Source organism: Giraffa tippelskirchi, chromosome 9 (genome assembly GCF_054371585.1).
Source record: "Giraffa tippelskirchi isolate mGirTip1 chromosome 9, T2T-mGirTip1v1.2.pri, whole genome shotgun sequence".
Taxonomy (NCBI): Eukaryota; Metazoa; Chordata; class Mammalia; order Artiodactyla; family Giraffidae; genus Giraffa; species Giraffa tippelskirchi.
In genome coordinates, this window is record NC_137283.1 from 158,712,370 (window position 1) to 158,853,076 (window position 140,707).

The window sequence follows — 140,707 nt, forward strand, 5'->3', positions numbered from 1 at the left end:
CCACTGGCCGTCCAGTCTCCAGCCTGAAACTCAAGCTGCGGTGCAGCGGACCCGGCGGCACCTGGACGCGCTCGGCCCACCACCTGCCCGCAGGCCGATGCCCTGGACCCCGAAGGTGCCCTGGAGCCCGCGGGGCCGGCGCCAGCTGGCTGGTGGGGGTCAGCGGCGCCAACCCACCGAGGTCCCCGCCGGGGCCGCGACCGGCCGCCGTGCCCGCCGTCCGGAGCCTCACCTGCAAGCCGCCCGGGACAACATGGTGGACGCCGCCTGTGGGCCTCTCCGAGCTCGAGTCGCCGCGGCGCGCTGACCTGCGACGATGCGCTCGTGTCCCGGGCTGCGCCGCAAGGACACCGCCGCCGAGGCCCCGCCCCCGGCGCGCCCCCGAGGCCCCGCCCCGCGCCCGCGGCCCCGCCCCCTGCGCCCGCCGCTCCCAACTCGCGGGAAGTGGAGGGCGGGGCCCTGGGCTCGGCCGCCCCACACTCCGGGCCCAGCGCATGCGAGAAAGAGAGGCCCGGCAGTCTCCCCTGCGGCTGCGCGAGCCGCGGGGCCCTTACTGCGACTGCGCGCCATTGGGCGCGTCGCCAGAGGGAGGCCCGCTGTTTTCCCTCCCCCCGGCTTCCCGAAAGAGACGGTACCGCTCTGGGCTCCGCCCCGTGAGGGTACCGCCCGGCGCGGCCCGCGGATCGGGGACCCAGCCCCCGCCGGCGTGCCGGGGAATTGCCCGTGGCTGCGTTCCCGCTCCTTCCCGGACGCCCGGGGTGGGGTGGGGGTAGCCTCAGGGTCCCGGGACACCCCTCTCCCGGAGGAAGGACTCGTGTTTCTGGGAGCCGCATCGGAGCGCAGCAGTGAGCCGACGCGGTCTCGCAGGAAAGCGGGCTCTGGCCCTGGGACGGTGTAGGGCCGGTGCCTCTCCAGCCACTGCCCGGAGTGAGCGTTCTTTCCGAGTGAACCGACCTTGGGACCTCCGCCCGGCCTAATAATAGTGTTACTGTGCACCCGCCACGTGCCAGGGACTGCGCTGCAGAGTTTACATAAATTTATCTTTGTTTCACCCCTAGAATAGGCATCACTGATTCCCGCTTAATGAACTGGTTGCCCTGGTCACACCGTTAATAAGTGAAAGATCAGGATTAGAACCCGAAGTTTATGCTTTGATTACCAGACCTTAGCAGTCAAGTCTTGAGTGTTTGCTGGGAGAATATAAAACTACAACAGAGGATTCTTCCCTGCAGTGTCCTATATCTAATGAGCTGTATGTATCAGGTACTTTCTCAACAACTGAAAAAAAAAACAAACCAATCCTGAATTCTGTAAAGAAGTTAGAAAGTTTTACACTGTTATTGGCCTGAGTTAGGCCTTTCCTAAATAGAATAATACAGTAATAAACAGACACAGATAACAGGTGCTGAATAGTGTTTCAGTTACTTTCCTCCACCCCCTTCACAATTCCCACCCCACCTCTGTGCCAAGGATGACTAGGGGAACGGAAAGGGGAACCACTGAGCCTGGCTTCACAGAAAGGGTAGGGCTTGCTGGAAGTCAAGGTGAATGTAAGGGCATGCTACCAGGTGGAGGAAATTCAAGTTGGAACCAGGTGATGGATGTCCTTAAAACTCAAACATGTAATTGGTAACAGGAAACTGAAAAGCATTTTAGCTGACATGAGGCATATTTAAAGTAGTTTTCCAGGCAAGGGAGTCTGCCATTGATTTAAGAGGCAGGCTAGTTAAAAAACTGTTGTATAAATTCTAGCATGAGATATTAAGAGCTGGTTTTAGGGTACTAGCTATGGGAACTGGAATAAAAGCATTTGGAAGAATGAAATAACAGAATTCAGTGACAGGTCAGTCGCTAATACAAAGGCTTGTTCTAGTGAGAACAAAATATCACTATAAGGAGATTGAGCCCAGTCAGGCCAAATTGATGTACTTCTTGGTACAAGTGATACTTTGATATTTAAATTGAATTCCCAGCCCCACCCCCTCAGCAGGACATGCCTTTTTGAGCAAGCAACAAAGGCTGGGGTGTGGGGAAGTGAGATTAGTCTCTCTAACATCATATCTGCCATCAGCTACATCCTTCCAGAAGACACCCCAACTACAAGAGTGACCAGAATTGAGACCAGGGCTTGAGGGCTGCAGGAGGTAATGAAAATGTCTTACATCCAGTAAACAGACCTCTTTTCTTTTATAGTTGACCATTATCAGTTCAGTTCAGTCGCTCAGTCTTGTCCGACTCTGCGACCCCATGCAGCACACCAGGCTTCCCTGTCCATCACCAACTCCCAGAGCTTGCTCAAACTCATGTCCATCCAGTCAGTGATGCGATCCAACCATCTCATCCTCTATCATCCCCTTCTCCTCCTGCCTTCAATCTTATCCAGCATCAGGGTCTTTTCCAGTGAGTCAGTTCTTTGCATCAGGTGGCCAAAGTACTGGAGTTTCAGCCTCAGCATCAGTCATTCCAACGAATATTCAGGACTGGTTTCCTTTAGGATTGACTGGTTGGATCTTCTTGCAGTCCAATGGACTCTCAAGAGTCTTCTCCAATACCGCAGTTCAAAAGCACCAATTCTTTGGCGCTCAGCTTTCTTTATGGTCCAACTCTCACATCCATACATGACTACTGGAAAAACCATAGCTTTCACTATATGGACCTTTGTCGGCAAACTAATGTCTCTGCTTTTTAATATGCCATCTAGGTTGGTCATAGCTTTTCTTCCAAGGAGCAAGCGTCTTAATTTCATAGCTGCAGTCACCACTATAAGACGTACTCATTCAACTGGCCCAAGGAGTTAGATTACAGTTGACTAGAGTCTGTCCCATATTCCTCCAGCCAGCTCAGGATGTCATCTACCACATCAGGGCACCATAATTGTGGATTTCCCGTCAACAAACTTCCTGAGACTACTTCACAGACATCTCAGACCCACCAGAGTCTAGACCAACATATTGGCTAAAGGAGGAAAAATGTAGGTTGAGATGAAATCCTTTGGAGTCAGTTTTTAAACAGATCCAGCTAGTGTCTCAAACCCAGAAGTGTGTATTCCCTCCTGTAAAAGAGATCTGGAGTGGGTAGTCCAGGGCTGGGATGACAGTGCCATGAAGTCCTCGAGTAACCAGGTTCCTTTGTCCTCAGAATTGCCTCATGATCCATAATAGCTTCTAGAGCACCAGCCATCTCACTTCCTCTCCATGAAGAGGGAGGGACAAAAGGTTGGCCCCAACTGTCTCCTTTCAAGTATTCTCTGTGGTAGATTGACCTGACAAGTTCCAATCAGAATTTCGGTAGAAGGCTGCACCTAACTATAAAGGAGGCTGGGAAACATTTGTTTAGCTATGGCCATACCCAGTGTTAAAAAATGTGGAATTCCTTAACAACAGGGAAAATGAATAACGGATTGGAAATTAACAGTCTCTGCCACATATCCTTCTACAAGACATATTTTCACATGCTTAGTAATGAACTCGGACCATTTATGGAATGACTTTAGCTACACTCTCTCCTTTTTCTCTCTCACTCTTCCTTTTCACCCCTTGTACCACAAACCTTACCCAGGCAGGAATCTCAGGGAGAACTGCTCCACCAACTTTCCTTTTGCATAAATGAGATTGCTAACAAGTTGTTCTTGTTTTATTGTTGTTTAGTCACTCAGTCGTGTCCAACTCTTTGTGACCCCATGGACTGTAGCCCACCAGGCTCCTCTGTCCCTGGGATTCTCCAGGCAAGAATACTGGAGTGGCTTGCCATTTCCTTCTCCAGGAATGGGACCAAGAGTAGTACTTAAATTGCTAAAATGAAATCAGTGATCTAGGCAAAGAGAGAAAATGATGGGAAAGATAGAATATCATTAACAAAGATTTCAAAGTGAGCTCCCCACCCCACAACATCAGGCTAATTATAATTAAATTGCATCCTCCAAGAATGCATTAACTCCTGGAAAGGAAAGGGGAAGGTTGGCTCAGAACAGAAGTGTTTTATTGAACAAGACAGGTAGTCAGAGACCCCAGTTCAATTCCTGGGTCGGGAAGATCCCCTGGAGAAGGGATAGGCTACCCACTCCAGTATTCTTGGGCTTCCCTTGTGGCTCAGCTGGTAAAGAATCCACCTGCAATGCAGGAGACCTGGGTTCTATCCCTAGGTTGGAAAGATCTCCTGGAGAAGGGAAAGGCTACCCACTCCAGTGTTCCGGCCTGGAGAATTCCATGAACTGTATAGTCCATGGGGTCCCAAAGAGTCGGACACAACTGAGCAACTTTTACTTACACTTTTGGGCTTGCCTGGTGGCTCAGATGGTAAAGCATCCACCTGTAATGCAGGACACCTGGGTTTGATCCCCGGGTCAGGAAGATCCCCTGAAGAAGGGAATGGCAACTCATTCCAATATTCTTGCCTGGAAAATCCCATGGACAGAGGAGCCTGATGGGCTACAGTCCATGGGGTCGTAAAGAGTTGAACACGACTGAGCAACCAACATAAAGGGAGAAAGGACATAATTGACATAATTGAGCAGATCCTCAGCTCTGGTACCATCAGACCCTGTTCTGGTGCTGAGTCTGTTGCTTCACATCATCTCTTAATTCACAGCATCTCTGTAAAGTGATTTATTTCTCTATTGCACAAAGGTAGTAAGTGACTTTGGCTTCCCTGGTGGCTCAGCGGTAAAGACTCTGCCTGCAATACAGGAGACCCAGGTTCGATCCCTAGGTTGGGAAGATCCCCTGGAGGAAGGCATGGCAACCCACTCTAGTAATCATGCCTGGAGAATCCCCATGGACAGAGGAGCCTGGTGGGCTACAGTCCATAGGGTTGCACAGAGTCGGACACGACTGAAGCCACCTAGCACACACACACAGTAAGTGACTTGACCAAGGTCACACAGAGCCAGTAGATAGTAGAGCTTGGCTTTGAATGTACTGCTCTCCCTGTTAACCCTAACATCACTGTGCCTTTAAACAGCTGCCACACCCCCTGCCCGCCACATTCCTTGCACCCAATAAAACTGAGCTCAACCCTATTTTGTTTGTGGTTCACTGTTTGAAACTTGCCCCTCCTATGCTGTGTCCCAGCTTATTCCTGTCTTCTCAACTCCTGACTGATCTCCAGCCTCTTCTCTTGCACATGATTCAGGTCCTAGCTCTTGAACCTGAAGCTTGAACTGGTCCTCTGTTCTCCCTTGGCTCATTTACCCCATCGATCATATTTGCTCCTTAGCCTCAGTGAAGACCCAGCTTCCTGGAGCTTCCCTTGACCCTGGCCGACCTGGCTGACTTTCCTACCCTTGTCTGTGGAGGCAATTAGACTCACTAGCCATGAACCTGGGGAACCAGAACAGAATGGAGAAAGGGTGAAGAGAAAAGTGGTCCCATATTTAGAATCCAGGTGATGCCTCCATAAGATACCTCTGTAAAAACTAGGCAACATCTGCCCCTTTAAGGGAATCAACAATCCACCATCCTCATCACTCCATGTGTACTCCAGAGAAACAGGACGACTAAGATGTGTATATGCAGAGAGAAAGAGATGTATTACAAGGAATTGGCTCATGCGATTACGGAGGCTGGATATCCAAAATCTATAGTGTGAACTGGCAGGCTTGAGACCCGGGCAAGCCAGTGGTGTAGTTCCAGTGTGAAGGCAATCTGATAGAGGATTCCCTCTCACTTAAGGGAAGTCAGTTTTGGTTTTATTTAGACCTTCAACTGATTGGATGAGGCCCACCCACATTATAGAGGACAACCTGCTTTATCCAGAAATTCACCAACTTAAATGTTAATCTCATCCAAAACATCCTCGAGGTTAACACCTAAAATAACCATCACACAGGTAAAACACAGGGTGGGCAATGCATTCTATGTAAGGGGTGGGGGGATTTGTTACTCATTACACCACAGGATAATAATAGCCCAGGATTTATCATGGAGTGAGGCTGAATTCATGGCATAGTTCTAAGAATAACTCTCAAGAGCTATTCACAATGAACTGACCCTGACCACAGAGGGCAATGACCAAGCAGAAGGAGCTCAGCTGGCTACATCTCCTGGCCAGCATTTGTTAGAGAACCAGAGGGGGTATGCAGGATGCGTGGCCTCATATACCACGGAGGTTCGTTCCCGAACTTGGTCCACGAGAAGAGGATGGACCCTGGGTCCTGTCTCAGGCGTGTCCCAGAATACTCTCCCTCCTGGTCTGTATCACCAGGATGCAGCTTACATCTGCACTGGCCCTTTGGTGGGAAACTGGATAAAATCCTGTCAAATAAGCCTAGAGGGATCTTTAACCTTTGATTTAGTATCAGGAACTGGTCAGCTATGTGTTGGTATAAGATGCTCTGATTATGAAAGACGGCTGATCAGTTACTCTTGTGAGGAGTTTGAAGAATAGCCTCTCAGTGATGGACAAACCGGCAGCTCTCTTATGCTTCACATTCATCCTAAACATTCCAGTCCCCCCTGAGCAGACATCTTAGTCCTGTCCCAGACCAGTTTAACACTTAATCCAGTTGTCAAGGACTGTATTGTGTCCCCCAGTCTCACATGTTGAAGTCCTGACAGCCAGTACCTTAGAATGTGACTGTATCTAGAGACAGAGCTTTTTATTTTTTTGGTATCAGACACTTTTACTTTTTATTTAAATTATTTTCCATTTTATTTCCTTTTTATTTTCTTTCGGAGTATGGTTGATTGAGATGGCATCACCGACTCAATGGACATGAGTTTGAGCAAACTGCGGGAGAGAGTGAAGGACAGGAAAGCATGGCGTGCTGCAGTCCATGGGATCGCAAAAAGTCGGACGTGACTTGGCAACTAAACAACAGCGATGATAGTCAATTTACAGTATTGTATTAGTTTCAGGTGTACAGTAAAGTGATTCAGTTATACGTATACATTTATCCATTCTTTTTCAGATTCTTTTCCCATATGGCTTATTACAGAATATTAAGTAGAGTTCCCTGTGCTATCCAATATGCCCTTGTTGTTTAGTTTACATACAATAGTGTGTATATATTAACCCCAAACTCCTAATGTATCCCTCCCGCCACCATACTAAGTCAGACAAGGAAAGACAAATATCATATGATACCGCTTATATGTGGAATTTTAAAAAATGATACAAATGAACTTTTTGACAAAAGTAGAAGCAGACTCACAGACTCTAAGAAAACAAACTTATGGAGACAGAGCCTTTTAAAAGGTAATTAAGGTAAAATGAGAGCACTGGAATAAGCCCTGAACTAACCCCCCCCCCCTTATAAAAAGGGGATAAGGCCAGGGACACACACAGGCCAAAGGGTGACTGTGTGAGGACATGGGGCGTCGAAGACCCCAGGAGAGAGACCTAAGAAGAGGCCAACCTTACCCACACCTTGTTCTCAGACTCTTAGGGGTTAGAGGGGAGCAGAATGGAGAAGAATCGATCCCAACACTCTGTTAAAGCCAGAGACAGCTCTTATATCTCCCTAGTGCCGCATCGCGCCCCCCACTACCATTTCCTGATGGGAAAAGCTGCCAAACCTGTCCAGCCTGCCCAGAACAGGAGCCTCCCCACCTCTAGTCCAGGCTTGGAGATTTCATAATCTTGCTTTCAGTAGCAGCTGACTGCATTAGCTGGGGTTGGAGGGTGGATGAGAAAGGATTTCAGTGGGTGCTTTAACCTTCACAATCCACTGTTACTCATTCAACCACCCCGCACGGACCGTCCTCTGCTGCTAAGCCCGCTATGAGCTGGGATGTAGAATAGCCATGTCCCCACCCTCAGGTGCTTTGTCATAGTCCCACAGAGCCTGTTACCCTGGAAGTATAGTGGTTCTGGGGGTGCTGACAGCAAAGGCCTGAGGCTACCCAGAGACTAGAGTCTGGGGTCAAAGGCTGGAACCCAGAGAGCAGGGAGTTCAATCTCAACCTCCACACTGCTGATAATTTAGACCAGGTAACTCTCTCGCTGGGGGACTGTCCCGTGTGTGTAGGATGTTAACCTGCCTCCCCGGCCACTACCCACTAGATGCTGGTAGTCCTCACCTACCTCCAGCTTTGACAACCAAAAATGTCTCAAGCATTGCCAAATGCTTCCTGGGTGCCAAGTCACCCCCAATTGAGAACCACTGTCCTAGAGGAAAAACTATTAACAATAACATCAAACCAAGTGAGTTAGTCAGCAAGGGATGCCAGATCGTGGAAAGCAAAGGTGAAGAGTAGAATGAGGGACCAAGAAGGGCTCAGAAGGAGATCAGAGAGGTCCAGGCACCAGGCAGGGGTGCACTGGGCACAGTTTGCTCGTTGCCTGTGATGCTACCCCAGCTCTTCCATGTTCAAGTCTTCTCAGCCTCAATACCGTCCTGGCCTGAAGCTTGGTTGCATGAGCTTACAGTTAGTAGCAAGACAAATAACCTCTCAGAGAGACGAAAGAAGTTCTCGGTAACTGTTATTAAGAAAGAAAAAAAAATAGCTGGAGAAAACCTATACATTGGAACAAAGTTATGCTGAATGATGACAACTATCTGGGAAAAACTGTACCTGCCAAAAAAAGAAAAAGATGCTAACATCATCATCCACAAGTTTCTCAATCTAAAGCATAAACACAGTTGTGAAAGATTACTAATGTCCTTTGGGAGGTATGATTTGAGCAGCTGTGAGCAAAACACTGAGGCATTGGGCAAACTGGGAAACAGGACAGTGAACCAGAGTTTCTTTTCCTTTCTTGAGACATCAGTGGTTTGATGAAAGAGGGAGCTTGCACACACCCCCACCACCTCTTTGATAAGAACAATCACTAGCTGGGGCCTGGGGCAAGTACAGAGGAAAGTCAGTTATGTGAGTCGGTGTGTGTGAAACAGGCCCTGGTCCCACAGGGGATGGACAGAGAGCCAGAGAACAGCCATCTTGAGTGGCCTGGCCATACACTCCACCCTTACATCCCCTGCACCACCCTACACTCATGATCCACCCCTCTTTCGGGACCTTCCTGGGGTCAGGTATGTAGGGGACTGCAACCAGATACAACAAATACAGCACAGACAGCAGCAGCCCAAGAGAACCAAGAGTCAGAGACCTAGTCTGCTCAGATCACGTGTGCCAGGATGTGGGCAGATTTTGGAGCCAAGTGCTTACTGGGTCAATGGAAAGGGAGTCAATAGCAGTGGTGTCCTGTCCAGTTATAAGGAAAGTAAGGGCCACCCATGGTTTTCACCAACCCAGAGCCACCCCCACGTGGAGGGGCAGGCCAGCTTTAAAGAAACATTCTGGGACTGCCTTGGTGGTCCAGTGGCTAAGACCCTTCGCTCCCAAATACAGGGGGCCTGGGTTCAATCCCTGATCAGGGACCTAGGTCCCACACGCCACATTGAAGATCTCACATGCCACAGTGAAGATCCTGCGTGATGCTACTAAGACCTGGTACAGCCAAGTAAATGTTTTTTAAAAGACAAATAAATAAAAGAAACCTTCTGCTGCGAGGCACAGCCAAAATAAATCAATAAAGAAACCTTCTGGTGGTCTAGCAGGGGTCAGCACAGTACCGTTTTATCACCCTAGCTATGTTGAGTGCCATTAGAGGTGGACATCCGTTAGGTCTTTCCAAACAAAAAGCAGTTAATCCCACCAGTTGGACACGTGTGTCCAGAAGCCAGCCTACTGCACTCCACATAACACAGCCTGGGGGGCTCACAGGCATCAGTTGTACAGTAAGGTTTACCAATGGGATTCAAGGACAGGAAGTCGGGGAGAGTCTTTCTCCCCAGCGGACAGTAGTGCCCACATAGTCACAGTAGCTGGGTCAGTTTTTCATGGGAGCCCAGAGGAAGTCAACAATGGCCTCTCGCTCTAGACCCAGCAATGAATTCATTTCAGAGCGAGGCCAGTGCTGAAACTGAGTCCCGGAACAAAGTCCCTCCTTCAGGCTGAGGATGGAATGTATGACCTCTAACAGGCACAACACAACCGGGTTCTTTCTATTAGGGGAAGACCGACAGGAAAACAGGAGAAGGCAAAAGGAGAAAAGGGCGGCAGAGGATGAGATGGTTGGATAGCATCACCGATTCAATTGACGTGAACTTGGGCAAACACAGGAGACAGCAAGGGACAGGGAGGCCTGGGGTGCTGCAGTCCATTGGGTCACAAAGAGTGAGTCACTACTGAGTGACTGAACAACAATAGGAAAATAACCGCATATAATAACCACAGCAGCAGCAACAGTTCTTTACTGAGCACCTATTTACCAGAATCTTTACTAACTGATTTTGTTTACATGTTGTTTTTGTTTTATCCAGCCACACCAGGGTCTTAGTTCCCCAACGAGGGATCGAACCTGTGCCCCTGGAAGTGCAAGTATGAAGTCCTAACCCCTGGACCACCAGGAAATCCCCCTAATTGGTTTTGTTTAACTCTCATGAATACTTCACCAATTTTTGCAAGTAAAGAAATTGAGATTCAGAAAGATTAAGTAATCTCCCCAAAGTCACTGAACTAGAAACAATACAAGATTTAAACCCGGGTCTGTTTGACCACAAGAGCCATGATTTTTCCACTACACCATGTTGGTTCAGGCAAAATAAATATAATAGACAGTCCATGTCAATAACTTTCCAGACTAATACACATTACCCCCATCCTTCTACAGAGCACTGGACAGATGCCCACAGCCCACAGATGGTCAGGGCCAGATCACTCACCATTGCCCTCAACAGCTGAGTCACCTTACCCTGAGTCAGGTGCATTTGCTCCCAAAACAGATTTATGCTGAGATTCACTTATTAGTTATCGCAATTATGTAATTTAATTAAGTACTATGTGAACTGATAAAATATGAGTGTGAAAAGAAAGGTAGCTATTTTAATGAAAGCTAAATTGAATTCTTGGTGAAGACAATAAAGGTGAGCCACTAAAAATAACTGCTGACCAGTTAGGTGCAGACAAAATAAATATACAACATTGGGAAACTCACGAATCAGTTAAAGGATCAGAATGCTGTCTAGTGTCTGAGTTCCCACTCCACTTCAGAGAACTGAAAATGGAAAACACAGGCAAAGCATCAATTCTGCTGACTCTTCATCCAAAACCTATCAAATGAATACGTGTCTGTGATTTAAAATGCATTGTTTAAGGTAAGTATGTGACATTTTATCCTGACTCCAACTTCCTTTTTATTGAAGTATAGTTAATTTACAATATTATGTTAATTTCAGATGTACAGCAATGTAATTCAGTTACATATACAAATGGACATATATATATATATATATATATATATATATATATATATATATATAAAACTTTTTCAGATTCTTTCCTATTACAGGTTGGTGCAAGATATTGAATATAGTTCCCTGTGCTATACAGTAGGTCCTTGTTGTTTGTCTATTACATTTATAGTAATGTGTATCTGTTAATCCCAAACTCCTAATTTATCCCCCCTCCCAACTTTGTCCTTTGGTAACCATAAGCTTTCTTCTATATCTGTGTGACTCCAACTTTTCATTTTTTTCAATTCAGTTCAGTTCAGTCGCTCAGTCATGTCCGACTCTTTGCAACCCCATGGACTGCAGTATGCCAGGTCTCCCTGTCCATCACCAACTCCCAGAGATTGCTCAAACTCATGTCCATCAAGTTGGTGATACCATCCAACCATCTCATCCTCTGTCGTCCCCTTCTCCTTCTGCCTTCAATCTTTCCCAGCATCAGGGTATTTTCCAGTGAGTCAGTTCTTCGCATTAGGTGGCCAAAGTGTTGGAGTTTCAGCTTCATTTTTTTTACATATTTATTTATTTGGCTGCATCAGGTCTTAGTTGTAGCAAGAGGGATCTTTGCTGTATCATGCAGGATCTTTAGTTTGAATGCACGGACTCTCTAATTGCAACAAGCGGGCTTAGTTGCTCCAAGACATGTGGGATCTTTGTTTCCCAACCAGAGATAGAACCCAGGTCCCCCTGCATTGCAAGGCACATTCTTAATCACTGGACCACCAGGGAAGTGCCATGACTCCAACTTTTTAGATCACATGGAGTAAGAAGACATTCACCTCTTAGTGTTAAATGAAGAACACATTATCTCTGTGATCACACTTTGGAAGTTGTGTTTAAAGATTCTGGTCTTTGGAACATAATATCCATGTTGTTAAAACTGGACTTTCCATTGGCCTAGTTTCCTTGCAGGTTCAAGCCTAAACTTTTCAAGTTCAAGGCAGAGATCTGTGTTTCTTTTCTTGTTTCCCTGGAACAGGATGCCATCCCTCAGTTTTCAGACTGAATTCCAGAGGAGAAATCCTCAGCTACAGGATGGTCTCCAAAACCAGGAGAGAAAAGAGCCTGCTTTAAACAACTGCCAGGCAAGACAGTGGTGGTCAGGTAGGAGCCTCGCCCCCCACCACGAATCTCCCACCCCACCACCACGAACAGTACCAGAACCTCCACACTCCTGCAGCTCAATCCCTGGAGAAGTCAGAAGCCACAAAGAGCTTACTGGAAGAGGAGGAACACGAGAACAAGGCTGGAAATTTAACCTCCACCAGCTTCCCACCTCTTTCTCCCACTGCAGGCTTGCTAGCTTCCTACAGGTTTGTGCTGAAGGAATAGAGTTCCAAACTTAAACCAGAGTTTTTTAACATAGGCCTGGACACTTAAAGATCGTGCCTGTGTAAGGGAACCCTCCTGCACTGTTGGTGGGAATAGAAATTGACACAACCTCTATGGAGTACAATATGGAGGGTCTTTAAAAAACTAAAAATAGAACTACCATATGACCCAGCAATCCCACTACTGGGCATATACCCCGAGAAAGCTGTAATTCAAAAAGACACGTGTGCCCCAATGTTCACTGTAGCACTATTTACAATAGCCAGGACATGGAAGCAACCTAGATGTCCATCGACAGATGCATGGATAAAGAAGATGTGGTACATATACATACAATGGAATTTTACTCAGCTATAAAGAAGAATGAAATTGGATCGTAGTGATGTGGATGCACCTAGAGTCTGTCATACAGAGGGAAGTAAGTCAGAAAGAGAAAAACAAATATTGTACGGTAATGTATATGTATGAAATCTAGAAAGATGGAACGGATAAGCTTATTTGCAGATCAGGAATAGAGACACAGACATAGAGAATGGATATGTGGACACAGAGTGGGAAGAGGAGGGTGAGACAGATTGGAAGAGTAAGACTGACAATATACACACTACGTGTGTAAAACAGACAACTAATGGGAAGCTGCTGTATACCATAGGGAGCTTAGCTCGTGCTCTGTGATGACCTAGGGGTGGGATGAGGGGGTGGAAGGGAAGTTCAAGAGGGAGGGGATGTATGTATACATACAATGATTCACTTCACTGTAGAGCAGAAACTAATACAACATTATAAAGCAATCATACTCCAATAAAGGGGGAGAAAGATTGTGCCTATGTTCTGACTTGTTCTGACTTAAAGTGATTATATGACTTTTTATTATCTAAGAATTTTTAAAAAATGGCAATGGGGCTAGCATTTTGGTCCAGGGGCAAAGAAAAAAACAAGCCCCCCAGGCCAATGTAATGACACAGCTGGGGACAAAAAGAAAGTCACTTTATTACCACATCCTATGAGTCACTGTTACTCAATGTTTTGGTAACATGGCACTGCTACATTGACCAGAAATCCTCCCATGTTTCTGGAGCATCTTTGAGTGACCTCCAGATTTCCAGCACTAATTTGGATATTTTTCCCCATGAGTCATTTTGGTGGGGATTTTAGAGAAGAAACTTTGCTCATGCCAGCTTTTTGCCTAAGAGTATCCATCCCCGGGATTTCCCCAGCAGTCTAGTTGTTAACACTCCACCTTGCGATGCAGGAAGCATGGGTTTGATCCCTGATCAGGGAAATAAGATCCCACATGGTGCGCAGTAAACAAGGAAAAAAATGACTATCCATCTCCAGTCAGCCCAAATGTGACCTTAGAATTTAGAAAGGAGTATGGTGGCTCAGATGGTAAAGAATCTGCCTGCAATGCAGGGGATCTGGGTTCTGATCACTAGAAGATCCCCTGGAGAAGGGAATGGCAAACCACTCCAGTATTCTTGCCTGGATTATTCCATGGACTGAAGAGCTGGGCACGCTACAGCATGGGATTGCAAAGAGTCGGACACGACTGAGCAACTTTCACTTTATGCAAAGTTACAACTTAGATTCTTCTAGACATTTAATGGCTTCTTGAGTTATTTTCAAACTTTTCACCAATTCCTTTAGAAGAGTATTAGTAAAAGAAGCTGCTCTGACAGACAAGCTCCCACTTCCCCAGGGTTTACATTATACATTCCTTTGTTCGTGTCCCTGGCCTCCTCTCCATTGGTGGGCAGGTGAGAAAAAGAATGAGAAAGGTAATAACCGGCCCAGCCTGGAAATGCCATACATCCCCTGCCCACAAACCATTAACTGGAGCTCAGCCTTGTAGCTGCATATGACTAAGAGACGCAGAACCAAGTAGCTGACTTCCGTGATGAGGAAGAGAAGGAAATGGGCTTGATGAGTATTTAACAGGTGCCTGTCACACACACAAATATCTATATTAAGGATTCTGGTAATTGTAATAAATGTGAAGATGTCAGTTAAGGAACTTGCCTGGTGGTCCCGTGGTTAAGACTTAGCCTTCCCATGTAGGGGGCACAGGTTTGATCCCTGGTCAAGGAGCTAAGATCCTACATGCCTCGCAGCCAAAAAAACCAAAACATAAAACAGAAGTGATAATGTAACAAATCCAATAAAGACTTTAAAAACATATATTTGATAGATAAAAAGGACGTCAAGTAATATTCACAGGATACCAAGAAATATGATACTTCTACTAGTCACGTTCTAAAGATTTGAGAAGTGCAACCAATGCACACTTCAGTTGAGTGCCTAAATTAGCCAATTGTTATGATCAAGGTTTGATCAAAGACAAACAGCACCATCAGAGAATGAACCTTTGAAATTCAAGAATAAATCCGAAGTTTTATTCAAAATAAATAAAATTATCCTCTTATTAAGACAATCAGGACTTCCCTGGTGGTACAGTGGATAAGAATCTGCCTGCCATTGCAAGGGACACCAGTTCAATCCCTGGTCCGGGAGGATTCCACATGCCTCGGAGCAGCTAAGCCTGTGAGCCACAACTACTGAGCCTCTGCTCTGGAGCCCGTGCTCCGAAACTAGAGAAGAGCCCACACGGCAGCAAAGACCCAGTGCAGCCAAAAATAAGTAAATAAATCTTTAAAAAAATTAAGTAGTAAGTAGGTAACTTTAGGAAGACAATTATATTCTCTTGAGTCACTAAATGTTTATAAGAATTTAAGTAATGATAGTAAATAAGGGAGATGTATTTAGCTCCTTTAACATTCTTATATAATGAATATATGCTTATACAACTGACTGATAAAATTTCAGTGAACACAGAACCTAGGAAGATTGTCACCCCACGCCACATCTAGGCACACGCTAGAGTTTGAAATTAATCTGAAAAACATGCCTTGGTAATATGACAGACGTCATTACCGCAGTTGAATATGGTGGTAACCTAAGCTCTTACACAATCACTCCTCCAGCACGAGGTCAGGGATGGCCCAAATGACCCTGAAGACAGCTCTTGACTCCAGTTTTCCAAAGGCCAAGGTTGAAGCCAAGTACATAGTGGAGTGTAGATAAATACCTAGGTCAAAGTCATACCACGGTTTATCCTTTAAAAACTTACATTCTTGCCTTCTTCTGACGCCTTCTAGTAAGATTCCTATACGAACCAAGCACATGGATCTGCTGGCTTTGACCCTGCATGTGTTGCTCATTTGCTGTTTCCCGTGTCGGAGGCCTGCAAACACTTCTTACCCTCCCCTGGCCCTTCATCTAGAGGCTTGGTCCCCTTCTCAGCATCGGGACTTCTGCCTGGACCCTACTTGGATGTAATTAGCGGGTACCACCACGTGTCTCCCCCTCAACCCTGCATCACTGCTGAGCTCTGCTCCTAGAATGGGCCTCTGACAACATTTGTTTATCTAAACACATCTCAGTTTCCCATGCTTTCTGGACATGGCCTTGGACAGCCTGGTGTTCCTCATTAATAAAGACTCTGGGGGACTCCCCTGGTGGCCCAGTGGTTAAGAATCTAGCTGCTAATGCAGTGGACATGGGTTCGATCCCTGGTCTGGGAAGATCCCACATGCCACGGAGGAACCAAGCCTGTGCCCCACAACCATTGAGCCTGCACTCTGTCCTCCACAACAGAGAAGCCACCATAATGAGAAGCCCACGCGCCACAACTAGAGAATGCCTGCGTGCAGCAACCAAGACCCAGTGCAGCCAAAAATCAAATAAATAAGTAAATACTTAAAAAAAAAAAAAGACTCTGGGGCCACTGCAGCCTCTCTTACCTTGCCTCTTACCCAAACCTGCTCTCACTACCATGTGGCTATTCCTCCAGCTGGGACAGAAGCACGACTCAAACTTATTGGATTGTTTGGCTATATTCAGCGTTTATTTCCTAGGGAACAAAAAGAAAACCTTCCTCTGTATCTAAGTTTTCTCCTACTGAGAGGGAGGCTTATTATTCAGCTCAAGGGTTTACAGGCAGAAAATAAGGAATTTCCAAGTTGGGACACTTCATCATAATATCCACCTGATGAAGTTAAACATCCAACAAACGTCCGTCTAGTCAAGGCTATGGTTTTTCCAGTGGTCATGTATGGATGTGAGAGTTGGACTGTGAAGAAAGCTGAGCGCCAAAGAATTGATGATTTTGAACTGTGGTGTTGGAGAAGACTCCTGAGAGTCCCTTGGACTGCAAGGAGATCCAACCAGTCCATCCTAAAGGAGATCAGTCCCGGGTGTTCACTGGAAGGATTGATGTTGAAGCTGAAACTCCAATACTTTGGCCACCTGATGAGAAGAGCTGATTCATTGGAAAAGACCCTGATGCTGGGAAGGATTGAGGGCAGGAGGAGAAGGGGACGACAGAGGATGAGATGGCTGGACGGCATCACCGACTCAATGGACATGAGTTTGAGTAAACTCCGGGAGATGGTGATGGACAGGAAGGCCTGGCACTCTGAAGTCCATGGGGACGACTGAGCAACTGAAATGAACTGAACTGAACTGAACTGAGTCTCATGCTTTGCAGTAGCTGGGTCATTACTTTGCTAACGGTTTCTATTTTTACATATGTCCCTAAGGGAAGCCTGTTGCCTAGGTTTGGGTGGACTCTGAAATCAAATTAAATTCATTCAAACTTACTACCCTTCAATATCAGTGCTAATTATTGCATCTCTGTGCCTCAGCTGTCCCACCTATCAAATGGGAGAAACACAAGCCCTTACCTCGCTAGATGTCTGGCTGTGAGGACTAAAGAAACAACATGTGGAAACATCCAGCAAAGCATTACGAACAGTTTCCCACCTCTCTTTCTGCCTATACCCTCCCCCCACCCCCCGTATTCTTTTTTTTCTCCAAAAACCCAGCCAGACCTTGAGCTTCCCTGAGTCCCCCACCAGGTGACAAGTCCCATACAGACTTTCCTTGTCCCAAGAGGGATGAGCCCAGCTTTGAACTGGAACATTCTAGCACATTCCATCTGGGCTTCACCAGTCCCTTCTCCTGACTGCACGCACCGACCTGCCCCACCCCGGCTGGGCCTGGGTAGTGATTTGTCCTTGACTTGGCTTTGACCAAAGGGCTTGGAGGCACAGTATTTCCACTTTTGCTTTTGGTTCATCACTAGGTGGTGCTCTTTCCCAGAAAACTCTGAAGCATTTCCTGTTCTGCAATCTGTTGAAAAGTTGTACCAGATGATTGATTCCAGCGTCCAGGTGGTGGGGTAATCCAGCCCGGGTGTGGCTCCAGTTAACCACATCCAGGCTCATCGGGGTTCAGATCAGAAGCCTGTGCAGGAGTGAATGGTGGAGAGAGTGGTTGCTGCCCGCAGGGTCTCTGTCTTGCTGGGCTGCCCCTTCCCAGGTCCTGGTTATAGGGAACAGGCTTTTGTTGGGGGTTGGAGGAGGGGGCATGTTTTGTCTGTACTTTCCAGAGTGCCTGCTTCTGGGGTTTATGTGTGTTTGTGTGTACTCAGTGAAGTCCGACTCTTTGCAACCCCACGGACTGTAGCCCACCAGGTTCCTCTGCCCAAAGGGATTCTCCAGGCAAGAATATTGGTGTGGGTTGCCATTTCCTTCTCCAGGGGATCTTCCTGACCCAGGGATCGAACCAGCATCTCTTCCATCTCCTGCGTTGGCAGGTGTATTCTTTACCACTGGCGCCACCTGGGAAGCCCCTGGGGTTTATGAAGCCAAAGCAAAGCCAAGGGTCCTGAGATCCCCAGCCAATGTGCTTGGCTGCGGTTTCACATGCAATGTCCGGGTATTTTAGTTGTGCTTAGCAAGAGTAACATGGAAATGTATGTCTACTCCATTTCCCCAGGGGTAGAACTCTCTCGGAATTTTATTAGTAAGACCAAGTCTCCCTAAAACTGACTTCTCTTGCTGAGTTCATGATTAACCTCTATCCAAACCTTGATTGCCTTGCTTGTCTCCTCTGCCCTCAATTCCTTTCTTGTCTCCTCTAATCTCAATCCTGTGCTGACCGAACGCTAACCAGCCAGAGTCAGATGGCTGAGATGGTTGTGCCGATGACGTTGCTAACATACTCCAGTGGTAGCGTATCTGCTGTTGTAGATCTCGTCACTGATGTACACACTTGGTTTGTTTCTCTGGGGTAAGGTGAGTTCACAGACCTTGGAGCCATGGACCACCTGGCCAGAGAATGAGTGGTAAATCGGAGACATTCTGAACCCCAAAACTACGATTTAGAAATGTCACAAGGGGGACTTCCCTGGTGGTCCAGTGGTTAAGATTTTGTCCTTACAGCACAAGGGGTGCAGGGTCTATCCCAGGTCAGGGGGCTAAGATCCCACATGCTCTGCAGTGTGACCCAAAAAAAGAGAGAGAGAGAAAGAAATGTCACAAGATGATGATTAATCCCAGTTTCTTTGTTCTTTCCATTTAAAACAGCCCTAACTCAAAGACCAAGATGGAGTGGATCTGAGGCTTGTCTCCTACTCCCTTGCCTGATTCCCTGCAAATTAACCCTTACGTTGCTGTAAACACCATCTGTTAGAGTTTGGTTTTCTGCACTGTGGCCACATGAGCACTTGCTCAAGTATATTAGAAAAGCAAGATGGTTTTGATGGGTGGCGGGGAACCAACTAGGAGAAAAGATGAAGATCTGGACTTTGCTGGCAGACACAGATGAGTGGGATACAGGAAAATAGTTAGGAGGTTAATAAAGGTAGGAAAGAGCAATGAAAATAAATCTGATATTGGTCCTAACAGATCTTTGTAGCAGGTGGTCAGCACGGTCAGTATTAGAACAACTGCCCAGAGCCCAGCACGCTTCTCTTGACAGAAGAACAGATTGGAATTTGTCCTGGGGAATCAGGCATATGGTTTCCATGTGGACTGTCTCCTGAGCTGTGTGATCACTCATCTAGAGCTAGACATCCTAGAATGTGAAGTCAAGTGGGCCTTACAAAGCATCACTACGAACAAAGCTATTGGAGGTGATAGAATTCCAGTTGAACTATTTCAAATCCTGAAAGATGATGCTGTGAAAGTACTGCACTCAATATGCCAGCAAATTTGGAAAACTCAGCAGTGGCCACAGGACTGGAAAAGGTCAATTTTCATTCCAATCCCAAAGAAAGGCAATGCCAAAGAATGCTCAAACTACCACACAATTGCACTCATCTCACACGCTAGTAATGCTTAAAATTCTCCAAGCCAGGCTTCAGCAATACATGAACCGTGAACTTCCAGATGTTCAAGCTGGTTTTAGAAAAGGCAGAGGAACCAGAGATCAAATTGTCAACATCTGTTGCATCATTGAAAAAGCAAGAGACTTCCAGAAAAACATCTATTTCTGCTTTATTGACTATGCCAAAGCCTTTGACTGTGTGGATCACAATAAACTGTAGAAAATTCTGAAAGAGATGGGAATACCAGACCACCTGACCTGTCTCTTGAGAAACCTGTATGCAGGTCAGGAAGCAACAGTTAGAACTAGACATGGAACAACAGACTGGTTCCAAATAGGAAAAGGAGTCCGTCAAGGCTGTATATTGTCACCCTGCTTATTTAACTTATATGCAGAGTACATCAAGAGAAATGCTGGGCTTGAAGAAACACAAGCTGGAATCAAGATTACAAGGAGAAATATCAACCTCAGATATGCGGATGACACCACCGTTATGGCAGAAAGCAAAGAGGAACTAAAAAGCCTCTTGATGAAAGTGAGAAAGGAGAGTGAAAAAGCTCAACATTTAGAAAACTAAGATCATGGCATCTGGTCCCATCACTTCATGGCAAACAGATAGGAAAACAGTGGAAACAGTGTCAGACTTTATTTTGGGGGGCTCCAAAATCACTGCACATGGTGATTGCAGCCATGAAAATAAGAGACGCTTACTCCTTGGAAGGAAAGTTATGACCAACCTAGATAGCATATTAAAAAGCAGAGACATTACTTTGCCAACAAAGGTCTGTCTAGTCAAGGCTACGGTTTTTCCACTAGTCATGTATGGATGTGAGAGTTGGACTGTGAAGAAAGCTTAGTGCTGAAGAATTGATGCTTTTGGACTGTGGTGTTGGAGAAGACTCTTGAGAGTCCCTTGGACTGCAAGGAGATCCAACCAGTCCATCCTAAAGGAGATCAGTCCTGGGTGTTCATTGGAAGGACTGATGTTGAAGCTGAAACTCTAATACTTTGCCCACCTGATGTGAAGAGCAGACTCACTGGAAAAGATCCTGATGCTGGGAAAGATTGAAGATGGAAGGAGAAGGGGACAACAGAGGATGAGATGGCTGGACGGCATCACCGACTCAATGGACATGAGTTTGGGTAAACTCCAGGAGCTGGTGATGGACGGGGAGGCCTGGTGTGCTGCGATTCATAGGGTCGCAAAGAGTCGGACACGACTGAGTAACTGAACTGAGCCGAACTGATTATGTATTAATATATATATATAATTATATATATAGTATATATATAATTATATCTTGAGACTTTGAATAGTCTGGAGACTTTGAATATCTTGACACTGAATAGTCAGCTCTCTGCAGGTGAATTCCTTTATCATATTATATCATATTATATATATAAAATATATATGTAATAATAATATGTAATATATATAATACATATAATTATATATTATATATGTTACATATATGTTATATAATATAATATTTATATTATATATAATTTATATCATATATGATATTTCCATTATTTTATATATAATTATATATTAATTACATATTATATATTATCATATTGATTATATGTTGTAATTATATATTATAATTATTATATTATATTTACATATTATATAACATAATCATATTAATTATATATTATACATATTATATAATATGATAAAGGAATTCACCTGCAGAGAGCTGAGTATTCACAGTCTCAAGATATTCAAAGTCTCAAGAACATTCAAAGTCTCAAGATATACTTATAGAATATATTTTAATACTTATATTATATATTATATTTTAATACATTTATATTATATATTATATACATATAAAATATATAAAATATTTATATTATATAATTATATACAGAACATAAATATATTATATCATATATTATATATTTATATTATGTATTATGATTTGTATATATAAATTATATATTACAATATAAATATATTATATACTATGATTTATATAAAAATATTATAATATAATATACATATAATATATATAATATATAATACCACATCACAGGTATATAATTATAATTATAGATAGTATATATTATGTTTATATTATATATATTATATATAAAATATAACATATATTAATTATATATTATATATTATTATATATATAATATATTATATTATATAGTATATAATATATATTCTATATATAATATATATAATATAATATATATAATAATATATATAATAATAATATATTATATATAGTATAATATATATATTCTATATATATTCTATAATATATATGTTATATATTGTATATATTCTATAATATATAACATGTATATAAAATATATAATATATAATATAATATAAATTATAATATATAATATGTATAATATATAATATATAATTAATATGTTATATTTTATATATTATATATAATATAAACATAATATATACTATATATAATTCTTATAAAATTATATATCTGTGATGTGGTATTATATATATAATATATTATATGTATATTATAATATTTTATATATAAATCATAATATATATTTATATTATAATATATAATTTATATATTCTATATATATTATATAATATGTATTATTATATATAATATATATAATATACATATTATATATATAATATATAATAATATATTATAATATATACTATGTATATCATATTATATATTAATATATATTATATTAATGTATAATATTAATATTATATTTGTTATACAATATTAATATATATTAATATATAATAAATTAATATTAGAGATATTAGAGGTGGGGGAACTCAGACTCACTTGTTCTTGGAAACAGGCTTGTTTAATAAATTAATATTAAATATAATTACTAATATATTAATTATATAATATAATATATATTAATATATATTATATTATAATATAATATATAATATATGCTGCTAAGTCACTTCAGTCGTGTCCGACTCTGTGCGACCCCATGGACTGCAGCATACCAGGCTCCTCTGTCCATGGGATTTTCCAGGCGAGAGTACTGTAGTGGGTTGCCATTGCCTTCTCCAATATATATTATATAAAATAATGTATATTATATAATTATATTATATATAGATTATATAATATATATTATATGATATATATAAATATATTATATTATATATTTATATATTATATTATAGATTATAGATTATATAGATTATATATAATATAGTGTATATATGTTATATAATATATAATAATATATATTATATATAATATATATAATTTATATATTATATATATGTGATATATATTAATATTATATAATTTTATATTATATTATAATACATAATACAATATGTATATAATATATAATAGATATATAATATATATTATATAATATAATATATATTAATATGATATATATATCATATATGTTAATATATATCAATATATATCATATCAATATATATTAATATATATGATATATATTAATATATAATATACTATATTATATTATATATTAATGTATAATATATATTAATATATATAATACATTATATTATATATTAATATATAATATATACTATTTAACATATATATTTAATATAATATATAACATATTAAATATATATTATATATATGTTAGCTATATATATTAAATATATAAAAATATATATTATTATATACATATATGTATGTATATACATATACACACATACATATTTTTATCCTGAGAAAATCCTACTTTGTTGGTAACTTTCCATTTTCTTTAACTTGTTTATCGTGTAAATTCCCTTGTCTATGTAAGTCAGAATGTGTTTTGCAATGGATGACGGACAGTGGTTTAAAACGTTAAGAACATTTTTATTTTACTTCATTAAAAAGCCCATCAGCTCCAGTCCCTGGTTTAGTTTGGAAGCTTACCAGTGCCATCCAGGATCCAGGGACTTTCCAGCCTGTTTTCCCACTTGGCCCTCAGGGTCAGAGTCATAAGATAGTTTCTGCAGAGGCGAGCATCATGGCCCCTCCCAGCTTGTCACAAGAAGGAAGGTGGCGTGGGGTGGCGTTGGAGGGGAGGAACTGACAGTTTTTCTCCTCAGACACGTCTCTCTTGTCAGAGTGGAAAGTCTTTCTCCGAAGCCCCGGAAGACATCCTCTGGTCCTGGCCAGAACTGGTCAACTGCCGTGTCTGCCTGTAAGAAGACTGGGTGTCACTGTTTTGTAAAGACCACAATGCCCACAGCTGACCAGGGCTGCTTAGCACGGCCACCCTGCTCCTCTGGAGGTACTGGAAATATAGAAGGGGCGCTTTTGGTTGTCATAGAAAAAAAAGAGGTGCTACTGGCATGTTGTGGATTAGTTTAAGGATGCTAAATGTTGTAAAAGACACAGAACCCTTCTACACACAAAACAAGATTTGTCCTAACTCAAAATACCAATACCAGTGCTATTAAGAAACACTGGGCTCATACCAATGATCATTCACCCCATGGGCTGAAGATATCACAACTCCAACACAATCTGGGGGCCAAGAGCAAGAAGGAGAACACAACTCCCAGCAGTGGTGCCCTGGTGCCCTGGTGGGGTCGGGAGGAGGGTGCTCAATCGTGCTGGCACATTGAATCCTTTTCAGAAAGTACTGTTACATGGAGACCAAGACAGGGAAATCAACTCCAAGGGCTGCCTTTATTTTTCCTAATGAAGAGATTTCCCCGTAATTGGACAAGCCTGTTTCCAAGAACAAGTGAGTCCGAGTTCCCCCTACTTCTAATATCTCTGCTCCTTGCTCCCACCAAGGATTTAGAATGACTAAAACCCAACTGTATCGCCACTATTTGGAAGATAAAATTTGCTTTGAAGACTGTGTGACTAGTACAATAGCGGCAGGTATCTAATAAATATTTCTTGGGTATATGACAAAACAAAGTTAAAGTGTTAGTCGCTCAGTCATGTCCAATTCTTTGCGACCCTGTGGACTGCAGTCCACCAGGCTCCTCTGTCCAGTGAAATTCTCCAGGCAAGGATACTGGAGTGGGTTGCTGTTTCTTTCTGCAGGGCATCTTCCCAATCCAGGGATCAGAACTTGGACCTCCTGCATTGCAGGCAGATTCTTTACCATCTAAGCTACTAGGGAAGCCCTATATAACAAATATGTTGATTCAAATCAATACAAGGAAGCAAAGCCCAGAAAAGCATTCAGCGTTACATTCAGGGAGGTAGATACAGTGAAACAGAATATGAAAAATTGTACTAGTAAAAAATATGATAGAAACCTAATATATATATATATATATATATATTTTAGAATACCAGCGGAGTTCTTTGTGGTCTGCAAAGACAATGAATACTAAATATCATTAGCTTTAATGGTGGTCACAAAATGTGTTAACTAAGACCGAAGGATTAGATTGGGTTGGCATACCTCAATGCAGCTCACAGAAAAATTGTAAGAAAGTCAATGTAGAACCCACTAGCTTAGAAAATTCATCTACAAAGCTTGGTTTAGCTCCTCTATGTGTAAAACCACAAACCTCTATATTTGAGGACACAATTAGTTAAAGTAAATAATGTGTTTAAAGCTAATTACTAGTGAGGAATGGCAGATAACCTGGTAAGGAGCGGAAAGAGCACTGAAGACAGAAAAGATGGACGAAGCTAAGGAACTGACTCACGGAAGAGCATGATATGCTCATGGTGAAGGTCACATGACCTCTGAGCTCAGGAGCGCTTCTGTGAATTGCTGCTGCTACTTTTCCAAGGACTAACTCTGCCCATATCCAGGTTCCCTAAACTTCTTGGGTGCCAAAGATAAAAAGGCACACTTACTGCAAATATCTTTTTCCATATATATTTTTTAAAATATTGATTGATTTATTTGGCTGCACTGGGTCTCAGCTGCAGTGGGAGGGATCTTTTATTTGAAGCATGTGGCAGGTGGGATCCAGTTCCCTGACCAGGGATGGAACCCTGGCCACGTACATCAGGACTGCAGAGTCTTAGCTACTGGACCACTAGGGAAGTCCCACAAATACCTTTTCCTTTTCTTCTGGTTTCCCTATTAATACTTTATTAGGTGGCTCCTAAATCAAAGTAGGAAGGATCTAGGTTATGGGCTGATTAGCAGGCTGATGGGAAAGAAGTGGCCACTTTACTTAAACCAACCTAAATCAATCACATGTGCCATTTAAAACAATAACATGTAAGTAACTTTCTCCATGGGCTTTCCTTGTGGCTCAGCTGGTAAAGAATCCGCCTGCAATGCGGGAGACCTGGGTTCAATCCCTTGGTTGGGAAGATCCGCTGGAGAAGGTGAAAGGCTACCCATGCCAGTATTCTGGCCTGGAGAATTCCATGAACTGTGTAGTCCATGGGGTCGCAAAGTTGGACACGACTGAGTGACTTTCACTCACTCACTCAACTTTCTTCATTCTCTGACATCTCATTTGAAATTGCAGCTCGAAGCTGGCTGCATACTGACACTGCACTAGGTCTAACTCAGGTGTTCAATAAAAATTTATAGTTTCACAAAGTTTTTTTGGGGGGATAATTAATTTAGTAGCACCGTTAAACCTGCACTACTACTACTGTTTCTCCTGTATTTACTGTAAATAGGAGGTTGTCCCACCATTTCAGATTCAGAATGTGATGAGTTCAGACGGTGACCACCAGGTGGCACCACTATACAAGCGTGTTCCCTTAGTAACTAGATCACCTGTGGGGTGGTCCTTTGGTACCACATGACTACCCCCATTTCCCAGCAATCTGTCGGCTAAAGGCTTTATTTTCTTTTAATATCTTACAGTTTTATATGTCAATTGTATCTCATTAAGGCTGAGGGTGGGAGGAAATTTTTCACCTGGTTTTAAATACACAAGGTTCAAATTCTCATTCAATGAATGCAAGTACTTTACCTTCAGAAAAATTTAAAATTTATTTTTTCCTGGGACCTCCTTGGTGGCCCAGTGGTTAAGATTCTGCACTTCCACTGCAGGGGGCACGGGCTCAATCCCTGGTCATGGAACTAAGATCCTGCATGCTACTTGGCGTGACCAAAAAAAAATTTTTTTTAATTTGGACCTTTCTTTTTTTTTTTTTTGGTTTACTGGGTCTTCATTGCTTTTTGTGGGCTCTTCATTGCGGTTCTCAGACCTCCAGTTGTGGTGCACAGGCTTGGTTGCTCTGCAGCACGTGGGATCTTAGTTCCCTGACCAGGGATCAAACCTGCATCTTCTGCATTGGCAGGTAGATTCTTAACCACTGGACCACCAGGCAAGTCTCAGACCCTGCTGTTCTTGATCTAGACTTTAAGAGATACCACCAAAGTAACACAAGAAAAGATTGTTTTAATGATGTGCAGTTTCATTCATTCAACAAAGGTACACCTGAGCATCGACAATGCAGCAGGCCCTGACCTGGGCACTTGAGCTCTAACTTCACAGCAGAAATGGTCCCCTGTTTAAAGTGGGAACGCCCCTGCCTCATCTGACTGGAGTATGGCCAGGAATTAGCCATGATTTGCAGAGGGCAGTCCTGTCAACACATAAAGGTTTTAGAGTCCATTGATAATCCTTCCTGAATCAACTGTTTCTTTTTTTAACACTTATTTTTAAAAACTTATTTATTTGGCTGTGCCAGGTCTTAGTTGTGGCATGTGGGATTCAGTTTCCTGACCAGGGATGGAACCTGAGCCCCCTGCATTGGAATGCAAAATTCTAGCCACTGGACCACCAGGGAAGTCCCTAAAGATTCTTCTATTGCATAACAGTTATCTTCTAATTACCTCATTCATTCTATATTTATTTGCTAGTACCCTATTGTAAGGAAGAGTTTTTTCTCATGCACCCACAGTGAACCACACTATTCCTTTAAAAAAAAAAAAGGTAGTGCAAATACTATTTTTACTTTTAATAACTAATTTTCATAAGAAGCTGGTGCAAGTCATTTCCAATGATGGAAAATCAGCCCCCACCCCCTTTGTCTCTTATCAAGTGTAACTGCAGAGTCAGATTTTTATCTGTTCAGTACTTACAATCAATTCTAGTCATTTTCTTTTAACGTTCACTCATTCATTCACTCATCTGGCTCCATAGGGTCTTGGGTGTGGCAGGCAGGATCTTGGTTCGATCTTCGTCATGGCATAAGGGATCTTCAGTTGTGGCATGTGGGCTCTAGTTCCCTGACCCAGGATCTAAACTGGGTCCCCCAGCATCAGGAGTGCAGAGTCTTAGCCACTGGGCCACCAGAGAAGTCCCTGTAGTATTCTTCTGATGCTAAAATTTGCCTTAAATTTGGCCTGGGGGAGATCCTTCAGGCTAGTTCCTGTGTCTTTTAAAAATTTACTTCTGAAGACTGAACATACCAAAGGACATGGCCAGACCAAGTATGAAAAAAGAAATTCTGACCCACAGCCTGCAGCAGCCTGCCCAGGAAACCAATCCCCTTGACTCTGATAACCAGCCCCAGAAACCAGCCTGCTGTAAGTCACAGTTGGAGGAAGTCAGACTGCTATCACAAGTAACAATCCAGGAAGGTAAATAACAATGTATGACAATCAGCTCAAAATGGCCTTGACCTAATTAAAAATTGACAGCTTCTCTAATTTTTGTCCCTACTTCCAACTTAAAACCAACCAGAGAAAGCCAAATAAGCACCCCTAAACATTCATACAGGTAACCTTGCTTCTGGATACCTGCTTCCAGCTTCTCTGTGCCAACAGCCTCCAGCAGGCCATACCTGCTGGAGGGCTAGTACAATAGCGGCATACCTGCAGGGCTTCTTTTCACTATGAAGCCCTCCCACTCCTCTGCCTGCCTCTGCCAAGATGCAAGAGATGGTGGGTGACTTGACTCTGACTCTGAAGAAATAAGACTTTGCTCTTCTCATTTGGCTGGTCTTCATTTCCACACATTACTGAAGTACATTTACATACACATGAGGATAAAATTTATATCAGGTATAGTTTACATTAAGTGCACCCATTTTAGTTGTACTGTTGGATGAATACTGACAAACCTATATACTTAGCTGCGCATGCATGCTCAGTCACTCAGCGTGTCTGACTCTTTGCGACCCCATGGACTGTAGCCTGCTAGGCTTTCCTGTGCCTGGAATTTTTCCAGGCAAGAACACTGGAGTGACTTGCCATTTCCTTCTCTAGGAGAATCTTCCCAACCCAGGGATCAAACTTACATCTCCTTTGTCTCCTGTAGGGCATGCAGATTCTTTACCACTGCACCACCTGGGGAGATCTATATACTGAATTATCACCACTCTAATCATGATTTAGAATATTTTCATCACCCCCAAAACTCCCCCATATTCCTTTCCAATTGATTTCTGCTCTGTTCCACTCCTAGCCAAGCATAGATTTGACTTCTATCCCTATCAATGTTTTGCCTATTCTCCTAGATCCTGTTGATATATCTGTATTAGCCTAAGCAACACCTTTTCATTCAGGCATAACGTAATGTTTGATTCATCTTGCACTGTCCCTGCTCCACAACAGGTGTCAGCCAGTTATCAGAGGAGCTCTGGTTCTATTTAGTGGGAATGGAATTTAGAAACCATGAGGGAAAGTTCTCTCATCGTTCCTCTAAGGTGACCAATCACTGTGTTCACCTGGGACACTTTCAGTTTTAACACAAAGTGCAACATCTGGGCAAATCCCCTCAGTCTCTGGGAAACTGGGACAATTGGTCATAGCCCAGTGCTCCTAGGCCCTTTTGGTGCATAAAACTAGTAAATCTATTTTTTAAATCACGTGCTCAAATTGATATATCCAATTTAAATATATGTGCTCTGTGTGTTTAGTTGCTAAGTTGTGTCCAATTCTTTGTGACCCCATGGACTGTAGTCTGCCAGGCTCCTCTGTCCATGGGATTCTCCAGGCCAGAATACTGGAGTGGGCTGCCATTCCCTTCTCCAGGGGATCTTCCTAACCCAGGGATTGAACCCATGTCTCCTGCATTGTAGGTGGATTCATTACACTGAGCCACTAGGGAAGACCCTTACAGGTTTCTTCTGAACTTCTTTGATCTTATATTTGTATCTCATTTTCTCTTACAAAGTCTTGTACATGAAAATGTTAAAATATTTCTATTACCTGACAATATACATAGTTTCAAAACCACAGAAACAGTATCACCATTAATTATAAACCTCTGATTGAAACTGAAGATTCCTTTGCAGTTTTTTTTCTCATTCTTAGCCATCCCACCACAGATAATTCTCTTAAAAGTTTTGTGTCCAAAAGGCCTGTGTAATTCTTTTCATAATTCTTTTCTCCGTGTAACAAAATAGTTTCATTACCATTGTGACTTAGAGTTGTTTATTTTAATGTGCTATCAACTTTGGGTTTACTTTTTAATGTTTATGGGACAAGCTTCCAATTTTCCAAATAGCCTGGGACATATTTCAAGGTAACAAATATCATCCTCATTCTATTTTTCTGGCAGCATTGTATTCCATGGTATGGATATATCATGTCCAACCAGTTCCCTATTAATGGACATGTACTTCCAAACTTTTGTGATGACACTGTCACAAGTAACCTCGTCCACATGTTGTTTCTGTATGTGAAGGTGCATTTTCAGAATAAGGTTGGGGTTAAACTTGGAACTTCAAGACCTAAGAATGAGTACATACATAATTTTGGCACTCCATAGGGCTTGAATCATTTTCCCATTCCCACCAGAAAACTTAGGAGCACTGTTTCGTCAGAGCCTTGTCATTTCAGTGTGCATTCCATTATAAGTGGGTCTTTTCTGTTTACTAATCATTGCTGTTCTTCTGAGTGAAATGTCTACTCATGTTCTTTCCCCTTTTTCTCTTCAAATTTTGGTCTTTGACCATCTAGAGTATACTTTGTTGTTGTTCAGTTGCTCAGTCGTGTCCTACTCTTTGTGACCCCATGGATGGCAGCATGTTGGGCTTCCCTGTCCTTCACCATCTCCCGGAGTTTGCTCAAACTCATGTCCATTGAGTCAGTGATGCCATCAGTCTCATCCTCTGTTGTCCCCTTCTCCTACTGCCCTCAATCGTTCCCAGCCACAGGGTCTTTTCCAAAGAGTCGGTTCTTTGCATCAGGTGGCCAAAATACTGGAGCTTCAGTTATCAGACCTTCCAATGAATATCTGGTTGATTCCTTGTAGGATTGACTGGTTTGATCTCCTTGCTGTCTAAGGGGCTCGCAAGAGACTTCTCCAGCACCACAATTCGAAAGCATCTAAGCATATACTGTACTCTTATCCTTATATATCACCTCATTCCAGAACACCTCCTTTGGGGATAAACAGTTTTGGTGAAGCTGGATAAGGGGAGCCCAATGGCAAGACTATCTGACCACTCCAGTAAGTGAAAGAGTCTAACATCCGCCAGGCAACACCATGGTTCTGTGATAGTCCAGATGGTCGTGTAAGGGAGGGTACCTGAATTAAAACTTGTATTATAGGGTTCCTTAGGGGCTATTTATTGTCTCTCATCCCTTATTCAACTATCCTGTATGATGACAGGGGAGGCCGGTGACTTAAATGCAGCGTCTCTGGATCAAAAGGACCCCCACCGTGCCCTGATACAGATAATACCTCAATGTTTCAGACAGTGAGCCTGTTGCTAGGCCTGGAATGAAATGTACTTTGTAGTCTCTTGAAGTGAGGGAGAGTGTATTTTATTCAAGGATGGGACAGAAAAATGTGTGACTAGAAGGTAAAGTAAGTCACGGAACATAAATCATGTTAAGAAAACTTACATTGTTTCTTATTATTGCTCGCCACTCATGGCAAGATACTTTCTGAGACAAACGAAACAAGACAAAAAACTCAGGAGGTTCGCTCTCCCCTGGCTTCTGAGTTAGCAAGGTGCCCCTAGAGCTGCTGACAGAGGTACAACCTCCATCTGCCAGACAATAGCTCCCGGGTTTCGCCTCGAGATTTCAAGGAAAGGTCGAATCAAGCGTCCACTTTCCGACGGAAGCGAGGGCATCGGTTTCTAAATTATCAAAAGCTAACACAGCGACGCTTCGCGACGTCTAGACTGACCGCACTCACCGCCTACGGCCTTCCTCAGGAGACTTGCACCTGGCCCGCCAGCGCGCGGAAGCATCACCGCTGGGGGCTGCACCAAAGGGAAGCCAATCACGCACCGTCTTCGCCCAGATTCCTCCGCCGGAGGCCGCGCCGCAGCCGCAGGTGGCCCGGCGAGCGCGTCCACCCAGCGCCGCCAATCGCGACCCCCACCGCCCTTCCCGTGATGCCCCGCGGCTGACCTGCGACCTCGCGGCTCGCCCTTCCCTGAGGCCGGCTTTTCTCCCCGCCCCCTCCTCCCTTTCCCCCCCACCCTCCGGCGAGCTTGCAAGGGCTCTAGCGGCCGCGGGGCGTGCCGCCGGGCGCAGCTCCTTCCAGAGCGACTGCAGACCTCCCGGCGGGCGCCTTCCCTTAGCCTCTCCTCCCCGCGGCGGGGCCCGGCGGGAGGGTAGCCGCGACCCCGTCCGGGAGACACTACCCATCGGTGAGTGGGCCGGGCGCGAACACCGCGGGGCGGGGAAGCGGGCGGGCGCCGGCGGCGGCGCGGGGCGGGGCGGCGGGAGGAGCGGGAAGGGGGTGGGGCGTCGGGGCTTCGCTTCCTCCCTCAGCGCCATTTTGTGGCAGCGAGACCCGCAAATAAAGGGGAGCGCCGGGGCTGCGGCGCGGAGGAGGAGCGCGGGAGCCGGCGGCGGCGGCGCGATCGGGCGGCCTGGGCGGCGAGAGGACAGCGCGGGGTCGGCCTATGTGACTGGGCGGGCGCTGGCGCGGCCTCCGTGCGGAGAGGTAGGTGCGGGTCGCCGCCGGCCGCAGCGGCGGCGAGGACCTCCGGGTCCCCAGGCGGCTGAGGTGCGGCCGCCCGGCCCCGGAAGGGACCAGCTGAGCGCAGGAGGCGACCTCGGGGTTCCCGGGCCCCTCGGCCTCCTGTTAGCCCCGCCGTCTGCCCGCTAACAGGGACGACACTTCCGCCGTCTCGAGGCCATTTTACCTCGGTTCTCAGGGAGCCGGGGGCGAGGTGGGCTCCCGCGGGGCTGGCGACGCCGGGAGGCCGCCCCCTCGGAGCGCGCGTCCCATCCCGTCCCGTCCCCGCCTCGGCTTCGCGGGCTCCCCCCCACCTCCCTCGGCAGGATCGTGAGGACTGGCGGCACCGACGAGCTGAAGGGAGGAAAGCCGCGTCCGTGGAGCACATTTTACATCGCGCAGTAGCTTCTTACTGCAGCTGCGTTGTCTTGTAGACTTCCATTTTTAAATGAGTGCATGCCTTCTGACTAAAAAAAAATACTGAATTCGAGGTTTTCGTGAAATTTTAAAATCTCGCCTTGGATCCCTGTAAACCGTATTTCTCTAGTCAGTGCGGAACACGTAGTGGAGAAATGTCCACGTTTGTTTCGATGAAGTCAGGTTGGATATTTGATCCCAAAGGAATAGGTTAAAATCCGTAATAACCGTGTTCATAAGGGAAGAAGTGATCCTTTTGCCGAGATTAGAGAAAGGTAGAAAAATATTTCCACGAGCATGTTATGGCCCTGAGTTCATCTAGTTTTCTGTTTCAGAATTTAGTTCCATCACTGAGGAGGATAAATGGAAGTCACAGGTCTGTCACCACAAATTCTACCGTTTTTTGTTTTTTTTTTAATTGAAGTGTTGATATACACTGTTGTGTTAGTTTCAGGTGTATAGCAGAGTGACTACAATGTTTTACTTAAAAATTTTGACCATTAAAGTTTTGTATAACAGATAAACATGTTGTAGCCATTTAAAACCCCGTTTTAAAAAAAAAAACTATTGTGAAAATCTTTTCAGGATGCCTAAATGTTACGTATTTACATATGTCATTTAGTATCGTCTGATTAGGCAAGTTGGGGAAAGAAAGTGCGGCTTGTGATAAAGATGAGGTTACATTTCAGTGGTTTGTTTCGCTGTATTCCTACAATTCTTTCAGATCTTATATTATCTTAAGCAGTTAGCTATAGCTAAGTGATCAGTATTTTCACTTCCCAGTAGCAGAGCTTAGGCAAACTACCTAAATTTCTAAGTCCCAACCGACAAAAGTAATGATAATCAAGTGTATCCCAGGCACAGCTATTTTTTTTTACTTAACTCATCTAATTTTTAGAACTTCACCTGTTTGAATTTTGAGTATTTGTCAGAAATGAGTTGGTGTAATACAGAAAATTCATAGCCTTATGGCCTGAAGATGAGAGTTGTAATAATTGTTTGTCCAGTCCATTACAGCACTCAGAGTCTCTTCCGTTCATCATTAGTATGTATATATGTAATACATAGTTCCCTGAAATATTGTTTATTTTAGAGGTCTTGATCATTTTCATACAATAGAACATTATCTTGCCCTTGAAAAAAATTTTTCCTAAAAATTTTCTGTTGGATCCTTCAGCAAAACAAGACCTAGACAGTATTTGGTTTTATTTTTGTTTTTATTGATTATCTCCCACTATTCTGCCTCTAAAAGTCCTGTCTGACTCTTCTGCCACCCGGTGGGCTGTAACCCACCAGGCTCCTCTGTCCATGGAGTTTCCCAAGCAAGAATACTGGAGTGGTTTGCCATTACCTTCTCCAGGGGATCTTCCTGACCCAGGGGTTGAACCCATGTTTCCAGCGTTGCAGGTAGATGAGCCACCTGGGGCTTAAATATATTCTAGTGCTAAGCTTACTAGAACAAAACTTTTCAGCATTCCTCTAACAGTGTATCCCATTAGATATAAAGGTGGTGCATCAGGCTAGAACTCAGTGCTATAAAGAAACATTCTAAACTCGAAAATGTAGTTGGTGGAATTTGATTTTTACTAAGTGCACGTTAAAATTCTCTTATGCTAATATTAGTATTTTATTTGAAATATATTTGTAAAGCATCTTTATGGTACTTAATGCGTTGAGATTTGTAGCACTTTGTGAGGCAGGCAAAATTGGCATCCTCTTTGCTGATTTAGAGACTGCAATCTAAAGAAAATGACTTGCTCAGTATCACGTGACTGATTATTACGAAGTTAAGAAAAGCTGGTCTTCCAATTGCTAGCTAGTACCCTTTCTACTATTGTGCCTAGGTTAGTACAGTGTCAGATTATTAGTTTCTTGCATTTAGTTATGATTAGTTTCAGCAAGGTACTGGTTTGTTACTGAAGTTGTGTCATCTGGTACGTGCTAAGTCGCTTCAGGTGTGTCTTTTTGCGACCCTATGAACTGCAGCCTGCCAGGCTCCTCTGTCCTTGGGATTCTCCAGGCAAGAATACTGGAGTGGGTTGCCATGCCCTCCTCCCGGGGATCTTCCCAACCCAGGGATGGAACTTGTGTCTCTTATGTCTGCCTGCATTGGCAGGCGGGTTCTTTACCACTAGCGCCACCTTGGAAGCCCACACCATCTGGTACTACTTTGTTGAGTGAAGTGACAGTTGCTCAGTTGTGTCCAACTCTTTGCAATCTCATGGACTGTATAGTCCATGGAATTCTCCAGGCCAGAATACTGGAGTGGGTAGCGTTTCCCTTCTCCAGGGGATCTCCCCAACCCACAGATTGAACTCAGGTATCCCACGTTGCAGGTGGATTCTTTACCAGCTGAGCTACAAGGGAAGCCCAAGACTACTGGAGTGGGTATCCTCTCTCTTCTCCAGTGGATCTTCCTGACACAGGATTTCATGACTTAGGATCATAATGCTAAGAGCCTGGGAAGCCCTGGGATATGAGATGCTAGGCACCTAGCCAACCAGAACTGAACTTAACCATCATAATGTTGTTTCTCAGTGTAAAGGCATCAAGAGTAGAAGGTACTTTTGACATTCTAAACTTGAGCTATATTATCTGTGTTATCCACATGGATAACAAACCTTTACATAAAACTTGAAACCATGTTTTAGTCAGTCTTTTTTAACTTGCTGAGGGCAGCTAAATTGGTCAGTTTTTAATTTTTTTCTGTTCTGCTTTTCTGCGTTCTCCAGTTTGCAAAGCTTGATCATTATTGAGGATGGAGGAATGGAAGAATTACCTGTCCTCATTGGTACCAACTTTTGAGAAGCACTAAATTTGGGATCCTAACCTCCGAGTTTTTAAATTAATAGCTGTTTTAATCTGAGCGGATTAGCTAGTGATTCATAGCTTTAGGTATATATTCATTTTTTTTCCCTTCAAGATTCAACCCCAAATGATATTTCCAGTCATTCTATTTTTCTGATAGATTGTTCTGAGAACCTGGCATATCCATTGTCTTTAAGAATCTAGCATTAACTTTAGGTAGTTATTGTTCTTGCCACTTGTGCTGAAAAAAATTGCCTTGGGGAGTAATAAGTTTTATAGCACGTGTAACGTGAAAGTTAGAATTGAGAATCATGTTCTGTTTTGATTGAATGTTGATTCTTTTAAATTTTAAGTTTGTTTCTAATTTACCTTTTGTCACATTGTCCATATAACTATTGTGGTATATCATGGAATCTCAAGCCAAGATTGACTTTTCATCAGCTAAAGATAAGGGAGCAATTTCTTACTAAATGCTAATGCTTTGATTTCCCAAGTCATATATTCCATAACCTGTGAAATGATCTGTGATTGAGAGTCAACATACAAAACACAAACATACGTACAAAACCTGTATTTATTCCTGACTTACATAACAAATTTAGACATTTATTTTTATAAAGAAAGTCTAGATATCCTTTAAACAATGTGTAATTAAATTCTACCAAGTGTCAAACTTTTAAAAAAGAACATAAGCTAGTGTTAGAAGTGTAAATTACTGTTTAGAATTCTAAAAATTGGAGGCCATCAAGTAAGGGCTGCAGTGGGGCTTAGAAACAGGAGCATGTTAATGATCTTATCCTTGCCAATTTTCTCCTTCTTAGAATCTTTAAGAAGGAGTGATGGAGTCTTTTTTTGTGGTGGCTTTTTTCTCTCCAGTGGGAAGAAGGAAACTAACAAAATGCTTGTTTTCTGTCAGTTACTATACTAAAGACCAATGTATGTCTTCGAAAATAGCACAGTAATTCTGAGCTTTGGCAGCGGTAATCCTTTTTGAGATGGGGAAAGTGAGGCCCAGAGGTTCTGCTGGTTTTTGTTTTCAAAGTTTGCACCCTCTTCAAGAAAAGTGGAGTTACTAGAACTTTCTTCATGTGTTTACCAGCCCTTTAAATATCCATTAAAAGACAGATTAGCTTGCTGCTGCTGCTAAGTCGCGTCAGTCGTGTCCGACTCTGTGCGACCCCATAGACGGCAGCCAACCAGGCTCCCCAGTCCATGGGATTTTCCAGGCAAGAGTACTGGAGTGGGTTGCCATTGCCTTCTCCCAGATTAGCTTATTTGTTGCTAATTAAGCTCATGGTTTTAAGAATGAACAAATAAACTGCTGGAAGAGCCGGGCCGGCCCCGCTGCGGAGGCCGTGGCTTGTATTGGGAGGGTGGCGGGGAGGGACGGGGGAGAAAAAAAAAAAAAAAAATGAACAAATAAACCTGGGGGAAGTATCAGATTGTACAAGCATATACTAGTTTTTTAAACTGTAATTTATATTGAATATCATCCATGAAACTTTGTTTTATAACCAAAATTCTGAGTAGCTAGGGTGCCTAGTAACCAGATAGGTAAACTACCTCTCCATAGTGGTAAATTTAGCTGTTTTCAAGCTATCAATCATAGAACTCACAGTATGTGTTATATTGAGTTTATTCTCAAAATTTCACAGTATGGTCATCTTATTTGGAGGGGAAAATTAGTTGTCTTATTTAGTTCACTCTTACAGTTTAAATAGTAAATGAAGCTGATTCATTTGTTCATATTTTCATTTACCATATATTTGAGTGCACACTATGTATTGAGACATCAGCAGTGAATGAAATAGTTCTTTCATGGAGCTTATTCTATCCCTGGGGTAGACAGATAAGTATACAAAATGTCAGCTTGTGATAAGAGTTGAGAAGAAAAATAAAGCCTGATATGAGGGGTAGCAAGCGATTGGTATGCACAATTTTTGGTTTTTGTCTTTACTTTTATTGGAGTATAGTTGATTTACAATGCTGTGTTAGTTTCTGCTGTACAGCAAAAAGGATCAGTTATACATGTGCCACTTTTTTAAAATACTTTTCCCGTGTAGGTTATTGCAGAGTATTGAGTTGAGTTCCCTTTCTTATATGGTAGGTTCTTACCTGTTACCTGTTTTATGTATAGTAATGTGTATATTACTATATATACAGAATAGGGACATATAAGTACACATTTATATACTGTTGTTGTGTTGTTCAGTCCCTAAGTCATGTCCAACTCTTTGCGACTCCATGAACTGCAGCATGCCAGGCTTCCCTGTCCTTCACTGTCTCCCTGAGTGTGTTCAAATTCATGTCCATTGAGTCTGTGATGCCATCCAACCATCTCATCCTCTTTTACTCCCTTCTCCTCTTGCCCTCAATCTTTCCCAGCATCAGGGTCATTTCCAGTGAGGCAGCTTTTCCCATCAGGTGGCCAAAGTATTGGAGCTTCAGCATCAGTCCTTCCTGTGAATATTCAGGGTTAATTTCTTTTAGGATTGACTGGTTTATCTCCTTGCTGTCCAAGGGACTCTCAAGAGTTTTCTCCAGCGCCGCAGTTCGAAAGCATCAATTCATCGGTGCTCAACCTTCAGTTCAGTCCAGTCACTCAGTCGTATTTCTTTTCGACCCCATGGACTACAGTACACCAGGCTTCCCTGTCCATCACCAACTCCCGGGGCTTACTCAAACTCATGTCCATCAAGTTGGTGATGCCATCCAACCATCTCATCCTCTTTCATCCCCTTCTCCTCCCATCTTCGGTCTTTCCCAGCATCAGGGTCTTTTCCAGTGGGTCAGTTCTTTGCATCAGGTGGCCAGAGTATTGGAGATTCAGCTTCAGCATCAGTCCTTCCAATGAATATTCAGGACTGATGTCCTTTAGGATGGACTGGTTTGATCTCCTTTCAGTCCAAGGGACTCTCAAGAGTCTTTTCCAACACCACAGTTCAGAAGTATCAATTCTTCGGCGCTCAGCTTTCTTTATGTTCCAACTCTCAGATCCGTACATGACTACTGGAAAAACCATAGCTTTGACTGTATACTAGTAAAGTTCAAATGGCACAGTTTTTCTTGAATTTTTAAATTAAATGTGTTATTGATATTTACCTACTGTTTAGCTCTGGACAAATGGGGAGTTCCAAGGGAATGTTAAACTTGACATGTGGATTCAAAGAGGTTGCAGTCTAGTGGAATGAATGCACATTAAAACCATGCTAAAATAGAGGTAGTCAGGCCTCTGGTGTTAAACACAGTGAGGGTTTATTTCCCACATGATTGGATTTACTAGAATCATGTTAGGATAGTCACTAAGCAGCTATCTATAACTTTCAACAGAGACTATAAACGGGGTGATAAGGGGCCTAAAGTAGGCAGGGGCCAGTTTAAAGAGAAAGAATACTGATTTTTAAAAAGTAGAAACACAGCCATGTCTTCATAGATCTTAGTTGGTCACAGAGACTTGATCAGTTACATCAGTTCAGAAGCAAATGATACATACTCAGGTTTTTATTCATTACATCCAATGACAAGATCATCAAAGAGGGAAGAATTAAACCAGTTAATTGATGGCATAATTAATAGTTTTTTTTTCTCTGAAATGTACTGATTTCTTCAACTCAGTGTACTTAATCTTAAAAGCAGGGTTTAATGACAGTATGATTAAAATATTTGACGTTTGAGTTGGGATTGTATGTAATATAAAAAGTGGTAGTAAAGATCATCTCCTTTTGAGGAATCTCAAATAGTTACTAAAAGTCAAGTAGCTTTTAAAACTTAGTTTTATACTCTAGATTCTTTGGTTATTTTTTATTGAGGTACTGATGTGACATATTGTTGACATACATTATTTTTGGGTGTACCACATAATGACTTGATATTTATATACATTGCAAGAGAAGCACTCATAAATCTAGTTACCATCCATCACCGTGCATAGTTACAAAATTTTTTCTTGTGATGAAGCCTTTCAGGTTGACTCTTTTAGCAGCTTTCAAATATATAATATCGTGTTACTAACTATAGTCACTGTGCTGTACATCACATCTCCATAACTTGCTTACTTCTCTTTGGTTAACTTTGTAATAGTTACAGAGTTTGTAATAAGTATGGGTAAGTAAAATAAACTAAAAAGAAAGCTTAAGATATAAGGGGACATTTATGACTTTGCTACTAGAAGGGATATTTAGGAATAACAAAGAAGCTAATTTTGAGATACAAATTATTCTGTGACATGAAGTTAAATAATGTCAGTAATATAGGAATATTTTTATTAAGGTGTAAATACCTTCATTCCTGCATTGTATAGTGGTGAATTATCATGACAGTGATCAACTTGACCTTACTGTAACAATATTAAATTTGTAAAAGGCAAGGCTTAGCAACTGGTATTACCCTTCTGTATCCTTTAAACAAGATGCCTGGGGTACTGCCTGAGGCCAGTGTCTGACTTCAGCACAGATCTGTCCTTTCTGCTGCAGGATTTGTCTTTCACAGGGCAGTTGTAAGAATGCATTGAAAAATTGCATTTCTTCCAGTCCTTTGTGGCAACATTGCAAAGAATGATCGACTTTTTTATGAGAGAATTCTTTAAGAAAAAATAAAAACCTAATGACAATAATAATGTAAGATGTTAACAAAGGAGAACCTGGGTGCACAGTATACTGGAACCCTGTAATACCTTTGTAACTTTTCTGTAAATCTAAAACTCATCTAAAAGGTGTGTTTTAATTAAAATAACCTAATGATTTGGTCATAACTAAGTTCAGTAATAAATTCTTTTGTAAAAGCCAGTATATTTTGTTTCCACCTTAACTGGAAGAAAATCAGTTGACATTCTTCTCTTTACTCCTTTTTCTAGGATTCAAGATGACCAACGAAGAACCTCTTCCCAAAAAGGTTTGCTTTCTCATCAGTTTTTAAGCACTTTATTTGAATAATAGAGTTGAAAGGACTGTCCATATTGTTTGCTTGTTTTCCCCCTTGCTTTCTGTCAGTTATATAGCATTGTGGGTATATGTGTGAGACATTGTATCTACATGTAATGTAGATTAAGAACATTTTCAGCCTTTGGAAAACTTGTAGCATCCCCATGATCTACCTGTAATATTTATCATGTGACTGTTTCCAGCTATGTAGCTACAAATAATGTCAAAATAGGAAAGTATTTTACAAGATCCTCTAAGTTACTTATTTTCTTTTTCTTCCTAACTTAAATCCCTTTGGTTTTAATGCAAAACCACTTTTATATTTTTCAAAAAAAAAAAAAAAACCAGCTCAATTCTACCTTTTCCGCTGAAGTTTTATTTTTTAGTCTCACTTTGCTTGTTTTATTTTCCTTTGTTAATTCAGTTTAGGCACTGTGACACACACACAAAAGAGGTTACAAAGGAATAACACTTTATAGGAGGAATTTATAATGCAGTTGGGAAAGCAAGAATATGCTTACTAACCAGTGAGTATTTAAGTGAACCATTTATTGGATAGTAAATGTTACAGAAATTTTTATCCTAGAAAGTCAAGTGCTTTAATAATCTGAGAGTTACTGGGTGCTTTCAGTTAGGCTTAGTAATATATTCTGCTGCTACAGTGATTTTCCCTCTTTTGTTTCTGATAGTAACACTTACATTGTGGCAAATGCTACAATTTGAACCGTTTTTATGAAGAAAAATGTTTTAATAAGGGAAATTAAAAAGAATTTTATATTAGGATAGGTTCTTCAGCTTTATAGTCTTTTGCCTAGAGAAAACAATATTTCTCAATTTACAAAGCAGTTTCATCTTATTAAAATATTCTCATTTTTAAAAACTTTGTTTTGAAATAATTATTAATTCATAGTAAGCAGCAGAGAAATGTACAGGGAGGTTTTGTGTACTCTTCACCCAGCCTCTTTCATTGTTAACATCCTGTGTAACAGTATCAAAACCAGCAGCTTGAACCACTGGTACAGTCCACATGCTCAGATTTCACCAGTTACGTGTACATTCTGTGTGTGTGTAGTTCTGTGCAATTTTATCACCTGTAACTTAATGTAAATACCACTGCAACGAAAATAATTACCTGAACCATTACCACAAGCCTCTCTTATGCCACTCCTTTCTTTATAGCCACATCCATCCCCTCCTACTCTATTCTTAACTCCTGGCAACCACTAATCATTTCTTCATTTATGTAATTATGCTACTTCACAAATGTTGTATACGTGAAATTATGCTGTATTAAGTATCCTTTTAGTTTTTTCACACAGCATAATTTCCTTGAGCTTTCTCTAATTTGTATATGCCAGCAGTCTGTTTCTTTTTATTGCTGAATAGTACTTCATGGTATCATAGTTTACAATTCACCTGTTGAAGGACATTTGGGTGGTTTCCAGTTTTGGACTATTACAAATAAAGCTGCTCTTAACATTTTTATACAAGTTTCTGTGTGAAAATAAATTTTCATTTCTTTGGAATATGTGCTTAAGAGTGCAAATGTTGGGTTGTATGGAACATCCATTTTTAGTTTTAAAAGAAACCATCAAATTACCTCCAGAGCAGCTGTATCATTTTACATTCTCAGCAGCAACGTATGAACGCTGTCTCTCTGCATCTTCACTCAATATTTGGTATTGCCACTAATTTTTTATTTACTTGTTTTAAAACTTCAGAAAGAGCACTTAGTTTATATCTTAATTCTCTTCATAGGTTCGACTTAGTGAAACAGACTTCAAAGTTATGGCACGAGATGAATTAATTCTAAGGTAAAATATTCTTTTATCAAAAATATAAAAATCTTTCTATAGAACATTATGTTGTGATTTTATACTGTAGTGTTTATACCAGATACTGTTTTGTTTTTAATGTTAACACATCTTCAAATCATTTAATACACTTTTTTCTATGGCCTGTTTCTTCGTTGTATAAACATTGGGGAAAGCATAACACTTTAAAGAGCTAAAGCACTAGTTTGGGTAACTTCTAGACTGACAGGTAACCTGAATTTTTTTTCTTGTAGAGGACACATATTCAGAACTCGTAACTGGAGAAGCATTTGTACTTCATGTATATAACTTGGTATGGGGAAAGACCCTGCTCTAAGGAAGCTTTCAGTTTAACAAATGAATAGACTTGTTTTGATGTTGGTTTGTTTTTTTCCCTTTTCCATGTAACATGTGGAAAAGTTGTAGACTTCAAGGATTTTCTTCTAATGAAAGAAATACATTATTTACTAATGAAGCGAAGTTAATCTGTCTTGTGACTGTGACTTTAGTCACCATTATATCTTTCATTTTCTTATCTGCAAATTTAAAGCGTTGGATTAAATTACTTTTAAAGATGACATCCAGCTCCGAATTTCTGTGGTTGTCTTATAAATGTCTTACTAAAGCAGACTGTCAAGTACAGCATTATATTACTCATTTTTTAAACGTAAGAAATCAGAAAATGGGATCATGCATGTTTTGTGTTTTATAACTTAAATGTATTCTTTCTTCATTTTATCACTGTCAAGTTTTTTCTGAAATAACTTTTAGATAAAAATAAAATTAATGCTTTTCAGGGCAGCCTGCAAGTTTATTGAACTTTTTCCTCTAGAAATTTCAGGGAATTTTTACTTGCTGAACTGAGTAAATTTAACAGGTTGGAAGTGGGGGGAGAGTAAAGATGATTTGGGCTCAGTGGTGAAAAACCTGCCTGCCAGTGCAGGAGGTACAGGTTCAATCCCCAGGTCGACAACATCCCCTGGAGGAGGAAATGACAACCTACTGTGGTAATTTTTGCTGGGAAATCCCATGGACAGAGGAGCCTGGCAGCCTGCAGTCTGTGGGGTTGCAGAGAGTCAGACACAGCTTAGTGACTAAGCACACACACATGCAAAATAGGGAGACGCAGGTGACACGCTCCGTTGTTTGTTAAGAGTCTGGTACCCTCGTTCTACTTAGCTCCTCTATTGTGGACATGCTCTTTATCTTTCTTTGACATCATCTCATGCATAGGATAGTTTTCCTATCGCATACCTTTATATTCCTGCACATAAAATTTAAATACTTAGTATTTTAAATTACTCTTGCTGTTTTTTGCTGATGTAGATGCTCGTGATACACTATTCATGTGTTGATGTTCTCTTTCTGTCTCTGGTATGGTTATGACTTTCAAGTAGGTTTTTTCCTATCTTCTTGATAAGGATGTTTGCAGTTGAGCTTTTGTATTTGTCTTCTAAAATCTTACTTTAACCTCCATAAAACATCTTTATTCATCCTGAAACATTGAATGAACTCCTCCTTGTGACCTTTGTTGTAGAGGCCATAAAAATAAGCATGCCCTTGGCTTTGTTTTTATATAGAGTAGATTAGCTTGATATTATGGAATATTTTTGTTTATTATGTTACAATGTTTATAAATCTCATAACTTCTCAAAGGTTTTAAAAATTATAAAAATATTTTCTAAAATCTAAATTTTGATTAGGTGTAACTGAATAGCAGCTTGAAAACATACTTCTTCAGTAAGCAAGGAAGCAGACAGCTTACTGTCTGGAGCAGTTGCTTAAACATTAGACTGGGGAAAGTTTGTTATCTGCAATAGTTGCCTAGAGCAACTAGTGTGTGTGTGTGCACGTGCACGCGCGCTCAGTCGTATCTGACCCCATAGACTAGTCTGCCAGGCTCCTCTGTCCATGGGATTATCCTGGCAAGAATACTGGATGGGTTGCCATTTCCTTCTCCAGAAGATCTTCAGATCTTCCTGACCCAGGGATTGAACTTGCAACTCCTGCATTTGCAGGTGGATTCTTTACCACTGAGCCACCTGGGAAGCCCTGAGAGGTTTTTTTTTTTTTAATGGCTGCACTGGGTCTTCGTTGCTTCATGCAGACTTTCTCTAGTTGAGGAGAGCGGGGGCTACTCTCCAGTTTTGTGCACAGGCTTCTCATTGTGGTGTCTTCTTTCACGTGGAGCACAGGCTCTAGGTGCGTGCAGCACGCGGGTTCTGGAGCACGAGCTCAGTAGTTGCGGCCCATGGGCTTAGTTGCTCCGAGGTGGTGGGATCTTCATGGATCAGGGATCAAACTCGTGTCACCTGCATTGGTAGACAGATTCTTACCCACTGTGCCACCAAGGAAGTCGTAAAGTCTATATATTGAGGGTAGAGGAATGTAATGAAGAAAGATCCAGATAGCATATGACATTTATGCAAAACAGTATGTTCTGTTTTTTATACTGTACAAAAAAGGACAGACCCCCTTTTTTATTACTTTGAGAGAAATGTCATGCTACTTTCACATAAGAGCCGAGATCATCTTCAGTCCCTTAAAATTAGGCACATTTTTAAAATGCCTTTTGTTTGAGGTGGACAGCATATCTGAAAAGTGGCGGTAAGTTTTTCACTCTCCTTTTATAATCCAGGCATCATGCTGAACATCAGTGATACACACTGTCCTGTATGGTGTGTAATCTGACTCATGGGAACACCTCTTGTTATATTCTCAGGAGAGAACACTTTTCTCTGTATTTCCATTTATCTAATGCCTATAAGTTCAAGAAGGAATAATTTTAAAGTGACTAATTTATTATGGTTTATTATGGGTTAAACTAGATTTATAATTATCTTAAAATAGAAGTGTGTGCATGCGCACTCATTCATGTCTGACTCTTTGCAGCCCCGTTGACTAGTCTGCCAGGCTTCTCTGTCCGTGAGATTTTCCGGGCACAAAACTGAAGTGGGTTGCCATTTCCCACGGCAAGGGATCTTCCTGACCCAGGGATTGAACTGGAGTCTTGTGTGTCTCCTACATTGACAGGCAGATTCTTTACACTGGTGCCACCTGGGAAGCCCCTGTTAAAATGGGAGAGACATTAAAATCTACACAGTGGAATTCTTAGTATTTAAAGTTAATGGATGTGATTTTCTAGTATATTTAGTAAAAGCAGTTTAAACATAACTAATGTGGCTTTAAATTTTTGTATTAGGTGGAAACAGTATGAAGCATATGTGCAAGCTTTGGAGGGCAAGTACACAGATCTCAACTGTAAGTTTGAGTTTTAGCTTCCTAAGGACTATGTGAATATTTCCTTTTAGATTGTTGTTATAAGCACAGGATAGTTGGTTTTACTAAGTAATTTTTATTCAAGGATTGTATTAAGGACCTATGTCCAGACACTGTGTTTGGTGCTAGGAAGTAGAAAGATGAAGGAGACATGATCTCTCTTCTTGAAGAGTTCACAGTCATTGGAGAAGACTGACATACAGTAATCTTAACAATAGAATGATTTCAAACTGAACTACAAGGTTCTGAGAGTGCACAGATAGGGAAATTCACAACTACTTGAAACTTTCCTTGATGTAGCCCTTCCACAGAAAAATTTGAAGTGAAGCATGGGTTATTACTCTAGAAGGGGAAATGTAGAAGCAACCGGTGTTAAATTTATAATAGCTTAAATTGTAACAATAGGATATAGCTGTGTATTTATGGATTTTTCAAAAATCTACTGAAAATAATAAAGTTAATAATATTAGACCATATTAGTCTTTGTCACTTTTCACTGAGTTTTAGAGTAACATGTTATTTGCGAGTGTAAAAACCAGTACAGTTTTCCAAGTTCAGAAAGATTAACATTTTAAAATCTCAATTATTGTATAATTATGGTATAATCCATAGAAGTTGTGAATAGTGTTGTTTAATGGCTGAGTCATGTCTGATTCTTTTGCGACCCCATGGACTGTAGCCCTCCAGGCTCCTCTTGTCAGTGGGATTTCCCAGGCAAGAATACTGGAGTCGGTTGCCATTTCTTACTTTAGGAGATCTTCCCAACCCAGGGATTGAACCCAGATCTGCCTTGGCAGGTGGAATCTTTACCAGTGAGCCACCAGGGAAACCCCTGTGAAAGCTTAAAGTAATAATTAGCTGTGCAGTTATGGGCATGTTTATATTGATTAGATTAAACAGTACTAATCAGGACTTTGTGAATACTTTGTAGTATAAACAAATGCAAATAATGGAATTTCCTGTCTTTTTGGGGAACAGATTAGACTATAACAGCATAATTCCTTATAACATAATTCCTTATAACAGCATAATTCCAGCAAATCTAGCATTAAGTGGTTGTGGACCAGTTTAACACCACTAACTCTTGAAAAAGCACTCATGATCGGGAATGAAATTTGTTGTCATAAAAGTTCAGTTTAGGATAGAAACTAAAGACTTGAATTTTTTTACCATGGCTTTTGTTTATTATCCTTGACAAAAGGAGTCAGAACTTTTCATTTGGTTAATGCAGTTTGATCTTGAAATTATGTTTCATGATGTTTTGGGATTTTTTTCCTTTTAATCATCAGCTAATGATGTAACTGGCTTAAGGGAATCTGAAGAAAAACTAAAGCAACAGCAGCAAGAATCTGCACGCAGGGAAAACATTCTTGTAATGCGACTAGCAACCAAGGAGCAAGAGATGCAAGAGTGTACTGTAAGTATTTCAAATGTTTTAAGCCTTTATGAGGGTTTGGGTTTTGGTTCACATTATTTCGTGTGTTAACTCACATTGTTAATTTTATATAATTAATACTAATTATACATGCATATTTTGTTAAGGTAGATATGTTTTGAGCTTCAATGTGCTAAATGTAAAATTCTAATAGATAACTTCTCATCATTGGATTTAAAGTAATTTTTTGTGGCCAAGAAGTCAGAAGTTTAAGTTATTCTCTGAAATCTCCATAATTTATGAGAATTAGTATATTGGTTCAGATAGCTTTAAGTGACATGATACCTGAGAGTATAAGCACCATTGACCCATTTTACTTGGCAGGCTTTCTCATTAATTTCTCCTTTGCTGTCTTTATCTCTTTCTACAGAAAACTAAGTATCAATTTCTACTGTGTTTTCTTTTAATTGTTAACACCTTTCATTTGTACTGTTTGCCATGTCTGCATATATCTGAAATCTAGTGACGTATTTGATCCTTTAACCCTGGTTGAATTTAGACTCAGTTTTGTCTTCAACAGCCTTAGCCCTTGTTTTAGTGTTTGTATATGTAAGTTACATAAGATGGAGACAGCTCTATCCCTGTTGTTTTTTATTACTTTTTTTTTTTTTTTTCATTTTCGGGCCATGCCACGCAGCTTGTGGAATCAAACTTCCCTGATAGCTCAGTTGGTAAAGAATCTGCCTGCAGTGCAGAAGTCCCCAGTTTGACTCCTGGGTTGGGAAGATCCACTGGAGAAGGGATAGGCTACCCACTCCAGTATTCTTGGGCTTGCCTTGTGGCTCAGCTAGTAAAGAATCCACCTGCAATGTGGGAGACCTGGGTTCCATCCCTGGGTTGGGAAAGCCCCCTGGAGAAGGGAAAGGCTACCCACTCCAGTATTCTGGCCTGAAGAATTCCATGGACTGTATAGTCCATGGGGTCACAGAGTCGGACACAACTGAGCGACTTTCACTTTCAACCAGGAACTGAACCTAGGCCCCTGCTGTGAAAATGTTGAGTCCTAACCTCTGTGCCACAAAGGAATTCCCTGTTGTTTCTAATCTTAAAAGCTGCAGTTTTCTTGAATTTTTTGTGTACTCTCCATTTGATAGGTAAGTTATTAAAATGTAATGCATAAGGCAGTATTCTGGTCATTGGAGGTTAATAATCTATGGGGTACACTTCTATTTCTTTTCCTTCTCTCACCAATAAAATGTTCTTTAAGACTTAATCACAGTCTTGATTCTTGCTGTGTAGACATTGTCCACATTTGCACAAGTCTTCAGTCCCTCTTTCTTCACTTTTTCAAAATGACTTCTTTACCTATTACTTTGCAAAAGAAAAGAGTAGCCTCTTTTATTGTCTCTATCTTCTCAGCGCTCCTTTTGTTTCTACCAGTTACTTTCCATCCTCACTGCCACTACATTTTTTCTGTAAGGTCATTGTATTAAGAAAATTCTCTTTCTCATCACTCTTATGTCTTCACTTTCCCCAACTTTGGCTTTTGGCGTTCCCTCTTTTGGCTTTTTTTTTTTAACTTGGGTACTTGGTTCAAAGAAGTCTTAACAACATTCTCAGTATAAGGGCTTTTGTTTTCTGTAACACCCCTCCAGTTTTTTTCCTCTTGGGATTTTCATATCTAATGGCATGAGTAGTACTACTAAAGTGCCGAGTGCCAAAACCAGTTAATTCTTTCTTTTTGTGATATTTAGGATTCTAGGTTCAACCCTTTACTCACTAATAGTTTTAGGTTTCCCTGTTGACACGGCACTGTGCGAGATGCTAGTACATTCAAAGGATGGATCTTACCTTCCAAATGCTGGCACCTGGTAGGTAGTGTGAGTGGATCGTGTTGATGATAGTGTCTCACAAAACCAGTGCGTCTTGATTTCTGTCTCTTAAGTCCTCCCTACTCTTGACATCCTAGTCCAGGCACTTCTTAATCGCTTACCTGGACAGTATGTGCTGTTGACTCACCTCAGCGATTCTACAGCCATCCCATATACACTGGCGGTTGTGATCATTTTATTCCTAATCTAAGCCTTTGGTGCTGCCTCTTCACCCTTCTGTCATCTCAACCTAGATTTAAGATTTTTTTCCAAGTAGAACCTAACTTCCTAGCCACATTTTTTGTTGTTGTTTTTTTTTTACAGCTCTTCTCTGCATATCCCAGCTGAAGCACTTAACTGATCTTTCAGTTAGAACACAGTGAGGTTTTGCAGAAGGGGCAGCAGGAGCAAAAATCAGAAGGAAATGGCAAGCTTATAGTAGCAGATGAGGGCAGTTCATTTTGTAAACTTTTAAAATTCCTTAAGCTAAAAGAAAGAAAATTAGTTCTGTTTGCTTGGTGAAGTAGTAATTAAGTGTAGCCTAATCCTCTTAGTATATTTGTATCTTTTACTAAATTTATGTTAGACATTAATAGCTGTTTAGGAAATGTTATTTTTAATCCTGTTTAAGGTTTAGAATGGAATGGGATCTTGAACCTGATCTACTTTGGGTGTGAAGAAAGTGATGCATTTAATGCTAATAAACTGTATTTCATATTTTAAAACTGTGCTAACAGTACAACCAGAGTTGAAATTGAAGGTTTCATATATAAGTAGAGGGATTTGGTATAGTGGGAAAAGCCTTAGACTGTGAGTCAGGAAGCTTGAGAATAAGAATTCTAGTTCCAGTACTGGTATTGAACAAACTGTGTCCTTGAACAATTGGCTTCTTTAATCTCTCAAAACTAAGCAGTTTGGACCAGGTCAGTCACCTTCCAGCTTTACAATGCTGTGATTCAAATCTGCTTGGAGGGGAAAAAAGTGAATATATGCTTAATTTTGGGTTAAGATGCTATTTATAAAGGTGTAATGCCAGCTCATGTAAATATGTAAGTACTGTGTATTTTTAAATTTAGAAATGCAAATATGTTTTAAATTGTAATCTTGTACCTGGTGTAATGTTAGGGAACAGTTTTCCAAAAGCACAGATTTGTATGAGTAAATCACTATACTCTTAAATAATTAATATGTTAAACTTTGCCTTTTTTTTTCCCCCAGTGGGCATCAGCATTTTAAATAAATACAACAGTGGGGTTTTTTTTTTTTTTTTTGGTACTGTTTTGATTGCCAACATGTAGTCTCCTTACATTTAAGGTTTCCAAATATGGAATGCAGTCAAATGGCCTTTTTTCCTACGTAGATAACCTTAAATAGTTTTGTGAGTGTTCTTTTTTGTGGGTTTTTTTGTTTTGTTTTGGAGGGTTTTTTTTTTTTGCTGCAAGACTTGTGGTATCTTACTTCCCTGACCAGGTATTGAAATCAAGCCCTGGCAGTGAGAGCAACAGAGTCCTAACCACTAGATTGCCAGGGAATTCCTAAATAGTTGTTCTTAATTTGTACTTTTTTTAAGAGGATTTTAAGATAGAAGGGAGAGGGGCTTAGTAAGCAAGTTGGTAAACCAGTGAACAGAAGGGGATTTTATCTCATCTTCTTAGGTATGTTTCCTTTGATTTGGTAGTAATGGGGTTTTTTTTGCTTTGCACAGACTCAGATCCAGTACCTCAAGCAAGTCCAGCAGCCTAGCGTTGCCCAACTGAGATCAACAATGGTGGACCCAGCGATCAACTTGTTATTCCTAAAAATGAAAAGTGAACTGGAACAGACTAAAGACAAACTGGAACAAGCCCAAAATGAACTGAGTGCCTGGAAGTTTACGCCTGATAGGTAAACAAATCATACTCCCCAGTCAAGACTTCCCTGACAGTCCCACTGCGAGAAAGCTGTGGTGGGACAGCCACGTACTCGTTTCCACACCAAGACTCAGACTTTTTGAGCCAAAAAGCCACATTCTTATACTATCCAGCTTGTAAAGGTTAATGTAAAACTTACCAGATGAACCTTGTGTTTCAGCTTTTTTCTCTTCCCCCTCCCCTTGCTTCAGAGGCCTGATGGCGTCGGACTATTCCGAAGAAGTGGCCACCTCCGAAAAATTCCCCTTCTAGAACATGTAGACACTTGAGAAATGTTTCTGTTTGAAGAAAATAGAGGGAGAAACAGAAGTCTTAAGTCTGTGGCACACTGTGTCTTCAGACAGTTTGGAGGAATGAAAACCTAGAGATTTAAAACCATGAATTGAACATGTAAAATTCCAGTAAATGTAAAGATGGAATATGCATCGCTCTTAACCTTGAGCATAGTGACTTAGAGACACTGTATATCAGTTTTGCCAATAAGACTGTGGACTTCGTGATTGTTGTTGAACTTCTGGGTCACACTCAAATGAGGTGGATTTTGCCTTTAAAGGGTTTATTTGCTAAGAACCAACTTAATAGTCATGAGTGAATCAAATAATAGATGTCAGTACAAGTAGTTCATCTATTTAACCATTTCCTTTGGGGCTCTATATTACTTGATTGAGCCTTAAATCAATGTGGTTTTACTCAATGATTTGTTCTTTGAATGGTTGCTAATACTGTAGATAATCTTACTGAGGACTGTACAAACATGAAGGTGTGGTGTCAAACTTCAGGTTTTAAACTGTTTTGAAGCGTTATAAACATTCATTTCACAACTAGATTGTATAAGGATATTGGCTGTGATGAGACTCACTGCGTTATTTTTTTCAGTAGTGAAATTTATTAAATCCCCGTTCCATTCAACAGGCACATGTTGAAAGAGCATTGTCGTTGGTGTTAATGGGGGAATGTGTTCCTTCATTGTATTTGGGCCTTTTGTATTGCACTCTTGATATTAAATTAAATGTGCCTTGAAATAGTTGTTTTTTTTTTTTTTTTAAGTTCAAGGATTACTATGATGATTTTGTTGTACTTTTAACATTTTGATTGGGGGGCGCTGTGGAGAGCAGATTGATTTCGAAAAAATTGTTGCTGTGCTCTTCAAAGTGAAGGAAAAGGCTCTGTGTCTCATTTTTTAAAGACCTACTTTTTTCCAGCTGGTATCATAAAAAAAAACAAAGAGACTTGACACTTATTGCTTTTTGACACCTTGTCCCAGGATATTGCAGTAGAAATTAATGTGGGACAGCTTTACAGGGTGCCTGCCAGAAGATTGGGGACAGAATATATTGGAACTGTGGGCTGGCCTAAGTGAGACATTTTGTGAATTGAAAAAAAAGTATAGTGATCATTTCTAGCAAATTCATTTGCTCATTTAGACAAATGAGGCATTATTTTCTTCATGCTTCCATCCAATCCTGGAGGTGAATTTTTTCGTCAGATCATTCTATAAGTCACCAATTCGAATTTTCACTTGGTGATAATGGAGTCTAAGATGAGTGGAAGATAAAATGTTCCAGATTGTCCCAACGGTTAAGTGCAGTTTTAACAAGGGTGACTTAAGTTCTCTCTTAATCATTCCAATCAATTGTAAGTATCTCGTATGTCTGTACTTGAGGGAACTGATTGTGGGGCAGAGGGTGGGTTGAAGAAGTGGTTTGTGTGCCTTCACAGCAAGAAATCCCGCTCCTAAGATTCTCACTGTTTGTGGGGGTTGGAGGGTAAGTAACCACATCTGTTTGAAATTAGCTTATTGTACCCGGATTAAGGCTTTTGTATATATTTTATGCCATTAAAGATCACAGTAGAAATGGCCTACGTATTTTCATTAGGTCAAGAGATAATTCATAAAAGGTATTATGTACTCAAATTTAGCCAAGCGTTTTTCTTTGCCACTTAAGTAACAGTCACGTTGAGGTGGGTTTTTTTCTTCTTATTGTTAAAAAACGTTTAATTAATAAGATAACACATGCTCATGTATAAGATTGAAACAGCGTAAAGAAAAGTAGAGGTGTAAAATAAGTTTTACTCCTGGGTGAAATTCCCCTTCCCCTTTCTTTTCCCCAGGAATAGAGACCATTTTTAAATTTCTTGGGTATCAAGATAATTTGTATGCATATACAATAATTATATGTGTATTGGTTTTAAACAAATGCGGACATGCATATGTTCATATAGATGATTTGTAGCATCACTTTCCCCAGGCCCACTTTATCCTTGGGCTTTTTTTCCATTTTTTTAGTATATTTAGGTTACTTACCATTGTTAATGGTTGTATAATATTTTCATTTTATTAATTTATTTTAACCACCTATAAATGGAATTTTGTAAAAAGTAAACTATAAGCTAGAGTTCATTGGGTGGTATAACTACATCATTAATTTGAAACAAATAGTGCTCAATCAATACTGTCTGGAATAATTCAGATAGAATGGGTTGTGTGGGTTTTGTTTTTCACTTTTTCATTGTTTAAATTTTGTGAGAGAATGATCCCCTGAATTAAGTTGTCCACTTTAGTTAAAATATTTCATACATGTGACAGTGTGTATATTTTAGAATAGTTACAAGGAGATGTTGCAGAATTTTGACAGTTTTCAGTTTGCATTTATAAACAGTTAGTTTTTTATGTGTACACCTTCAGAATACCCTCATCCCTTCCCCTTGATAACAAAGCAGTGTACAGTGTCTGTTCCTTCTCTTAAATTATTTTTTACTTTGTTCTTTGTGAGTTATTTGATTTTTAGCAACGGGTTAGAATATTTTTTAATTAAAAAAAAAAATTACTCCAGAGCCAAGTTTCTTAAAATTGGATTCTTACCGTTTTTTGTGATACAATGAACACAACACACATTTTACACGACATAGTAAAGTGGCGTAAAATTACAGAATGTTTAAAGAAAAGATTCAATGAAGATTTGTTTTAATCATTTTAGAAGTGATAGGATTATTTTAGAATAGGCATTAAAAGGCATGACTTCATAAATGAAATATTTTTGCATTAGAATTTGGTACTTTTTATGAGGTTTAAGTCAGGTCACAAATTGCTCTATTGATTTCACAATTGTTTGTTTAAAAAATTGATATAAAAGATTTCTCAGGTTAGTTGGTAAACACTGATGTTTTCACAAGAAAACAGAGTTGGGGGAGCATAGGCAGTGAAGTGGAAGGAAGGCCACTGTCTCTGATGATGGTGCCTGTTTCTTAATTCCTCGTTTGGTTTCTAAACTCTTATTCAGTCGAGGCTAAAGTCTGAGGATGCTAATAGGAAATGGGAAATCTGGAGCTGTAATAGCAACAAACATATCAGCTAATAAAGTTGCCATGTAGTGAAGGAACCCTTCCCACATGCTAACTCGTTTTCATGTGAGGCTCCTTTGTTGCAATAGTAACCCAGGTTTGGGGGCCTCCCTAGTGGCTCAGTGGTAAAGAATCCCCTGCCAATGCAAGAGATGTGGATTCGATCCCTGGGTGGGGAAGATCCCCTGAAGAAGGAAATGGCAACCCACTCCAGCTTTCTTGCCTGGAAAATCCCATGGACAGAGGAGCCTGGTGGGCTACAGTCCATGGGGTCACAAAAGAGTCAGATACAGCTTAGTGACTAAACACCACCACCACCAGCCACCAGGTTTTACTTCAGATTTGTGTAAGGAAAATGTATCACAAACTTGCACTTGAATCACATTGGGTTAAAACATGTGCTATTGATAAAAGAAAACTTGCATCACAAACCCCAATAAGTGTTTCAGTAAAACTTGACTGCTTTTCTTTGAGTCAGCATTAACAATAGAAATGATCACTTTTTTAAAGAGTTCTGATTTAAGCATACAATTGTGATGTTACCTTTGAGACTTGGAAAGGGACAATTTGATAGTCTTATGATAAAGTTCAGAATGATCTTACTGATTAAAAAATTTTTTTGCTGACACTGTTCTTTTAATGGGCTTTGATTTGCCCGATATATTACTTCACAATGCATCTCCTCCTTATTAGTTATAGAAGATGAACCTTGATTTTTGCAATTGCTGTATGTATGCATGTAGAAAGTATGGCAGTCCTAATTTGGTAGATATTCACATATTTGCATTATTTATGCTAAGTAACCCCAATCTTATTTTTGTGTCCTGTGGATAATCTTTTCAACATGAATAAAATCTTTACTGTATATCAGTATTTCAAAAACTTATATCCCAGTTTAAGACAGCTCAAAAATATATATATATATCGTATAAATGAGAGATTGATAAATAGAAATAGTCTTGAGGCTTTTTAAAAACAATTACTGAACAGGCCTCACTTAATGCAATAAACGTTCTTGTGGGAACTGCCTGTTAAGAGGCATCCTGATAAACACTGGTCTAGCAAGAATTTACTCTCATTTGTGTATTTATAGGTACTGATTTTATATATTAGGTGGAAGTTTACATTTGTGGTTGATGTTGCATTAACCCTTTCAAGAACTTTTCTGTTCCATAAAGCTAAGTACCTTAGAATTTTATTGATACATTTGAAATGTGTGTCAAATAACTGGTCTATTTCTATTTCAAATTATAATTTGGGATAAAAGATTTCAGAATCAATTATAATAGAAACAGAAAGTAGCCACTTAGGTACTTTTTCTTTAGGTTTTATCTTTGCTGCTGTATTGGCAGAATACTGAAATGTACAAGATGGATGTGTCCAGAAAAGAAGATGGTAATTGTAGGCAGGCGTCTGCTGTGACATAGAGTTATCTTCTGTATGTGTTATATCTGTTGCTGTAATAATTTCAAACAAAGAAGGTTGTCAAGAATTTGTCTTCATTTTGTGATGAATGGCTCTTTCCTTTGCAGCCAAACAGGCAAAAAGTTAATGGCGAAGTGTCGAATGCTTATCCAGGAGAATCAAGAGCTTGGAAGGCAGCTGTCCCAGGGACGTATTGCACAACTTGAAGCAGAGTTGGCTTTACAGAAGAAATATAGTGAGGAGCTTAAAAGCAGTCAGGATGGTAAGGGGTTTTTTGAAAAGTTTGGTTAACTTTGCACTGGCTTTAAAACTGCCAGGCATGAGTATTATAGATTAGAGTCTGTATATGCTAATCTCTACCAGTGGTTCTATGAAATTATAAGTCAAATATTTCCTTCCAGTTGAGTCAACAAACAAAGCCATGTAATTTAGTGGTGGTTCCCCCTCCCCCCCAGTTGTTTGTTGTGCAAATTTCATAAGTTTTTATTTTTTAGGGGTGGGGTTTGGAAAGACAGAAGAGCTTTTGTATTAATAAGGCATTATGTAGCTATATAAATTTATATTCAGTGCTTAAAAGGGATAATATCTTCACTTAGCCGATTTCTGTAAGTGTAGAAATATTTGGCCATGTCCAGGGATCTAAAAATATATAATTGATTGTGGAAGAATTCCTTAGTGGCCCAGTGGTCTGGACTCAGTGCTTTTAGCGCCTGGGCCAGGTTCCATCCCTGGTCAATAACTTCAAGTTCCTGCAAGCTGCGAGGCATGGCCAAAAATAAGAAATAAATAGATTCTGTTTAGTGAATAAGATGTAATATTTATTTGCCCAAAGAAATGGAACTTATCAGCCACCATACTGGTCTAGTACAGCTGCATGCATGCTCTTTCTCTTTTGAGAGGAAAATTAGGAAGAAAAACAGCCGATCTCTCTAAATATTAAATTAATTGCAACTTTGCAGTTAATTGCAAAAGAAGGTCAGTAGTCAATATCTTTAAAACTGCCTTTTCAAAGTGATGGTTCTTAGCTCTTACTATTTGTAAATATAGTAAATAGGAGTTTTTATATAGTAATGAAGGAACTCCCCCACCCTAAGACCTTTTTAGAACTTTATAGACATCTGTATTTTTATCAGTTTCAAGAGTTATTTTTTTTTGAATTTTGTTCTTGAATGTGGAATAATCCTTGCTGACAGCATAGGCTTCTTTGGAGTGTTGGAATCAAGGGCTTCCCCAGGGACTACACCTGCTGTGGAGCTGAACATTGGCTAGGAGGGTGAGGAGTAAGGGGCCAGGCTTGTGGGCCCATAGGCAAACAAACATGGAACAGATTTTGTGGGCTGTAACCAGTTTTATGTGGCCAGATAGTTTGGATCATTGTAAACTTGGTTGCTTGTATATATTCAGGCTTTTGCTTTCTCTCACAAATAAACTTGTTCTTGAATGGCTATTTTAAAAATCCAAGCAAAATTTTAAAATATTCTTTTGTGATTTTAGAATTGTATTTGTTTACTTAAACATTTATTGACTGCCTAGCTTTGTGCAGGCACTAAGAAGTATTTTTAAATATATTGTAAGAGATATTAAAGTAGGTTTGACTCTCCTTTGCACAGAACTGAATGACTTCATCATTCAACTTGACGAAGAAGTAGAGGGTATGCAGAGTACCATTCTAGTTCTTCAGCAACAACTGAAGGAGACGCGCCAGCAGTTGGCTCAGTACCAACAGCAGCAGTCTCAAGCCCCAGGCCCGAGTACCAGCAGGACTACATCTTCTGAGCCTGTAGGACAGGCAGAGGCCACAGGTAAAGACTGCAGTCGTCTGGCCAACGGACCAAGTAATGGCAGTTCCTCCCGGCAGAGGACGTCTGGGTCTGGATTTCACAGGGAGGGGGACACAGCCGAAGATGACTTTCCTTCTTCTCCAGGGAATGGGAATAAGGCCTCCAGCAGCTCGGAGGAGAGAACTGGCAGAGGAGGTAGTAGTTACGTAAACCAACTCAGTGCGGGGTATGAAAGTGTAGACTCTCCCACGGGCAGTGAAAACTCTCTCACACACCACTCAAATGACACAGACTCCAATCATGACCCGCAAGAGGAGAAAACTGTGAGTGGGAAAGGTAACCGAACTGCGGGTTCCCGCCACGTTCAGAATGGTTTGGACTCAAGTGTAAATGTACAGGGTTCAGTTTTGTAAAAAAAAAAAAATTTCCAGCAAATTTTTATACAGTGTCATTTAATTTGGAAGAGGATACTGTCCAGTTAATTAATGCATACTTTTGTCACAATTTGCCTTTTTTGTGGGTGGTTTTCTTTTTTTTTTTTTTTCCTTTTTTCTTTGCTTCAATACCTCTGCCGCTTTGGAAATTGTAACAGTTAATTACTTTGAATGTTGCTAAAAGGACATTTTGTGTAGGGTCAGGTTATTTTTATATGAGTTAATGTGAAGTTGTAAATGGAACTCTTTCCTTAAAGTATAACACAGTGATGTCTGTGTGAGTCTGTGTCTACCCTAGAACCTGTGCTGTGTGAGGGCATTCTTACTCATGCTGTTACTATGCTTATGCACCATTCAGACTTGTCCGAGTAGATGTGGGTTTATGACTGCCAAGTTTGCCCAGTACAGTAGTTTTATCACTAAAAGTTGGACTTGTTGAAGGAGTCCTATAGTAGTTTCAGTGTTAGATACAGTTTTTCCCACCATACATCTGTGCATTTTCTCTTTAGGTGATTGAATGTTTAAGAAATTTGTGTGCATAGTTACTCAGTTTTTATGAATTGTCGTATCCTGTTAATGCATATTGCTCTGTGACTCCAGTATATCTACCTGTACTGACCAAACTTAAATAAAGATTTTTATTGTAACTCCTTACATTAGTTGGTTTTTTTGTGTGTGTTTAGCATTTGTCATTTCTTTTCATTGAATAGCTGAATGTCTACTCATTTTTCCACATACCACAAAAGTGGAACTTAAGTCCATGCATAAATTTAATTGTGAACTTAATTAAAAAAAAATTTATCCCTTATTTTGGGAAATGGAAGTGGAAGACTACACTTTGTTTTTTTCCTGACTTGTACAGATAATTGTTAAAATATTTGAAAATTCAGAAAAGTGTAAAGAAGGAAATAGTGACCTAAGTATTTGTTAGGTTTTAATTGAAAAAGTAGGTTTTGTGAAATGATTTCAGGTAATTAGGTATTGTGTAGTCAATGGTGTTTTAAAATATTGTCCACTTATACGGATTTGTACTGATAACATCTGCTAATATTATGTAATAACAGTGTGGAGTGTTAGAATGAAGGTGAAATGTTTTAAAGGAGTAAGACAGTTTCCTTCATTTCCTGTCATGTTTTAAACATTTAAGTATCAAGGTCCAGTTGGGGTTGGGAGGGAGTCTCAAGAGGGAGGGGATATATGTATACTTGGGATATATGTATACTTAATAGCTAATTCATGTTGTATAGCAGAAACCAATAGAAATTGTAAAGCAATTATTCTCCAATTAAAGTATCAAGGTCTGTGGAATGGAATGGCTCTAAAATAGCTTTTCATATGTGTGGTTGAGATGAAGTATGATTTTTGCTGAAAGCAAAGTATTTTGTTTTATATATTATTTGTAATATAATCAGGGAACCTCAGAAGGAGAGTTAATGGCATTTGAAACTGAGGTACAACTTGAAAATAACTCCTTTGTTTTTGCTTAACTGGCATACAAATATATCTGGTCTTCATGGTATATTAAAATACTGCACTTGTCTTTTGATAAACCTTTTGTGCAGTCTGCAAGTGTTGAAAAAGATGCTACACAATTTTAAATAAATTTGCTTAGAAACATTTTGGTATGTACTAAAATACTATTTCCTTGGTTTATTAAGTACTGTGGACTTTGGCTTTAATTTTTATTATGTATATACTTTTAACTTGCTGAATTTAAACAAATGGAATTTTTCTTCCTTTTTGTGGTATGTAATCATTGGTGTGTGCAGGAAGAAATTTTTCAGCTAGTGATAGAATTGTATGGCTAAATTTAATAGGCCTATTATGTATCATTACCAATTTTCAGATTTGTTGAATCTGAGTTAATGGATGAATGACTTGGGCAGAGAGAACTTAAGGTTGTTCAGTTGGTATTTTTCATTTCTGGAGTTGGATGCTTTATTTGCCTGGTGTGCCTGATAGATGGTAAATCATAATCGAGGTTGAGAGTGACCTCGATTTTAATGGGTTTGAATCCTGGCTTTACCATTTATCTACTTCATGACTTGAGTGAACTACTTTATCTCTGTGGCTCCAGTGTTCCCCTGTAAAGAGCAATAAATGAGTTAATACATGTAAAGTGCTCTCAACAGCACCAAGTACCGAGTGACTGCTCACTAAATGTTCACATGACTGTTACCTTGAAGTTCCAGTCCTGATAACAGATCATCTCCTTTGGTCATACTACTCCAGATAGAAATTTTTATTGTTTGGGTAGTTTCCACTGATGGAAAAGGACAGTAGCTTTAATGTATTGTTGAATCTTGGAGAGAAAAGTCAAAAGCTGCCTGTGTTCATTATTTCATTCCTGAGTTTCAAGTATCTTACTTCTTAATGCTGGACAAGTGCAGGTGCCTAAGCATTCTTGAAGATGGAGAACTCAGCTTTTGGCAAAAAGCTTGCTGAGTACTGCCAAAGAAGGGTAATTTTATGGGCAGACAACTTGGTTAACGCCCAAGATGATAAGAAAGTTTCTGTGTCTCTACTTGAACATTATTTTCAGAGTGTTTACTATGAAGGTAACAAAAAAAAAGGTGTTAACATTTTTTGACATGTTTTAAGTACTTACATGCCATAAACTGACAGGTATTTTATATGCATTATAATTTTTATCATCACTCCATGAGACAGGCACTTGTTATCCCCACCTACACAGTAGTAAATGTGCTTAAAAGAGTCCTGTGAAAAGCAAAGGTCAAACGTTTGAGCTGCCCTTAGGTGCTGTCATTAAAGCTCTCTGGACATGTCGACCTCAAAACTGGCCGCTGAACCAGGTCTGATGCCAAGAGCTGATTCTTGACTCTGTGCCATTCTGCCTCTCTTCATCCTCTAGAGTGAGAGGAAAACAGTACCTGAGCTTCTAAGGAGGACACTTCACCAGCCACCTGGATGGTCACAGTGGTAAATGGGTCGGAAACAGTCCCCAAACGGCACTGCAGTATGGACAAAATGCAAACTGAAGATTCTTAAGTATATAGTTCAAGATGCTAGCTAAGGTAAGAGGGTTTAGTTAAATCTCTCAGAAGTGGTTAATTTTAGCCCTTGAAATGATACCAGTTTGTGGACAAAAGGATTGAGACTATTTCACATCTGAAATTACTAGGGGATATACCAGTTGCCATCTCTTCACAGAAAATTTAGTGGGTACCACTGTTGGGACGATTTTAATGAGAAAAAATGTAAAAGTGCTTGTTACGTAGGGCTCACTGGACTAGTTCTCTTGACCTCTCAGCTATGTTTGATGCAACAGAGCACTCAGGTTTCTGGGACACTTTGGCAAACATAATGTAAAGTCATTCTGGCAGTTTTCTCTCAGATGTTTCTTACTTCTCACTAACAGTGGTCTGTTCCCTGTGCCCAACCATTGCCTACTGCTATTCTCTGATGGCACTTCCCTATCTGGCCCATATACAGCCTTGGGGTAGACAAAACTGAGGACTCCCCTGAGGACAGGTGCTGAGTGGCCACTCAACAAAAGCAAGCAATTGTCTTCTCAACTTTTGCTGTTAGGTTGGTTGGTTCTGAATAGAGCCTCCAGGTAGGAAACAATACATTTCTTGCATTCAGAAGAATATATTCATAGTCATTCAGATGTATAAGGCTCTGAGCATAAAGAATGTATTAGTATTCATTGATATTTAATTATAATGTGCCAGGGGCTGTGCTTAAAGGCAGTAGAGCAAGATCTTGCAAAGACAAGTAGGAAGTTTAATATGGTAACTAGAAAGACAAAGGTAGAACATGCTCAGAGGTACTAAATAGGAAGTCTTCCTGGAGGAAGAGATGTCTAAGTGAGTGCTACATGGTAGGCTGGTAAACAGAAACTCAGATTTGAATAGAGATAGAAGAAGACATGGGTACAATGGGTTTTGTTTAGGCATGTTAAATTTGATGTGCTTATGGCAAATTTTCATAGGGTCTGTCTGCTCAGAAGACAAATTAGGTTAGGGAGAGATTTCCAAGCAGTCAGTAAAGGGGCAAAGTAAGCCTGCCTGAGTGGCCAGAGATGTAAGGGGACACTGGTATAGAACAGAGTGAAATCGAAGGACAGGTTCCTTAAATTCCTTGGAGACTCCTGTTTCAGGATAGAACACATTCCAGTCAGAAGACTGCTGATTCCATCAGGATTCCAGACGCTGAGGATTCTCCTGACCACCATTATCCAAGCATTTGCTTCCCCACAGGGCCTGTGCTTTAGTTATCTGGCCCCATGTGCATATCTCTGCAACGTCTTAATGTGGGTTCCCAGGACCTAATGAATTTTCAATCTACTTGAAAGCTCTTCAGGAGGATCCCCACTGTCTTGTCAAGTTTTCCCTCTACAACCTATAACTAAATTCTCTTCCAGTGTTCTCAAGTTGCACTGCCTGCCTAGAAACTCTTTGCTTCCTAGCATATTAGGCATTTCTCTCTGGTTTACTGAACAGAGTAACTTCCTACTAGGGAGTCAGCCTGGATGAATCAGGATGCTGTCAGTTACGTTTAACAGAATGGCTTATCTTACTAAGAGAGGGCTTAAACAATAGTATGTGTTAGTCACTCAGTCGTGTCTGACTCTTTGCGACCACATGGACTGTAGCCCGCCAGGCTCCTCTGTCTGTGGGATTTCCCAGGCAAGAATACTGGAGTGGGGTTGTCATCCCCTTCTCCAGGGGATCTTCCCAACCCAGGGACAGAACCGAGGTCTCCTGCATTGCAGGCAGATTCTTTACTGGCTGAGCCATCAGGGAAACCAGGACTTAAACAATAAGGAAAACTTGCCTCACATGGTTGGAAGATCAGAGGTTGAGTGAAGTCTGGAGTTGCTCTCAAAGATGTCCTCCAAAGGCCATAGTTCTGTCCATCTCTGCTCAGATGTCTTCAGAGTGTTGGCCTTGCAATCATGCTGGCTCTTCTCGTGATCAAAATGTGGGTGCAGCAGTTCCAGGCTTCACACCCAGACACCACAATGTCCATAGGGAAAAAGGATCCATCTCTCTCTCTCAGATGTGAGAATACCTTTCCCAGAGCGACCCAGCCAGTTTCCCTTCACATTTTTGTGGCCGAGATTAGGTCAGTGTACATTCCAAAACCACTGGCCAGGGCTAAGACTAATTGTTTAGAGTAAAATGAATGTTTACGATCCAATCACTATATAACTGGGCTCTTTGGAAAAAGGTGAAAAATATCAAGTCTACTAAAAAAAAATAGCTTAAACAGGATAAGTCTATTCAGCTTTGAAATTCCAGCCATCACTGATTACCCCACCCAAGTACCCTTTACTCAAACACCTTGTCAATACAGAAAATTAATGGTGGTTTAGTGTTAATTATCATGCAAATACTTGTAAAACTCCGTGTCTATTGCCAACTCTAGCCTCTTTGTATGCAACCCTTGGGCATGGTTAAAGCTCTCGGATATCATGAAAAATGCATTAATATCTATTTGATAAGCATTAAGTAGGCCCCTATCGTGTGTCGAACACTATCCTATTGCTAGAGAGAATAAGACAAAGCAAGACTTCTCTCTGGGAGACTAGATTTTTGGAGTGAGTCCAGGGCAAAATCGCCAGAGCTGAGGCTGGAAAGCAGGGCCAGGTACTGAGGTTCCTAGAACTCTGAAGGATTTTGAACTTTGCCCAACAGGGGATAGGAAGTTGGAAAAGGTTTAAAACAGAAGTCATCCAACTGTTATTATTGTACATGCTCCTTGCCTTCCAGACTGTCTACACGGTCAACTAGGGGAAATCTTTTGATCTGTGGGACAGAGACACTTTCCTCACACACTCGTCGCTATGGTTGATCCTCCAGGATAAGAAAGGCATGGGGGCCAACCCCACAGAAGGGCACGGAGTCCTCCCACTGTTTGCAGAGAGGAATCAAGCTAACCCCTACGTTAATGAATGATGGATTACGGACGCCCAGGCAAAACAAAGAGGAACTTGAGAAGCCCTGAGAGCAAAAAGCACGCATCAGAGAGGCCCGCAGGCCTGCAGCTGGTTGGATTCGCACCGAATTTTCACTGCAGAGATCCAGAGCCTGGGCTGAACACGGGATAGGCCTGCCGCCTCACTTGTCAGTGACTCCAAAAAAAACCTTAAATTCAAAAAAAGGCAACCTTCCTGAGTCGGCAAGATCCTCTGGAGAAGGAAATGGCAATCCACCCCAGTCTTCTTGCGGGGGAAATCCCATGGACAGAGGAGCCTGGCGGGCTACAGTCCATGGGGTCGGAAGAGTGGGACACGACTTGCGACTAAACCACCACCACCATCCCCCAAAACAAAAATGGTCAAAGTAGAAACGACAGCTCTGGGGTATCCAGATAAAAGGTGGTCGGCTGCTTCCGGGCCCAGAGATCCCGCCCTCCGCCCCTGCTGCTGCTGCTGCTGCTAAGTCGCTTCAGTAGTGTCCGACTCTGTGCGACCCCATAGACGGCAGCCCACCGGGCTCCGCCGTCCCTGGGATTCTCCAGGCAAGAACACTGGAGTGGGTTGCCAGTTCCTTCTCCAATGCATGAAAATGAAAAGTGAAAGTGAAGTCGCTCGGTTGTGTCCGACTGTTCGCGACCCCATGGACTGCAGCCTACCAAGCTCCTCTGTCCATGGGATTTTCCAGGCAAGAGTACTGGAGTGGGTTGCCATTGCCTTCTCCGGCCCTCCGCCCGGGAGGCCCGCAACTCCCCGGCCCCCGCCCCCGCCCCCGCCCCCGCCCGCCCTCGCGCATGTGCACCGGCGGCCGCCGAGGCGCTGGGCGGGGCTTCCCGAGGCCCCGCCCCCAGCGCGGTATATCTGCGGCGGGGCTGGCCCCCTTCGCTCACTAAGCCGGCTGCTCTGCTTGATAGGGCGTTGTGCGGCAGGATGAGTGCAGACTCGGACCCGGTGGTCATCGTCTCGGCGGCACGCACCATCATAGGTGAGTGGAAAGGCGGACCTGGCGTGGAGTTTGAGTCGTGAGCTAGGCCTGGCCTGGTCTCGGGGACCCAACCCCCCATCCCCCCAACCCACCCACCACAGGACCTCCGGGATTCGCCGAACCCTGCGCCTCGCGCCTCCGCGGCGGGCCTGCCTTCCACGCCCCTTCCTCGCCCGCTCTCATCTGAGTGTTCTGATTGGCGTCTTGGGTAGGGCCACCGCGCCTCTCGACCCTCCTATTGGTTGCCGGGGAGAGACGCTTTACCGCGAGCCCCCTGATTGGCCAGCCGCGGGAGGTACCACCTCAGCCTTGGGGCTGCAGGGGGCGGGGTCGCTGGGTGGTCTGAGCTGGCAGGGGGAGCTGGGCGAGGGGGTCGCATCGCTTAAAAGGAGGGTTAGAGAGAATTGCCCGAATGTCCTTAGCTGTATATAGATTACAAAGGCCCTAGGCACGCGAGAGTGGGCGCCCTCTTTTGTTAGGGAAGCTTTTGGCCGCGCCCAACAAGCTCGAATTTGGGGGAGTGGATGGACAGGTTTCCCGCGGGTCTGCAGTCTCCCCTCACACCCTGGGGACTGCCTGCCTGGAGTTCGACTGCTGCGCGTCCCCCGCGCTCCTCTCTGTGCCCGTACGAGATGCAGTGGGGCGTTTTTTCCGGGGGAAAAAGCACCGGTCCGCCGACTCCCCCACCGCCCCGGGCGCCCTCTCCATCGCCCTCGTCTTCGCTTCTGTTCTAGGCTCCTTCAATGGTGCCTTATCCACCGTTCCTGTCCATGACCTGGGCTCAACTGTCATCAGAGAGGTCCTGAAAAGGGCCGCTGTGGCTCCCGAAGAGGTCTCGGAGGTCATATTTGGACACGTTTTGGCAGCAGGTAACTCCACAGTGACCCCCAGCCTAGGTCAGGGTTATTGGAAGCAATAACCTCTCCTCCCCCTGCTCCCCACTTCACACACAGAAACGTGTTCTTGCCTCCATGCATTCCCTCTGTTAGAATATCTCCTGTCGCCCTCTGCCAGGCCCCATCAGTAGCTTCTCTCCAGCTTAACCCTGAGCGTCTGTAAATACGTTTCCTGATCAAGCCTAGATCTCTGTCCTCCACTGCCTTTTCATTCTTTAGAAGCAGGACCAGCCTGAGGCATGAGAGAGGATGCAGGGCCTTCTGTATTTCCCTAAAGTTTCCCACATTCAATAAAAATGCATTGAGTTCTTCTGTGTCCCGCTTTGTGCTAGGTGCTGGGACAGGGCTTCACTGACACAAGTCAGTCCTTGGCCTGCACCGGACTCACTTCTGTGCTGGCATCACCCCTGGAGGGGCTGCTGTAGATGAATCTCGGGAGTGTTCCAGCTCACTTCTGATTCCCGCTAGGTTTACAGGCCCACACCCACTGACAATTCCAAGTTAGTTATCCATAACTAGTTTCATACTCATTCAGAAGTATAATAAATTCTGATTATTCCTAGTGATAATGGTGTCACGCTCACTTTTGCCAACTTTTGTCCTTACCTTATCTGAGATCCGACCCATTTTTCTGTACATTTACTTTGCAGTTTTGTAGTTAGTTCCTCTTTCTAGTTCTCCTTTTACACTTCCTCCTCGTGGGCTTTAAGGTTGAAGCACATTACTTTTCTCCTGACTTTCCAAGGCTTTGAAGTGTTTGAGTCATACCCTCAGGTGTTAACTCATCTTTTGGAACACTCCCTCCTTTCTTCCCAGACCCATGGCTCAGACTTGCTCCGTTGCCATAGGATCCTCCACTCTGGGTTTCTCTGTTACCTCTCCCACATCACTCTTCTCCTCTTGAGAGATTGAGTAATGAATACAGTATCACAGCCTTGAACCCACATTTGTCCTACTCTTTAAGCCCCGGTCCCCTCCACGATTGTGTAACTAATATTTCCTGAGCATTTGCTGCACCCCAGACATTTTTCTATCGGCTGACACAATGTTCATGTTGGATGGAAATCCTCAATTCTCATTGAGCTCACTTTGTGCTAAATGCAGACCATTAATTAATTCTGTTCGGCACTCATTTCTTAACTCTAAGTCCGCAAGATCCCTGGAGTAGAAAATAGCTACCCATTCCAGTATTCTTGCCTGGAAAATCCCATAGATGGAGGAGCCTGGTGGGCTACAGTCCATGGGGTCGCAAAGAGTCAGACAACACTGAGCAACTCAGCATGCATGCACCTGAAGATGGGGATTATGAATAAATGCATACTTACTTATACATACTTATGTATGAATAAATACATACTTCCTTCCCTGAAGGAAGTGCCCACAATTGAATTATGGAAAAGTATTTGTCAGTTCTGATTTCGTACGTGTCTTAATACATAACCAGTTAATCGTGGTGTGATGAATATTAAGCAAGGAAAGAGTTGCTTCTTAGCAGAGGTTTCCTCTTTGAAGTAGCCCTCTTAATCCTCCCGGCTTCCCAGGAGGCTCAGTGGGTAAAGAATTCTCCTGCAATTCAGGAGACACAACTTCAGTCCCTGGGTTGGGAAGATCACCTGGAGGAGGGCATGGCAACCCTCCAGGGATAATGCCAAAGTTCTGCCTGGTTTTTTTTTTAATATGGGAGTGTGTGCTCATTCAAGTACACACTAGCAAAAGATCAAGAAGACAGTTCCTTCTTACAGTATTAATAACTTCTTTGTGGAGGAGAAAGCTTATATTCATGAAGTTTCTATGGAACAGCACAAGATAATATGTATGCAAGGGTCAGACCAGGACAGGTCCACACAATTCTCTGCCTCTCCGGGAACTTGACTTGGCTGAGAAGTGGCCGGAGACCCAGTTGACAGTCTCTTGAACTTTGCATGCACTTTGATCCCAACATGCTTTCTCTGGCTGCTGAGAGGCCTCTGTGATTCTTCTTCCAGGCTGTGGGCAGAACCCTGTTCGACAGGCCAGTGTGGGTGCAGGAATCCCCTACTCTGTTCCTGCGTGGAGCTGCCAAATGATCTGCGGGTCAGGCCTGAAAGCTGTATGCCTCGCAGCCCAGTCGATAAGGATAGGAGACTCCAGCATTGTTGTTGCAGGAGGCATGGAAAATATGAGCAAGGTAAGGCCTCTGAAGAGATGGCGCTCCCTGACTACTCATTGATGAACTCCTGTCCATTGCCACAGCAGGGTTGACCAATGGTCTGAGAGCTGGAACCAAACAGGGAACAAGGAAAATTTGGATCAAACCTTGATCCCTGCCTACATGTTAATTATTCACAGTGATTGGGAAATTCAAGTTGAAGAAAAAGCCAGTCAACCAATGTGATGTCCTTAGTTTTACATTTCTTTCTCATTGTGAGGAAAAGTCAAAAACCAGATGTTGCACTCACCTTCCTGCACGGGACAAAGGGTATTCCTGGGGACCACAGCCTGTCAACCTTTTGTAGGTACGCAAGAGAGGACCCACTGAGCTGTGCCTGTCTCCAGTGGGCTTGGCAGATGGGATTGGCTTCGCCAGGTTCCATCCCTCCCACTGACACAGTGGGGAAAAAGGAAAAAGTGTATCCCTTGCTTCCTGCAGCAATTCAGGGTCTCTCCTGGGGAACCCCTGGGCAGAGGCCGATTCAGCCCACCTTGCTCAGGCTTGGGAGGAGACACAGTGGGAGTGGCAAACACAGAGTGATGCCGGTGGGGCCGTAGCAGTACCTGTGTAGTGCTTTATGGGGTGCTTTTACACGTGCAGTCATAACAGCCCTTGGTTTTGGTTTTATTCCCAATTTACAGTAAGGAAACCAAGGCCCAGAGCCAGGACTTAAAATGGAGATCTTCAGACTCTTTAGTCTTTCCTTTCTAGCTGCTGTTGAGTTGGTAGGAGTTGAGAGGGGGCTTCCCTGATAGCAATTGGCAAAGAATCCCTCGGCAGTGCAGGAGACCCCGGTTTGATTCCTGGGTTGGGAACATCCCCTGAAGAAGAAATAGGCTATCCACTCCAGTATTCTGGCCTAGAGAATTCCATGGACTGTGGCTATCCACTCCAGTATTCTGGCCTAGAGAATTCCATGGACTGTATAGTCCACGGGGTCGCAAAGAGTCAGACACGACTGAGCGACTTTCAAGAGGAAATCCCTTGAAATTCCCCCACTGAGACATGCTCCCCATCAGTTAATCAGGCAACCTGATTATTATCACTCTAGGCATTGTACGTCCCATCAAAATAAGGAACATATTGTTAGCATCACATAAGCCCATTGATCAGCTCTTCATGTAACAGATCGCTGGTTGCTTTGGAAAGAATAAATGAGCTTTTTAAAGAAATAGGACAAAATGCACAGGTTTGTTTGATGGAAAGCTGCAAATGCATAGGGAAGAGAGTTACAGGTGGGTTTCCAAGGGCAGGTAGGGTGGAGTAGCCTATTAATTCCAGGCGTCTTCAGGCGCTGGGCCCTCGGTGATGAGGAAGATGGGCTGGAACAGAGGAGAAGGGTCACGACGGGGACTCGGTGAAGACTGAGGAACCACTGGATGGTTTTGAGTGGGAGCCTAAGGAGAGGACTAGTTACAACCACGCCTAATCCATCTGTATTTCTTGTTTCCAGGCTCCTCATTTGGTTCACTTGAGGACAGGAGTCAAGATTGGGGAAAAACCACTGACTGACAGTATACTCTGTGACGGGCTCACTGACGCATTCCACAACTATCACATGGGCATTACAGGTAAGGTGGACATGGCTGAAAACATACTGACTGTAAAAAGGTTAAAAAAGGTTGAGTAACAATTGGTTTTGCAGGTGCTTTTCCTCTTTAAGGGTAGGGACGGAGTCCTCATCATTTTGTATCCCTGATGACGGGGATAGTTCCCATTTGATGAAGCCAAGTTGGGGAAATATTCCCTCTCTCCTTTGTGACTCCTTGATTGTCAGGGAAGTTGGCGGTGGGAGGAACCTCAGAGTTCTTCTGGGTCAATCTCTCATTTTATCATATGAAGAAACAGGGCTCACAAATAGTGGCTTTGTGGCAAAGGCAATGTCAGAGATAAGCTAGTACTTCTGGTATCTAACTCTGTATTCGTTGCACTACACAATCAGGTTTTCATCCACCCACAAGGCTTGCAATATTTCAACCTTCTTTTCTTTATTGTATTCATTATGGTGATCTGAATAACCATTTGACCTAGAATAGCCAAAACAATTTTGACAAAGCAGGAAACAGAGAGAGCTTTGATCTTTGGTATTACCACTACAGCTTGCTCCAAGGCTCAGATGATGGTTAGCATTTTTTTAGCAATAAGGTATTTTTTAATTAAGGTATGTACATTGTTTTTTTAGATATAGTGCTATTGCACACTTAATACACTGCACATACTTACAGTGTAGAAATGTGGATATCACTTTAATCAAGTGAGCAAAGTTGACATAACCTGAGATAAACTCCCACATGTATCCTGATAAGATTCAGTGAAAAGAAAATATCATCATCATTCCGTACTTTCCCACATTATATTCTAATGCATTAGAATATTCTAACGTGTTATCTAATCTTGAGGAAATATCAGAAAAATTAGGATTGGTAACATCTGACAAAGGAACTGGCCCCTGCCCTTCAAAAATGCCAAGGTTAAGAAGCATGGAGATAGGCTAAGGACTAGTTGCAAATAAAAACTGAAGAGATTGACAGTGAAATGCAGTGTGTGATCATGGATTGGATCATACCGAACAAACAAATTAGCTATAAAGGGCATCACTGGGACAATAGGTGAACCTTGACTATAGACTGAGCGTGTAGATAACAGTATTTTATCAGTGTTCCATTTCCTGATTTTGGTAGCTGTGGTTAGGTAAGAAGCTGGCCTTTCTTGTGGGGAAATATACACTGAAATTAAAATTTAGAGATAAAGGGGCATGATATCCACAACTTTCCATCAAATGGTTCAGAAACAGAATGAGAAAGCAGATGGGGCCAAAAAATAGAAACAATTGGTAAAGCAGCGAAAAGGACATTTCTGTAAGTTATAGAAAGGAAAAACAGAAGGAAGGCAGCAAAGAAAGAAAACGGCTTCTTAAGAATCCTTGCAACCTTTCCACACCCGGTGGGAGGCAGGATTGCCACAGAGGACTGTCTCAGCCCAGCAGTGGGCTCACCGGTGTTGGGCATCAGTGCTTGAGCCAATGCCAGAAGCCATCCTGAAAATGTTTGGTTTTTTTTTCTTTCTTTCACAGCTGAAAATGTGGCCAAACAATGGCAAGTGAGTAGAGAAGACCAGGACAAGGTTGCAGTTCTGTCCCAAAACAGGACTGAGAATGCGCAGAAGGCCGGCCATTTTGACAAAGAGATCGTACCAGTTTTTGTATCTTCTAAAAAAGGTGGGTGTGTCAGTCATAAAGGTTTAAAGGTCAACAGGGCTGTCTGTAACAAAATCATTACTAGCGTATAAGGAAATCATTAATAGTCAAAAGAATACCATATAGGAATGTTTGTGCGTTGTATCTGTTATGTCTCTTGGGATGCAAAGAAAAGCTGTATTCAGGGTGGATCTGAACATGAGGCGGGAGGGGACATGGGAGGCTGGGGGGCATCTAGGCACTCCTGGCCCAGGGTCTCCCCGCGGCTGTGTAGGTACAGCGTTTAATGAGACAGGCACGCTGGCCCCTGGTTGTTGGAAGGCAGCAGCCCACCTTTCTACCCCTACCAGTTCTTTCTTCAGAAGCGACTGTCCATTCATTTCTGTTGCTTCTGTGTGCGCTTCATATTTCTTGAGGGTGTCATCTTTTGGGGTTACTCAGCTCTTCTCCAATATGGAACACAATGGTCAAGTTCTTTTACTGACTGACATCAATTATGTCCAGCCTTTGTGAGAGATTGGCTTTGACACCCTAGACCCAGTCAGCTGTAACCAGCCAAGACCTATACCCCAAACCTTAGCAACCTCTTACGCGAACAACTCCCTATGGCTGCCTTCCTCAGAAAGGGCTGTATTGGTATGGAAAACACTGAAGATGGTGCTCATATAATGTCTTAACATACAATACTTTGTATTACTGTGGACTTTTTCTCCTATTGGAAGTATTTTATAAATTTTTCTTCCAAATGTGAATCTTTCTGTATCACTTTTGAGGAATCCATCGTTTCTAGTACCCTGACTGCCATCTCTGTACTAACCTTGGGTCATTTATTTTCCTTTTTTTCAGGTCTTACTGAAGTTAAAACAGATGAGTTTCCTCGCCATGGGAGCAACATAGAAGCCATGTCTAAGCTAAAGCCTTGCTTTCTTATGGATGGAACGGGAACAGTCACCCCAGCTAATGCTTCAGGTTAGATTATCTGAAGGGTGGTTTGGGGAATACCATCTTCTGCAAGGACTACCCTGTACTCAGATTATTCTTTTTTTCCTTTTTGGGTGGGGGTGGGGGGGCTGTGCCTGTGGCCCGTGGGATCTTAGTTTCCTAAGCAGGGATCAAACCCAAGTCCTCTGCATTGGGAGCACGGAGTCCTAACTCCTGGACCACCAAGAAGGTTCCTATACAGATTATTCTAAAACCTTGTTTCAGTTGGTTTAGGGAAAAATGTAGTTTTGAACATTTGTTTCTTCATATTAGACTCATATACTAAAAAATGGATTTGGCTTCCCTGCAGTATCCTATCGGGACATACAAGTGAAAAAAGCGAAATTAGATTTTATCTACTACCTTTGTGCTTTTCCAAAACCAGAAACTCCGATTACCGTCTGTGATGTCTGGGCTACTTCTTCCACTTCATTAATCTCCTGTCCTCCACTGCTTTCATCTTTCTGTTCTTTCTCCCATGGAAATGTTCTGTAGTCTATCAAATTGGCAAACCTACCATTTCTAATTACAGCGTAAAGCCTAACTTTAACAGTAAATGACTTTGCCAAGATGTATTAAGGTTTACTTAACTCACATCTCCTGCAGTTAGAGAAAGTAGACACAGGTACTTAATGAGGACGGTTTCTGAAAGCAAGACATTCCTATCTTACAGGATTGAATGATGGTGCTGCAGCAGTGGTTCTTATGAAGAAGTCCGAAGCTGGCAACCGTGGGCTCACACCCTTGGCACAGATAGTTTCCTGGGCACAAGCAGGTGTGGAGCCTTCCATTATGGGAATAGGACCAATTCCAGCAATAAAGCAAGCTGTGAGTTTAATTTTGAACGTTGGTACCTATCCTTTGTGGCAAAAACCTCTTTGGAAGCACACCCGTAACTTGTAAATGCTTTATTTCTGCCTTCTTCAAACCTTTGCTCAGATCCTTCCCACTCCAAAATGCTGAGACGAGGCTTGATTTTGTTTTCATCTTTATTCCTATCAGGTTTCACCTGCGTGTCTCTGAGTCTTCCCATTAGCCTTAAATCAGCTTATTCATCTAGTTTTCGTTGTTCTTTAACTACCAAAAAAGAGCAGCCAACATTTGGATCACATGCTCTATAACCTTATGTGCACAAGACAAGTGTAACTGGTTCAGATTAAGTGGGCAGTTTTTAAGAGATCCTTCAACATCATACATACATATCCTGCTTTTCCATCTACAACAAAGAATGGTTCCACCAGTTCTTAAACCTCTGTTCCATTTAACCTTTCCTTTAGGTTGCAAAAGCAGGGTGGTCACTGGAGGATGTTGATGTATTTGAAATCAATGAAGCCTTTGCAGCCCTCTCTGTTGCAATAGCTAAAGAACTTGGATTAAACCCCGAGAAGGTAAGCATAAGCGAGAACTTGCAAATGAACGTTCACAGTGCAAACTGCATGTGACTCTGTGTACATGCATGCTCAGTTGTGTCTGACTTTTTGCGATTCCATGGACTGTAGCCCGCCAGGCTCCTTTGTCCATGGGATTCTCCAGGCAAGAATACTGGTGTGGACTGCCATGCCCTCCTCCAGGGGATCTTCCCCAGGTCTCTGGCGTCTACTGCAGTGCAGGTGGATTCTTTACCACTAGCACCACCTGGGAAGCCCCAATTTTAAGGCTGTCAACACCAAAATACAGGCCACGCCCCAAGTCTTGGCCATACAGTAACGGGTGGGTTCCTACTGGGACTCAGGGTAAGGTCACTTTTTTTGATTCCTAAGGCAAAAAACTTACCAGCGTTAGTTCCCTTTCCACAGAAAGTGCATTTTAAATCTCTGTTGCGGGATCTTACGTCCTTGACCAGGGACTGAAACTAGCAACCCCCTGCAGTGGAAGGGTGGAGTCTTAACCACTGGACTGCCAAAGAATTCCCATATTTTAAATCTTTTAAGCTAAGGTGGTCAGAAAGGATGTTACAAGGGTACAAGCCACTTCCTAAGCAACAGCATTTAAGGATTTTAACTCGATGTCCAGAGAAAACTGTCAATGATACAAATCTTTCTGCCCCTCAGGTTAACACTGAAGGAGGAGCCATAGCCCTGGGCCATCCTCTTGGAGCATCTGGCTGTCGGATTCTCGTCACCCTGTTACACACGCTTGAGCGCACAGGTGGACACCGTGGTGTGGCTGCCCTATGCATTGGGGGTGGGATGGGAATAGCGATGTGTGTTCAGAGAGGGTGAAACTGCCCAACAGCTAACTAAACCACAGCTGCATTTTAAACTAATAATACCAAGTCATGTGAAACCAGAGGACCAAAGTGAGGGTGGCAACTATCTCCAACTTCACAAGAAACACAAGACTCAGCAGCCTGTTGCACTTTAATGTGTAATATTCGAGGTACAAGCAAGCTGCATCTAACATTGTTATAAATAAAACATATTAGTCATCAAGGGCTCCAGAGTGAACAGCATCTTCATAACCTCCATGCTTATCATCTTTGCTTTCTGGGTGTAATTTAATAAGATCATCAATTCGAAGAATGGTAATTGCAGCTTCAGTTGCAAACTTCAAGCTCTTAACTTTAACTATGGTTGGTTCAAACACCCCTGCTTGTTTGTTGTCACGGGGTTTACCATTGACCAAGTCAAGACCAATCCTGCAATTTATGAAAAAAAACAATGGCCTCTTTCGTAATTCACATCCATCCCATTCCACCCCTTTAAAAGCTGGCTTATTAATTAAGCTATTCCATTAAAATATTAACCTTGGGAAACCTGAGGGCAGATCCCTTTAAGTAATTATGGATAAACAAATTCAGCACTGAAGGTGTAGAAAGCCTAGGTGGTAGTAAAATATTTCTAAAAAATAGGCATGGATCACCCAAAAGTAATTTCCTCTCTTTGGGGGACCTTCCTACTATACATACATGACTATCCAGAGAGAGGTGAGGAATCATTTGATAACTAAGACACACCAATGGTAGTAATCACTAGTCATCCCCTTAATGAGCTGAAGAAGAAAAACCAAACTACCATATATGATACACAAATGACAATGAAAAAGGGAACATATGCTTACCATTTTAGATTTTTTCGTTCCGGGTTAACCTGAGCCTCATTATGAAAAGCTCTTAATTTTGCAACCAGATCTGTGGAGTCTTGGGCAGCATTAACTGCCAGAGTATTAGGAATAACAAGAAGAGATCTTGCAAACTCTGCAATAGCGAGCTGTTCCCGGGAGCCCTAAGAAGAAAGACAATAAGGTGTCTTCACAAAAGAAAAGAAAGCCCACGGCAGCAGTTCAGAGCTTAGAAGAGACATATTCCTATGAACCAGAACAGGCTTCAGGGTGTTCTCACCATGCTGGTCGCGTAGTTCTCAAGGTAAATGGAAAGGGCCGCCTCTACAGCACCCCCACCTGGGACCACAGACTTGGACTCCAAAACTCTCTTCACCACACAAAGGGCATCATGTAAGGAGCGCTCCATCTCGTCACACATGAAATCATTTGCCCCACGTAAGATGACAGATGCAGAGGTACGAGCCTTAGTGCTATTTAAAACAATAGCAATAGTCTTAGATCAATTCAACAGTAGTAAGGCCATGAAGAAATTCACTTCTACTTACACAGGACGTTTAGACAGGGAAGCAATGTCTAGACCATGGAGAAGAGATGAAACGGCAACTTCACCTCCATTTACAAGGGCCCAGTATTGTTTTATCCCATGCGTATAACTGCTCATATCACTGAAGGACTATAGCAGCAAATAAATGGGAAGGTGGTCTATTTTTACTCAATAATAAAATCTGTACAGCCTTACAATTTAGAAAGTAGCTCTTACTTCTTAATTAAGATCAGTTCATCATCACAAATTCTCTCCTGTACCACTTCTTCTGCTTGTCCCAACATTGAAGCTTCAAAAGTTTCTTCGCCCTCCAAATTGGCCAGCGTTGACAGAATAGTTGCTATTAAAAGTAATTATAAACACCTGTAAGCACTGTTCTCTCATGAATATTTTCAACCCTGCTTTAAACATTTAGAAACATGGAATTTACCATAGAAGTGACACATTACCTCAAGTTTAAGGCTTGTAGTTAGACATCAAGGAACTGTCCTATCCTAAGAGAACTATGTCACTTCGAGGTGATGAACATTGAAGAACTTCCCCAGTTACAAACGCACAAAAGATTTTACACATGTATTTCTACACAAAGCATTAAGGAAGTTTTCTGGATCTGCTTATTGTTCGCATCCAACGTAAAAGTAACATGACAGCTGGCAGGAGACATACCTCCAGAAGCTTTAGCAATGCGTTTAAGGTCCCTTTTTAAAACTCTTCGAACTGCCATAGCACCAGTCTCCACAAAATACTTCAGACACATATCGTCAATTCCACCAGTGGTTAGGATAACGTTGGCACCAGTTGCCAGGATCTTCTGGATTCGCTCCTTGGTGATGTCGGATTCTCTACAAAAATGCAGTACTTAAGTAGTAACCCAAACTTAACTTCTGTATTTTTAACATTACAACACATAGCTTGAACTTCCATTAAGTATTTTTCATAAAATAATCAGATTGAATGATACTAACAAGTATCTCCCTTCTATGAGCAGAACTTAAAATCAGTCCAATTTACAGAAAAGTTCAAGGAATTAAATACCAGCTAGCTCTCCCCACCCCAACTTGAGTTTCTAACCAGGAACGGCACCTAAGAAAGGAAGCTTGATGGACCTGGTGGGGAGACAGACCGTCAACCAAACTCCAAGGCAAGTGTCACTACAGTGCAATGCAGAGAGGACAAGCATATGAGAGCCATGTGTCCAGTCTGGCAGGTGGGATAAGGAAAGCTTGAAGGTCTGGAGTTAAGAGAGAGGCCCAGAGTTGGAACTCCAGGTATGAACAGAAAATGAAGAACTCTGTAGCAATGTCAAAGTCTGAATCGAGAAGTTTTTTTTTTTTTTTTTTAGTATTTTAAAGTGAGAGTAGTAGTATCAATCTGGGTTTTCAAAGGATGCAAGAATGAAGACACTCTGAGGCAGTAACTGGAGATGAGTCTATCTGATGTGAACAGATGGCCTTAACAGAGAAGGCAAAGTTTATGGCTTGGGTGACTAAGAGATTCAGCAACTGATTTCTGGAGTGAAATAAATACTAACAGGTTGGGGGCAATATGAGAAAACAAAAGTTTGGTTTTCAACAAGGTGAATCTAAAGCCCCCGTGATATTCAGGTGAAGCTGCACGGGAATTACAAGCAATCTACAGGATACACAGATCTGAAAATCAGTCAATATATATTTACTTATTCAAAGAACAGTAGAATTTTTCTTTTCTTTTTTTTTGCCACACCATGCAGCATGTGGACTTTTAGTTCACTGACCAGGGATCAAACCCAAGTCCCCTGTATTAGAGGCGTGGAGTCTTAATCGCTGGAACACCAGGCAAGTCTCAAGATCAAAGAATCTTTAAAGTGAAATGAGTTAAAGATGAACCTCACAATAAACCTCTCTACATACTAGACAAATACTTTATGTATGTCAAAGCCATGAAACCAAGTCATTCAGCCTCTACCTTCATAGAGTTTACACTTTTAGACGTATTAATACATAGTTAGAAAATGCGGTAACTCAAGGGACAGCGTAATTCAGACTGAGGGGGAAAGAGAAGCATCTCTGAAAGTTACCAACTGAAAAACAAGTAAAAAAAATTAGCCAGTCAAAACAAGTAGGCAGAGAATGTTCTGGGCAGAGGAACATTCTATCTTTAGGGGCTGAAGCTCTTAGAGAAAGAGCTTGGTGGGTTCTGGTTTTGGCTGTGCTAGACCACAGTGCAAAGAGCAGGTAAGGAATTGAACTAACCGAGAGTGATGGGAAACCTCCAAAAGGCTCTGGCCTTGCAAGGGGTGAGATCAACGTGGCTGCTGTGTGGAAAACAGCCTTGGAGGTGATGAGACTGGAACCAAGATGACCAGCTTGGTGCCCCTGCAACAGCTTGGGCAAGAAAATGGAAACGAAAAGTGGGTGAGTTTGAGATTTAATTTATAGAGAGATATCAAGTGGTCTTTGATAGGTTAGCAGAGAAAAGAAAAAAAAGGAGTTAAGGACATTTCCTAGTCTTTTTCCTCAGTAGAGGAGTCCCTAACTAAAACAGCAAAGAGCAGATTTGGGGGTATCATCACAAGTTCAATTTTAGACGTAATGACTGAGATGCCTAAGAAGCAATCTATTCAAGCTCCAAGAAACAGATTCCAACTCTCCGGAACAGAGGATGCAGCAGCCCAGGCACAGGAGGACAGATGATGCAGAAGCAAAATGCTACTCCATCCTCAAAGTCTTTCAAAAAGTAGCCAAAGGCTTGATAAAGGTCAAGTGAAACTGGATGTGCGTTATGAGCTTCACAGCAGTGGTCACTAGTGACCTTAGCAAGCTGTTCTCCACTGGAGAACAGAGCTGAAAAGGGCATGAGAAATAAACCACCACAAAGGTTTTTGTGCCAATCACTCTTCTAACATCTGGCTATACAGAAATGAAGAAGGACAGGGAGTAACTGCAACAGGATGTGTACACAAGAGGCTTTTTACTATATTTAAGGATAAAAGAGCTACAAGTGAAGTAAAAGTGTTAGTTGTTCAGTCATGTCCGACTCTTTGCAACTCCATGGACTATATGTAGCCCATCAGGCTCCTCTGTCCATGAGATTCTCGAGGCAAGAAAACTAGAGTGGGTAACCAATCCCTTCTCTAGGGGATCTTCCCAATCTGGGTATTGAACCGGGTCTCCTGTACTGCAGGCAGATTCAAGAGGCTCTTATTATATTTAAGGATAAGAGAGCTACAAGAGGAATCTAGAAAGGAATGAAGAGTAGAATCAGTATTGAATATGCAGTGGAGGAAGAATAATCAATGAAGCAAGACTGTAAAAGCAGAAGGGAACAGGATCTCCAACACATACTCTAAAGGGACTGGTCTTTGAAGGAAAAAAGGACACTTCTGGTTATTACAAGGAAGGAAAGAGCACACGTGCAGATACCAGAGGAGAAACCATTGCAAAGTCGGCGCACTGCAACGAAGACCCAGCACAGCAAAAAAAATAAAATAAATCTTAAAAAAAAAAAAAGGTACACCTTCACAATTAGCTCTCTAGCATGTCTCTAGTTAAGACCACATGCACTGCCTAGTACCTGACAGTCAATACTATATGCTTGGTTCTTGCACTGTTTGAGGAAATGCATTCCTGGACATATCTCAAAGCCCTAACATCACTACACTCATAAAACCAAAATTTCACAAAATGTCAGTTTTCATGTATCACCCCAATCTTTCTTAAGACACTGTCACCACAATTTCTAATTTTCCTAGCAGTTTAGGTAACATAATTAGACTTTGGTTAAAAATGTTCATTTTTAAAGTCCTCTAAGACACTCACAATGGAGAAAAAAAGTCCAGTTGCATAATCCATCATACCCTGCTACCCATTAGACTCTTTAGTTTACTGTTACCTGCTCTAAAACAGGGTAATTTACAAACACGCCTTTCCCAAGGTCAAAAATTAATCTCTCAACATACCTCTGTCTGATCTGGTCCAGTTTTTCAGGGTCTGTAATAACCACTTGTACACCAAGCTTCATTTTTGTTTTCTGCAGGCTGAAGTCAAGGCAAGCAATTTTTGCATTAACTATTCTCTTGGGCATGCCTAAAATTGAACATAACATTAAGTACCTTTACAATTAACAATGCTATATTTTATAAAACACACCTATCCTTAGAAAGAACTGCACAGAGATTTTAAATCGTTATACATAAACACACAAATTAAGATTTTATTACTTTTAACATTATAAACAAACACTCAAGGCATTAAACACATGTGCTTTCTTTTAATTTGCATCTTTCTTAATCATGTGCAATTACATTACAAAGAAACTGGCAACACGATGTACCATTTCCTTTATCTCTGGGCTTCACTAAAGAACAAAAGTGCACATGTTGGATAGTTCATCTGAAGATGTAGTATATAATCCACAAATAGCTTTATCCTTTAGCACTCTGGTTATATGACCAAGTGAAATCGCAAGCCTTACCCTGGGATCCCACCACACAGTTGAGAGCATAGCCATTGATGAGCATACTCTCCATCTGACTTCTCCCATGGGCTTTCAGAACATTAATGGAATTGACTGGATAGCGAGGCTGGCCTCTGACATCTGTGTATTTAATAGCAAGCACAGCATCTACCACCATGTTAGCGAAGAAATCACCATTTCTAAGCCAGCAGTTAAGGAAAACAGGAGACTTGGGATGGACAGTGGGTGCACATAAAAATCAAGGGTAAATACAAAGGCACTTCCTTTTAGCAATCTCATCAAAGAAACAAGCATTATATATGCCACTGAAATGTTAGAAAACTGTTCATCACTATCTGCATATTATTTTCACAATACTTTGTATTACCCTTCCCTTCGGAAAAAGGAAAATAGGCAACTTCAATACAGCATCATCTGGCACAAAAACTAACACAGGGTTTGACTTTTAAAAAGCCTAAACTTCACCATCACAAGGATACATTCCAATGATTTTGGAAGACATCGATGTCTTAGCAGCATTAATCAGGCAATCCCTTCCAAGCTCATCGGTGTTAATAATCAGATTTTCACTGATATAACGCACTGCTTCCCTGTTTGAAGTGTGGGGGAGAAAACAATTCACTACTCATCTTGTGTTATCAGTGTGGCACAATATTTAGGGCATCGATGCTCTGTTCAGCCATTTCATATAGGAGGAGGACACGAGCAAATCCTCCCTCTTCAGATCACGGCAGTTCTCATCTATCCCATAAGCATAGCCACTAAAATCTATCAGGAGATAATGTGGTAGTCAAATGGGAAAAAAGGGATACTGGCCTTAGTTCTCATTTCAAGTGTTACTACATATACACTAAAACACAGCTTTATCAAAGTATAGTCATCAACTGAAACATTTAAAGAACACAGACTCTCAACTATTACATCAAACAACAAATAAAATTTTTTCTGAATGTAACAATCTTACTTGCAAGCAAGTCGATAGCCACTAATAACTGATGTGGGATGAATTTTCTGTTTGACTAGTTCATCTGCATTTTTTAGAAGTTCTGCTGCAATAATAACCTGCAGAGAAAACATCCATTGCTCTCATGTTATCCTGACAGTATGGGCAAAACATATGTACAAATACTAACACACATCAGATAATAATAATCAATGATGGGGCGAAAAGATTAACTCCTTATTAGAAACCAGAAAAAGATAACCCTACACAATATTTCATATGGAAATGGATAAAGCCAGATAGGAGTCAGCAAAGTCTTCTGGCTCTTAACTAAAATAAGCTAGTTCTGCACTAGAACAGTAGAGACGATACATTCATTCCTTTTCAAGATGAAGTGCTCACCAAGCTTTCAACATAAGCTAAATGAAGAGCCTGACTATTCAGTGATCTGTACTGCTTTATTATTTATTTATTTTGGACACTCCACTCAGCACTTGTGATCTTAGTTTTTAGACCAGGGATTGAACTCAGGCTCTCAGCACTGAAGGTTTGGAGTCCTAACCACTAGACTACCAGGGAATGCCCTATCTGTACTATTTTAGATTGTTATTTAGAAAACCATCCTTTTACGGAAACCAAAAATTATGCTTTAATCAAAAAGACTTTACAATTCTTGCCTGCATGTTTGGGGGGGAAATGAATTATATTTAAAAACCTTTGCTATCATGAACAAGTTACTTAGCAAAGACCATTCTTTCAGAAGAGGTGGATTCTATTCTTCCATGGCTTACAGATTAAACATTTCCGCACAAACCACTGCTTGTTTTTAAAGAGAGCAAATTATTATTTTTTTTTCCCTCATCAAATAAGTGTTTCTACTATATCAGTGTGCTGGGTGATCTTCAAGTTTATATCATGTTACTGATCATGTTTACCAACTCTCTCAAACTTCCATTTGAACTCATGAGTTTACTTGTCAGCATTTAAAATACAGAAACATTTTGTTGTTTTTTTTTTAAATACTTGTAAGGTTTTAGGAATTTATTCTGAGCCTCAGGTTGTGAGAGAAGACGAGAACATTTTCTTTTTCCTTTAAATGACTTACTTATGGTTAGGGCTTCATTTTCTGAAACTTTGATTTTAGGGGAAAAAAAAAACCTAGTCCTCCGCTAGCATCTTTACCTACCACGGAGGTGGTCCCATCTCCCACTTCTTTGTCTTGCAGATCCGCTAGCTCACAGAGAACTTTGGCTGCAGGATGCTCTACCTCCAGTAGCTTCAGGATAGTTGCACCATCATTAGTAATGGTTACATCCTAAGAAATTTCCAGGGGAGAAAAAAAATGACATAATAATCACCCACACAAACAGAGTATCCTCTAAATTAGCCCAACCCTGTTATGATACATTCACCTTCTGTATACCTTCCAATACCAGCGCTCTGACAAACACAAATAATTTACCAAGTGAGATGTTTATGAACTTATTCTTTAAAGTAATGAAGATTACGTGTAGACATATACTTACACCAATATCATCCACCAACATTTTATCCAAGCCAACTGGACCAAGAGAACTTTTCACAATATTGGCAATTGAAGCTGCAGCCATGACTGTAGATACAAAAAAATTTTTTTTTTAAATTCAAGATCCCAAGAGACAATCATTTCAGTCTAAAAGAAGTAAATGACAGCTTCTGAATTTTCAAATTTATCTAATCTGTCCTAAACTGAAAATCAACCAAAAGTCTAATGTAAGGAGAGAGTACCTAGTAATATACAGTTTTAATTCAACTGCAGACAGACACCAAGTGTTATTAAGAGTACTCACTTCATTGCTTTAAAGAAAAAATAATCACTTAGTCCTCACTGCAGATTCTGCCACTCCATACAAAACACAAAAAGATACCAGTCTTTTTCAGATTCTGGCAAGTTAAAAATTAATAATCTATCAAATAATGGTTAAGACTGACTGATTTCAAGTGGTAAGATTCACAAAATCTGTGACTTCAAGCAACTCAACAAATGCTTTAACAGGTTAAAGTTTACTAGATAAACTCATTCTAAGTACCGCTTATGTTAACATTCAACAAAAACTCTGCCTGCTAAACAGGTGGTCAGTGACAGGTGGGTAAGAACTAAATCTGGCCTGTAAGGGACCTGGCATCTACTGCAGATGATAACTGCAGGATACAATGTGTAAAATTTCACCCTTGATGAAATTCAAAGGAGAGAGTGAAAAATCTGGCTTAAAGTTCAACGTTCAAAAAACTAAGATCATGGCATCCGGTCCCATCACTTCCTGGCAAATAGATGGGGAAACGATGGAAATAGTGACAAACTTTATTTTTCTGGACTCCCTAATCACTGCAGGTGATGACTGCAGCCATGAAATTAAAAGACCCTTGCTCCTTGGAAGAAAAGCTATGACCAACCTAGACAGCATCTTTAAAAGCAGAGACATTACTTTGCCGACAAAGGTCTGTCTAGTCAAAGCTATGGTTTTTCCAGTAATCATGCATAGCTGTGAGAGTTGGACCATAAAGAAAGCTGAGCGCCGAAGAACTGATGCTTTTGAACTGTGGTGCTGGAGAAGACTTGAGAGTCCCTTGGACTGCAAGGAGATTAAACTAGTTAACCCTAAAGAAAATCAGTCCTGAATATTCACTGGAAGAACGGATGCTGAAATTGAAGCTCCAATACTTGGGCCACCTGATGCGAAGAACTGACTCACTGGAAAAAGACCCTGATGCTGGGAAAGACTGAAGACGGGAGGAGGAGACGACAGAGAATGAGGTGGCTGGAAGGCATCACCGAGTCGATGGACATGAGTTTGAGCAAGCTCCGAGAGCTGGTGATGGACAGGGAAGCCTGGCGTGCTGCACACCATGGGGTCGCCGAATAGGGACAAGACTGAGCGACTAAACCGAGCAATGCGCGAGTCATCTGAATAGCGGTCTATGGTCACGCACTCATCAGTGGGGGAAAAAAAAGCAATTAGTCATAGTTCTGTCTGGTTAACGGCCGTAAAACGAGGCCCAGAGACGCCTTTCTGGACTAGGACCTAAACAAAAGGGCGGGGGCAGGGGCCCCCGGCCAGCAAGGACTGGAGATGCTGCAACACGTGCGGGTGCGCGGAGCTCGCTCTCCCAGACCCCGGCCTCCGCAGCTTCCGGTCAAGCCGCGCTGCGCCCTCGGCCGAGACCCGCCGCGGGACAGAGAAGCCACCCACCACTTCCAGTGGCCCTTTCGGGGGGGAAAGAAGGGAAGCCGTGAGGACGGCAGCCAAGGCCGAGGCGGGGGTGAGAGGGACGCGCACCGCCGCGGGCCCGCCTTAGGCCGCGCTCAGGCCCTCACCGTTCTGGGAGCGGATCGCCTCCCCAGTGCTGCGGTCCCCGAACACGGACAAAGGACCCTCCATCCTGGCGGCGGGGCGCAAGTCGAGTTCCCCTCACACCGCGGGCAACCAGCGTCTCACGGTCCCCGGGCTAGGCGGTGGCCACTGCAGCCGCGACGGCGTGGAAAGGACTCGAGCGATGTCGCTCGCGGGGGCTGCTGGGAACGCCGCTCCCAGCCTCTCCCCTCCCCAGACACACACCTTCCCAGGCCGCGCCCCGGGGCAGGACGGGAAAGAAGGACGGGGAGGAGGATGGAGAAGCGTGAGTGCGCCGGAAGTGAGCAGACGGAAGGGGCGGTCCCAGCACGTTTGCCCAATTAGAGAGCGAATGAAAAGGGCGCGAAGGTAGGAGAGCGGAAGTCAGTATCTCGGACAGCTAGAGGGAGGAGGTGCTCGACTGACGCTTTCTCCCCGTAGGTACAGGTTGCGCGTGCGCGTCTGCACATTCTGGTACCTTCTAGAAAAGGGGGGCTGTAGGGCGGAGCTTGGAATGTGGCAAAAAGCGAGGGGGGGGCGGTGGCTTAAGGTGGTGTGCCTGAGGTAAGGCCGAGGTTCTGTACGGGTCTTGGTGGTTTATAAATCGGCGTCCTTGTTTTCCTTAAGTGTATGAGCTCGAGCGGAGAGCGCGCAAAACAAGCGCTCTATTCCTGGTCTCAAGCGTTTAGGTTTGGGAGCCTGAGCCTGGGTGGGACCGCGCAAGTGTTCTCCATGAGTCATTAGGGAAAACAACCATAATATCTGAAGAGAAAACCGCCTCGCGCTGCCGTTTCCTCTCAGAGACCAACGTGTGTGTGCGCCCGAGAAGTATCGGTCTGTGCTTTGCGACCCGAGGGCCCAAGTAAGGTAACAAAACGCCTTGCGGGACAAGGACGCGGGGTGCTGCCGACGAGCGTGGTCCGACTCAACAGACCGTGCCCCACCCCCAGCTGGTTAGTTGCGAGGTGGTTGGCTGGCTCTGGCGTCTGCCTACGCCACAGCGTAAGCGCTGATTGGAGGAATGGAGATGACGGATTGCACTCTCCGCCACTCAGCTGTAGGGAGCTGGTTAGCGCGGCGATCTAGGCATCTATGACCTTACGTCATCCGAAGGCTTTTCCCTGAGTTATGGCTGCGGCCTGCGGCTTTCTGGGACGCCGTTGAGGAGAGGAGGGCGAGGTCTGTCCGACGCTTTGGCTGCAATTCTCCTCAGCGATGGCGCTTCGGTCGCGGTTCTGGGAGTTGTTGACGTTTTGCAGAAACCCCGGTAATTCATCTTACCACTTCCCTCAGGTTACACCCCAGCGTCTGCACTGGCAAGGCGTCGTTTTATATGCAGCATGCCTTATGCGTGCTCAGTCGAGTCCAACTCTGTCGACCCCATGGACTGTAGCCACCCAGGCTCCTCTGTCCATGGACTTCTCCAGGCGAGAATACTGCAATAGGTTGCTATTCCCTTCTCGAGGGGATCTTCCCCACCCAGGAATCGAACCTGCCTCTGTGGCGTCTCCTGCCCGGGCAGGCGGATTCTTCAGCCACCTAGGAAGCCATCATTTCCCACGAAAAGTAAACGAGCTAACTGTATCGTGATGACGACACTAGTAGAAAATTAAGGACCAGATTCTCTGATGACGACACCCGGTGACCGAACATACCTCTCGACCTCTTCCGGGGCGCGAGGCCTGAGGGGGAGAGGATGGGTACAAGGTATATCATATTCCTGGTTTGTCCGTATTCGTCATTCTTTTAAGATCCATGTGGTTGTTTTTGTTCTTTAGGGTGTCGGGTGGCAGCGCTCTCGACCAGTGCTAAGCCAGCGGTGAAGCCTGAGCTGGACCCCGTGGGAAATGAAGCTGTTGCCCCAGAGTTCACCAACCGGAACCCCCGAAATCTGGAGCTCTTAGCTGTAGCCAGAAAAGAGCGGGGTTGGGGGACCGTGTGGCCCTCCCGTGAATTCTGGCACAGGTAATTAAGTTGCTCCGTGTTGAGCTCAGAGCCCTGCACGGTGAACTTCAAATTGTTTTCATCAGTTCTTTAAGGAGTGCCAGGTAATTGCTGGCGATTCTCCTCTCAGACTTGTGCTGGGTCTAGGAGAGGTTAGTGGGGGGAAGAGGGCAGCAAACGGTAAATAAATAGGTGTCATGGAGAAAATGTTCAGAATAGGAGACTGGTTGCCTACCGAGGCCCTCCGAAAATAGGAAAAAAGCCAAACTATCTGCCAAGAAGAGGGTTCCCAGCAGAGGAAACAGCTAGGGTGGGAATGAGCTTGGTGTGTTTGAGGAACCGAAAGGCTTGTGTACCTCGAGCTCTGGGCCAAGAGGTGAATGGAGAGGTAAGTAGGACACACATTATTAGCTTTGTATATCAAGCGCTTGAGGCTTTATTTTTATTGTAGTGGGAAACTGACGGGATTTAGTTTAGTTTAAGCCTGAATGAAAGATCACTCTGGTTCCATTGAGGAGAACAGATTTTTAAGGGGGCAGTGGTAAAGGCAGGAGAGCAGTTAGGGGTTTATTCTTTGTTATAAAGATGGCTAATTATTGAATACTTTGTTTGCCAGGAACCTGATGTTAGGCGCTTTATATGCATTTTCTCATTTACTCCTTAAAAGTACTTTTTGAGGCAGGTGCAGTAAATGCCCCCATTTTATAGAGCAGGGGAATTGAGGCTTAGGGAAGGAAACAGGGTTCAAAGAAAGGGGGCAGGGCAGTTCATGTTTGAAATAATCTGACTTAAGTCTAGAATCTTTTTTGAAACACCCAAACTATAATTTTTATCAATATTTGGATATTTAAATAATTGGAGATCTGCCTCCCCCCTTTCCCTCTATTTGTCCTATTCACAGTACTACCAGTATAAAATTGGAAGTGACCTTGGAGATCATGAGTCCTGCTCTTTTATTGCATAGATGGTTTAAGACAAGGATCAGTAGACTTTTGCTCCTGGACCAAAGCTGGTTTGGTAGCTAAATATTTTTACATTTTTGAAAGGTTGAAGAAAAATGCAAAGAATATTTTGTGACATGAAAACTGGGTAAAATTCAAATTTCATTAACCACAAGGTTTTTATTGGCACACAGCCGCCACCCATTCTCACCTGGCTGTTATGGTATTACTGTGGCTGAGTTGAGCAGTTGACCCATATTGTTACCTGAAAACTAGGTTCGCCTCTTGGTGGATGTCAGGCCAGAAGGCACAACCAAGATCAGGAGAGGGAGGGGTTTATTACTTGCAGCAAGTAGAGAGAACACTGGGTGTCATCCTCAAAGCAATGTCTCCCTAAACAGCATAACTGGGGAAGTTTTAAGCTAAGAGTACACACATGTTCATGAAGAGGCTTGAGCAGAGGAGAACTCCATATAGAATCAGGGCCAAGGTCTACAGAGTCCTAGCTTTAGTTTGTTGAAGTCACAAGGGTCAACATCATCATTTCCATCGTCCACCTGAGTGCAGAATTCAAAGGCAGTATCAGATTGTTCTACATGTCCCTTGAGGAGGAATCAGGACATTCTTTTACTATTTTACTCTCCTTTGTTGCTTGACTGCTTTTCCTTTGTTCCTTCATTCCCCTACTTCCCTTAAGATCATTAATTATTGAGACTTGTTCAAGAGCAGGTACAGTGGCCAGTCTTAGATCGCAAAATGGCTTAGGTCAAAAATGGCTTCTCTTAGGTCAAGAAAGCCATACTTGGTTCTCTTTCTCTAGGGACCCACTACCCTCTCTGCTTTCAATCTGATCCCTTTAGAAAAAGTGTGTTGACCACTGGATCAAGAGTGATTTTTTACTAGGGCTAATAGCAAAACCAGGAGTAGAACCCAGATTTCTAAATCTAGTGCTTTTTATACTGTTTCACACTAAGAACCTTAGTATAGTCTGATTTCAGCGTTTTCTTTATTATGAACTTAATTTCTAAATGTGTAATGTATACAAATGTTATAAAATCCAAAAAGGAATAGTTTCTCATGTACCCTTCTATAGCTAGTCTGTGCACATAGGTATAAACTTGTATTTTTTTTTAATATAAATCTTATCTTACCATATATGTTGTTCTGCATTCCCCCTCCCATTCCTTCACTACCACCCCCACCTCTGCCACAGACACACACACTTAAAAATACGTCTTGGAAATATTTTGTGTTGGTTGGGAACATTGGCTCTGGACTAGACCCCTGGACTTAAATCCTGCCTATCACCATTACTTACCATTAGTTGTAATATTGCTAAAGTTATTTAACCTTTCTGTGTCCGCTTCTGCAGCCCAAAAGGAAAGAAAGTATAATGTGATAAGTTTGAGACATGAGCTCTACCTATAAACAATTAGGACTCCTTGGTACAGTCAGTGTTCAATAAGTGTTTGCAGCAGCAGCATAAAGTGCTACTTTGTTCTTAATTGTGTAAAATAACTATTTAAAGTTACTGTAAAATACCATTGCCTGGCTATTTTGATTCACTGATTCTGGATTGATGATTATCTTTTATGATTTCAACCAGTGTTGCAATTATCTCGTGCATGCAGTTTAGCAATGAGATTGGGCATATGTTCATGGGTTTTAAGAGTCATTAGTAGTTTCCTTCTCTGTGAACAGTCTGTCCAAATCCTTTGCCTAGTAAGTTACTGGTCATTTTTTTATTCATTATAGGAGGCTTTTTATATATTATGGAAATTAGCCCTTTGAACAATATATGATTTTAAAATATTTTTGTTTCTTTGCTTACCTTTTGACTTCACTTTATTTTTTTTGTTTGTTTTTCTTAGCATGCAGAAAGCTTTATCAGTCTTTTTTTTTTTTTACAAAAGCCATATGATACAGTTTGATGTTACGTTAAATAGCTTGATATAGTTAAATAGGCTTATCTTACTTTGAGATTGTTTAAAAATTCTCCCATGTTGTCTTCCAGTACTCACATGATTTCTGTTTTTATATTTGAATGTTTGATCCATCTTACATTTATTTTGGAAGATAAAGTATAAAGTAAGTATATCTTTATCCAGTGAAGAGTCAGCAAGTTAGCTCTGCCTCCTCAGTTCCTTTTTTGAAGTAGATGCTGTGTAAATCCCAGCTCTCAGAAATGCCGAATTTCTTCTGGATATTTGAGGCTAAGTAGAAATGTTTGGTTTACTATTGAGGATATCCTCATAAAGGCAGAGGAAAAACACCTCTCTCAAGTAAAAACCAGGTTGAGTATGTTGACATAAATGAAGCAGATGTTGCATTCTTGAGGAATATTTTTGCACTTACTCACCTGAAGTGATTTGTCTTTAGAATTTTTTTATGATTTTGTTCTCCTCTCACCTTGTTTAGGTTGCGAGTTATAAGGAGTCAGCATCATATAGAAGCACTTGTTGAGCATCGCAATGGCCAGGTTGTGGTTTCGGCATCCACTCGAGAATGGGCCGTTAAAAAGCACCTATATAGCACCAGAAATGTGGTGGCTTGTGAGAGTGTAGGACGAGTGCTGGCACAGCGGTGCTTGGAAGCAGGAATCAACTTCATGGTCTACCAGCCCACTCCTTGGGAGGCGGCGTCAGACTCGGTATTTTTGTTCTCACTACTTAGTTAAAAGGTGTTGTGTTAATTCTTGACATGAGATATTTACATAATAGTAGTTCGTTTATTAAGTTCTTTCCAAGTGTCTGACCCTGAGTTGAGTGTCCTGATGCGCAATACCTCGCCTCAGTGTCAGGACTCGTGGTCCCTCTTGTTAAGTTAGCTGAGGTTGGCTGGCTGGCTGGCTCAGTGTGGTGCTGGGCAGGGTTCAAACCCACGCGACCAATTCTGTAGCCGTAACATTGACTTCTCTGCAGTTCATATAGTATCATCTTGTCTACAGAATATTTTCAAATACTGCTAATCCTTAACATCTCTACACCTTCTTTTATCTGTGTCATTATTAAGAGCACTTTCTGAAAAAACTAGTATAGGCTGGGAAGTTAGCAAGGAGCTGATGGGTGGTTTATTTCTCTTCCTCTTGTGAAGTGAGCTATTTATGGTCAGCTTGTTCAATCGCTAAGTTAGCTTGTAGTGTTGACTTCATCTTTTCCTTTTTTCTTGACCTTCAAAACCAGATGAAACGACTACAGATTGCCATGATAGAGGGTGGTGTGGTGCTGCAGGAGCCTCAGAGAATCTATGAATGAAGCAGAAACATTGTTTGGAGCTTGTAAATGAAAGCTGTCAGCTCTTCATTCATCAGAAGAGAGCCTCGGGAAGAACTGCCAACTTGGACCTTTTATACAAAAATCTAACAGCAGAGTGTTATTAGTTAAGGTCGTCTCCTCCCCTTCAGCGTGTTTGTCTTAGATCCAGGGCTGACTTCTTCCCCTCTTGGACATGAAAGAAGTATCTGAGAAAAACTGTTGCCGATGATAATTAACTTCTGAAGGACAAATTAAATTGTTATTTATAAGTTAAAGAATAAAAGTATATTATTAACTCTTATTTTCTAGTTATATGACATTTTCTCCAACTATGAACTCTTTGTGGCAACGATATACATTAAAGGTTTGTGCACTTGTCACCATGGCTAGGTCATAGCAGGTGGTCTCAATAAATGAGAGCTGTTGCTGCTCAGATGTGGAGGCTTTTTTTTTAATAAGAGATGTCAGTATCAGTTTATTATAAACAGTAATGCGAAGATAAGAGCAAATCCTAACCTCATTTTGGCTCCTGGATCCTAACAGAACCAGATTTGAAGAAAGGAAAGCAGTGAGGAAAGGAAATAAGGTGAGTCTATACCATCTAGGGAAAAGTTGTTGCAAGATGGAAGCTTGAAGTGCATTCGGGTTAATTTAAAGTTGAAGTAGGGTAGATGGGAATCATGGCAGGTCTCTTAAAAGTGATTAAATCAGAGTAAGGTGTTAACTGATTTTGGCTATTTAAGAAACATGGTGAGGAAGAACAGTAAGCAGTTAGAGTGGCTTCGAGTGTATTCCCCCACATTTTAAATGTGTACTCCAATTGTGTATTTATATAGAAGTGAAATATTGCTATCGTCTGAGTATTCAGGGTATTATTTTAAAAGGGAAAACGTATGCAATCAGCATTTTTTTTAAAGGATGATTCATTCTAAGAGGCCTTCAGAATGCAATGCTTAGTAGTTTCCCTTTGGTCTGTAGATATTCCGGTAGAGACATTTATAGGTATATATTAATAGTTCTGGGCTTCCCTGTTGGTTCAGATGGTAAAGAATCTGCCTGCAATGCAGGAGACCTGGGTTTGAACCCTGGGTTGGGAAGATCCCCTGGAGAAGGGAATGGCAACCCACTCCAGTATTCTTGCCTGGAGATTCCCATGAACAGAGGAGCCTAGCAGGGCCCGTGGAGTCACAGAGTCAACCACGACTGCATGTCTAACACCACCACCATGATAGTTTTAATATTTTCTTCCCTCATCTTAAAGATTGGAGCATCTCATCTTGAAGACCACAGTTCTAGAAGACTGTCAAACCAGTCTAGAATTCAAGGGAGGACACAAGACCATGGACCGGGGTAGTGTGGCTTTGGAAATTGACAAAAATAGGGTTCACCTGTAAGTGGTAGTGGTTCAGTTGCTTAGTGGAGTCTGACTCTGTGACCCCATGGACTGTATAGCTGGACAGGCTCCTCTGGAATTTCCCAAGCAAGAATATTGGAATGGGTTGTGATTTCCTTCTCCAGGGAATCTTCGGCACCTAGAGATCAAACCCACCTCTCCCACACTGGCAGGTGGATTCTTTACCACTGCACTACCTGGTGGGGATTTTTTTCTATGAGGCATAGGATCTAGGTCATCTCAGTATCAAGAATTCCTTCAGTTTGGGCAAGTTTTGAGACTTGGTATAGCAAGTTTGATAAATGGTGTTACAAAGGCAACAACGATGCCAAGTAGGGAAAAGATAGGCGGGGGGAGAGGAGGGCACGGAGCAGACGTATGTTAACAGTGATGGCCAAGGTGGCAAGAAGTGCTGATTTAAAAACAGGTGGTGCGGACCCCTATCCCAGCACCATAGCTGCAGTACCTGCTTTACTGTAGTTCCTTCAGGCGCTGTTTACTGGTCTGTTTTTACTTTCGGGCTCTACTTTCTCCTACCATGCCTCTTAATATTCCAGGTCTACGTAAATGACATTCTCCCCTTGTAGGGATTGCAAAGGAATTGCTGCGGAGCGTAAATGACCTCTGATTGCTAGGGCGCGGTCTAAGCGATCCTTTACCCTAGGGGATCAAATACAAGATGAAACACCTGTGGGCAGGCAGGTGGGCGCGCCGCTCTCTGGGGGCGCGCGGCGTCTGTGCGTTTCCTCTCACCCCCACCCGCTCTCCGCGAGCCTTTTAAGGCGCCGACGCGCCTTTTGCGTGTAATCGCGAGGCGACACGTGCCCGCGCTCACTGGGAGCCCTCCGCCGAGCTGCTGCGTGGCCATGGACATAGGCGCCGATGAGTTCGAGCAGAGCCTCCCTCTGCTGCAGGAGCTCGTCCTGGGCGCGGACTTCGTGGGTAAGTCCCCGGGATCCCAGGCTTTGGCGCCGGAGCCGGCTGGCCGGCGCGCCTGAGTAGCGTATGGCTCTCAGGCGAGACCCGGCGGGAGAGGTGAGGCCCAACGGGGTGGTCTCCAGGCCGCAGGAGGCTCAAGCAGGGCCCCTCGGAAGGACAGAGGGACTCCTTAAGTTTGGGCAGTGGGATGTTGGTCAGCAGTTCCGCTCGTAGCCCCCGTGTGGTCCAGGTGGAAAGGGGTGGCCTGGCATCCTCGCTTTCACTCCCTCTGTTTTCCTTTCTCAACCTCACCTGGCTTCTGGAGCGCCAAGAAGGTAAGCCAGTACTTTTGCCACCTGCAGCGTTTATTGCATGAAGAGCCTTGCGATGATCTGCGCCTGGGGACTCTTGTCTTTTTTTGCCTCCCCTGCAGGTCTGGACATAGAGTTCACGGGCCTTCGTTCTAACCTGTCTGGGCTCCAGCAGATCAGGTAAAGCTAAAGCTGCCTTAGAGCTAGGCTGGAAAGTCTCTTCTGTGCCCTGGTTGGCCACCGTTAACTTATTAGCAGACACCCTGTTGACAATGGGTAGACAGGACAGCTTTTTGTGTGGGGGTTTGGGGACCTGGCTGGCTTTCCACAAAAGGCAGATTCCCTAGTCGTAACAAGGAAACGCTGCCCTGGTTGAGAGCTACTAACCCAGCGTGGAGGCTGCTGCCTTGATGGCATCTTCTTACCTCTGGACTGAGCTGAGACGTCTGTTTTTCACAGTCTATTTGACTTGCCATCAGAGTGGTATCTAAAGACCCGTCAGAGTGTTCAGCAATTCACTATCTGTCAGATCGGTGAGTTTAATCTTCAGCTGTTTGTTATGAGTTATTGAAAAAAAACTTTTTTATTGTCTTTGTGTTTCCTACTGGTAAAACCACTTTGGCGCCGTTCTGAGACACTGGCTGTCATTTTGCATGCTCTTTTGGTTTTTGGCCATGTCATGCCTGTGAGACCTAACACTTCAGAATAAGCAGAAACTTAATCTCTATGCCCAATCAACATAAGGCACTTGGACCATCTTCCAGGGGAAAATGTGTATGTTTTCTTTAAACAAAAATCATACACAGCAAGATCATACTATAAATATGTTGTTCTGCATCTCCCCCTGCCCCCACTGAGAGGATTTAGAGCTCTTTCTATATCAGCTTAATATCAGCTTATACAAATTTCCGGTTCAGTTTTTAAAAAATTTTTTAACTGGAGTAAATTACTTTAAATATTATATTGGTTTTTGCCATACATCAACATGAATCAGCCATAGGTATAAGAATGTCCCTTCCATCTTGAACCTCCCACCCCATCTCTCTAGGTTTTAACAGAGCACATGATTTCAGCTCCCTGTATCATACAGCAAATTTCCACTGGCTCTCTACATGTGGTAATTTATTTGTTTAGCACTCCGAAATCTGTGTATCTTTTGGCTTTATCTCCTAATGATGAATGCTTTGGTTGCCATTTGTATGTGATGAAACAAGGTTGCATTGACTGTCTTAGCTCTTATATATTACTGTGCACTCCTGAGTGTATGTGTTTGGTGTACTTGTAGCAGTGAAGTATGCACATTTAAAGTATTGATTTGTTGTTAAACTATTGCTCTTCCTACTAACCACCCCCAAAGTTTACAGAGACTTACACTAACAGTGAATGTGGCTGTTTCCCTCACTCACACTGGGTAATATCAATCTTAAACTTTTTGCCCACCTGGTAGACAAAAAAAGGACCTGAAATTGTTATCCTGAGTTACATTTTTAATACAGAATAAACAAGCTTTTTTGGTAAAGGACCAAAGTAAATATTTTAGGTTTTGTGGGTCATATGGTCTACATATGAAGTTACAACAACTCAGTGCGGCCTTTGTTAATGAGGATCAGCTGTAGTTAATACATAAATGAATGAGCATGGCTGTATTTCAGTAAAACCTTGTTTAAAAAAAAACAGGTCCTGGGATATTTTACTGATTGTTGCTTTTCCTGTGAATGAGTAACACCTGTGTGTGTTTGCTGTCCTTGTCCTTTGCTGTTTTCTTATTTATTTTTGGATGCGCTGGGTCTTCACTGTTGGCGAGTGAGGGCTTTCTGTAGTTGCAGTGCCCTGGGGCTGCTCTGTTGCAGAGCACAGGCTTTTAGTTGCCCGAGGCATGTGGAATCTTCTGAGACCAGGGACCGAACCCATGTTCCCTGCATCGGCAGGCAGATTCTTATCCACTGTACCACAAGGGAAGTCCTGCTGTTTTTCTGTTGTGATTGTTTTTCTTCATTGTGAGACCTCTTTGAAAGTATGGGAAATAGCACTTGAATACATTCGTATTATTTTTCCCCTTCTTCAAAGTCTTTTACTTTGTGATCTTTTTAGCAATACAAACATTTTTAAATTATTCAAATGTATAAATCTTCATAGATTTTAGTGTTTCTTCTTGTTTTAAAACTATAAAAGTGTCTTGTAAAGCAACCATACTGCAATAAAAATTAATAAAAAACTAAAAAATAATAAAACTGTAAGTGTCAATATTCTGTGTTTGAACAGCCATTCACAATTATTTCAGTAATTTGTGTGAATTGCAGTTTGACAGTTCTCATGTTTTGACTTTTTCTCTCCCTTCATTCCTTTCTTCCTTCCTTTGTTTCCTTTTTCAGAAGTTATCCTAAAGCCTATATAGTAACTTTGGGTGCGAAGAACTGACTCTTAATTTGATACTCAGAGAGGCAAGAACCCCATTCCAGTGCTAGAGGGGATATGTTCAGAATGTTTTCTGAGTTAGCTTCTGGTAGCTTTTCTCTTGGTATTCATTCTGCCTACCATCATTCTTCTAGGATTGTCTGTGTTCTCCAGTATTGAAGGCGAGTCGAACAAGTACGTATAAAGACCTTTGGCAAAACACATGGCTCTCGCCTGTTTTTCTTCTCCACCTGCTCCCGCTTCAAATTCTGCTTCCGGCTCTGAACCCCTTTGGCCCTGGAGGCTCCATAGTCTCTCCTGCTTCTGGGCCCTCCACCCCGCCTCCCCTACAGATGCCGGCTGGTCCTTCAAGTCTCTCAAAGCAGCACCATCCCTGGGGGCCTCTCCCAACACCCCCGGACCTTCAATGCCCCTTTCCTTCTGTCCTGTGTCTATCTTCAGGGTTGCAGTCAGCAGTGTTATAAGGAGGGTGACGTAGCTCCTAGGCCTCAGTGGTCAGAAAGGATGTGAACGGCAGCCCCACTCTCTCAGATGGGGGTCAGACTCTGCCTTTTTTCATCGGCCCCCAGCACCAGTCATAGTACTTAAAACACAGCTGGCATTCAAATATAGCGAACCCTTGAATAACCCGGGGTTTGAACTGCCTGGGTCCACTTATACTCACTAAATACATACTGTGGTACTATATGATCCACAGTGGAGTCTGTGGGTGCAGAGGGCCTGTAGATAGACCCAGGGCAGGCTCTAAATTATACTCAGATTTCTGACTGTAAGAACACCTGGCACCCCAACCCCTGTGTTGTTCAGGGGTCAGCTGGACTTCTCAAGGGGAAGGAGGAGCCCACTCGGAAGCCTGCTCCATGGGCCAGAATTTTAAAAGTGTTTTTTGTCTTTTTCTCCTTCTGTTTATTTTTGTTTCTAGGTATGTAGCTCATTCATGTAACTTCTTTCTCTTCCCTACGACATTTGGGGTTTTGGACTCAGAGTTCTCTTTCCAGGCTTCCAGTGTTCAGTTTTTGAATCAGTATGGCTTCGACTATAACAAGGTATGGCCTTGGAGGAGGGGGCCCAGAGGGTTGAGGGGCCGTATGTCCACCTGGTCTGAGTCCATTTCCTGTCGCCTTTCTGACTTGTCCACATACAAGCGGACGACAAAAGGTTTCTTTCTCTGCTGTTGCGCAGAGGATGCCACTGACTCATTTCCTGGTCTCTCCCTGTCTTTAGTTTCTCAAAAATGGAATCCCCTATATGAACGAAGAACAGGAGAAGAAAATTAAGCACAACATCCTGACTGGGAACTGGAAAGTTCGCAGGTAAACCCCGCTTCTCCGGGTGCTCTGTGGGTTTCTTTGTTGCTGGTGTGTTTCTGGCTTTGCTGGACTTGGTGACCTCACACCGTCACCTTAAGCTAGGCTTAGCCAAACATGACAGCCCAAAGTGCTGGTGATGCCGTTCCTGTGCCTGAGATCAGAAACCTCTCACTGCATAGCGTGGGATTTTAGTATTTAAGATGAAGGGGCAAAAGAACTGACTCTTAACTTGGTCCTCAAAGAGGCAGGAACTCTATTCCAGTGCTAGAGGGGGAAAATGGCTCTGTGGGACTTGCTGTGAGAGCCTTAGGGACTTTTCAAGGCAAGTCACAGGTAACCTTGACCATGTGGTCATGTGGCTCAGCTTGGGCACGTTGCCCCAGGAGTTTGATCCTGCTGTGTTTCCTGAGGGCAGGATCTCTGCCTTTTCTCTCTGGCCTACAGTGCTTGGTCGTACGTGAATCCAGTCGTGCTGTGGGGGCTGGGCCAGACCTGCTCAGTGGCCGTGTGCGCTGGGAGGAGCCGGCCACCAGGGCCCAGGCCTGCCGAGCATTGTGGTTCTGAGCCAGTCCTTTAAGCTCCTTGGGCTTTCGATTCTTTGCCTTTATCGGTGAGAGGGTTAAATTAGACAGCTTTTAATTATGAAATGTTATGATTGTCTGGTCCAAATAATTATGTAACGTTGGAATTTTATCCTTGTCCATGGTTTTATATAAAAATACTGCTTTGGAAGGGAAAAGCAACTTGAATTTTTAATCTTCCGTTATGTTCAAATGTTGGAGAAAAGGCTTTTCTTTTCTCAACATGACATAGTGTTCTTGTATTTCTAATGCAGGAGAAGATGTACTTACCAAAGTTCCTTTCTTTTCCGTTCTTCAGCAGATGGTGCTTTTCCACCTCTGGGAGTGGTACTGTGGAGACAGACCCGATAGTGTCGCTTAGTGTTGGCTGTCTCCCAGCCCCTTCCCCCCACAGGCCGGTCCCCCCACAGGCCGGTCAGCGGGAGGGGGACGTGCCCCTGTGGACGGACCGGAGGGTGGAGGCCAGGTGTTTGGTTTCCTCTTGCGAAACAAGACTTGGAAAAGAAATTGTCTTTCTGGGGTCTGTTTTCTTGCCAGGATCACAGGGTGAAAACTGGCGCCTTCAGAATCCCCTCCCGCATTAGCGTTGTCTCATGTGCCCATTTTCAGCTCTCTGGACAAAGACCAGATCAAGGTGGTGATTGACGAGGTGACGCGCTGGCTGGATCTGGCGGAGGAAGGGGACTGGATGACCCTCCCTGGTATCGCTGGTAGGCAGGGGGCGGCCCCCGACCTGGGCACCAGGAGCCAGCACTCACCTGTGGGAAGCATCCCTTCTCCTCCGGTGGACCCTGGGCGTCAGCTCAGCAGACACGTGGTCCCAGTGATTAGATGGAGCTCTGACCTCGAGTGGGAGGTTGGAGTGCTGTCCACCTGTTCTGAATTTTAAGGTTGAGGAAGTCAGGTTCCACTCAGCACCATCCTTTTCATCCCAATCCTTAGTGCTCCTTAGACTCTTCCTTTATTTACTTTCATTAATCTCTTGAGTGTTTCCCCCATGGGGTCCCATGACCAGGGCTGGGAGCTGCTAATGTAGGGCAGTGATCCCACGGATCTCTGAGACCCTTTCCACGGGGTCCATAAGGTCAGAACAGTTATCAAAACATCTCTGGGCTGCCGCTTGCCATTGTCCTTGTGCCATCTGCACTGGTGGTCCTGCAGCCCCTGTGCGTGATGCCCCTGGCACCTCTGCACAGGTGGGCGTGGGAGCATCTGACCACACAGCACTCATGTTCTTTGTTACCACTTCTGGTTTAAAAAAAATTCTGACTTAAGAACCTTGTGAGTGAACTAATAATTCTTAGTTTTATTAAATTTCAACATTTCATTGCTCATCTTTTACAATGTTCTGTGTATCAATAGAAGTATAGTAGAAATAAATGTGCATGAAACATGGCTGCTGCTTCCTGAAGTACAGTGGTTGTCTCAAGGAAAAGCACTTGGGCAAGATTTTGTGTCGAGAGCTGAGTTAGCTGCCTTTTATTTTTTTAATTTTTTTTTAAAGAATGTATTTTTTTTTTTTTCTTGGACGTGCTGTGAGGCTTGTGGGATCTTGGTCATCTGAGCAGGAATTGAACCTGGGCCCTTGGCAGTGAAAGCAGGAACCCTAATCACTGGACTGCCAGGGAATTCCCCGAAGGAATATAATTTTTACTTGAAGGAACTGACTGGTTGTTTCAATGTGGGTATTTTCAATCATCTTCTCAAGTGAAAAAAGTAAGCCTTGTCTTCAGGAGGACTAACTCCCAGTGTTTGGTAGAGATGAAATTTGAGCTTTCAGTCAGAAACTGGAGTTTTAGAAGACTTCATCTCTCACAATTAGCTCGACAGCTTTATGAGACCTTTCTGATGAGATCGGTGGCCACGTGTACAAGTGTCTCTTGATGGCATCGTGTGGTATGTGAGAACTTGGAAGGTGGTGTGTATAACTCAGGAAACCAACCTTCTCCAGATAACCAGTGCATGGTGTCACACAATCATAGGCAAAAGTGTGATGGGTTTACTATTTTTCAAACCTTATAATTTTTACTTTCATGTGTAGTTTTAATTTCTGACATGGTGGGCATCAAGACCTGTAACCCACACACACAAAGCCTCTTTGGGGTCCTCTGTTTGAGAGTGGCCCTGAGATCAGAGACTCAGAGAAAGCTGCCCTGGGTCATGCCGGGCCACCCCTGTCACTCAGCCTGGGGACAGCTAAGAGCTGTCTTCCCACGTCCTCCCTCCATCTCTCCACTGGTGCTCCCCACGAGGCTTCTCCTGAGTGGGGGTGGGCTGCCCTGCCGGGGTCTCTGGTGGTTCCGTGCAAGCCTTGTTTCCTTGCTGCAGGCTTCCAGGCCTTCGAGGTCCAGCTTGTACTGAGGAAGGCCCTCCCTGACATCTGGACGGTGCTGAGAGACCAAGGGGTGAGTTCCCACCCAGAGGGGCCAGCCCCCGGGGCAGGGGCTCTATCATTTCTCTCTCATTTGGCCAAATCTGGCCTCTGTGAAAGGCTTCCCTCTGCTCCTTCCCTTTTGACACTAGGGACCACTTCTCTGGCCCATTCCCAGGATGCTCCATGCTAAGTCCCTCCAGTCGTGTCCAATTCTTTGTGACCCCATGGACTGTAGCCCACCAGGCTCCTCTGTCCATGGGATTCTCCAGGCAAGAATGGAGTGGGTTGCCATTTCCTCCTCTAGGGGATTTTCCCGGCCCAGGGATGGAACCTGTATCTCTTATGTCTCCTGCATTGGCAGGCGAGTTCTTTACCACTAGCGCCACCTGGGAACCCCAAAGAAGCCTCGGGGCTTCTGCCTGGTGGCTCAGTGGTAAAGAATCCACCTGCAGGAGACATGGGTTTGATTCCTGGTCCAGCAAGATCCCACATACCGCGGTAGAGCCTAAACCCGTGCACCACAGCAGTAGAGCCTGGGAGCACTCCCAGGGTACGGGAGCTTGTCGCCTCCTCTTGCTCTCAGGTGATTGTGAAGAAGGTGAGTATGCAGCACCGCTGGTATCTTGAGAACACCTCCTGTGATCGAGAGAGCTGCTGGAAGGAGAAGATCCTTCTCTCTGCGAGGGGCTTTTCTGTGTTTTTCCAGATGCTGGTGAAAGCCCAGAAGGTAGGAAAAGAATTCTCTTTCGTTGGTCTTTCACAGTGTTTTGTATCTGACTGTAGTTACTAATGAGTCTTTCAACAGTAAACTAAGATTCCTTAAAAATAAGTGGTTACTTTTTGTTAACTTAACTTTGTGGATCTATCCTTGCTTTTACCAAGTCATGATAGATTAATGGGAAAGACTGTCCTTGTGAAATATTACCATTCCCTTGCTCCTTTTGGGCACACAGGCATTTCAATATGAATTGACCTAAAACTGCTTGGGGACCACGTGTGTCTGCTTCACAGCTTAGATCCCAGTGTGGCTGGGGCCTTGAGTCCCTCAGGTTTGCCTTTCTAGCATTTAAGCAGTCAGGCTGCCTTTCATGGGAGTGGATTACGAGTGGGGATGGAATTACTGTGTCGTCAGAATGCTGTGGGTTCTAAAGCTACACCCTTTGCCAGAGACAGCAGTTAGCCTACGGCTTTTGTTTTATTTTTAAAATTTCATTTCTCTCACCTGTCCATTTCTTCCAAGTAGCCCTTAGTGGGACATAACATGATGCTGGATCTGCTGCATCTCCACGAGAAGTTCTTCAGACCTCTCCCAGGTAGGGCCACCCTGTCCTCCTCCTTCCTCTGACTTCAGCTTGCCATCAGGCAGGGGCCAGCATTGTGCTCCTGAGGCAGCCTCAACAGGCATCGGGTTTCCAGAGAGGTCGGGCGCATCCGTGCCTGTTACTATTTTCCTGGAACTAGGTGACTTTCTCAGGGAGAAAAACTTATATTTGACTGATACTCCTCCCTGCATTACAGAAGTTGTTCAGTCTCATTGTAAAACTTAGTGCAATCAGAGATGTGCAGGAGAGACAAGCTACCTTTAATCACAGCTGTAATCCTGACACTTTTGCTTCATCTTCTGTTTTGGCTTTTCCATGGGCTTCCCAGGTGTCACATTGGTAAAGAGCCTGCCAGCCCATGCAGGAGATGTAAGAGACCTGGGTTTCATCCCTGGGTTGGGAAGATCCCCTGGAGGAGGAAATGGCAACCCACTCCAGTATTCTTGCCTAGAGAATGCCATGGACAGAGGACCCTGGCAGGCTATCGTCCATAGGGTTGCAAAGAGTCGGACATGACTGAGTGCGTGTGTGTGCGCACACACACAGAATCTTAACACTTTTTGCTTTTTCCTTTGTTTTGGCTTTTACATATTTGACCACATGATATATTTTATTCCGTTTGGCTTTTTTCCCACTTACCCAAAGCATTTATTTATGTCCTTAACCTGAAATAATTTCAGTGGCCATACGGTACTGTCTTATGGCTGTCCCAGTCTATTCCATGACTGATGCTGTCGGACACGCTGCAGTGTGATGGAGCGTTAACAGCATGTATTCAAGAGTCATGCTTGAATCCTCATTCCATCCCTTGTTACCTATGATCTTGAGCAAGTTACTTTAATGTAGCTGTTCTGTTTCCTTGTCTGTAAAATGGAGGTGATAATAGTATCAGTATCAGAATTGGGGATTAAATGAACTAACAATGCACAGAGAACACTGTTGTTATATTGTTCAGTTGCTCAGTCATATCCCACTCTTTGCAACTCCATGGGCTGCGGCACACCAGGCTTGCCTGTCCTCCACTATCTCCCAGAGTTTGCTCAAGCTCATGTCTGTTGAGTCGATGATGCCATCGAACCATCTCACCTTCTGTCGCCCCCTTCTCCTGCCCTCAATCTTTCCCAGCATCAAGGTCTTTTCCAGTGAGTCAGCTTTTCACATCAGTTGGCCACGGTATTAGCAAACACTAGTGTAGATTGAAAGGGGTGAACAGTTTCCCTAAGATTTCTCTAGGAAATGAGTTAATAAAACACCTCAGTTTGAGCATCTTGAGAGATTTGGGGAAGAATTAAGGGTCAAATAATCACTCCCCAAAAACCAAGCAGACAGGCAAACAAAGAAATTGCTGAAACAAAAGCTGTGGCAGAAAGGTCCCTGGAGGCAACCACCTGGCCCCTTGGTGAGTGATGTGCAGATGCTGGAGATGGTGAGTGGTCCAAAGGTGGGGCAGGTGATCCTGTTATCTTGTGGGAGTCCAGAGTTAATGCCCCAAACTGGGAAATCACTGAGCAGCATAAGCTGTGTTTAGAAACAGTGGGAATACACACCAAAAGAAAAAATTGAAGATCATTGCCTTCAGGGAATAGGAAATGGGAGGTTAGTGAGAAGAGGGTGAGCAGGGAGATTTCAGTTTGTTTTTTTTGCAGTGAGCCTCTTTAAAAGGTATGCGGTATAATTTTGACAAATACGCTAATTAATAGGTGATTTTTATCAAGGCACTTACAATTTTTAACTTACTGAATTTTTCTCTGAACAGTTATTTACAGATTTCACATTTGCCTTTTTCGGTAATACCTCTTTCTCCCTTTTACCATTGACTACAATTTTGCAAACTGCATTAACTAAGGTTGGTCATAGACAGTAGTCTGAGATTAACGGAAAACTGTTCGACTTCTGCTCTTACGAAGGGTGATGTCGGGTTGGTTAAGATTCAGAAATCCGTAATGATTAGGAGCAAGGATGTTTTCAATTCCTGTTTTATTTGCTTTATTAACCAGTGTTGGTGACAAGCTAGATTGGAGAATTTCTTTCCATTTTTACCAGTTAACTCACTTCTGACTATCTGGGTCTTTCCCTTCAGAAAGCTATGATGAATTTAAGCTGAATATCCACAACCTATTTCCTGTTCTCATTGACACCAAGAATGTGACAAAGGATATCTGGAAGGTAATTAAACTCCTTTGGGAAAGGAACACTTCATTAGTCCCAGTAACATTTAGCTTTCTCACTCTTCAGAAATTGTTCCGTGAACCCTTTTCTCATATTTTACAGCCAGTATTGGTTTTTTTATTTGACTACCTCTGAGTCATATTGGCTTATGTGTGATCTTTTTTTCTTTTTATTCAGGTTCTCATGCTTGGACTTATTGGTGTCTAGTTTGTAGGCTTATTTAGATGGGAAAACAGGATAACTTACTCTAGAGCTTGGTAGATACTTCGTGCATGTTTTCAATGTACTTAAAAGTTGTCAGGGTTGGGGGCAAGGACCCCGCTTGAAAGATTTTATAGAGCATTCGGGTCGTGGAATTTCAACCCAGATAACAAAATCACCTGAGAAGGTGAATGTTGACACCTGGGCCGCACCTTTAGCTCCTCTGGTGTGGAAGGGCTGGGAGTGGCGTCTCCCCAGCTGCCAGGTAACTTCTGTTGTGCAGCTGGGGTTGTGCAGTGCCCTTGGAGAAGGGAAGCACCCAGCTAGTTAAGACCCTGCTTAGAAGTAAGATCCTGCTTAGAAACTAAACTGAGGAACTGATCAGTGTTTTAAATAAAGCCTTAAGCTGATGCCACAGAACTGGGACTGGGTTACTTGGTACGTCTTTGCCCAGAGACACACTTATTGCTCGTACCTATATTTGTAGCTCTGATGGTGTGCTGTGACGCTGCCCGTCTCCTTGTAACCGAGTCATAGGGCAAAGTGAGGAGGACTTGGGGGCTGATCTGAGGGAGTGAAGATAAGGTGAATTCTAGGACTTGGTGACCTGGCAGGTCCTTAGACTACCCAGTGATTATATGAGTCCTTGGCCACAGTCTGATGCCTTGAAGTCCTTAAACCCTTGTTTTTGAAGGAAGACGGTATGAGTTGTGTTTTTAGCAGTTTTTTTTTTTTTTTTAATTTTTTACTGGAGGACAATTGCTTTACAATATTGTGTTGGTATCCACCATACATCAGCATAAATCAGCCACAGTACACATATGTCCCCTCCCTCTTGAGTCTCCTTCCCACCTCTTAACCCCATCTCACCCCTCTAGGTTGTCACTGAGTACTGGATTGAGTTCCCTGGGCACACAGCAAATTCCCATTGGCTATCTGTTTTACATATGGTAATATATATGTTTCCTTGCTACTCTCTCGATTTGTCTCATCCTCTCCTTCCCCCACTGTGCCCACAAGTCTGTTCTCTGTCTGCATCTCCATTGCTGCCCTGCATATAGGTTCATCAGTACCATCCTTCTAGATTCCACGTGTGTGTGCTAATATACAGTATTTGTCTTTCTTTTGCTGACTTACTTCACTGTGTACAATAGGCTCAAGATTCATCCGCCTCATTAGGACTGACTCATGCATTTCTTTAATAGCTGAGTAATATTCCATTGTATATGTGTACGTGGCAGTTTTTTTCTAGGCTGGGTTATTGGGTCTCAACCAAGTATATTAGGTATTCTGTCATCAGAATTTAGGAATAAGGGCAGGTGTGCATGAAGAGAGAGGAGTTACAGGAGGACCTAGAGTTTTCAAGGTCATTTTAACGGCCATTTGGTAATACCTGAGGGTGCTTGCATGCTCAGTCGTGTTCGACTCTTTGTGACCTTGTGGACTGTAGCCCACCAGGCTCCTCTGTCCATGGGATTCTCCAGGCAAGAATACCAGAGTGTGGGTAGCCATATCCTTCTTCAGGGGATCTTCCCAAACCAGGGACTGAAGCCTCGTTTCCCGCACTGTAGGTGGACTCGACCACCGAGCCACCTGGGAAGCCCACTAAGCAGAGAGTAAACAAAACCTCAAGTGTCTTACTCTGCCTCATTTGTTTTCCATAATTACAGGAACTCAATTTCCCAAGGGTTTCAAATCTCTCAGAAGTTTATGAAGTCCTCAACAGGTAAGGAGGCTGTTTTCGGGGGCTGCTTAGAGAGCAGGGGTTCCCGGCTGGGCCAGTTTTGTTCCCGGGGCACCTTTGGCAGCACTGAGACATTTCGGTTATTTCAGCTCAGGGTGCTCCTGGCACCCCGTGAGCAGAGGCCAGCATGTGCAGGAGGGCCCCCAACACAAAGAATCCTCCAGCCCCAGAAGTCACTGGTGCCGAGCTGAGGAACCCTGTTCTAGAAGGGAGGGAGCCTGGGAAGGGACTTACAGCTGTTTGATTATGCAGTGTTTTCTGTTGGCCAGGGTTTTATTTCTCCTGTGATCTATTTGATTGTTGGAGTGATAAGCTCCATGGGAGCAGGTTTTATTCTTCTTTTGGACTCTTTCTCTTGGGCCTAAACAGTGCGAGGCACAGTAGGTGCATATTAAACACCTGAGTGACTGAATGGACCTGGTACCTGGTCAAGTTCCTGACCTTCCCCACAGGAAAAGCAGTCCAGCTTTCCCTCATGCCTGGCCACACCACGGACGTGCGCTAGTGAGAACCTGTTGTCTGCAAGGAGCAGGAGTGGCTGGGGCTGCTCTGCCAGCTCCTCCCTCCCCGGCTGATGTCTTTCCCGTCCTTCACCAGCTCCCAGAGCTTGCTCAGCCCAAGTCCATTGAGTGGGTGATGCCATCCAGCCATCTCATCCTCTGTCGTCCCTTTCTCCTCCCACCTTCAGTCTTGCCCAGCATCAGGGTCTTTTCCAGTGAGTTGGCTCTTCACATCAGGTGGCCAAAGTATTGGAGCTTCAGCTTCAGTCCTTCCAATGAATATTCAGGGTTGATTTCCTTTAGGATTGACTGGTTTAATCTCCATGCTGTCCAAGGGACTCTCAAGAGTCTTCTCTAGCACCACAGTTCAAAAGCATCAATTCTTTAGCGCTCAACCTTCTTTATGGTCCAACTCTCACATCCATACGTGACTACTGGAAAAACCATAACTTTGATTATACGGACCTTTGTCGGCCAAGTAATGTCTCTGTTTTTTAATACGCTGTCTAGGTTTGGGGCGAGGAGGGTGGCTGGGGGCAGTTGAAGGTGGGATCTCTTAGGGACGAAGCTGTCTCTGTTGGTCACTGTCATCCAACCACGCCCATGGGTGCCCCTGCTGGTTCCTGGCCTGGTCCCCACTGGCCTCTTACAAATTTCCAGTAGGTGCTCTTTCCTCCACTCACAGCATCACTTATTTCTGATGTGACAGTCTCCTCTGGCCTCTTATGCTTCATCTTTTTTTCCTTTCTCACACAGACCCCCTGGTCCTTGTGAAGCCAGAGGCGGGAGTCTTTCAACCTCCCCTCCTCTGCTGCAGACGTGTCTGCAGTGTTGTCACCTTCAGCACTCTCTCTCCCATCACATCAGATCTCCCCCCGTGTCCTGCGAAGGGCTGTCCTCCCACGGCCTGCCTGCCCTCCTCACTTCTGGCCCCCGCCCCCTGCTATGTACCGGCCTCTCCCTCTGTCCGTCTCTCAGCTTTAGCATCCCTTTTTCTAGCTCAGAAAGCGTGACGCCCTCCTTGGTCCCCATTTCTCCACCGCGGTCCTTGTCCTTCTCCTTACAGCAAGTCTCTTCAGAGGCCCCACTTCCACCCCGGCCGTCTGCGCCCAGTTGTCTTCTCTCCATGGCACTCTGTCTCCCCATCCGATGGGACGATGCACAGAGGCATCTGGACCAGGGCATGGCGGGGGTAGCGTGTGCTCAGTGTTGACCCCTAGCTGGCGTCTGACACAGTGGGCCCCCATCCCACTTCCCTTCCATCGAGCCCTCTCCTGGATCTCTTATTTTCTGGTGAGGCTTTTCATCTCTTCTCTGCGTGCTCCCGTGTCATCCCTTTATCTCTTGAGGGTCCCTCCACAGCTCTCTTCTTCCTCCTAACCGTGTCCCTGGGTGACCGAGTCCACCCTATAAGCCTCAGCGACCACTTCCGTCCCACTGGGGCTTCAGGCTCCTGCTCACTGTCCTCAGTTGTTCCTGCCCCATGAGGCCTGCAGGCACCTTCTACTCGGTCCCCTTGTCCCCCTGTCTGTCTGTTAAGCCTACTCCTGTGTCTACAGCAACTTCTGCCACGTCCCGACGGCGCCCAGTGCTGGGCTGACAGCATCTGTGCAGGCACTGAATCTAGACTTCTTGGGCTTAAACCCCAGCTTTGCAGCTCACTGGCTTTGTGCGTGACCCTGAGAGACCGGCTTAACCTCTGCATGCCTCAGTGTTAGCACCTGAAGAGAGGGAGTCATTGCACGGAACGCCCACTCTGGCCACGAGGGTTACATGAGCTCACACGTGGGAGGGGACCTGGGGCGGTGCCCTGTGTGTCATCCACACTTAATGGGACGTCCACTGCCGGGGCAGATCCACGGCCACCTTGCGGCCTAGGCACACGCCGCTTGACAGATGAGGAAACTGGGCTCCTCTGGAGGGACCATTTTCAGTGAATGTTCTTTATCTTTCTTCTCTCCTAGTGACTTGAACCCCACCAAGAACTCTGGGCCAGTGATCATTCACGCCAGCAGGTGTGCGAAGTACGGTAGGTCCCCTGGGCCGGGCTCCTGTGTGGTCAGTGTGGCGTTGAGGTGCTGGCGCTCAGGCCAGTCCCCACGCAGAGGTGGGGGGGTGCCGGGTGGGGCTTCTCCAGCACCCTGTCCACTTGTAACTCCTCCTTGAAAAGGAGCATTCCCGGGGGTGTCGGTCTGTCTGGAAGCCCTCTGCTTCCTCCTTCCGTGGGTGCTCTTGCCACCGTGGTGGGGGGGGGGTCTAGGTCAAGGTGGCGTGAGGCTGGGACGAGGGTCGTGGTCTCTGGAAGAACAGCAGTCGGTCGGTTGTGTGTGCACGGCTGACGTGGGTGTGGACCTGGGGGGACTGGAGGGGCGCCCTCTCCCAGGCTGCATTCTAACTGCTGTCCTTCATGCTTCTGGGAAAATCCTGCAGTGGAGACCAAGTACCCCCACGAAGCAGCATATGATGCCTTCCTGTGCGGATCAGGTGAGCGCTGCCACCCCCTTTCAAAGCGGAGGGACTCTCATCTTCTTTGCAATAATCACCCCACCGTCCCTGGGCCCCCCGTTTACTTCCAGGTGGGCGGCCCCTTGGAAATAAAGCCTGAGTTTGCGTACCGCAATAAGGCGGGCGGGTGCGCCTTGGTGTCTGTCACGTTGCTAGCTTCTTTTCCAGTTCTGTTGAAAGTGGCGCACCTGCTCCTGTGGAAGGTACACAGGTGAGTGTCGCTCTCATCCTGTGATCGGTCTGTGGTCGGGGGTAAGCCGGGGCCGCAGGGCGCCCTTGCTCTCCCAGAGGCGAGGACACACGTGTTGTGTAAATGACACGTTCGTGGGCAGCGGGCAGCTTGCCTCCGTGGGCAGCCTTCCCCCTGCCCTCCCGCCTCTTCTCCCGGCCTTGGGAAAGTCCCCGTCAGGCCCGGCTGTGGGTGAGGCTCGGGTTCCAGCCCCTGCCCAGCGCTCCCAGCACCGTGTGCCCGCCCCACCTGTTACCCACCTGTTTCCTCACAGCGTGTAAATCACGGTGAGCTGGAAAGACAGAGCGTTCCAGGGACGGATAATCCGTGCTCAGGTTTGCAGTCAGGCTGGGGGAGAGGGCAGGAACTTGGAATAAGGCACCTGCAGGGGAGGTTCTTAAAACCTCAGACTGGAATCGGAGCTGCATTTTCTCTGGGCCTCAGCCTCCCAGACGCCTGCTGGGCTTGGCTCGTGGGCACCAGCTGCACACGTGTGCCTCACGCTCAGCAGCACCACCCGTGCCGCACATGTGTGCTTGGTAGGATAGCGCACGCCAGGGGCAAGAGCCGATCAAAGTTGTGTTCTCTGGGGCTGCCTTAAACGTTTTCAGACTGTACCTTGTTCGTTTGGGTACTGCCTGTACTTGTCCATTTTGGCAGAGGGTACTATATTGGCAACCCACTCCAGTATTCTCGCCTGGAGAATCCCGTGGGCAGAGGAGCCTGGCAGGTCCATAGGGTCGCAGAGAGCTGGACACGACTGAAGCGACTAAGCGTGCACACACTATACATAGAAATAGCCTATGATACGCCAGTGTGAAGCTTGTAGCTTAAGTGAGATGCTGATAGCTTAAGAAATCCACCCCCTCCCTGCCCCATCTCTGTTCTCCCTGCACCCTGACAGCAAGGAGCAAGGGAGCCTTTTGGTACCCTGGCACCTGGGCCTCGCCTCCTTCATTTCTTTCACTCCTCACCACCTAACCACCCTCCTTGGTGCGGAGGGGTTCCGTGGCAGCCCAGGCCTGCCTGACCCCATGGCCCGTGCTTTCTCGGGCGTGTGGCGGGGGCTGGTGACAGCAAGGCCGTGGAGGGAGGGATGGCCCTTTGGACAAAGTGTCGGGAGGTGAGGCCCTCTCAAGGGGCGGCAGAGGGGACCTTTCTCTCCTCTGACCTGTGGCTGATGTTCATCAGCCCCCAGGTGTTCACTGAAGTGTCGCCAACAGTTGGTGACCCCTGGACGCTCCCCCTAGGCTCGGGCTATGCTGAGAGCTTGCTGGTCGTAGGGGAGATGCCCAGCAACAGAAGCCCTCAAGCTTGCAGGGGAGGGTGGGAGCGTGGGGGGGTGGTGTTGGGCAGTGCCGTCCCACTGTCCTCAGGCCTCGAGCTGCAGCTGAGGACCGGGCATGGTGCCCGTAGGCTGAACGCCGAGGGATTTTCCGCCCTTGCAGCGCTGTTCCCATCCCTGAGCCCAGCTTCCCGCTCTACCTGGACGTGCTGGCACCCTACGTGAACCAGGTGAATCTTATCCGAGCCAGGGTCCCCAGAATCGTAAGTAGCCTTCACTCTGCTCTTTGTAGGGGAGGGGGACAGGCTCGTGCTAGGATATGGCGTGCTCCTCTGGGCTCTCTTCAGGGCTTCTGACAGGAACCAGACTCAGACTCAAGGGTGCTCACACTGAGCCTGTTATTTTTCTCTCGTGTTTCCCTGCCAGCAGCAAGGTGACCTCGCCTGTTCTTCTTTCTCCCCCACCACCACCCCCGGCAGACAGGGCCTTTCCTAGTTTCTCTTTCAGGATGTTCAAGCTGGGTAGGTGATCAGTCCATAGGAGCTGTGGGAAATCTCTTCTGCTTCCCCTCCCTGTGTTCTAGAACAAGCTGGGTGGGTGGTCAGTCCGTAGGAGCTGTGGGAAATCTCTTCTGCTTCCCCTCCCTGTCTTCTAGAACTTTGCGGGCCCAGACTCCCCTAGCATCCGCCCCCCCATCCTCATCCTCACCGTCAGGAGGTGGCCGGGGGTCAGCGAGCAGCAGGTCTACCGCGAGTTTCAGAACCTCTGCAAGTTCGACGTCAGGAGGCTCACGCGGAGCCAGTTCCTGCTCATGACCAATAAGTTCAAGGAGTAGGTGCCTGGGCTCTCGACCCGCCCCGGCCCCCGGGGAGCAGGCCCGGCCCCCACATACCTGACTGCGCCCTTCCCTTGGCAGCACGCGGACCATCCTGAAGGAGTATAAGTGCCACCCGACGCTGCAGATCTCCCTGTACCGCTACTGGAGACACTCCCCGAACATCAACTGCCTGCTACAGTAAGTGGCCGGCACGGAGGCTGCCTCGCGGGGCCCGTGGTCCCCGAGTGGGGCGAGTCGACACGGCTTGCTGGCTGGCGTGTGTTGTGAAGGGGTCGTAGACGAGCACGGTGGACCTCTTTGCAACCCCATGGACTGTAGCCTACTAGGCTCCTCCGTCCATGGGATTTTCCAGGCAAGGGAACTGGAGTGGGTTGCTATTTCCTTCTCCAGGGGATCTTCCTGACCCAGGGATCAAACCTAGGCTTCCCACATTGCAGGCAGATGCTGTACCATCTGAGCCGCTAGGGAAGCCACTCCTTCCGTAGGGATTATCACATTATTGCTCGAGCATCTGCAATGCTTGGCCCTGTCTTAGGTTCCAGGGCTTGATCAGTGAATAAAACCCAAGCCCCTGTTCTCATGGAGCTCGGGTTTTAGTGGGAGGTAGCAAACAGTAAAGAGGTGAACCGCAAACAGGTCTGGTAGGTGAGAAATGAGCAGGGTCAGGAGGCAGGAGGGGTGGCCTGGGGGGAGGTTGCTCTTTGAAGGGGAAGATGGGGGCTCTCGTAGAAGACTGGCGGGGCGGGGAAGGGAGTGAGCCAAGTGCAAGGACAGTGGAGGGACCGGCGTCTGCCCAGGCAGAGGGGGTGGCGGGGAGGGGCCCTCGAGTGGGGCCTCCTAGTGTTGTTGAGGGGCAGCAAGAAGCCGCCGAGACAGGACGGAAGGAGCAGGAGGTGAGGCCGCAAAGGCTGGCAGGTCCCCATGGAGCGGAGGGCGCTGGGTGAGGACCGGGGGAAGCTGGGTCTCCATCGACAGTTCTGGCAGGGCAGTGGCGCATCACTCCTCAACTGAGACACTGGAGGACACAGGGCAGGAGTTGTCCGGAAGCCAGGCCACCTAGTCACACGGTTTGGTTGTGGCTTGGGCCCCTCAGTGACAGAGAGGTGATGGGGGTGGTGGAGGTGGGAGCCGACAGACAGGAGCAAGGTCAAGTTTAAATCCAGGGTTTGGCGCCTGAGCAACTGGGAAGATGGGATTGCTCTTAACTGAGCTTCAAAGGTTTTGGATTCCTGTTAGGGGCCAGACCCACTGAAAACCACATTGTCGTAGTTTAGTTGGCACAAAACTACTTCTGTGTCAGCCGCATGGTGTGGTGGTTTAGTCGCTCAGTTGTGTCCAACTCTTGCGACCCCATAGACTGTAGCCCTCCAGGCTCTTCTGCCCTTGGGATTTTCCAGGCAAGAATACTGCAGTGGGTTGCCTATTTCCTTCTCCGTGCAAGCCGCATAGCCGGCATATAAATAGTTCTTTATGTTATAATCCCAATAGACTATTTGTTGTGGCTTGTGTATGCCTTAATTGTACTTGTTGTCTGTTTATAAATTAAACCTTTCTTGTTTTGAAATAAGATGTCTTTTTTTGTAGATGTCATAAACATCATGTGATTAAGATATATTTGTATATGTTCCTTTTGAACATCTACATGTATGAAGTTAGACGTTAAATAATATATCCATGGGAAAATAATATAATCTGCGGAGATGGAAGCCTGGGCAAAGGTTTCAATAATTAATAGGCAATGAAACTAGCAAAACAGGCAAGATATTTTGGTGACAACTAAATTTAAATGAAATCGTCATACAAAGTCCCATTAAAATAAATGCTGAAAATTCTGGAGAGAAAAAAATGGCACTGTTGGAGAAAAAAGCTTGGCTGGTCAGCAGTCCATTTGCCTCTCCTCCTCCAATGTAAACCACCAGGGAAGATGCCCTCTGCATCCCGGGGTTGTTCTAGCCTCGAGAGAACATGGGTGCCGGAGGAGGACAGAAAGAACGTAACTTCCGGGCGAGCGGAGGTGGGAAGGGAGAGTGGGGGAAGCCCGCGCCAGCCTCACACCCGCCAGATGCGGCCGGGGCCTCCGCGCGGGCCAGGCTGCTGACCCGGGTCCTTGTCTTGCAGAGTCTGTGGCGTCATTACCACCTGGGCCTTCATCGCGTTTCTCCTGGGAGGAGCTGGCCCCTGAGGGCAGCAAGGCCACCTGCAGCTCCGTCCTGTCTCCACGCCACCCCCGCAGGGCTGCCGTCCTGCTTCTGTTTACCTCACATCCTCCGTTCAGATGGATTGGTACCGTACTCACAGGGAACTGTGTTCTGTTTTCAACGTGAAAGTCTGTAAATGTTATCACTGATAAGTCCTTTGTTTGTGACCAAAACGTTTCTTTCTATAAATGACTGAGGAGAAGTCACGTCTCCTGGGCGTTTAAGCTCACGTTCCAGAGTGTCTTCTGAACGGACAGCTAGGCATCCAGCGGAGCTGGCCACTGAGCGAGCCGAAGGCTCTGTTATTTCTGGGAGAGAAATCATTAGCCAATCAGTGGACAGGGATTTAGGCCTAAGACATGGCCTAAGTTTTAGTAAAAGGGGAAAAGTAAAGCCAAGTGTCCACGTGCACAGGTGTTGATCTGTTTTTATTTATTTTGGGGTTTCGCTTTGGGGTTTTCTTGTTTGTTTGTTTTCTGGGTCAAAAATAGTTTTTCCTGAGGAGAAAAGACCCCAGCCTACAAATGTGCTACTTGTTAAAATTTTATATGTTTAAGTTGCAGAATGTACTATTTCATAGGTTAGAAAAGAGAACAGTTAATATCAGAATCATGGAAAATACTATGTAGAACAAGTAAGTAGGACATCGTATCATTCGATTTGTGTAGTTCAACTCTAGTGAGTATAAGGGCAGGTTGATTTTCCTTCTCATTCATTTGTTCACTGATTCAACAAATATTTATTGAACTTCTATGATGCCTAAGATGTTAGAATGTGCCTTTTGGATGTTATGATAATAATCATTTAGTTTTTGTTTTTTAACTGGGTTGCTATTTATAAAATTACACATGGCACCTGATGTTTTGCTAAGAAGTTTCCTCTCAGATAAATGGGGGTAGAGCAGACTAAGGTTTTATGATTCATGTTTGAGATAAATATTATAAACCCTAAAGCGTTAATATTCACTTTGGAAACAAAGTGACCTGTAGCACGGGTGTGTGCCCAGAGACGGGTAGTATCAGATTCTTGTCTTCCCTCACCAGTGCCGTGCACTTCACCTGGCCTTATCGGGAGCTGTTCTCTATTGGGGCTGTGTGCTCAGCCTTGAACTTCACTTAATTATTCAGCAAAGCCTTGAACTCTGTGTGAAAGAGGTTTTTTTCTCTGTAAGAGCAGAAGTGTTAGAGATGGCAGTCACCCAGAAGAGTTGGGGAGCTGCCATTCCCGAAGTCCCTTGCTGTCCTGGGGTGAGAGTGACACGCTGACTGATGGGCTGCTGTCCCTACAACCTTCCGGGCAGCTCTTGTGTTCAGACCAGTGAAACGCTTCCCTCGGTCGGGGGAAGGGGGCTTTATCCATCTGTCCACACAGCATACTAGGGGTTTTTTTTTTTCTTTTTTTAGTTTATTTGGCTGCACCAGGTCTTAGCTGTGGCATGCAGGGACTCTTAGTTGGCAGCATGTTGGATCTAGTTCCCTGACCAGGGATCGAACCCAGGCCCCCTGCATTGATAGCACTGAGTCTTAGCCACTGGACCACCACGGAAGTCCTGGGGGATTTTTGTTTTGTTTTTGTTTTCCTGTTAGATATTCCTTTGTGTATGCAACGGAAAATTCTCACTTTTTATGGGCTTTTGGGACCCCATCTCATGGATATGAGTCCTGCAGTCAGTAAGCAAACCTAAGAAATGAAAACAGACTTCTCAGCTGAGCCTATACAGTGACTATGTTGACCTCCTGGGGTCAGGACCTGAATACTGAGCTGGCTTAGTTCTGGAGCGAGAGACCCTGTAGTGATTTTATCAGATGTTACTCATTTGCTCATTTAACTCTTTGTCTCTTCGTAAGTTGTTGCGGAGTCCCTGCTACAGGCGCCCTCAGGAGGGCCTCTGTGCTGCTGTCAGCGTCCTGCCGTCTGTCCATCCGTCCGTGGGGACCCCAGCTGGCCGCATGGTCTGCTGTCCCTCCTGGAGGAGGCTTTGGTGGTGGGATCTGAGCTACTCAACCCATGACCTCAATCGGTTTCTGTTTGCTAACTTCCCTGAGGCTTCTCCACGGGCCCCGTGCTGGAGGTGCCAAGTCCGCCCGCCCTGCTCGCACCGCCTCCCACCCTGTGTCCCCAGATAGAGCCTTGGGGGGCAGGGGGCAGCTCTGGGGTTCTTGCCCCCGCTCTCTCCTTGGCTCAGCTAGTTCTTCACATCGATGCCTCTTGTGCTGCGCCCTCCCCATCATCAAAGGAAAGAACCAAAGTGAGAAACAGACAAACCAGACTCTCCCCTCCAGTCTGTGTGTGCATATGTGTGTGTTTGTGTCTTGTGTCGTCTTTACCCACTCTTCCATTGTTTCCATGTCTTGGCTGTGGTGAATAATGCTGCAGGAAACGGTGGGTGTGCATATCTCTCTTTGATAATTCGTTTTCATTTCCTTTGGATATATACCCAGAAGTGGGGCTGCTGGATCATACAGTAGTTTCATTTTTAATTTTTTGAGAAACCTTGACGTTGTTCTCCACAGTGACTGAACCAGTTTACAGTCCCACCAATAGCGCACACAGATTCCCTTTTCTCCACATCCTTGCCAATATTCACAATCTGTCATCTTTTTGATAATAGCCATTCTTACAGATGTGAGTTTATCTCATTGTGGGTTGGTTGGTTTGTTTTTGGCTGTGCCACTGGCTTGTGGGATCTTAGTTCGCTGATGAAGAATTGAACCCACGCCCTAGCAGTGAAAGCACCAAGTCCTGAATCCCAACCCCTGGACCGACAGGGGATTCTGTCACTGTGGGTGGTTTTGATTTGCATTTCCCTGATGTGGCTTGGTGGTAAAGAACCCACCTGCCATACAGGAGGTGTGGGTTCAATCCCTGGGTCAGGAGAATCCTCTGGAGAAGGAGATAGCAACCCACTTTCAGTATCTTTGCCTAGGAAATCCTGTGGACAGAGGACAGAGGCAGGCTGCAGTCCATGGGGTTGCAAAAGAGTCCGACACAACTTGGCAACTAAACAACCAAAAACAACAACGGTTAGTGATGTTGAGCACTTCTCACGTACCTGTTGGCTATTTGAAAGTCTTCGTTGGAAAAATGTCTATTTGGTTTCTCTCCCTGTTTTAAAATTGGACTGTTCGTTTTTTTCTTTATTGAATTATGTCAGTTCTTTATCTATTTTTGGGTGTTAACCCCTTATCTGATACAGATTTCCCCCCACTCTCTGGAAGCAGAACTTTCCTATGAAACCTGCTGAAAGCCAAAATGGAGCAAAGTAAAGCAGCAGTTGCCTTAGGACACATGTCGCTTGTAAGTGTCCGGGTAGATGGGGATAAAGCACAGATGCTCAGAGACAGTGCAGACCATAGAGTGGGGTGCTGAGGTGCTAGTGTGCGGCTCCCAGGGGAGGAGCCTGGTGACGCCAGTCTTGCTCTCGAGGTGACACTGCCCCTAGGACAGCTCGCTGGAAAACAAATACTGAACGCCGTCTCTGCTTTTCATCTTTTTCCATAAAAATGAACAACTTGATTCCTTTCAGCTAGGAAAATCAGGTACTAATGTAGGTCTTTTGTAAAAGCAAAGTGGCTTAAAACCACATAAAGCAAATCTTCAAAAAGTGGGGGAGATCTGTCCGGGGTTGTAGAGATATTTCTCCCATTCTGTAGGTTGCCTTTTCATTTTGTTGATTGTTCATCTTGCAGTGCAGAAATGTTTAAATGTGACTTAGCCCCACGTGTTGGTTTTTCTTTCTCTTCGTTTGTGCTTTTGGTGTCATATCCTAAAATCATTGCCAAGAGCAATGTCGAGAGGCTTCCTCCTCATATTTTCTCCTAGGAATTTGATAGTTTCAGGTCTTACGTTTAAGTCTGACCCCCTTCGAGTTGCTTTTTGTGCGTGGTGTAAGATAAGGGGTTCATTTCGTTTTTCTGCTGTATTCAGTTTTCCTAACACCATTTGTTGAGGAGCCAACCCTTTCCCCATTATATGTTATTGGTTCCCTTAACAAATATTAGTTGACCATATTATAAGATGTTAATCTTATCTTTATCATTCATTATAAGAATTCATGCAAGTCCTCTAGAGTGTTTTGTGTGATTAAGAAGGGTAAGGACCTTTCCTGGCGGTCCAGTGGCTGAAACTCGGTGCTTCCGCTGCGGAGGGCGCAGGTTCGATCCCTGATCAGGGCACTAAGATCCCGCGTGGCACAGCCAAAAAAAGGGGAAAAAAACAAAGGAGTGAATATTTATGGATGGACATCTCTTGCCACTTCATGTCTGTAGGACTTCACTGGCTACCCTCTCTACTCCTCGCAGTAGTATAACTGCTGTGGAAAGGGGACTAGTATTCTTATGGGTCTGAGCAGAAAGGGATCCCCATGAGAGCTGGGGATGAGAAGGCAGGGGACTAATGTACAACCAGAACTGTGGGCTTATTTGGTCATGTAGAGTCTTATTTACCTGAAGGCCTGAAAACTCCTCTTTCCACTCCTGGAAGAAATGAGCTAGTCTTACCTTTAAGAGTGCCACGTGCTAGTTTTGATCCAGATACTCTGCTTTTGTCTCTTCTGATAAATACAGTGTGTGAAATTTCTAATCCGTTTTGTCCAGTATTTTGTTGAAGTCACCTGGCATCCACATTTGCCTTGAAGATCATTCTCAACTTTTTGGTTATTGCGGGTGTCAACGATCCAGTCTCTACTTGACTTTCGGAACAAGTTCAAGGGCAAAGATCAACAAGGCTGTAGGAGCGGTGTGGGTGATGGCTGAATATTGTGATGTTATCTTGGGCAGAAAACAAAGGAACTTCATTAAAATCCCTTTGAGTGCTGCCTCGTAGAAATTCAGAATGTCTGTCACGACTTTTAAAAATAGCCTGTTTAATTTGGGGTGATGGCTCAGTGGATAAAGAATCCGCTTGCAATGCAGGAGACACAGGAGACATGGTGGGTTCGATCCCTGGTTTGGGAAGATCCCCTGAAGAAGGAAATGGCAACCCACTCTAGTATTCTTGCCTGGAAAATCCCATGGACAGAGGAGCCAGGTGGGCCACAGTCCATGGGACCGCAAAGAGTCAGACACAGCTGAACAATTAAGCACACACATACAAGGTAAAGGAATCTTCCCTTGTCTTTTGGGGAAAATTCCCCTAAAATAACTGTTGAAGAGATAAAAATTAAACATCGTATAGAAACAGGGAAACAAGAATAAAACATTTCATTAGCAAGATCTCCACTTTGTAATAACCTGAGTCACCACTTGATGGCACAAAAAAGTAAGAAACCCAGAAGGGCTTCTCACTGCCGACCAGAGGAGGTGTTTAAACGTCATTTTTCCCAGTGGGAGGGAGGGATGCTATTGTTTGAAATAATGTTTGGATGTATTTTGTTCTCAGAAGAGCTTGTTACCTGTGACTCCCTCTTCCCCTCCCTAGGACAGACACCATTGTCCAGGCTGGAGTTGAAATCAACTTAGAAAGGGATGGCTCAGACAGTGATGGGGAGGTTTCTGGGGAACTTGAAGGCGGGGCCGTGAACGCCCGCAGGTCTGGTCTGGAGAACGTTAGCCTAGAGGGTCCGTTTTAAGACGGGCTGCAGGCACTCGGGGGCTGGTGCCGGCCAGGAAGTCCTAGCAGAGCTGGCACAGGGCCTGGGAAGGTGGGGGGCAGCAGATTGGGGGACACTTGACATGGACCCCAAGGGAAGGGTCCCCCAGAGGGGGTGGGACCTGCCGGGGAGGTGGCCCCACGCTGCTTCCTCCCTGGCTGTGTGTTGGGGCGGGGGGCAAGGGGAGGTTGGGGCGTTCTGCACGTTCGCGGGGGCGGCCATGGTGGGGCGAGTGTCACGTAGCGGCCTGGGGATGACCTCCTGCTTCACTGTGCAGGGCGAGAACTAGCGCTGGGGGTGGAGGTGGGGTGCCGCAGCGAGACGTCCCAGAGCCAGGCCAGGAGGGCCCTGCAGAGCCAGCACTCAGGGGACGGCCGTGGGGAGGGCCCTGTCCGGGGCCGGGGGTCCACCTCCGTGTGCGCCCCAGGCCCGCCTCCCTGGGACGGCTCCCAGCTAAAGCTGAGCGGCTCCCCTGTCGGGGGCTCGCCTGGCAGCCAGCTGGGGCTGCAGGATGCGCCGTCGGCCCCGCCCAGCCTTCAGGACGCGTCCTCGAGCCCCGTCCTCCTGCCCCTTCGCTCAGGGTGAGACTCGCACGGGGTCTGGCGCCTCCCAGCGGCTGCTCTCTTCCCGTCTCGTCTCACGCAGGCATCTCCCCTCACAGCCTCCCTGTATGCGAATCCTACCTTGTTCGCCTCTCAGAGGCCGGGGGGCGGGGGGGGGGGGCGCTCACACCCGCTCCTGACACCCTGAGGTCCCAGAGCCGCCCTTGCACGCAGCACTGGATCCACTCTGCAGATCGGGAGGGAGGGAAAGACTGGGTGGGCATTGAAATGGCTCAGCTGAGCATCTTAACTGCCTCTGTACCTGAAAGAAGCTATTTAAACCAGAAGAGATGAGTACCGTTGAGGCGCCAAAATTAAGGATGTTTCCAGAACAAAGCGGTTCCGGGAGTTCACGCTCGGCTCTGGAAAATTCAAAAGGGACGTATTTCTCCATATCTGAGTCAGAGGAAATCAAGCTCCACCCGGTTCATTGCTCACGGGGCCCAGTCGGGGTCGCCCTTGACTTGTGAATCTGGGGCCGCCCCAGTGACCGCTCACCTCGGCGGCACCTTTGTGATGGGCCGGCTCTGTTGCTAGTGGCATGAGCTTTGGCAGGGGAATTCCCTCTTAGAGTGGGCTGAACAGGGTCCCTCCCAAAGTCTCGTCCACACAGAACCTCGGGATGTGAACTTATTTGGAAATAAGGTCTTTGCAGATGTAACTGAGGGTCGAGCTGAGGTGACCCTGGGTTAAAGTACAGCCGTAAATCCCTGAGGGTCTCCTTCTAAGAGACAGACACAGGGGAGGAGGCCATGAAGACGAGCAGGGAGCAGAGAGGTGCTGCCATGAGCCGAGGGTGCTGGGAGCCCAGAAGCTGGAGGAGGCCTCTTCTCTTAGAAACTCTGTGGGCCACAGGCCCTGTGTATGCCTTGATCTCAGGCTTCTGGCCTCCAGGACTGTTGTTCTGTTGCTCAGTCCTGTCCAACTCTTTGCAACCCCATGGATTATAGCACGCCACGGATTATAGCATACCAGTCCTTCACTAGTTCCTGGAGCTTGCTCAAACTCATCCACTTGGAAACAACCAAGTTTCCATCAAATGCCAAATGGATAAACACCATGAGGTCCATCCATCCGTGAATATGTTTCACCTCAAAAAGGACCTTCTTGGGGGCAAAAGAAAAAGAAAAGGACATTCTAGCACATGGCACAACCTGGATGGGCCTGGAAAACATCAAGCTGGGACTTCCCCTAGTGGTCGAGTGGTTAAGAATCTGTGCTTCCACTGCAGGGGGAGCGGGTTCCATCCCTAGTCAGAGAACTAGGGTTCCGCTTACCGCACAGCGTGGAAAAGCAAACAAGAACCAAGACATCACGCTAAGTGAAATAAGCCAGCTCCGGAGCAATACTGTGTGACTCACTTACTCGAGGTATCCAGAGCAGTGAAACTCAGCAGAGTAGAGGTTACGGGGCCTGGAGGAGGGAGCAGTGGGGAGTTAGTGTTCAGTGGGTACAGAGCATCAGTTTGGGAAGATGAAAAAGCACCAGAAATAGTGGTGAAGGTTGCACAGTATTGTTGATTGCAGTTGGTGCTGCTGAACTGGATGCTTAAATTCAAGTGTACGTTTTCTGTCATGCATATTTAACCACACACACCAAAAATCACAAGGTACCAAACTGTTCAATATAATGTGTTCCATTGTTCGACCTTGACAAGTACACTTCAGTAACAACTGGAAGGCCGGCCAGGTTCAAATTCAGACTTCGTGGACTCCTTGTAGTTCTGGGCTAGAACATGGCCACCCTGGGGAGCTGGGCCCTGACCTGTGGTCAGCCTTCTTCTCTCTCCCTGCATTGGGCCCCGTCCCTGACCCCGAGGGGCCTCACGCACGCCCGTGTATATGCCCTCTGCCGCACACTGGGGCTCCTGGCAGCATGGTTGACCCTCGTGGGGGAGGGGCCAGGCCCTGGGGGCAGGCTCAGTGCTGTTTGGCCCGGAGCACCAGGGTCCTGGGCGCTCAGAGCACGGCCTATGGCTTCAGGCCGGCCTGTGGCCATGAACCTTGGTGGGTGGGACTTGATAGGGGCGCGTCACTGGGGCCTTTAAAGTGTGAGGCTCAGGGTAGGGGCCCCGCTTCTCAGGCCTAGGGCAGTATGGGACAGTTGGGGACTGCTGTTATCTGTGTTGAGGATGGGGCGAAGGCTAGAGAAGCCATCAGCCCGACCTGGATCCCTGTTTCTCTTTTTGGCCCTGCAGAATCCGGGTCCTTGGCCCCCCTGGGAGGTTCCCAGCCTCCCTTCCGGTGGGCTGAGGCCTTTGATCTTGGAGAGCAGTCAGCCAGTTTCAGCTTGCCTGGACTTTGCCTCGGCTGCTGGTGACAAGAAGGAGGTGGGACACTGAGAGTCCCCCCTCATGGGGGCAGGTGCCGAGGGGGGCCCCAGAGCCCAGGGCAGCAGGATCAGGGCTGTGAGGGCACGGGAACAACCGAATCACCAGGGCTTGGCGGAGGCAGCGGCGCGTCTTGATGGAGCTAATTCTGCCGCACGATTTTAGCATCACGCAGTTGTTTTTGGCATCCTTAACTTAGCCTGGATTTTTCTGTCCTCCTGGAGATTCTGTGAGCTAGCGAATGTGCTTTTAATAAATCGCCTTTCTACTCAAATTAGCCGGGGTCTATTTCTGTTGTTTGCCAGTTACGAACCCAGGCTGATAACAGGTCCCTGGGCACACGTGGAGTTTAGGGGCTAGAAGTACCTGCAAAGTAGCTTCTGTGTGGCTTTCTTTTTTAAAGTTTATTTTTATTTTTGGCCGTGGTGGGTCTCTGTTACTGCTTGTGGGCTTTCTCTAGTTGTGGCGAGCAGGGGCTGCTCTCTAGTTGTGGCCCGTGGGCTTCTCTTTGTGGTGGCTTCTCTTGTTGTGGAACACGGGCCCTAGGGCTCACGGGCTTCAGGAGTTGCAGCACGTGGGCTCAGTAATTGTGGTTCCCAGGCTCTGGAGGGCTGGCTCAGTAGTTGTGACACATGGGCTTACTTGTTCCACAGCATGTGGAATCTTCCCAGACCAGGGATTGAACCAGTGTCTCTCACACTGCAAGGCGGATTCTCAACCAGTGGACCACCAGGGAAAGTCCCTTTCTGTATAGTTTTAAGTGAAGCCTACCAGGTTATTGATTGCAGGAATGTTCCTGAGAACTGGGTGGGAAGAAGGGTATTTGAGTGTTGACTTATAATGCAGCACTCTTAAAAAGGACATCCTCCAAAAATCCAAGTGTCCATCAATGGACGGATGAAGAAATGAAACGTGCTGCACACACCTTCCCCTCCACACGCAGAACACTATGCAGCCTTTAAGAGGAGTGGAGTTCTGGTACAAGCTACAACATGGATGCCCCTTGAAGACCTCGTGCCAGGATGGACATCGTGCAGACCCAGAAGGACATGTGTGATTCCCTGTGTGTGAGGTCGCTAGAGTAGTCAAACCCATAGAGACAGAAGGTAGAAGGATGGTTGCCAGGGCCTGGGGTAAAGGGCTAACGGTGAACCTTTGTGTAAGGGGCAGGGTTTCAGTTTGGGAAGATGAAAAACATTCTGGAGATGGATGGTGGCGATGGTTGCACAACAAGGTGAATGTACTTAACACCAATGACCTGTACACTTAAGCATGGTTAAAATGGTACATTTCATGTTATGTATATTTTAACATAAAAATTACCAAAAAAAGAGGTCCTCTGGGGAGAAGGTTTTGTGTATCAGAGTATATCTGATTGTGAGATTTGAACCCACATTAGATTTCCTAAGTCCTCAAGTGAGCCCCTAGAAACTGCTTGCAAGAGGATGTGGCTAGAGCTGTTTTTGTGGTAAGGACTGGCTGTGGTCCCCCCACATAACTGCTCATTGAAACCAAAGCAGATGCTGATGGTCTGAGGTGGGGCTGTCTTTGTATTTGTGTGCGTGCTCAGTCGTGTCCGACTCTGTGGCCCCATGGACTGTAGCCCGCCAGGCTCTTCTGTCCATGGGATCTTCCAGGGAAGAATACTGTAGTAGGTTGCCATTTCCTTTTCCAGGGGATCTTTCTGTCCCAGGGAATTTGAACCTGCATCTCCTGCATTGGCAGGCAGATTCTTTATCACTGAGCCATTGGGGAAGCCCCTTGCAAGAAACTATGCAAAACAGTTATCAAAGGATTGAGTGAGGATGGAGCTGCAGCCCTCAAGCTATAGATGCCCATTGCTGCAGATCCCTGAATGTCATCTTCAGGAAAGGCCCGAGAAAATTTGGGCCTCAAAGGGGTCAGCAGACATCCTTGTGGGAAGTCTGGTAAAGATTCCTGACTGAGAGTGTGTGTGTGAAACTCATTTAGCCGTGTCCAATTCTGTGACCCCATGGACTGTGGCTTACCAGGCTCCTCTGTCCATGGGATTTTCCAGGCAAGAGTACTGGAGTGGGTTGCCATTTCCTTCTCCAGGGGATCTTACCAACCCAGGGACTTATCCCAGGTCTCCTGTGTTGCCCTGGAGAAGTGAATGGCAACCCACTCTAGTATTCTTGCCTGGAGAATCCCATGGACAGGGGAGCCTGTCCAAGGACAGGGGGACTACAGTCCAAGGGGTTGCAAAGGGTCGAACATGACTGAACGACTAATACTGACGCTCCTGCATTGCAGGCAGATTCTTAACTGTCTGAGCCACCAGGGAGAGAGCCCCACCACAAAACTGAGCCCTCCACGGCACCAGGCAGCTCTGTCCTGCTTCAGCCGGGACAGGAGACGAAGGAGGATGTAAGTGCGATGGTCCAGAGCTGAGGGCCTTAGGAAAACTTGTGTCTCCGAGGGGCCTCAACATTTCACTGCAAACTAGAGTAGAATAGAAGGCAGTGGTGACCTAAGTGCTGCATAGCCCTGTTCCAGGGCGGTCTTTCCTCTTGATAAATGTTCATTGTTCTGGAGGCATCAGTGATGATCACAGACTTCTGAGAATGCACATTCTTGGTCCAAGAAGGCAGGGTGTGGTCACTCTGAATGCCTCGAGCCTGCTGTATCCAGAGGGCAATATTGACTGTAGAGACACTTAGGTGTAGACTCTTCAAGACAGCACATCACAGGTATTCATGTGTCCACAATGCTTGTCGGAGGGACTTGGGAACATGAGCCGGGACATGCGCTGACCTATCTGCCCCGTTCACCTGTCGTGTGTGTGTTGGGCTCCCCCTGGGCCAGAATCCTAACATTTCAGGGTATGAGCCTCCTGCTAGAAGAATCCTCTCACACAGGGGTGTGCACGCAACATGGTCCTCAGCCAGGGAAGGGTGGAGATCTAGAACCATCCACCAGCTGCTCCCAAGGTGGCCTCGACTGAGGAGATTTAATGAATCTTTCCAAAGATGTTGGACGGTTGTGTGTCCTTAATGCCCCTGGGAGACATCTCACGTGGGGGGAACCTAGGTTGCCCATCTCCATCTGGAAGGAGTCGAGATGCAGAATCCTAACCCAGGGGCAGCTACTTTCAGGAATAAACACAAGAACTGTGTAAGGAGCTGCTGATGTGTCCTGGGGCTGCTCAGATGTGAACAGGCAAAGGCTGGGGGCCAGAGGGAGGGCTTGGAGGCTGTTGGGACACATGTGTTGCTGGGGAGCCAGGGCCTGCCAGACAGGAGCAAGGTGGTCAGCTGCTGAAGCCCCCCGGAGGCCTCTCCTGTGACAGTTTAGGGCCTTACCTAACTGGTCACTGTTGCGAGCTGAGTTGCATACCCCAGATTCATGTGTCGAAGCCCTAAGCCCCAGCACCCCAGGATGTGGCTGTATTTGAAGACAAGGCCTTTAAAGAGGTGATTAAGTTACAGTGAGGTCCTCAGGATGGGCCCTGATCCAGGTGACTGTGGTCCTTATGGGAAGAGACTAGGACACAGACATACGCAGAGTGACGTCTGCATGCCAAGGAGAGAGGTCTCAGGAGGGACCGACCCTGCTGGCACCTTGACCTCAGACCTCTGGTGTAAGTTAGGCAAAATAAATAAAATCAGCCTTAATTTGTCCCAGCTTTAAGCTGGACACTTGTGTTTTTGTCTGATACAATTTTTATAACTAAGCACAGGGCAGCTGAGTAAGTCTAACGTAGCTGTGGTTGCAGGAGACATTTAACTGTTGTTTTCTTCTCGCTGCAGACACCGCAGAGTGTCCTACATGGGGGCAACAAACACATACTGACTGACCAGTAATGACCTTGTCGTGTGGGTTGTTTTCAAACAACTGGAGCAAGGCTGGTTGGATACATTTTCACCTTTGTGACCTGCCACCTAGATTGCCTGGCAGTTACACAGTAGGCCACGATAAGGCACTCTGGTTTTGCAAAAGAGAGTCGCAAGCCCTTACCCTCTAAAATACCGCAGGCATAATGCCCAAGGACCCCCTCAAAACCCTAAACAAACAGAAGTCACCAGCATGACATCATGTTATATTCAGAAGCATTTGCTAGGTGCTAATTGTAATCAATGGAGACAGATTACTTCAGCAAACTCTCGCCCGAAGGCTTCGAAGTTTCCCTCTCCGTGACGTGAAGCCAGATATTTGTCAAACCATCCGTCCCTGCTCAGCCCTGGTGTTCTCAGGGAATGTAGATGTGGTATATAGTGGAATGTAGTTCAGCTGGGCAAATTAGACTAACATTCAACAAAGAATTAGAAAACAAGCAGTATTTAAAATTGTACCAGGCTTCCCTGGTGGCTCAGATGGTAAAGAATCTGCCTGTAATGCAGGAGACCTGGGTTCAATCCCTGGGTCAGGAAGATCCCCTGGAGAAGGAAATGGCAACCCACTCCAGTATTCTTGCCTGGAGAATCCCCATGGACAGAGGAGCCTGGTGGGCCACAGTCCATGGGGTCGCAAAGAGTCGGACACGACTGAGCGACTTCACTATAAACTACCTGGATAACAATGAGTCTACTTAATAACCGATCATGATTCACAATCCTTTAAGAGACAATGAAGAATGACTGCCAAAACAGCCGATGTATGTGAGGAATTGATATTTAAAGCTCCCTGATATTTATTAGGAAATCTTATAAACATTTTATTTACAGCAAACAAACAAAAAAAAGAATCTGCCTGCCAGTGCAGGACACATGGGTTCGATCCCTGGTCTGGGAAGATCTCCCATGCCTCGGAACAACAAAGCCCGTGCACCACAACTATGGAGCCTGAGACCTGCAAGTACGGAGCCCGCGTGTCCTAGAGCCCATGCTTCACAACGAGAGAAGCCACTACAATGAGAAGCCCACACACCGCAACTAGAGAGTAGTCCCCGAGACTAGATAAAAGCCCGAGCAGCAGTGAAGACCCAGCACACCCCCAAACAAGGAAATAAACACAATTATCAAAAATTAAATAAAATCGTGGTACTACACATAACTGATTTATTTAACTGACTCTTTCATTCAGCCTACGCCAGATGAGTAAGACTTTATCTCTGCCTCCAGGGGCTAAGTGTTTGGAGGGCAACAGACACATAAACAAGTAACTCTAATAAAATAATTTAATAGGTGCTATCACTGAGCACCGAAGAATTGATGCTTTTGAACTGTGGTGTTGGAGAAGACTCGAGAGTCCCTTGGGCTTCAAGGAGAACCAAACAGTCCATCCTAAAGGAAATGAACCCTGAATATTCATTGGAAGGACTGATGCTGAAGCTGAAGCACCAGTATTTTAGCCACCTGATGTGAAGGGCCAACACATTGGAAAAGACCCTGAGGCTGGGAAAGATTGAAGGCGGGAGGAGAAGGGGACGACAAAGGATGAGATGGTCCAATAGCATCACTGACTCAATGAACAGGAGTTTGAGCAAACTCCAGGAGATGGTAAAGGACAGAGAAGCCTAATGTGCTGTAGTCCATGGAGTCTCAAAGAGTTGGACAGGACTGAGTGACTGAACAACAGCAAGAACAAATCACAGAAGTCAGAGAACTCTTCTGCATGGGTCCAAAGTGCCGGCTGTTCAGGGTAGCTACTTGTGGTACTCTCAATATGTGAATTTCTGTCATTTGAAGATGACTGATATTTTCAGTCTCCTTGAGGAAATTGTAGGTGGAAAAACATTGTTTGCCCAAACCCACAGTCATTGGCAGAAAAAGGACAATGGGTAGAAGTTTAATACGCCCAAATTTGACCTTTGACTAAATTTGTAATTTCAGACATTCTTTTAAGTAGCCCTGTGGGACATTTGGAAAGGCAGGTCAAAGATGTGTCTTCAAGCTTCCTAGAAGGAAAAGAAAACCCCTAATTGCACACTTTATGGTGTTCTATTGACATAAATAAATTGGCTGCTGCTCAGAAGGAATTCAGTCCCTCCGGATGCAGAAATCTCTGACAGGAGACTCTGGAGTTACGGTGGGAAGCCTGCTAGCCGGTTCCAACATGAACACAGTCTTTATCTTTTTATGTCTTTTTTTTAATAGAGCCTCTAAATGTTAGCTGATTAATATCTCCAAAGGATAATTTAGAAAGTACAGTTTTATGAAGGGCCGAGACAATGCTGGCCAAGAATGCAGGGCTGAACCCAGGGTAATATTTAGAACATCCAGAGGGATGGACAAACTCCATGACCCCAGGCAATGCTCCAAAAATACTCTTTCTCACAAGTGGAGTTTTCATGATGTTTGGACAAGGGAGAGCACATGATTACAATCTAGGTAAGGAATCTAGAGGGCAAGTGTCTATGTTGCCGATTCGGTGCTGACTCAGAGCAGAAGGAGACGGTCCATCTATTATCATTAAGGAAGATGCCCGATGCTGCAGCTGTGTCTACACGGGTGACTGCCACGCCACCAGTGTGACCGCCGCACCACGAGTGTCCCCACTGCCCCTCAGGGTCGGGAGCCGTCTTGCTTGAGGACCGCTGGCCTCAGTGCGGGTCACTTCACACTCTCCCTGCAAAGGAGCTTCATGCCGGGCTGGAAGAGTCTTTCCAGCAGATTCCAAAAACCGAGGGGAGACCAGGGGAGGCTCAGGGCTGGGGACCTAGTCCCCCACAGCAGGGCCTAATCTGGGCTCCGGCTCCTCCCAGAGTCCACCCAGGAGAGCTGCTTCCACAACCTCTGGTGGGTCTGCTTTCCCCAGCGTGGCACCCGCCATGAGCTCCGCTCCCCCATGTTCTCACGGTCCCCGCCACACTGGCCTGCCTGGTCAGAGGAAAACCAAGGGCAGGGTGTCGAACATGCATTTCTCTTTAAGATTCGATGTTGAAGAAACGTGCACGGAAAGTAAAGATCCTGACTTGGGACAGACCCAACTGATGCCGGGCCAGGGCAGGCGAGGAGAAGCAGGGCGAAGATTCCCCGAGGCGGATGGGATTCAGAGCAGAGTTCTGTTCTCAGGGTTTTATCTTGGGCTTTTATCTGGCCAACAGGATCTGAGGTCCCTTTTGCAGGACTGGAGGGCAGAGGGCGGGGCCGGGCCCGTTCTGAGATCCTGTCAATCAAACAGATGGGATAAAACTTCACTCATCACTCCAATCAATTTCCAGCAGACCTGAAGTTGCTTAGCTGACATGGTGAACCGAGACAACTGGGTCTAAATGACTCGCCCGCCATTCTGAGGAGCTGCTGCTCCAGCATTGACTCTGGGGCCATCTTTTCCTGTGGACATGAGGGCTCACCCCTGCCCCACCCGGGGCCTTTCTCTCAGTCTGAGCGGCCCACCCTCTTCCTCTGCTAGCTTTCACATCTTTCTAACTCTAAAGGGGAGTGCTGACCTTTGGAAAGTTCTAAGTTCTCTTAACTTCTGTGATTTGTTGCTGCTGTTGTTCAATTGCTAAGTCATGTCCCACACTTCATCTCCTGGAGTTTGCTCAAACTCTTGTCCATTGAGTCAGTGAGCCCACCCAACCATCTCATCCTCTGTTGCCCCCTTCTCCTCCTGACCTTAATCTTTCCCAGCACTGTTTGGAAAGGGGTTTGGGAAGCACTGGATGGTTGTCTCCCCGTAACGAAGGGCTCAACATCCAAGGTACAGTAGAGGTCCATCCAGATGAAGAGAACATCCTAGGATGTGACTGGAGTTCATTGGGCTTCCATGGGGTTAGCACGGAGCAAAGTCCACATGGCATTCTGAGGATTTGGAGCTTAAGAGTAAACTCTTGAGGAAAGAGGGGGCTTCCATGGTGGCTCAGTAGGAAAGAATCTGCCTGCAGTACAGGAGCTGCAGGAGACTCAGGTTCGATCCCTGAGTCGGGAAGTTCCCCTGGAACAAGAAATGGCAAACCACTCCAGTGTTCTTGCCTGGAGAATCCCATGGACAGAGAAACCTGGCGGGCTACAGTCCAGAGAGTCGCAAAGAGTCGGACACGACTGAAGTGACTGAGCACGCATGCACGCTTGTTGCAGGAAAGGGTTTCTACCACGCGTGGCTCTATTTCTGGCTTCCACCACCTGACGGGTCTACCATTCACGAGTTCTCCTACTTCTGGGTCCACTCAGTGGCCTCCTTGGTTACCAAGCTTCCTCCTCACTTGGTCCCATAAAGCCCTTCCCTGGCTACCTCCACCATGTTTCCCTGTTGTTTGATGGAAGAGGGATGTTGATTCTGTAGGCAACTTGTGGAGGTGAAAGCTAGAACTTCCTCCCACCCTCGATGTTTGGGACCATGGATTCCTCATTTTTGGCCTCTGTTGTCTCTGTTGCCCCTTCTCTCTACACTTCCCCCACCCCAGACTCTCCCTACCTCTCAAGAGGAGGATGATTACTCACAAAGACCAGCCGGGCACAGAAATAGCCAACCTATTTGCGGTTTAAATGCAAGCAGTTTTATTTTTACAGAGAGTTGCTGTGTTTTCTCCAAGTATAAAGCATCAGCTACCACAAGTGAAATGCCTGCTCCATCTGCAAGAGTTCCTGCTTTTGTTAGTGGTGCCAATTAGTCACAAAACAATCAGTGCCTTCCCCTGCCCACTCGATCAGTGGAAGAGAGTGCCATCTCCTCCAGGCTTCCCCTGGGGCGGCCACCCCCCACCCCGGGTCGTCTCCCTCTACCTGGACCCCATCTGGCCACTCCAGGCACCGCTTCCTGCTGCCTTGTTTTTTGTTTACCTGGTGACTGTTACCAGTTTCCAAATGTGGCATCTTGTTCCTTGCAGGATGGACAGATTCCTCTGCTCTGTTAGGAGCTGGGAGAAGCAAATTGGGGAGGCCCTCCGTTCTGTTGACTTAATCTTTCGTGACGTTGGAGACTTCCTTCCCGTGGGTCCCTCAGCTCAGGGTTTCACAGCCCCTGAATGGACAGGGTGAAAGGTTCATAGATCTGGATAGTCCCTGAGCTTCTGAGCAGCAGCCGCCGTGGAGCCGAGGAGTGGAGCACTCCCCGTCCTTCACTCCTCTTTCCCTTCTGGTCTCTTCCTTCCCGCCCGTGACCTTGGCACCTTCTCAGCCAGCCTGATCCTTCTCTCCCAATCGTACTTGCTTCTGCGTGTCTGGTCTCCTCTCCTCCGACCGCTCCTTTCTCTCGGCCTGGCCGGCGGCCTCAGGCTGTCCCGGTTTCCCTGCAGTTTCTGATGATCCTCGGGGGAAAGAAAAGGTCTTCAGGAGGCTGACTCTCCTTCTTTGGAGCATCGCATCCAGGTAATGAAATCGCACTGAGTCTCCCCCATCTTCTGCTCTGCTGCTCAGCACTGCCTGCCCAGTAGGTGCCCGGACCTCACCTTGTTCTGCCTGCTGTTTGGAGATCTTCGGGGAGGTGCCCTGGTACCCTCCTCCTCTTCCACTGGAGGGCAGAGCCGCAGGTCAGGTTTCCCACCAGGCCAATCTGGCCGGCCTCTCATCTTCCTGCTTATGAAAACAGTCCGAGAAAGCCCCGTCTGTGGGTTCCTAAGCCTGCTTTCCCATAGAATCCCAATTTGCTTTCCTGCCCTCTGTTGATTGAATCAGTCCCAGGAGTCCACAGCTACTTTGTCACAGTAACCATGAAGGAATATTTTGGGGAAGAAAAGAATAAATGCTGCCACAAATGGGTGGTGGTGGGGGGCGGTCTTCACCGCAAGGCTTGGCTACTCAGACTTTCCAGAAGCCTCTTGCTCAGTCTTGGCGCCTTCACATGGGGTCTGTTGACCAAGAAGAGGGTCTCGGGAGAAAGTAACTTGACTGCCTGGGTGAGGATCTGCATCTAACAGAAACAGCTGCTCCTAGGAATTGTCTTTGAGCCAGGCTGAGAAGCAAGCTGGACACTGGTGCCCATCCACCCCTGGGACCCAGTTCTGGGCTCTCTCTCTCTCTCCTCCATTGCATCACACTCTCACACTCACATGGGCATGAGACTCTCTGAACATGGGTTGTAGGAAAGGAAAAGAAAATGTCAGTTGCTTAGTCGTGTCCAACTCTTTGAGACCCCATGGGCTGTAGCCTGGCAGGCTCCTCTGTCCTCCGGGATTCTCCAGGCAAGAATACTGGAGTGGGTTTCCATGCCCTTCTCCAGGGGATCTTCCCAACCCAGGAATCGAACCCAGGTCTCCTGCATTGCAGGCAGATTCTTTACCACTGAACAACCAGGGAAGCCCTGTAGGAGGGGATATTTAATTGTTTAACCACGTGTCCCTCACTGTGCAGGCGCACTCCTCCACCTCATTTAACCATTGCAGCTTTGGGCCATGATGAGTTCCATTCTACTGGGGACAAGACTGAATCTTCTGGAGCTTGGCAGAGATCGCTTGGCCAGTCACAGGCTGAGTCAGGAATCTGAGCTGCGGCTGTCTTCAGCTACGCACACAATTTTGCCCTTCTGTGCAGTGTTTCTCTGGGCCGTCTTCTTCCTCACCCGGGCTGGCCCTGGTGGTTTGGGGTGGGGAGGAGGTCAGTCACCTCACGTGATCACCAGCCTAGTCCCACTCTGGATCAGAGTGAAGATTTTCACTTGAGTGTGTCACTGAGCGATGCCATTTGAAGCACAGCTTCTGCTGATAAGCGTGGGACCATCTGCTTGGCACATCTTGAATTTTTTCAGCAGTGGGAGAGCAGCTCTGATTTCCTCAGAGAAGGCAGGCTGCAGCCTGCCTGGAGGGGGTGTGGGCACCAGGGACCCTGCAGGCCGGCAGGACAGCAGCACCCAGGATGTGAAAGTCCAGCACCCCCACCGCCACCTCTGACTCTCCCTGAGCAAATGGACCGCGTGAGCCTGCACCCCGGTTTCTAATTGCTCAGCTGACCTTGACAACCAAAGTAAGATTTTTCCATCTTCCAAAAGCTATTGCCCGGGCCACTCTTTCTGTGCTGGTGGTTTTAATAGTGTCTTGGATGTCCGCTCTGTGTTGCCAAAAAGCTCTCTCTCTCCTGCCTTTGTTTTGGAAAATTTGCTTCTATTGCTGCATTAACTGTCCCCAGACATCGGTTTTCAACTTTTGGGGTTGAAACTTCTGCACTAACTTTTTCTTTCTGACTCGTAACAGGGGGCAAGAATCTTGACAAGAATCTCAGTTCACAGAGTCAGTGGTGGACTTGGAGGTGGTCAAGGTTGTTTAAGGGGATGTTATCAAGGATAAAGGAGTTGTGTGTTTGATTCCTCCGGGGACATCACTTGGCTGGAGGCAAGCTGGGTTGATTCTCCTCTGCCTTTCTCAGAGAGCACCAGTGTGTTAGTCGCTTCTAAAGTCAGGTGCGCAGCCCATGGGTGGCCAGGTTCTGTTGAAAGGATTCTCCTGCTTTTTGGTGTGAGTATCTTGGCAGCATTTCCCAGGCAGGGTGGGTAGGGGGAACTGGAGAGAGAACATGCGTGATTTCGTCCCATCGCTATGTAGAGAGCAGGGAGAAGGTGGTAAGGAGCCCACCACTAGGTATGTTGACCCTGGCACCGTGACATTTGCGGCTAGAAATTCTTTCTTGTGGGAAGCTCTTCAGTGCCTCCTAGGATGCTGAACAGCATCCCTGGTCTCAGCCCACTAGGCGCCAGTTCCTTCCTCCTCTCAGTGTGACCATCAAAACGCCGAATGTCCCCTCAGAGATGAAATCACTCCAACTCCCCCCACTTTCGAGATGAGCGGTCTAAGTTGACCTTGCCGTACACTTGGAAAGGGAGTGAGGAGTTTCTGCTCCTCTGTGCAGACGGCTCAAGGGAACGAGGCATTTAATACAAGGACAGATGTCCCTGCTGGCACATTCCCATCAGATCCAGTACCTGCCATGGAAATTCCATCTCACGAATGGGTTTCTGTTTGTCCAGGCTTTGCATGCACACAGAGGGGAGCACGTGCACTCCTCTCTGGAGCTGCACACCTGGAAGGTCCAGCCTGGGTCAGGTCCCCCCTTTTGGTTGCCTAGGAGCATACCGAGTTTCAGATGGCCGACCCCGGACACTGGTTGGCTTTCCACTCTCTTTTTCCTTTTCCTTTTCCTTTCCTTTCTCCCTCCTCCCCTCCCTCCATCCCTCTTTTCCTTCCTTCCTAAGATGACCGTGGTAGCCTGAGAATTCAGGACTGGGGGATGATTGTGGGCAGCTGAGTGGGGAGGGGGCTATGGAAGAGGGGGTTTTTCTTCTTAGATTTTAAGAGAAAACTTCAGCAAGCATCTAAACAGAGCATTTAAAACTCTGCCTTCTACCTGCTTGAGGCTGGAATGCCCCCGTGACTCTGCCTTCTCTCATCTCTCTTGCTTTTCTATCACCCTCGCTGCCCATCTGTTCATTGAGAAGTAAATGCAGGTAGCAGTTTCGAGTAGACCTGCCAGCCCGCATCCTTAAACGTCTATGGAAACCACCACGCTTGTTTTCTCTGCTTGTTGATTTATGATCTCAGTTCGGCGTTTCCATGAGACTTGTACTGGCAAAGTGCTTTTCAGTCTCTAGCTTTTCTGACACCCCAGGCTTCCAGAAATACAGTAAACTATGTGCCAACTCTGCGAAGAACCTGGGGTTCAGAGGGGCTAAGCTGCTTTGTTTAGGACTCACACCTGTGGTCATTTTGAGTGAAAGCGTGGCTCTCAGGCAAAGCAGCATAAGCAGACAGAATACACAGTCACCCCTGCAACATAATTTGAACAATGTCTGACCATTTCTTCTGAACATTTCTTTTGCATTCAGATGCTTTACTGACTATGATTCTTTTATGTTTGCAGGAGGGAGGTGGGTGTTATGTTCTATCATACCCTGGTTCATCATCAGTTCAGTTCAGTTCAGTTCAGTTGCTCAGTCCTGTCTGACTCTTTGTGACCCCATGGACTGCAGCACACAAGGCTTCCCTGTCCATCACCAACCCTCAGAGCTTGATCAAACTCAAGTTCATCAAGTCAGTGATGCCATCCAACCATCTCATCCTCTGTCGTCACCTTCTCCTCCCACCCTCAATCTTTCCCAGCATCAGGGTCTTTTCCAGTGAGTCAGGTGGCGAAAGTATTGGAGCTTCAGCTTCAGCATCAGTCCTTCCAGTGAATATTCAGGACTGATTTCTTTTAGGATTGACCGGTTTGATCTCCTTGCTGCCCAAGGGATTCTCAAGAGTCTCCTCCAACACCACAGTTCAAAAAAGCATCAGTTCTTCAGCACTCAGCTTTCTTTATGGTCCAGCTCTCACATCCATACATGACTATTGGAAAAACCATAGCTTTGACTATATGGAACTTTGTCAGTAAAGTAATGTCTCTGCTTTTTAATATGGTATTAGGATTATCCTAGCTTTTCTTCCAAGGAGCAAGCGCCTTTTAATTTCATGGCTGCAGTCACCATCTGCAGTGATTTGGGAGCCCGAGAAAATAAAGTCTCTCACTGTTTCCATTGTTTCCCCATCTATTTGCCATGAAGTGATGGGACCGGATGCCATGATCTTAACTTTTTGAATGTTGAGTTTTAAGCCATTTTTTTTTTTTACTCGCCTCTTTAACTTTAATCAAGAGGCCCTTTAGTCCCTCTTTGCTTTCTGCCATAAGGGTGGTGTCATCTGCATATCTGAGGTTATTGATATTTCTCCCTGCGATCTTGATTCCAGCTTGTGCTTCATCCAGCCCAGCATTTCTCATGGTGTACTCTGCATATAAGTTAAATAAGCAGGGTGACTATATACAGCCTTGATATACTCCTTTTCCAATTTGGAACCAGTCTGTTGCTGCATGTCCAGTTCTAACTTGCTTCTTGGCCTGCATACAGACAGATTTCTCAGGTGGCAGGTAAGGTGGTCTGGTATTCCCATCTCTTTAAGAATTTTCCAGTTTTATGTGATCCACACAGTCAAAGGCTTTAGCGTAGTCAGTGAAGCAGAAGTAGATTTTTTTTCTGGAACTCTCTTGCTTTTTCTGTGATTCAGTGGATGTTGGCAATTTGATCTCTGGTTCCTCTGCCTTTTCTAAATCCAGCTGGAACATCTGGAGGTTCTCAGTTTACATACTATTGAAGCCTGACTTGGAGAATTTTGAGTATTACTTTGCTAGTGTGTGAAATGAACACAATTGTGTGGTAGTTTGAACATTCTTTGGCATTGCCTTTCTTTGGGATTGGAATGAAAATAGACCTTTTCCAGTACTGTGGCCACTGCTGAGTTTTCCAAATTTGCTGATATATTGAGTGCAGCACTTTCACAGCATCATCTTTTAGAACTTGAAATAGCTCACCTGGAATTCCATCACACCCACTAGCTTTGTTCTTAATGATGCTTCCTAAGGCCCACTTGACTTCGCATTCCAGGATGTCTGGCTCTGGGTGAGTGATCACACCATTGTGATTATCTGTGTCATGAAGATCTTGTTTGTACAGTTCTTCTGTATATTCTTGCCACCTCTTCTTAATATCTTCTGCTTCTGTTAGGTCCATACTGTTTCACCCTTTATTGAGCCCATCTTTGCATGAAATGTTCCCTTGGTATTTCTAATTTTGTTGAAGAGATCTCTAGTCTTTCCCATTCTATTGTTTTCCTCTATTTCTTTGCATTGATCACTGAGGAAGGCTTTCTTATCTCTCCTTGCTATTCTTTGGAACTCTACATTCAGATGGATATATCTTTCCTTTTCACCTTTGCCTTTTGCTCCTCTTCTTTTCTCAGCTATTTGTAAGGTCTCCTCAGACAATGATTTTGCCTTTTTGCATTTCTTCTTCTTGAGGATGATTTTGATCACCGCCTCCTGTACAGTGTTACAAAGCTCCACTCATAGTTCTTCAGGCACTCTCTATCAGATCTAATCCTTTGAATCTCTTTGTCACTTCCACTGTATAATCGTAAGGGATTTGATTTAGGTCATACCTGAATGGTCTGGTTGGGTCTCCCTACTCTCTTCAGTTTAAGTCTGAATTGTGCTAAGGAGTTCATGAACTGAGCCACAGTCATTTCCTGGTCTTGTTTTTGCTGACTGTATGGAGCTTCTCCATCTTCAGCTGCAAGGAATAAAATCAATCTGATTTCAATATTGACCATCTGGTGCTATCTACATGTAGAGTCATCTCTTGTGTTGTTGGAAGAGGGTGTTTGCTATGACCAGGGTGTTCTCTTGGCAAAACTCTGTTAGCCTTTTCCCTGCTTTCTTTTGTACTCCAAGGCCAAACTTGCCTGATGAGCCAAACAGTATGAAAGATGGCTCATCATGGCTGATATGAAGTGGTGGAATCTGAGCCATGAGGAACACCCATCAGGGAGCAGCTCACCTGGGGTGAGGAGGGTGATGGTGATATGGCAGGACAAAGAAGGCATCTGCACAGTGGGGGAGGGAACCTGGGGCCAAGTTCAGATCTTCTGTTGAGGGGAGAAGTATGTCCCGGGGAAGGAGACAGTGGCAGTGTTAGACATAGGGGAATATTTACCAGTAGGTGGGTTGCTTGAATAGGTAAATGCATTGAGAGTAATGGGAGCCAGGTTTGTTACCATCAGAGACAGGAATTACAAACGAGAAGAGGAAGAAATCTAAACTGAACTCAGTGATGCTGGATCAAAATTGAAGATATTGATGTGAATTCATTGGTATTCAATGCATATGTAGAAACTTACAAAAATATGGATGTCAGTTTCTATATGTATGCATATATGTATTCATATACATATATTCCTTAGCTCTGACCACTGAGAGTGCCTGGGAGCAGTGTCACCTCAATAGCACTGGGTATATACTGTATCCAGATCTTGGCTTCTATCACCCCTTCTCTGCTAGGAGGAACCAGGGCTCCTTGAGAAAAGCCTGCTTCCAGGGACTCTGCAGGGAACATACAAGGTGAGTAGTCCTGGCAAAACATCCAGTTTTTTTTTTCGGCTTGGAAGGCTAAAGATACCAGAGGAGTATGGAACAGCCTTTTCATACTGTTATTGGGTTTTCAAGGCAAGAACACTGACATGGTTTGCCATTCCCGTCTTCAGTGGACCAGTACGTTGGCCACCTGATACAAAGAACTGACTCATTGGAAGAGACCCTGACTCTGGGAAGGATTGAGGGCAGGAGGAGAAAGGGACAACAGAGGATGAGATGGTTGGATGGCATCACTGAACCAATGGATATGAGTTTGAGCAAGCTCTGGGAGCTGGTGATGGACAGGACAAGCCTGGTGTGCTGCAGTCCATGGGGTCGCAAAGAGCTGGACATGAGTGAGCGACTGAACTGAACTGATGGAACGGCAGGGAAGGTCTGATTTCTGTTTTGGATCAGCTGAGGTTTGTGTGCTGCTATGAGAGGCCCAGTTAAAATCTCCAGGGCTATTATTTATAGCGTCTGATAGTCTGGAGAGATGTCTGAGTTAGAACTGTCGATTTGGACTTCATCGGGATATGATAATAGTTGAAATGAGAGAATCAAATGAAACCACTCAGGGAGTGTTTATAGAGTAAGAAGAGAGGAGGGTCAGGGATGGAGGCTGGTGACCCAAAGAGAGGGTGAGGACAGATCCAGGAAGGGAGACAGAGGAGAAACTACAGAGAGGCAGGGGGAGAACCAGAGGGAAGAAAGCACGTCTAGGCAACAGTGTCATCTCCAGACCACAGCGTGGAGATGCAGCAGCATCTCATAACACACTCTGTATTGTGTGTGGGTGGGGTGGGTGTGAGAACTATGTCATATCCTAATACCTTTCAAGGGACTTGTCTAAAAGCTCCTGAATGGATCACCTTGCTTTACTTGTTTTTTAATAGAGGTGTTGATAGTGGTGATGACTGTGGTCACTCCATTTTGCAGAAGAAAGTAGTAGGATGAGCAGAAAGTGAAAACAACCTTGTTTGTTTGAAAACAACTCATCCTTGTCTATTTTTATTGTTGTTCAGGGTTTGGCATAGGGTATGTGGTGCTTTAATAAATAAAAATCTACCCTCTAATGAGTAATAACATTCTTTGAGAAACAAAGAGTCCATCCCTTGGAATCCCTTTAAATAAAAATCTTTACTACCTATCACATTGATTGCGGTAATCACTCTGGTGACATCAAGGCCGTTGCTAAATGTCCCCAAAGTTCTATTTGCCACTTAATGTGGGTGAGTGAATTTCACACACACATGAACTATTGACAGAAGACTGGGGTGGGGAGGAGAAATAGTGCCCATTTGAACCTGGGCAATGTAGGGTCCCTTTCTGGTGTGGCTGCTAACCAAGTGTGTAATCTCGAGCTAGTCAAGAGCTAGATTCCTCATCTGTAAGATAAAGAGTGGTTTACAGTATCTACAGGATCCTTACAACTTTTAAACCTCAATTATCAACAGAATACAGGCAGACTTGTAACAGTGGTTATTGTTCAGTTGCTCAGTTGTCTTGTTCTTTACAATCCCATGGACTGCAGCACATCAGGCTTCTCTGTTCTTCACTATCTCCAGGAGTTTTCTCAAATTCATGTCCATTGAGTCATGATGCCCTCCAACCATCTCGTCGTCCTCTGTCATCCCCTCTGTCTCCTGCCTTCAATCTTTCCCAGCATCAGGGTCTTTGTAACAGTAAGGAAGTGCTTTTAAGAAAACTTCAAGGTGTATCTTGCATCTTCTACGCCAGTTTCAAAGGAAAGAATTTCTAACATACATGGCAAAGTATTATATTTACAAAGAATTATTGCAGCTCTGTAAAAGAACATGAAAAAAGAATCTGTCAAAGAAGAAAATCAAGTGACTGTTAACATGAAAAAATATTCAAACTCATGAGAGATAAAATAAATGCAAATTAAAGCAAAATGCCTTTTTAATCAGCTACCAAATTTGGGAATTCTAAAAAGTGAAGATGTTGTGGGGACAGAAAATATATATATTCTGTGAAAAAAAAATCTTATACTGTTGATATCAGTATAATTGGTACAGTTTTGGGAAGACAACTTGTTAAAATGTTTTAAAATCTTGAAAAATATTTATACGGTTTAATTCAGCAATTCCTCTTTTAGAAATATGTCCCAAGGAGATGATGAAAGACGTGCACAAAATTTGTATCCAAGAAAGTTCATTATAGTCATTTGTTATTTTGAAAAATAATGGTGAAAAGTCAGAAGCAACTGGTATGTCCAAAGTTAAAGGATTATTAAAAATTAATTATGGTACATCCAAATAGTGACAATTAAAGTCATGCTTTTCTAAAATATATGCTGACAGAGAAAATGTTTACAATATGATACTGAGTGAAAAAAAAAAGAAAGCAGGCAACCACACAGAGTATAAAATGCAGTCTCAATTTTAAAAGACAGTGCATGTGAGATGGAGAAAAAAAGACTAAAAAGAAACATCCCCAAATGTTCAATAAGGTTAATTTTGAGTAATGGTTTTATGTGTGATTTTTTTTTCCCTGCTGAATTTTCCAAATTTTCTTCAGTGAACAAAAATATTGTTTTATAATTAGAAGAAAAAAAGCAATGAAAAAATGTTAAATCCCCCTATTTTGTGTTAAGATTAAACTGGTTACACAAATGAGCCTGCCCCGGAGCCCTCAGGTCCTTTGGGGCTGTTTAATTAGCACTGGTGGCTACTTGACTTCATGTGGACTGGGAATGTGGAGACCACCCAGTGGTTTCAGTCCAACATTAGCAGAGTCATAATTAGAAATTAAATGAGTCTTTGGAGAAAAAAAAAAGTCCTATAACATTAGAGAGTGTGATGCCTTCTGTTCCTTAAGTAGGAAGGATTAGAGGCAGGCTAGATGAGAAAATTTATAACAGAGAGGCTATAAAAGGTAAGGTCTTAAAAATAGGATTCCGCCCCAGGGCAGAGTGGGATGAGCTCAGAGAAAGAATCAGGAGCTCCCAGCTGCCGGGCCTACAGAATTGAGTTGGGATTGGATGTGTCTCACAGTGTCTCCAGCTTCTCTCTAGTGGTCGGCAAAATGAGGAGGGCTGGTTAGAACAGTGGTTTCCAGACTTTTTCTTTTTTAAGTAGGAGACTGGAACTCAGGGGACCTGGATTCCCACCCTGGCCATCAGGGGTCAGGATCCATGTGAGCTTTCAGGCCTTGAGGCCCTGCAGGGCCCAGGGAGCAGCGGACTCGGAGCGGATGAACGGTGGAGCCCCTTGGAGCTGTGTGATGCAGTGACTCTGAACCCTACCCACACTGAGTTTTTCCCTGGAAAATGAGGGCAATATATCCTTCCTTCCTTATGTTGACTGAAAAAAACCAAAAACCAAAAAAACCCCCGAAAAAACTGCACAACCTAAAAACGGATGGTGTTGTTCAATTGTTAAGTTGTGTCCGACTCTTTGCAACCCCATGGACTGCAGCACGCCAGGCTTCCCTGTCCTTCACCAACTCTTGGAGCTTGCTCAAACTCATGTCCATTGAGTCGGTGACGCCATCCAACCATT

At 44.4% G+C, this 140,707-nt stretch overlaps 6 protein-coding genes, 2 long non-coding RNA genes and 2 other non-coding genes across 22 annotated transcripts in view; 5 read left to right on the forward strand and 5 right to left on the reverse strand.

Annotated features, from left to right (window-relative positions):
• The window catches only part of SOD2 (superoxide dismutase 2), an 11,829-nt gene extending 11,509 nt beyond the window's left edge, over window positions 1-320 (reverse strand). For all 4 annotated transcript variants that reach the window (XM_081530194.1, XM_081530196.1, XM_081530193.1 and 1 more), the window contains exon 1: window positions 233-320. In XM_081530194.1, the coding sequence (XP_081386320.1) occupies window positions 233-255 (23 nt within the window). In that variant the 5' untranslated portion in view covers window positions 256-320. The remainder of the gene's footprint in view (window positions 1-232) is intronic.
• Window positions 321-6,592: 6,272 nt separating this feature from the next.
• Window positions 6,593-31,943, reverse strand: LOC145521532 (uncharacterized). Its single transcript, XR_014065449.1, has 3 exons — window positions 31,743-31,943; window positions 23,623-23,891; window positions 6,593-10,998 (listed from the first exon to the last, which is right to left on the reverse strand). It is a non-coding gene; the product is annotated as an uncharacterized LOC145521532 (long non-coding RNA).
• LOC145521533 (uncharacterized) lies at window positions 10,197-16,336 on the forward strand. The gene is made up of 3 exons (XR_014065450.1): window positions 10,197-10,322; window positions 10,615-11,098; window positions 12,213-16,336. It is a non-coding gene; the product is annotated as an uncharacterized LOC145521533 (long non-coding RNA).
• Window positions 31,944-31,977: 34 nt separating the features above from the next.
• WTAP (WT1 associated protein) lies at window positions 31,978-58,545 on the forward strand. 6 transcript variants are annotated; one of them, XM_081530188.1, is made up of 8 exons: window positions 31,978-32,202; window positions 40,594-40,631; window positions 42,419-42,474; window positions 45,677-45,735; window positions 47,043-47,170; window positions 50,705-50,883; window positions 55,784-55,938; window positions 57,287-58,545. In XM_081530188.1, exons 2-8 carry the CDS (start codon window positions 40,602-40,604, stop codon window positions 57,868-57,870), a joined length of 1,191 nt encoding a protein of 396 aa, XP_081386314.1. In that variant the 5' UTR covers window positions 31,978-32,202; window positions 40,594-40,601; the 3' UTR covers window positions 57,871-58,545. The 6 variants fall into 6 exon arrangements, with proteins under 6 accessions (XP_081386314.1, XP_081386318.1, XP_081386317.1 ...); XM_081530187.1 differs by lacking the exon at window positions 31,978-32,202 and adding an exon at window positions 32,328-32,501; XM_081530192.1 differs by lacking the exon at window positions 40,594-40,631 and having other exon boundaries at window positions 31,978-32,206; window positions 42,382-42,474.
• Window positions 58,546-64,722: 6,177 nt separating this feature from the next.
• Window positions 64,723-74,519, forward strand: ACAT2 (acetyl-CoA acetyltransferase 2). Its single transcript, XM_081530200.1, has 9 exons — window positions 64,723-64,820; window positions 65,555-65,689; window positions 67,702-67,883; window positions 69,361-69,478; window positions 70,981-71,124; window positions 71,950-72,072; window positions 72,758-72,912; window positions 73,362-73,472; window positions 74,136-74,519. The coding sequence occupies exons 1-9, from the start codon at window positions 64,766-64,768 to the stop codon at window positions 74,304-74,306; spliced, it is 1,194 nt and encodes a 397-aa protein (XP_081386326.1). The 5' UTR covers window positions 64,723-64,765; the 3' UTR covers window positions 74,307-74,519.
• On the reverse strand, window positions 74,427-84,713 carry TCP1 (t-complex 1). The gene is made up of 12 exons (XM_081530197.1): window positions 84,445-84,713; window positions 82,616-82,701; window positions 82,276-82,404; window positions 81,111-81,208; window positions 80,626-80,736; window positions 80,144-80,325; window positions 79,629-79,755; window positions 76,358-76,533; window positions 75,908-76,031; window positions 75,425-75,617; window positions 75,145-75,308; window positions 74,427-74,722 (listed from the first exon to the last, which is right to left on the reverse strand). The coding sequence occupies exons 1-12, from the start codon at window positions 84,506-84,508 to the stop codon at window positions 74,506-74,508; spliced, it is 1,671 nt and encodes a 556-aa protein (XP_081386323.1). The 5' UTR covers window positions 84,509-84,713; the 3' UTR covers window positions 74,427-74,505.
• On the reverse strand, window positions 75,715-75,844 carry LOC145522120 (small nucleolar RNA SNORA20). The gene has a single exon (XR_014065932.1). It is a non-coding gene; the product is annotated as a small nucleolar RNA SNORA20 (small nucleolar RNA).
• LOC145522124 (small nucleolar RNA SNORA29) lies at window positions 80,812-80,948 on the reverse strand. The gene has a single exon (XR_014065936.1). It is a non-coding gene; the product is annotated as a small nucleolar RNA SNORA29 (small nucleolar RNA).
• A 427-nt stretch (window positions 84,714-85,140) lies between the features above and the next one.
• Window positions 85,141-90,900, forward strand: MRPL18 (mitochondrial ribosomal protein L18). Of its 3 annotated transcripts, XM_081530201.1 has the most exons (5): window positions 85,141-85,327; window positions 85,754-86,167; window positions 86,239-86,425; window positions 89,764-89,995; window positions 90,528-90,900. In XM_081530201.1, the coding sequence occupies exons 2-5, from the start codon at window positions 86,089-86,091 to the stop codon at window positions 90,597-90,599; spliced, it is 570 nt and encodes a 189-aa protein (XP_081386327.1). In that variant the 5' UTR covers window positions 85,141-85,327; window positions 85,754-86,088; the 3' UTR covers window positions 90,600-90,900. The 3 variants fall into 3 exon arrangements, with proteins under 3 accessions (XP_081386327.1, XP_081386328.1, XP_081386329.1); XM_081530202.1 differs by lacking the exons at window positions 85,141-85,327; window positions 85,754-86,167 and adding an exon at window positions 85,561-85,727; XM_081530203.1 differs by lacking the exons at window positions 85,141-85,327; window positions 85,754-86,167 and adding an exon at window positions 85,561-85,727 and having other exon boundaries at window positions 89,764-89,846.
• Window positions 90,901-92,797: 1,897 nt separating this feature from the next.
• Window positions 92,798-113,303, forward strand: PNLDC1 (PARN like ribonuclease domain containing exonuclease 1). 3 transcript variants are annotated; one of them, XR_014065452.1, is made up of 19 exons: window positions 92,798-92,934; window positions 93,344-93,401; window positions 93,681-93,754; window positions 95,771-95,810; window positions 96,559-96,682; window positions 96,861-96,949; window positions 98,137-98,237; window positions 99,856-99,932; window positions 100,485-100,628; window positions 101,145-101,214; window positions 103,304-103,389; window positions 105,264-105,319; window positions 107,802-107,866; window positions 108,268-108,321; window positions 108,511-108,553; window positions 110,020-110,119; window positions 110,512-110,691; window positions 110,773-110,871; window positions 112,813-113,303. XR_014065452.1 is itself a non-coding variant. In XM_081530198.1 (19 exons), the coding sequence occupies exons 1-19, from the start codon at window positions 92,859-92,861 to the stop codon at window positions 112,874-112,876; spliced, it is 1,596 nt and encodes a 531-aa protein (XP_081386324.1). In that variant the 5' UTR covers window positions 92,798-92,858; the 3' UTR covers window positions 112,877-113,303. The 3 variants fall into 3 exon arrangements, 2 of the variants coding, with proteins under 2 accessions (XP_081386324.1, XP_081386325.1); XM_081530198.1 differs by having other exon boundaries at window positions 110,512-110,687; XM_081530199.1 differs by having other exon boundaries at window positions 110,020-110,086; window positions 110,512-110,687.
• Window positions 113,304-140,707: the final 27,404 nt, after the last annotated feature.

What these genes read in the sequence shown, in the direction of transcription:
- WTAP (XM_081530188.1), top strand. Translation starts at nt 40,602, where the DNA reads ATGACCAACGAAGAACCTCTTCCCAAAAAG. An exon ending in CGAGATGAATTAATTCTAAG is followed by an intron (nt 42,475 to 45,676) that starts GTAAAATATTCT and finishes TTTTTGTATTAG; the next exon opens with GTGGAAACAGTATGAAGCAT. An exon ending in TGGAAGTTTACGCCTGATAG is followed by an intron (nt 50,884 to 55,783) that starts GTAAACAAATCA and finishes TTTCCTTTGCAG; the next exon opens with CCAAACAGGCAAAAAGTTAA.
- ACAT2 (XM_081530200.1), top strand. Translation starts at nt 64,766, where the DNA reads ATGAGTGCAGACTCGGACCCGGTGGTCATCGTCTCGGCGGCACGCACC. An exon ending in GCATGGAAAATATGAGCAAG is followed by an intron (nt 67,884 to 69,360) that starts GTAAGGCCTCTG and finishes TCTTGTTTCCAG; the next exon opens with GCTCCTCATTTGGTTCACTT. An exon ending in TTTTGTATCTTCTAAAAAAG is followed by an intron (nt 71,125 to 71,949) that starts GTGGGTGTGTCA and finishes CCTTTTTTTCAG; the next exon opens with GTCTTACTGAAGTTAAAACA.
- TCP1 (XM_081530197.1), bottom strand. Translation starts at nt 84,508, where the DNA reads ATGGAGGGTCCTTTGTCCGTGTTCGGGGACCGCAGCACTGGGGAGGCG. An exon ending in GAGATGGGACCACCTCCGTG is followed by an intron (nt 81,209 to 82,275) that starts GTAGGTAAAGAT and finishes TTTTCTCTGCAG; the next exon opens with GTTATTATTGCAGCAGAACT. An exon ending in GAACTGATCTTAATTAAGAA is followed by an intron (nt 75,618 to 75,907) that starts GTAAGAGCTACT and finishes TGTTTTAAATAG; the next exon opens with CACTAAGGCTCGTACCTCTG.
- MRPL18 (XM_081530201.1), top strand. Translation starts at nt 86,089, where the DNA reads ATGACGACACCCGGTGACCGAACATACCTCTCGACCTCTTCCGGGGCG. An exon ending in TCCCGTGAATTCTGGCACAG is followed by an intron (nt 86,426 to 89,763) that starts GTAATTAAGTTG and finishes CACCTTGTTTAG; the next exon opens with GTTGCGAGTTATAAGGAGTC. An exon ending in GGGAGGCGGCGTCAGACTCG is followed by an intron (nt 89,996 to 90,527) that starts GTATTTTTGTTC and finishes CTTCAAAACCAG; the next exon opens with ATGAAACGACTACAGATTGC.
- PNLDC1 (XM_081530198.1), top strand. Translation starts at nt 92,859, where the DNA reads ATGGACATAGGCGCCGATGAGTTCGAGCAGAGCCTCCCTCTGCTGCAG. An exon ending in TCTGGGCTCCAGCAGATCAG is followed by an intron (nt 93,402 to 93,680) that starts GTAAAGCTAAAG and finishes TGTTTTTCACAG; the next exon opens with TCTATTTGACTTGCCATCAG. An exon ending in GTTCTTCAGACCTCTCCCAG is followed by an intron (nt 101,215 to 103,303) that starts GTAGGGCCACCC and finishes CTTTCCCTTCAG; the next exon opens with AAAGCTATGATGAATTTAAG.